Raw genomic sequence first — 144,179 nt, forward strand, 5'->3', positions numbered from 1 at the left:
CTTTGGTAGTGATATTTATTATTTGTATCCCTTTTCCATTAACGTTCCTGGCAGCATGCCTGGAAGAAGGAATGAGCAATACCAGCCAAATCATTTCTGAGTTCATTGACTTCAATGGAGCTCAACTGAGTTCAGTCAAAGCACTTTAGCTTCTGTATATCACAGATGAGGTTAAAAAGAATTTTCTTTGGCAGACTGCAGCTCCCTATGCAGGTTAAAATCAAATATTTTACCCAACATCCATAACAGGGTCACTTCAAAACTTTGTACCTGGTATTTGCACAGCATGTTAACCTTGCTTGGCTTGTGGGTTAGTTTACCACTTGGCGTCCTGTGTGAAACCAGAAAATAGGTTCACCCAATCACCAAGCATATGGACTGAACCCCAAAGTGTTTTAAATATATTTCCCCCAAGCCTTATTTCCCATTTAATTTCTTATTAAATTTCTTATTTCCCATTTAATTCTGGGTAACTTATTCAAGATGGGAAAGCTAAAAGGGATGAAGCTCCGAATGGGAGTTTTGGTTGATTGGTTGGACAATCAAAGGCCAGAAGAGGCCACAGAGCCCTACGTGAAGAAATAGATGTCCAGTGGTGGTTCACCATCAACTTAACTTCACATACAAGCTGATGGTGAACCTGTCCATGAGATGCTCCTACAGTTATCAAGTCTACCTGTAGCGCAGTGTTTCTCAACCTTAGCAACTTTAAGATGTGTGGACTTCAACTCCCAGAATTCTCCAGCCAGTATGCCGGCTGGGGAATTCTGGGAGTTGAAGTCCACACATCTCAAAGTTGCCATGCTTGAGAAACACTGCTGAACAGTATAATAGCATTCATATTAGCATTGGCCTGTAAATGTAATTTAATTACTATTCCAGCATGGATACTAAGGGGCTAGAAGTGTTGGAATGTTTGTAGACCAAGCTGCTTGATCAGGAATAATACCTTCTGCCCTCTAAGCTATCCAATCCATGGCCACCTTCATCTATAGGTTCCTTACATTTGAGCATGTGAGGGTGCTGGAGTTGACCCCAAACTTTCCCCATCACTGCAAAGAAGTGGAGAGTCAGCTGGATGATTAAATAAGGATCTCTTCGTACTTGTTGGCTGAGGTGAAGAGACAAGGAAATATGATCAAATGAATCTTCACACTCTGGATTGTAAGCAGAAGCTTTTGAAACTCAGGAACTTTGGAACTCAGGAAGCTGTTTCAAAGGGGATCCCTGAACAGGAAGGTGGGAGATAAATGATCGATTAAGTGGTGGAGGGAATGAACTTCCAGGAGGATCAAAATGATACAGCCAGGTTTTGTAGAGATGTGAAGAAACCTGGGGTGGGGTGGGGTAGGGAAGGGTGAGGGAAAATGCTCGGGTGGTGCAGCACGTTAACCGTGAAGGCAAAAGGTGCTTTGGAGCACATGAAGTATCTGCAACAATTTAAACCAGCTGTGCCTTTTCCAGAGATGGTGTGGATGTCTCCTCCCATGAGATCCCACGGAAAGAAGCATTTGGTTAAAAGAGTTGCAGAAATGGGCTACATTTGCACACCAGATGCTCCAAGGCACCTGTTTGCTTTCACATTTAAAGTGCTGCACAGCCTAGAAATCACTACCCTTTTTTTTTAGATCCAATATAATTATAGATTTATGGAAATAAGTGACTTGTCTCTTTTAGGATGACCGCTCCGAAGCTTTCAATTGCACAGGGATTATAACAATGCCATAAAACAATTAATGACAGGGTTCAGTGTGATCAGGTTTTAAAGACCAGCAGCACTTACATCAGGAAACCCAAATCAAGTAAGTCCATCTGAAGATCTCATGGAAGGGAGCCAAATAAAGTTCTTGGGGAAAAGAATATATCACAAAAAAGAGGCCATCTCTGAAATAATTTCATTCTTGGCACCTAACAACATGATAAATCATAGTAGTGGACAAAGGAAATGAACTGTAGGCTAACCTTGGGATCTCTGGAATTTTATGCAGTGGAAGTGATTTTTTTTACTGGGGGAAAGTTACAGCATATCAATATTGAATCGCAATTTTAAAAAACAGCAGTGCTCACATTCAATATAAAAATGCACCAAAGTGGATCTAAACTTTTTTTTTTCTTTTTAAAATCACTGTCCTAAAGGGGTTGTAAAAAAGAGTAATTGGTGCAAAAAAGCACGTTGCCCAGGAACGGTGAAGCATGGAAAAATGCCCAGATGCATAAATTATTATGTGATTGGGGAGCGTTTCTGAGGGGAAAGAAACATATTTTGCAGCAAAGACAACCCAATCTTGGCTTAGTATTTCCATTTGACATACACGCAGTTGATGATATTGGCATTATCCAAACAGTTAGTGAATTTTGAGTAAACTGGGCATTCTGGTGGCACAAGTAACATCAGATAATCCCATGGTCGTTCCAAGAAGCCTTGCAGAAGAACAGTAGCCTCTGAAGGGGGTTGAAAATTTCTGTGAGCGTGTAGAGTATTTTTTCAGTGAAAAGAAAGGGGGGGGGAAAAAAACTAAGTGCTCTGGGTATCTTGTATATTCTCCAAAGTCAATATAGTTTCTCTTGCCCCTAAACAGACTGTGAATTTCAACTTGGATATCTTTTTAATTCAATTGATAAAAGCACGTGTGAGTTATAGAAATATCTTGCACAAATCATATGCAGTATTGAAATAGATTGATTTTGGACTTTCTTGAATATTAGATTAAAAACTATTTTTATTATGTAAACTTTTAAATATTAGAGTAAGAGGCGAATATATTTTACATTTATACCTGTGCCAAGGAAAGTCGGAAGCTACTCTTTCTTCTCTATTCCTTTTTTTTCTTTTTTCCCTTTTTCTTGATTTTTCTGCATTTTAATTTTTTTTTGACAATATACTAAAATTTATTTAAAAAAAAAAGATAAAAGCACACGTGAGTAGAAGTCTGAAGTAAGATACTCTGCCTATACATTTTCATTTTTTAAAAAAAAAGTTCATTCGAATTTTGCAATGCAATAGAAGTATCAAACATGCAAAGAAAAATAAGAAAAAGAAAAGAAGATGGGAAATCAGAAAAAAGAAGTGAAAAAAAGAAAGAAAACCTAGAATGTTGACTTCCGCCCTTCTTTCTATGGAGTAATTGTCATCCTAATCTTTCTCCTCCCTCTTTAACCCTTCTTAATCCCCACCGCCTATATATTTTCAGACATAGGAAGAGGACTTCAGGAGCAGCAAAAGGTGGGCTGATTCTTCAGCAAAACTCCCCCTCCTCCCCAATAAGGTGGAATCATGTGAACAAAGTTAAGAGAGTGCACAACACTCATGCACCAAAGCTGATTCTTGCCACAATTAATTACTTCAGCGAATCAATGAGAGGCCAGAAGTCAGATTCATCTCAAGCAGAAAGTACACTGCAGTGAATAATTATCTCCAAGGATGTCATGGAGCATGTATCTAAGTGATCGCTGCTAACCTTGGAGCAAATTAAACGGATTCCTAGGGTGCTCGGCACAGCTGTGGGCTGGAGGAAGATGAATTCTGTGGGCTTAGGCCATGAATTCCTTGTTACAGTAATGAGGCAGGATAGACTTGGTTACTCCAAAAAGGCCAGGAGGTGGCTGGGAACGCCATTCAGCCTGTTCCTTTGGACTTCAGTCTTTCACAATCTGATAACTGCTAGAACTTTAACTGGGTAATGTTAAAATGGGTGCACAGTTCAACTTGACCTGGAGCCTGAGGATAATTATACTTTCTTCTCCTTCCAGGGTTTTGGGAAAATTGATGCCTGGTGAAGTCAGGAGCAAGGGGTCTACCAATGCTTCTTCTTGGAGGAGCAGTTAAAGGCTGCAAAATTAATTTTAAGTGTGTGTCACCAGTAAGGGCCAAGACTAACAACTTGTATTGATCATCTCTTGCTCGCTTTTTCTCTCCTTTCACTTTTCTTAGCCTGATCCCAGATGCTGCCAAAATTTTAGTAACGTCATTGCTGGAAATCTTTTCATAGAAGTGATAAATTGTATTGGCCAAGGGGGAAAACACTTTATGGCAAATTCCCAGGCTGGGAGGGACACAGACCTAGGGCTTTGGAAAAGTCCACGTGGCCATTTAAGAATTTTGGCTCATGATTTCTCTCTCTGTCCATCTTCCCAAAATGTATGTGGCCAGCAGCTCTGAAGGAGCTGCTGTTTTTCTAGAAGGCTGGAGACACCTGATGATCTCAGACACGGGAGCCTGCAAAAGGAAGACGTGAATTTGGTCCACAGCAGTGTGGGCTGGAGTGCTAAATCAACCCCCCGCCCTGAGCTCGGATGCCTTCTTGATGAGCGCAATGAGGGATAATGAACATTTGACGCTGCTATGGGAGAGGAAAACAACAGTGTAATGAGTGGCTCCCTTCTTGGGCACTTTAGACTAGAGAAAAGCATTAAGTGTTGGTCTGGCTGCAAACACCACTGTGTAACTGTCTGGCCTGATTGTTGTCTGCAGACAATAAACCATCATGTGATGTTCCTTAATGAGCTCCTTGGTATGTGACAATTGCAGGCTAGTCGTCCTCCTTCAAGCAGGCAGCTCCTGTCCTGCATTGCTCAGATGATACCTGCTCTTTTTCCAAGCTGCTTGCCTTTTGCTCGTAGGCCAACTGTTCTGGCTGTTATTTTCTCCAGCAATGGCAGGCTCCTCTGGAATAAGCAACAGTAGCTGAAACTCAGCCCTCTGTCAAGGAAACTGGGACTTCCTAGAGATTGTTTATGTTCTCTCAGGCCTGGTAACAAAATGTGCACTCCTGGTTAGCAGTCAGTGCTAACCAAGGACCTACTCACCCTGAGAGGATGAAGGGTGTCCACCAGGGGTGTCAAGATGTCAGCCATGACCATGCATGTCCAGCTGCTATCTTAGTTTTTTTGACACCCCCCCACCCCGCCCCATGGATGCCCCTGGAGGAGGCCTTGCGGAAGATGCCCTTTGGGGCACTGGATATGCATGCACCTAGACTTCGCCGTCCATCTCCCCCAGTTCTTCCCGTTACCCCTTTCTTTTATTCTTTTAACATTTAAGAGGGTTTGGAGCTTTTATAGATGAAATCGTTGGTGCACCCAAATGTTTCCAAAGACCGCTAATGTAAGCAAATCCTCTACTGATATCATAATAATGTCCCGTCCAGTTATAGGCTGGTACCACTGGACATGGATGCTACCCTTGGTGGTAAAATCAATTTTTGAGACCTTTGAGACCTTCCACATAATTCCACCTTATTTGGAGGAGGGGAGAGTTCCTGAGTTCCTGCTCCTGAAGTCCTCTTCTACATCTGAAAATTAACCTGGCTATCCCCACTGAAGACCACTACCTTAATTTCTCATAGAGGGTCACAGAGATGTGCTTTGGAGAGATATAAATGTCTACTCAGCTACACACTCTGTACCAAATACACTTACACCTGGGGGGCTCACCAAAGGCATTTTGCCATGAAAGCTTCAAACCTATGTCTACCCAAATAAAGAAAAGAATTGTATCCCTTCTGTATGCCATTCTTGAATTTCTGATCAAGTCCCAGAAATGCATTCAGATTGTCCCAGAGCTACCATGTCAGGGTTGCAAAAGTCTATAAAAATCACTAGAGAGCAGCAAAGTGTTTTTAAAAAATCTCTCTTTGCTTCCATCTAGTGGTCGTCTGCATTTTTGCAGTCTTTGTATGGAAGCCCTAGTTTACAGCTGCATTTAGAAGGTCAGCTCCAGTTGCTCACTGCATAATTGAGACAAGAAGGCTACATGGTTTTAGCAACTCATAGGTGCTATTTGTTGTAAGCCAAGTTTACCGTGATGTTTCTTCTATTTTAGTTGCATTCTCTATCGATGATTATGCAGAGGGTTGAACTATAATTCTTTCTTTCCTTCATGGGTATTTGATAGAACCCTTTAAAGAACAGAAAACAATACTGTCCTAAACCACATAGGGAGAAGCAGAAATCAGAATAAACCCCTTCTCAGGTTATCCCTAGGCTATGGATTCTCAAACTTGGTGGTGCCAGGACCCCCTAAAATGAACTTGTGTGACCACCCCATGAATAAAACTGAAGATTTCACTGTGGTTAAGGTTGGGCAAGAAAGAAACATACGACTTATTTTTAATAATTACATTTTAATTATTAAATATAGGACCTTTCAACTTGATAAATAAAATATTTCATTAGAAATAAACAATAAAACAGTTGATTCCAAAACCATATTTTAATAAGATCCATTTTTCTTAATTTTGTATAATTCCTGATATTTGGGTTGACTTCTGGGCCAATCTCATTTTTCAGCCCATTCTAATTTTGAATCAATATTTCCTCCTGAGAGCAGCGACTATAAAAATCCTGACATTGACGTTGTTGTTTGTCCAAGCAGGCTGAAAGCAAATTCGACAAGCAATCTGCCTTTGTTTGTGCAAAATTGTGAGCCAGGGGCATCTGTGGGGGATCAAAAAAGTGAAGACCCTGTGATCAAAGACCTGCCCCTTTGCATGCAGTGCACATTTCAAAGGGGCGTGCCTTTGATTGTGCAATCACAGTTGCCATCTTAACTTTTTTTTTTTACACACACAGAGCCCCGGATGTCTCTAGACTAGTGTTTCTCAACACATCTTCAAGTGGCCAAGGTTGAGAAACACTGCCCTAGACCAACACACACACACACCTACCTCATTTGCAGCTGTAACCACACACACTGACCATTTCTGCTGTAAGTGCTTTGTTCATTTTCAATCAATTTCACAACTGCGTTCTTTGTCAAACTGTTCTAGCCAATTTCAGTTCTGGAATGCTGATAGAAAACTCCTGTCTTCTGGGAGGGTTTCCCCTGATATATGTAACATAGAGCACATCTTTCCATCTTACAAACAGAACTGACAGGACTGCAGCTGAAACTTCTCAGATCAAAATAGTAGGGAGAAAAGTTGAATTTTTCCATCCATCAGAAGGACAGTTTGGACCCACAGTGCGTGTTTCATGAGCAACACAATCTTCATAGTAATGGAATATAACGTTTATGTAGATCCACCCAACATGTGCTGAATTATGATCAGAGTTTCCCAATAAATCATCATCCACACCCTTAATCAGATGGAAAACTGTTGCTTACAATGTGGATTGATCTTAATTGGATGTAAATATAGCATTTTTCAAAACTTTGCAAACCCCAGTTTGGGGCCGCAAAATAAAAGACATAATAAATTATTGCTTGTCTGCAACTACCATTCTTCCATTCAGCTTCTTTCCGCATCCAAATCATAGAAGCCAATTCCACCAAGTTTTACTCCTGTGCTTTGAGAGTCTTTGGTCTGGCTGTCCATTCTATAGCAGAAAGATAGGAAGTAAAGCTACTCTGTTGGCAGAGATGAAATATCAGCCTGTTTGCTTTCTTTCTGAATTGCTCCCATTCCAGCTGGTGGCGATAAGAATACAAACAACTTCCGGCTGCATTACAGTGTTACAGCTGTGTTACAGCTGTTTGCTGTAAACTCTTTATAAGAAGTCTCGTTTTTGCAAGGCAAAGGGTAGGGATTGGTAAAACAATGGACAATCTCTGATGAGAATAATAAGGGAAACAGAGGAGAGTCTTCCACAAGGCAGTTTGAAACTCTTGGATGGGTCAGGTGAGAGAGGCTGCAAGTTGGTTTGTTGGAATGATCAATAGGGACTTTTCCTGGGCAAGTTGGCTAGGTCAGTTTGTGGAATAAGCCAATGGCTGAGCTCATACACCATTAAGTCATAAATCATGGTTTCATAAACCACAAGGCCTGGGTTCACATCACACACAAAGCCAAAATCAAACCTTATAATGTCCCACTGTGATGTGTGAGCCCAGCCTTTGGGGCTCATCATTGAACTCCAGTCAAAACTAACCAGGGCTTAGTACAAATGGTGACTAACTGAATGTTAACAATTGCACCTAGCCCATGACCCTTATTTTTGGGATGTGGCACTCCCAAATGACTTCTAGCTAGTTTGTCTTGGGGGTCTGCTATGTTTGTCAGTGTGTAACTGGGAGTCTCTTGTGGTGTCTTTAAAACTGGGAGAGAGGATATTGCTTTCTTCCTCCCCCCCCCCCCCAGTTGTGCTTCTACCTTTTCCCCAAATGAAGTGTGGTCTAGCTGGTATCCTGCTGGTGCGCAGGTTGCAGAAGAGGGAGCATTCATACCTGGGGAAGTATACGGGGGACTGTCTTTTCATGTGATTACACAGTTCCCAATGGGGACTAACTGTCTACGTGTGTTTCAGCAGTAGAGGGTTGGAAACCCTTATTAGTTATTTTGAAGGTGCTTTTCAAAGATTTTATGAAGAACAAGCAGTTCTCACAATGCACTGCAGGAATCAGTTGTTGTTGTTTTCACTTCTGCTCGTTGCCTCCAAGTTCTCATTTTCCTCTATTTATTATCATTTGTCAAGTTTTGCCCAATTTGTAAAGGGTTGAAAAGCTGCTGCTGACCAGGATTTGGCCAGGAAAAGCACATGTTGGAAGGGAAAAGCTTACACATAATGACTCCACCACTTCTTGATATGTTGCTGCTTTGGGCTCAGATTGCGCAAGCAGCGTGTAACTTGTATGAGCGCTTTGCCTATAGAATGGAGTGATCGTCAACAATATTAAAGATTTATTTCTTGTCATACAGGTTGCCTGCGGTCAGACAAAGAGGATTCCTTTGAAACTGATCCAGAAACTTCAACTGATACAAAAAGTTGATGTCCCCCTATTAACAGATGTGGTTCAGCTTATCATATTATTTCTGTTCTAAATTCAAGGTCTTCTCAGGATTGGTTTGAAGACCTGATCTGTGCATTGCTCTAAGTCAGTGTTTTTCAACCTTGGCAACTTTAAGATGTGTGGACTTCCACTCCCAGAACTCCCCAGCCAGCATGGCTGGCTGAGGAATTCTGGGAGTTGAAGTCCCCACATCTTAAAGTTGCCAAGGTTGAGAAACATTGCTCAAAGTCATAGGTTCCTTTAACTATGCCTTGCTCACTAGAACAAAGCCATTTCAAATGTCAAACCTTAAGTCTTGGTTTCAAATCACAATGACCAGATCTGATAGTGTCCTGTTTCATTGAACAATCCTGTGTTACTTTTATAGTCAGCTTCCTAGGATGGCTTACCCTAAAATTCTGACAAATATTAAAGTGGGGGGCCTCTCATTGATCAGGATCCTTTGGCAGAGTTCCTAGGCTTCCTTGGAGGAAGGGAATGACTGCTAGTCTCATTCACGTCACAAGTATAGATAACCCTTTGTCGTCATCTATTGATTTGATTTTTGCCCAAATAGCCTTCAAGCCATCTAGTTAAAAACAACAGCAACACACAGTTGAAACCAAGCTAGGACCTGGGATTAAAATCCAAGCAGTGTATCTTTCTCTCACTAACCCCCAGAATTTTTTTCTATACCAGCCTTGCTAAACAAATAAGAATTGAGCAAGAGTCAACTGGATCAATATCTGCTCCATTTCCTCCTTCCTTCTCAGCCAACTTCTCTCCGCAAATACGCATAGCTGGTGGGAAGTTTGCCACTTTCTCCCCCACATTAACTTTTTGAGATGAAACACCCCTCCAATCACGATCCTGTTCCTGCTACTACTGGGCCAAAGAAAAGACAAGTGTTAGTCAAAATCATCCTCCCTGCCTGAAGATCATCAAAGCCCCTTGGCTCTTGTTTCTGCCAGAACAACAGATGAGCTAAAATCACACTACAAGATCTGGTTCAAGCAAGAATCCTGAGTATCTCTATTGGGTGAGAGACTCTTCTCTTGCGTTATCGATTTTGCTCCTGCAACTTTCAGTGTTATTTACTTTTATCACCGTGCATCTCCCTACTTTCTCTTCTATCCTGATCAAATGGGGTGACTTGGGTTTCTCTGCACCATTAAGCGATTGTCCTTCTACAGCTTGGAAATGTTGTCTGGGTTTATCTAGCTGCACAGAAGCAGAGGTGATTAGAAGGTAGAAATGTCATTTACTCCCCGGAAGCTAGGGATCTTGTAGAGCAGGCTTATAGACCATATTAAGCTCTGGTTTGCTGAGCCAAGATTTATTGAACACATTGCAATTGGCTGGGTTTATGCAATATACTAAGCCAGTGTTCCCAACCTTGGCAACTTCCAGATGTGTGGCTTTCAGCTTCCAGAATTTCTTAGCCAGAATGTTGTGTTCACAGAAAATATTAAGCTAAAACTAAACCAACCACATTATAGCTTAGCCTTCTGTGAGAACCAGGCCATAGTCTTGGAAACATACCTGTCCCAGGTTTAGAAGGGAGGGAGTGGTTGCTCTTGACCTAGTTATTTCAGTCCTATGGGGAATGAATGACACAATCCCCCCCTTTTCCTTACAACCTTATCTGCCTCTGGTTGTCAGATCACAGCTCGAGAGCCTTTTAAAACCTTGCTAAGATAGGAGAGAAGAGTGGTTTAGATCACAGATCTGCTTCTTCCCTGTCATTGCTTTCCCCACAACCAGGGAAGGAAGGGGAGAGAAATCTTAGGGTCTCTTCTGACTTTAGAGCATCATGTGATATGACCGGGCTACCAATCCTGCCAAGACAGACATCTCATCTTTGAACCACCTCTAAGCAAGCAACTGGCCAAAAATTAGACCCTGCTTTTCCCCCACTCCCCCAATATGGATGTAGGATTCATTGAACAAGCAGAGAAAGCCAAACTGCACATGGATCCTTGCTGTTCATAGTTAAAGACTGGAAGTATCAGAATCAGCTTTTGTAGCCAACTCATCTGATTTATGACTATTGATTTTACATTTAAATGGAAGAAAGAAACTACAGCATGCCAGAAAAAGAACTGCAGTATTGGCTCAGCAACCCCTTTTAACAATCCGCTTCCTTTGCCCAATCTTTGGTCAAGGGTGATAGATATCAGCCAAGGAATTCCTAATTGGGAAAGGGACAGGACATTTCTGCTGCCTTCCTTTCTGTTGTGTTGTAATAGCTGTACAGCCAACAGAAATCCAGGTGATCCCACTCAGAGGGGCAGGAGAAGTTAGGGGTATCAATACACACCAAAATCAAAACCAAGTGTAACCACTGGGTATGGTTTTGACAGCATGGAGTATAAACCCAGCCACAGTGGTTTGCAAATCATGATTTATAGCTTAGTATTTTGCCCCAGCTCATCTAGTTAGTTATTTTAATAAGCCTTGTTTACCCAAGCCCTAGCTTAATGCAACATGTGAACCCAGCCTTAGAGAAAAACAAGTCCCACATAATTCAATGGGCTTTTCAAGTAAAGATGCACAGGACTGCACCGTATTGAGGGCTCATTCTTATCAGACAAACGCTTAGCAGGATTCTGCACTCTTGGTCTGGGAACCTTATTTTCAGTGCTGGAACTGAGGTGATGAAAGCAAAAGGATAACTTAAAAATGGCCTTTGAGAACTTGCAACATGCCTTTCCTTGACTGTGGACCAACCTCCATGCGCTTGGGATTAAGGGAACGAACCGCATGTTGCATACTGCTTGAATTTATGTAAAGCAAGATGGAAATGGCTCTTTGGTTATCTATCCTTAAATAGCAGCGATTCTCAGCAGATCTGAGCTCTATCCAATTCGTTCCCATACAATAATTTTCCCTGCTTAAAACATCATCCTAAACTTTGGGTAGGTGCTTAGTTTAGTGTCTCTGGGCTGGGGAGCCCTTAGGGTTGGAGTGTCCCCAGATTCCATGCAACTTGGCTTCCCAACAAAAACAATTATCAGAGGATTTCCCGGGTGTCTTACTTCCTGTTCTCCCCTTCACTCCCTAGAGGGCATTTGAAGAAATGAAGATGTCAGGAGCACCTGCAACTTGGCGAGGTCCTTAAACTCCTTCAGCAGAAAAATTAGAGAAGGAGCCGAGCTATGTGCTTATAACAAATAAGCTTGGTTTGGGCATGTGTTAATGTATATAGGAAGCCAGACTGTGTGGTTAGTTTATACAGATTGCTCCATTTTGTGGCTTAGTGGCATGTGTGAAGCAAGCACTGTGGTTTATTCAAACCATTGTTAAAACAAGCCATTGTACAGCACAATGTGTGAGCCAACTAAAATATGTTGGGAGACAGAGAAAGAGAAGTTTTGGGGAGCCCAAAAAGGTGTGGAAATTAGAAGAATGGTGGAAACACCCTCCCAGAGCATGTTAGCCAGGCTCTCAACTGCAAATGCCCCTAACTTCCTTGGCGTTCACATCACACAACACTCAGCCTAATAATCACCTTATGACTTAAAGTGTGAATTCAGCTACTTGTAGCTCATTCAGCTAACCAGGTTAGATTGGTTCATCCACAGTACTAAGCCAGTTTGTTTAACCATGGTTTGCTGAATAAGCCACAATTAGTTGAATTTGCACAACATTAACCAAAACCACAGTAGTTTTGTGAGTTGAGTAAACCAAGCTGTCTCATTGTGGATTTGGCCATCCCCAATTTTTGTGTTTTGCAGATCAACGTGGCTTAGTTTCTGACAAATCTAACATGAGAGATGGTTTAGGCCACGCTTAGCAATGCATTTTGGGTTGCTCCTGAAAAAAATAGTTTGTAACTGGCAAACCTAAACTGCTCATTGGCTTGATTCACCCATCAAAAGTATGGTTTGTTTTGCTTAGCCCAAAATGTGACTGAGTCATTGCTGTTTGTAAAGCACAGTTTGTGGCTTAGTGTTAGGTATGAACTGAGCCACTCTGCCTGGCTTAACACATTGTTCCAAACCACAGTTTGCTCAGCCACGACTCATAATTATGGTTTCTGGCTGAATAAGCCATAGTTATGGATTTGCAGAGTACATTCAATCAAGCAGACCCATTATGGCTTACAGTCTTACGCAAGTCCAACTCTGGCTACGCAGACTTTGGCTTAGAAGAGGCCAGGTTTCCAAACTTTGTTCTACAGCCGTTCCCTGCAATGAGAGTTGAAATTGAGTGACCTCCCTCCCCATGAATAACTTGAACGACTTCACTGGGGTCAGGACTTGGCAAGAAATAAAAGACACCACATTTTCAATCGTTACACTTTAATCTGTGTATCCCAGACCGTCACTCTGCAGCGTCACAGCCACCCATTCCGCCCGGCTCGTGCGGGCACACCTAAAAGCAGATCTCGAGCAAATTCGGACCATGTTCCCACCTTGCCTGCAGAGGCCTGATCAGCCTTAAGAAAAGGAAGGGGAAAAAACCCAGCCCCAACCCTGTGACTCCTTTCTCAATTGCTCGCCACCCCGCGGAGGCTCCCAACCCCAGGCTGAAATCTCCCGGCTTAGGGAAGCGGGCAGACCCCGGGGGCAGAAACCACGCTGGATTCCAGCAGAGCTTCCTTCAAGGTAAGGCAGGATCGCCTTTGGAGCCTCCCCGCCCACTGAGGTTTTACTCGGACTTCGAGGAACCACGGTTGATGGACTTGTCCCCATGGCCGGGGGTGGGTGGTCGCCAAGGCCAGCCTGCTTCAGGAGCCGCGAAGCACGCGGGCTTCTGCGTCCGCACGGCCCGAGGAGCTCGCCCAGCGCCGCGCCGCGCCGCGCGGGACGCAGGCAGCCGGCGGCCAGGGGCAGCTCGGGTCTGTGGCTTCTCCGCAACGCCCACCTCGGCCCGCCCGGGCTCCCGTTCCCCGCTCGGCGAGAGCCAAGGACCCGCCGCCGCCGCCGCCGCGGGAGAGCAGCGCCGGGGCTACTGGAGCGCCGAAGACCCCAGCAGGAGGGGCGAGGCGAGGCGGGCGGGGCGGGGCCGAGCCGGGCCGGCCGGGAGGGAGGGGTGGGAGGGAGTGACTCACTCACTCCCCGGCTGCTCTCCGGCGCTGGACTGGGCGACCGAGCGGGTGAGTCGCCTGGCGCACCGGCTGCTCTGCGGAGCGCGAGGAAATCGCCGCGCGCTCGGTGGGAAGCGCGCGCCAGAGAGCCCTTCCGGAGCGCCCCGTGGCCGCCGCCGCTGCCGCCCGCGCCACCTGCCTTCCTGCCGCCGCTGGCGAGTCCGGCCGCCCTCCGGGGACTGGGAAGGCGGAGTTGCTGCGGCGGGGCTGCCTCCGCCAGCGCTCTCGGCGGGTCGGCGCCGCCGATGGAGCCCGCACTCTGAGCCGAGGAGAGGAGCCGAGCCGAGCCGAGCCGCGCGCGTGGCTCGCCTATTGTTTCCCAGCGGCGGACTTGGGTTTGTCGTGCCGGACCTGCCGGGGTACCTGGGCCGCCGGCCGCGGAGGGGCGACTTCCTGCCCCCGCAACGCTCGCCTGCGCCGGGAGGGCCCCTCCCCCTCAGCGCGGTAAGTTGGCTGCTGCTCGCTCGTCCGGGCTGGAGAGAAAGTTGCGCCCAAACTTTCTCTCTTCCGACCGGGGGTGCCCGGAGGCGCGGCCTTCGCCTCTCGGCCCCCAGAAGCGACCGGGGAGCCGTCCGAGGGCCCCGAGCCCCGTTGTGTTGTAGCTTTTCCCCGGCAAAAATGTTGGCGGGGGGCGCGGCGGGTGCCATTGGCAAACTTCCCGCTGGTATCCAGCTGAGCCGGGTTCGCCATCGCCCCCGGCGTTTGGCGCCTGGCAGTGCAACGGCTTGGACGGGGGCTCGGAAACCGGTCCACTTCCCCGCCGCTGTTCCCGGAGGTGCGGGGGGGGGGGGGTAAGGCAACGGGAGGCCCGCGGCGGGGATGTGCGGGGGCAGAGGGAAGGCGCGCCGGGCTTTGCAAAGGTGGGTCGGTGGGGGTCTGGCTGGCGAAGCCGGTGGGCGTGGGTGTTGGCCGAAGCCGCAATCCCGTTCTGTTTGGTGCAGTAGCTTGGGTACACACGCACGCACGCGAGCAAGCAGGCACCGGGGCGCGCGCGCACACAGACGTGCCGGGATTCTCCTGGCCCGAGGTCGGCGATGTTCCTAAAATGCCTCCCGGCTCTCCAAGGTCGGGAGCGGCTCGATGTCTCTTCTCCTTGGCTCCAAGCTAATAGTAGTAACTGAAATTGGGGGTGGGGGTGGGGGAAGAGACTCTGAGATACTCTTTTCTCCGGGGGCATAAAATCTATCCGGGACCCCAGTCGACTTCCGATGTTAAACAGAACTGTTCGGAGCAATGTGGGGACTCTGAGCATGCCTTGATGATTTCACTCTAAACTTTCTCCCCCAAAGTCGAGCTAGGGGGAGCATCCCTTGCTGCTGCTCCTCTGTGTCCAAAATCTGGACTGTAAGCTCCCCGGGACACAGGACGGGGTCTTGTTTTGTTATGGAATTTTGTCCTGTGCCGAGCACCTGGATGGCGCTGTATAAATCTGGCTTCCTTGCCCTCTGACTGGGCTGGATTACAGCGCCTAGAATTCCCAGCTGGCAGGAAATCTGTAGCCCTGCATAGCTGGAGACTCTTAATTGAGGAAAGGGTGATCCTGAGCAAGTAGCAGTGGGTTATGGCTCATTGATAAGGCTGGTTAGCGTAGATACCTGCTACTGGGCAAACTGTCTTTTTCATTCGGCTATCAGGCAGGAATGAGGGGAGGCTGCAGGTCAGCAGCTGGGGAGCCCAGGGACCCCCATCCTCCCAATTCCTGCTGCCTGCTGGATTGCCAAGTAGAAGCCAATGAAGGGGATGGAGGAATTGAAGGCTGACGCGGGGCTGGGGAGAACCTGTCCTCCTGGCTCAAAATCCTTCTAGGAAAACAAGTGTATTGTCAGGCTCCACCATGTCAAATTGCCCTTCTGTGTACCATGTCAGTCCTGACCCAAGAAATGGACTTTGGGGCTTATTGGCCACCTGTTAAAGTTTAAAATCTGTTTGATGAGGTGGGGAGGGGGGGTTGTTTACAAGACAGCGATGCTGTTCACCTGTAAGTTGGCTTGAAAGTGCCTTTCTATGCTGATTTTGGGGGGGGGGGGTTGACTATCCAATCTGTTCCTTCCTTCCCTGTTGGATGGTCTGCTGAAAGGACTGTTATGCTCCCTGCTGTGACCATCTTGTGGCCCTTGGCTTTTGCTGCATTGGCAGGTAGGCAAGGGACAGTCCTTGTGCAAAGAGTCCTGTGGCAGTGGTACAAGTGGATCATGACATCATCTCCCCTGGACTAGAGCGGATTGCTCAGCTGGCATTGAATGCTCTCCCTTGTGAGCCCCTGCATAGGTTTGCTGGGAGGGGGGATAAACCAGGGCCCCCCAGAGCAATGACTTCTCAGAGAGATGGTTAGACCTGCGACATGTCTGCTCATTGCTCAGAGGTATGCAAGATAAGGGAAAGGTCACCTGGTGCTTACATGGGTGTGCGCCTCTGCTCTGAGATTAGGTACAGCTACATGTTGTGCAAATACAGACGCAGAAGCGTATTTTGTCGGTTCACCAAGGGTATTGGAATCTAGCCATAAAACTAGATGTTGTGCTATGGAACACGAGCTCTGCAGGACATAAACAAGTGTCTTTATGTTGTCCTATGTTCCAGATCGTAGCTGCCTTTCCATGATCAATTGCCTTCTCAGGAGGGAATAAGGTCTTCATGTTCCCATTTATAAGCAGCAAGTAGACAGTGCTGTTTAGAATCAACTCAGAAGCAGATTGCTTCTCACCTTGATAGTTCTGGGCCAGCTAGTTTCGGTCTGCCTCCTGTTCCTCCAGCGCCCACTCGCTTGGTTGTGTGCAATAGCTAACATCCAACAGTATCAGAGCCCATAAAAGATATTCTTAAGAATTGGATACCTTTTAAATACTGGATTCAAAAGAAAAGCTCCTCTCCCAGCATTGATTGAAACGATTTTACCTTCAAATGTACTGTAAATATTTTTCAATAAATAAATAGAAACCATAGTAGCATACCAAGGGAAAAAGGAATTTTCCATCTGGGATTTTTGAAAGAGCAACTTCAACAATGTTCTGGCATAATGTCCCTTTGGATCAGGGTTTCTCCACCTTGACAACTTTAAGAGCTGTGGGCTTCAACTCCCAGAATTCCCCAGCCAGCCTGGGGAATTCTGGGAGTTGAAGCCCACAGCTCTTAAAGTTGTCAAGGTAGAGAAAGACTGCTTTAGATTATGGCTGTACAGTGGTTATGCTAATACATTAGGAGCAGGACAGAATGCAGATGTAATAGGCTGGGTTAATACTGTATATGATGTCAAGCCATACCAAGGTTTGCTTGGTTTTGCATTAGCACGTTACATGAATTCAGCCAACGCGGTTCCTAAACCATGATTTGTGAGGTAGTACATCTATTATGGTTTATTCAACAACCATCGTTCAGCAAATAATGGTTTGTTGTAAGTGTAAAGCGGGTCGGTAAAGGGAGAGAAGGATAGGATGGTTTTTATAAGTAAAGAGGATGGTTCAGGGCAACTTGAGATGCCCTTAAGATTTCACATCATAAAAAGAAAATAGGGAGGTTTTTTACCTTTTCCCCCCCCTTACCCTGCACTCTTGTATTTGGGGAACTAAGACAGATCAAGGATTGCTGGTTTGTTAAACAATGAGGTGGAGGTGCAGATCCCATTCTCACTTATTATCTTGTTGGGAGCAATAAAAGGCTTAGAAGGAACTTTTATGGCAGATGACATCTTCTACTGGATTACTTTCTTTTGGTTGCTGCTTTCTTTTGGTTGAAAACGGATTTAAATTTATGAATTGAATAGTCCTTTTCGTGTTTTAAAAATGCAAGTACCAGGCTATTGAAGTAAGACGGAAAAGTGACATTCTGAAGGGATGAATTTAAATGTTGATAAGGAGGGTTTGCTTTCAGATACACGGGGCAGGGTTTGAGCTGTCATCTTGTAAGGTGCTTGAGTGATAATTTGGCATGCTATTTAGCAAGGAAAGTAAGTTTGGGTATATTGTATTTTCCAGCAGAGGTTTTGGAGCCGCTGTAACGTCCTGTGTGAACTGGAAATCTGCTACACTGCTCGGTGCTTTTTTGCGGAGCTAGACGGACTCCTCTAGAGAATTCAAAGGTCCCCTTGTTTTATCAGCACAATAAAAAGTATGGAAAGGCCTTTTAATTTTCTTGGAATCAAAGCAACTTTTCCTTTTTCTTTCTTTCTTACGAATATCTCGTAGATCGCCTTTGCTTTCCCAACTGGAATAGATCGGTGGTGCTGTTTTCTCTCTCGGCTGGAACCCGAGGGCCATTTCTCACCCGTGCCCCTGTGGTCTTTGGTCTTAGGACTCCAACTGCTGAGACGTTATCTTGCGTGTTATTGATTAAAGTTTTCCCCCTCTTAAAAACAAACAAACAAGCACAAGGGCTTCTGTGTATTTCCTGGGAAAGGAGCCCTTCTAACACAAGTCCTTCTGTCCTGCAACAACTAAAGAACATTTTGCTACATCAAGACACAAACCGTCTCTTTCTTCTCAGAGAATCCCAGGGTTCTCGGCCGAGAAGCTAGACTAACTCCATCTCGGCTCTTCTTTCATCAGGGTTAACTTTAAAGCTGATGTTCTAGCTGCTGTTTTGTTGTGTGTGTGTGTGTGTGTGTGTGTGTGCGGTGTATCTTTAACCGATTTGCTTTTATATTTTGACGTATTTTCATTAAAATGTTTGCATCCTGTCTTTTGCTATTGGGCACTCTTTCCTAACGGACATAAACGCTACAAATAAATTGTAGGAAAGGGCAGAACCACTGCCCGATGCCCTACAGGAAGACTTGTTAGAAAACCTTCTATTTTTAAATTACAAGGTCTTGTAGTCAAAGACCAAGCAAACTCTTCCGTGTCTGTGAAGCCCTTTGTTCTTTTCCTGAGGATGCCTCCCTGTGTGACATTTGTACTGCTCCAAACTCACATTGGCACCTGTGGGATCTACGTGACATTGTCTCTGCCTAGGAGCTGAGCGATTTCTTTCCAGTTGAGCTGAAATCTCTGGGAGTCTGGTTTGGCAGTTGAAAATGTGTTCTCATTGGTGGGAATGGATCCAGGACTCTCGCCCTGTTCCTTCCCCATGCTGGACGCAACTATTTCACCAGACACTGTTCTTTTAGATTATGAGTAGGGGGATTATGCTGTGATGGATGTCTCTTCTTTTAGCAACTCTAGCACTTTTGACAAAGCAAACCAGCAACCGTGATGGGGGGTGGCACTGATCAGGTGCCATATTTACACATTCCCATTTGTTAGTTGGAGGGAACGTTGGTTGATGCCTGGGGGTTCTTGGTGTTTTGACAGTGGTTGCAGTGAAAGCAACCTTAGATCTCATCTCAGAGTGTTTCTAAGGGTCAGGGAGTGAAACATGGTGGAGCTAAACTTATTCCAGAGCGATTAGCATGTGTGAAGGGGATCCAAGAAATGAATTGATCTTAAAATATAGGAACCAGTAACTAAACATCATGAAATCAGGGTGGTCAGCAGATGGATTGTTTTGCTCCCTAGTTGGTTCAGAGTATGTCCCTGGTGCAGAGGACATAATTCTCAATCCATGTTTTAGGTCCATTTCTCTCCTCTTGCAGCGAAAAGGGGCTGATTTACACTCCCATTTTCGCTGCTTGATGACTAACATCAAGATAGTAACTCCTGTGCTAATGAGCCACCCCAGAAAGAATACCAGTGCTTTTATCATGTTAACTTTGAGCTTTTGGTAGAAATGAAGGATTTGTAGGAATTTGCCATACACAGAATCAAGTTATTGCTCTGTTTATTCCAGAATTGGGTTTTCTAACTGGTACTGGGATTTTTTTCAGCAGAATAATTTCTTAACTGCCTGCTCCCTGATGCTTTTAGTTAGAGCTAGTTGGGCTTGAGCCTATGGCCTTCTGCTTACAAAGCTAATGATCTTCCAATGAATTCTCCCCACCATTTTGAGAACTGTAGGCTGTAGTACTATATGCATTTACTTGGGAGAAGGACTTACGGAGCTCAGTGGAATTTTCTCCTGAGTACCTATGATCAGACTGCAGAATTTCATTTCTTAGTTCCTTGTCCAATTATCAAAATATCACTTGACCAGAACCCTGATGATTAATATATAGCCTGTAAGTAAGTCCTATGGAATTCAAAAGACAAAGTGTATTTCAATCTTGGAATGTTGGCAATAAATTCAATGTTAATAAGTGGCTAAGTTTTCTTAAAGTTTCTGCTCCATAGAGGCATTTCTTAGAAACTTTGTCGAGCATATAAGATCTGTACAAATTGATTTCCTGCTTCTTCAAAACTCTTCTTTTTCATTTTCAACTTTTTAAACTGTGAAATCATTTCAGTTTTGCTTGACTAAATCAACAATTTCCTTGAAGGTTTTCTAGAGATCTTCAGTTCACCTTAAGTATCTCAACAGGTAGGAGTTCAGACACTGGGGACAATGTGAGGTGGTGTGTTTAAAACCCAGCCTAGTATAGTTAAGAAAAAAGGAAGGTCATGATGCTTCTCCTAACTGCTACTGCCTTCCAGATAGGGTCATCTCTTCTCATCCTACACTTGCATTATTGAGGAAGACTTTACTAGAGTTTCAGATTTAGTTAATATTTAGATGTGTTATACAAAGAAAACAAGGGGAGAACTCAGGTCCTCATTTATAACAAATTAATTAAGGCTGAAAAATATCTTTAGACCAAGAATAATGGGTCCAAATGATCTCAGGATCCTGCCAAACTATGAGTCCCAGCATTTGTCACTGTTGACCAGGTTTGCAGGAAAAAGCTAGATGTAGGTTCTTGGGGATGGAAAATGCTGAGAAAAAAACCCCAACACCACAAACATTCGGGGGGGGGAGGGGAATTATCTTCTGCTTTTCCCCCAACTTTCCTCATTTTTTTTCCTTTCCTAAATCTTCATATCTCCTGTAGAGATTTTTCCACATCTTGCTAACTGAAGAGGGCTGAGTGAATTGAATTGTACTGATCTGGGAGTTATATTACCATTTCCTGTTTTCAGATGTCACCACTGGTCAAAGAGAAGGAGTTATCAATACCCTATTCTAAATAAATACAATAAATTCTATTTTGTTTGCAGCCATAGCAGAAGCAGCCATTGGTCAAAGAGAAGGCTTATAGATGCCTTAAATAAATACAATAAATTCTACTTTTTTTTTTTTTTTGCAGTCATAGGAGAAGCAGCCCAGGATGGGGGGAGGAAGAGGGTTGGAGATGCATATTCAAACTTGAGCAGATGGATTCCTGCAGACTTTGTTGTTTCTCCCAGCCTAGCTTGGTGTAAATAATCACGCGCGGAGGAGCTTGCCAAGGCTCAGCTCTGTTGGGGCCTGTCACATATTTCTTTGGCAGAAAGCCATTCCTCCCCAGCACACACAAGCTCTTTCCTTCCGTAATCTCAGGGGTGGTTGGCAGACCCCTCCATTGTCATCTTCAGAGAGGATTAAAAAGCATCAAGACAGTCTCTGACTGGAATAGAAAGGAAGCTCCAGCTTGGGAAATAGACATTAGCTAGAGCAGTGTTTCTCAACCTTGCCAACTTGAGAATGGGTGGGCTTCAACTCCCAGAATTCTCCAGCCAGCATGCTGATTGGGGAATTCTGGGAGTTGAAGACCACCCATCTTCAAGCTGCCAAGGTTGAGAAACACTGGGCTAGAGGAAAAAAAGAAGGGGAGAATCTCTTATAGCAAATTGTCTTTTAACAAAATAAAGAGTGCAGGAACATAAGACTGGGATGAAGAGGACTTTCCCTTTTTTGGAAGAGTCAGGATCTTAACACTCAGGCACATTTTCCTTTGGGAATAAAAAAGTATAACCCAAAACTAAATTGGAACCTACCTTTTTCAACCAGGCAGCCATTTCAGGCAATATTTGCATTAGCAGATTCAGAGTTCTCTGCTGTAGGACACAATTGACGTGGTGGGTCTCCTGACCAATCCCTCATGAAGAAGCATTGGTGTTTGCTGAAAGGCCTTGTTTCTCAGAAAATGCCACAATCCTGTTCACATGTGGTATATTACCCATATAGGATGGGTATATGGAAGTTAGCTAGATATACCCATTGCACTAGGGTATAATGTGGGCCACCAGCATTAGTTCTGAGGCCTTTGGGGAGAGAGCTACTCGGTCAGTAATAGGTTTCTGTGGCTTTTTCTTAGCATGATCCTAGCCTTTGCTTGTTCAGCATGGTGCAGAACTGTATGGTCTGACTAATAATATTTTTTTTGAAAAAGGCACCACCAGTTGAGTTCACCCATCATGTAAAGTCATCAGCCATGGCTGACAGATCACTATGGCCAAATTCACATGACCTGACCAAGTCCGTACAGTCACATTTCCATCTTAGCACGATGTATGAATGCACTCTTTGTATAGTTAGGGAGTGGCTTAAAGCCAGATCTGGCTGGGTGAGGGCATTTGGACAGGTGTACTAGATCACAACTCCAGCTTCTCTGGAAATTGCCAGATGTGCAAAAACGGTGGTAGATCATTTCTGTTTCAGAAGGTGTTTGTTTGTCTTATTTATCTTTTTGAGAATTTCTGCTAGGCAGTTCCACCAGGGCTTTGAACCTGTGTTGGACCCATGTACACATCCTGCAAGAAGAGGAGGCTTTTGGCTGCATTTCCATACCTGAATATTGACTTTCCTTCTGAAGCTGTTTTAACAATTGATCAGTGCAGGTTCTTTCCCCTGTTCCCAATGCAATTAAAGGGGATGTTTTTAATAAAATTGTTTCTACTCTGATGTGCAAAAGAAGTGGGAGGTTTTTCTCCTAATTCTTCTCATTCAATATTCATACACTCTTTTATTGCTTCTAAAGGTGAAGTCTCCAAGCTGACCTTGACTTTTGGTGATTTCATGGCCACATCCATGCATTTTCTTGGCAACTGTTGCTTTCTGGGGTCTTTTTCAACACCCCATCTATGCCACAATTCCAGTTTTTCCTGGCAGTCTCCCATCCAAATACTAACTAGGCTCAATCCTGCTTAGCTTCCAAGCTATAAAAAGACTAGCTGAATGTTGCAATGTACTGAAATACACACACAAAGAGTTTGTTAATTGGGGGCACGGTTATGGATGAACTCTCACTTTAATTTAAGATGTTAGGTCTGGTAGAGGTTAGACTAGGTAATTGGCCATGAGCATTTGCAGACTATATGCATTCAGCAGTTAAATTGCTTCTCACATTATATTTTCTGGTACACATTATAACTTTTCAGTGACCAGGCTACAAAATGGCTTCCAGCTGGTAGAGCCTTGAGTCTCTGCTCTCTCCACTTGTACTTTCCAGGCTGATAATTAAGGATAACCTTATCTGCCATCATGCAGGTGTTTGGGGCTCTAATTGCCATAGTTCCCAGCAAGCTTCCTCACTGGCCAGCTGGCTGGGACCCATGAGAGATATTTCGGGGTATCTGAAGACCATAAAGTTGGGGAGGGCTGGCATTGTGGATAAGATAGGGTGGGCTCCATTACTTAGTTGAGATCTCACCTTGGTTGCAGATTTGCTGTCTTGATTCACATGCAGTCACCTAAGCCAGAAGGTGGCTTGTTTGGCTTGGCTGAGAGTCTTTTGGCTGTTGTGGTTTGTAACCCATGATTTATGGCTTTGGCATGTTCTGTGAATCCTGCCAGTTGTGGCTGAGTTAAATCATGATGAATCAAACCATGGCTTGGTGTGATGCACGAACATAATAATTAGGAGGCCTTCAGCAACTTCTGCTCTTTTCTAGACTAAACTTCCCCTGTCCACAGCTTTCTGTCTGGAGATTAGAATACTGACCTGCTTATTAGAGTTGAGGTAATGATTACAATGAAATAAATGCTTTGAACGCTGGAAACACAGTTAAAGGTTTGTTGAAAGACTTGGTAATTCTCTGCACTAAAGCAGGAATAAGGGATTACCCAAAGCTATTAAAAAAGGGCTTTGCAACAGTCCACTTGGCTTCTTCTCTTGAAAGAAGGATAGATGGCATTTCTCATGTTGGATCTATCCTGATGTTCAGTGGGACAAGCATGGGGGTTGAGATCCTTGTCCATGGCTGTGTAATACTGTGGATTCAGGAGCCAATTTGATGCTCTGAGAAGACAGCAAACAGGGCTCCTTGTCTTCAGACCCCTTCCTGAAACCGTGCAGGGAGAAACATCAGAACCCAAGATATACCTCCAGAATGTTTAGTTTTGCTGAAAGAATACAGGATAATTTTATTGATTTGTTGGATATCACCTGATTTTTCTTCCTAAGCTCAGGGAGGCGTACACAGTATCTTTAGTTTTACTTCCCCCAACAATAACCTGGTGAGGCAGGCAGGCTGGCTTGAAAGTTATAACAGGCCTAAAGTTACCCATTTAACCTTCCTCATTAAACTGGGACTTAAACTTGGGTTTCCCTGATCCTAGTCTAACCCCCTGAAAACTATATATGCAAATCTAGTGTGGGTCAATTAACAACTTTCTTACTTCAATGGCTATTCAGCCTTACAAGTTCTTGACTCAGCCTTCATCTCTCCTCTCATTTAAATTGTAAGCCTTTTCCTGTATTTCTAGAGACCTTGATTCTGGTTGTGGTTAAGGAGAGGTTAATATGTAATTAATGGGTGGAACTAGTGATTACATGATGCCATGGCTGTTACTAGCTATGATGGCCATGAAGCCATCATAGCAACATGCATGGAAGGGGTGGCTTGGTAATAAAAAATACCCAGATTCAGAGACAATATATCTGAGTAGAAATAAAGAAATAGCAGCTATTGTGGTTTTCCCCTGGGTTGGATGCCTCCCAGGGGTATTTTTGTGGGAAACAGATAACTTAATCACATCGGCTGACACACTTACTATGGCTCTTTGGGGAGCTCAGAAAATTAAACGCAGCCCTGGCCTCAAGAAGACTGCCCAGTTCTAGTGTAGAAAAAACTTGGCTGTACTCTTAACAGAGTTCCTCTTATGTGAAAGGAATGTAAACTCTACACATGAGCAAAGTTTGTTTTCTTTTGGAAATATTCCATGGTTATGCTAGGTTGTGGGCATGTGACCAGCAGCAGGTGTTGGCAGTGGTAGTAGGGATCCAGATGTTATGGCTGATGCGCCTCTCGACTCTGTTTTCCTTCATTTTTCCCCTAGAATATTCCTAGAGGTACCTTTTGTCCTGTTGTAATTGGCCAGGATTTATTTTAAGCTTTCTGGAAGCTAGTTTGGAACTCTTCTTTTAGCGAAATTTTAGGCAGCCAAGCACGGAGAATGGGCTGATGACGTAGGAGAAGGCTGATGGCAACTTAAAGTTTCCACTGTAGCAGAATCGTTCTTCAATCTTCCCACCCCCTCCTTTCTTCCCACTTCATGAAATATTGAGAGCTAATTCTGGAACCAAATAAATGCAAGCCTCAAGGCAGTTTGAGTTCAGGAGACGCAGAAGGACTCGGCCAACTGGATATCAATTTTAAATCTTGGACTTTGCTCTGAGAAGGAGCGACAATGGTCTTGTTCTAAAAGTTTCCTCCTTGCAGGGGTGCTGCTGACGCTGGGTGCCATTAACATACTTCATTGCCAAAAGAAAGTCCTTTACAAATGTCTGTTGATCCAAAGTGTCATTGACCAAGCATGTATCCTTGGTTGTATTTGACAGGCACCGATTACAAGCTTTCCAGGTTCCATTCAGAGTTCTCCTTGAAGGTGATAAATGGCTTGGGACCCAGATACTTTGAGTTTCAGGAATTCAGCCAGCCTTGCTTTTTACCAAAATGCCAGTTCACCAGACCGTCCATGTTCGGCACCTCCCAGTGATGCTTAGGTTGAGCTATTGTCTCTCTTCCCTGTAGTGGAGCTCACCCCATACATTTGGTCCTTTAAGAGCATCCCATTTCACCAAAGACAAGGTTTCCTTGGCCAGCCATGTTAGTTTGGCTCCTGAGACAGAAAACTATGTCAGCATCTTTTCTGCCAGGCAGTAACTAGGCAGCGATATTAAATTCAACAACTAACAATCTGCCCTTTCATGGCACCCAAAACCAACAGCCTCCAACTCACAGAATTCTCGGTCAGCCTGACATAATAAGGAAAAGAAGGAATAAAGAAAAATTATCCTTGTATCACCGCAAGGCTTAGAATAACAGAAGGAGGGCAGGGCACACACTTGCTAGGTCTGAACAATGTATCTGAACCTGCACAAGTAAACATATATAAAAGACAGTGAGACCGAGGAGTTCCACACATTTTTGCATATAGAACTTTCTGCATGATCAAGGCTCCTGTTTTATCATGACTGTACATTATTTCTGTATGTTTTCAAATGGATGCTAGTAGAAACCCCAAGAGATAGTAGCACATAGAGCATCAGTGGTGGGACTGAGGAATCCCTCCCTGTATCCTTAGACCATCGCTGCCTCTTCAGCTGTGATTCTTGATCAGGGCTAGATACAAACTTAACTCAGTTGCAGATGGGTCTTGAGGGGTGGGTGAAGTGTGGTCTTCCAGATGTTGTTGATGGACCATTGACATATTGGTAACATCTAATGGGAGTTAGCGTTCCATAACATATGGAGGCCGTCTGTTGTGCCTCCCAATCACAGATTTGAACACACAACTTTCCAACTGAGGAGCAAAACTACCCAAAGTCCTAATCAAAGGCAGCACATTTTGGTTTTGGTTTGGTTTAATTATATTGTGATTTTCATGTGCTGATCTGGGAAAATTCTGTTATGAATGTCAATTAATAGCCTATTATTACTATTCACCCCATTTTATGTATGAAAGCACAGAAACTAGGAGAAGCTATTAGTACAAAACCAACCCTGGCAGGGATTTCTTTAAAAACCATTTTCACAAAGTGCTAATAGTCTTTACTTACTCCTGTTAACTACTGGGAGTGAGACAATGTGTTGAGTTATGAGATCTGTTGGTCAATATGATCTGTCAGTTAATATGTGCCAAGCACAAACGTATCTGTGAATAATAGTCTAAGTCAGTGTTTCCCAGTCTTGGCAAGTCCCAGATATGTCCAACTCCCAGAATTCTCAGCAATTGTTAGGTTGATTGGTGATTTTGGGAACTGAAGTCCATACATCTGGAAGTTGCCAAGGTGAGAAACACTTTTCTAGATTAGAATTCTGGCTGCCATGCGAATATGTTCCCTGCCCCAGACAAAGACATTCCTCTTCTTCCAGTTATTTCTATAGGGTTATTCGTTTTAGCACCCCATCGGTTCTGGTGTAGTGGGTTGTGTATACTTATGTATTTCCTGTGTATTTATTTAAAATGGCACTGTATTGCTTTTATCTCTTTTAAGGGTTTAATATTTGGGAACTTTGTAATTGACTTAGAGGACTTCAATTATTAAGCTTCTAGGAATGAAGTAGGACATTTGCTCTTAGTCACTTCTTCTGGTATGTAAGACTCACCACTTTACTACCAGTGAGAGCTGGTTTGACATATAATAGTAAAAAGTATGAGCTGTGAACTGGATTCACCTCTGCCATTATCCTACTAGCCTGGACTTTTACTTAAGCTTTCAGCTTCAACCCTTTTAATATAGCATAAAAATACCAATTCTCCCAAAAGTTGCCAATATATTATAATTTTTAATGTGGGAGAAAGAGAAGTTATTAACTTTACTTAAGCCATGCAGTTTAATATTTGGTCCATTGAAATGTGAAGTAAATCAAAATTGCTGCTGCTGCTTCCCCCAGATGCCCTTGGTCTAAAAACAGTTGTATGTCTGGTTTAGAAGGAAGAATGATGCCTGCATTTCTCTTATGGAAGATACAGTATAATTCTGCAGTGTAGAAGGCCAGCTGGCTGATAGTATTTACTAATCAATATTCATTGCGAAACAGCACAGAAGACACACACAGAGGTTGCTTCCATCTCTTCTCAATGGAATAGTATCTCAGCTGAAGCATACATGGAAAGTTAAATAGGGTTAGCAACCCGCCCCCCCCCCCCAACTCCACAGCAGCCCGTGAAAAGTGTAGTTCTGTGACAGGCAGAAGAGATCTTGAAGAAGGAACTCCAGGCAATTCCACCAAACTTCAATTTCTGGGGTTCTTTCAGGGAAGCGATGGCAACTCAACTGGATAATTCCTATTGCAGTGGCCCAGTGGGGAAGGTGACTTCTAGATCTATAACCAGTAGTCCAGTGATACCTTAGTGATGTTCTACCAGTCCGTATTTCAGATTTGGCTCGCAAGGAAGGGAGAATGCAAAGCTCATTGCTATGACCAGAGAGTACTGTGTGTGCTTCAAGAAACACCTGAAGGCTAGTTCCCGGGTAGGCTGTTTTCTCTAATCCTGAAATCAGATAGGGAAATCTTTGTGTCTACTGGCACTAATGTTTCTTTGCAGTTCCTTGTATTCACTGTGAATCTTTCTGGAAATGCCGCAATTTGGGGGACTTAACGTGTCTGTTGGATAGTGACAGTCCTTTGCCCATGTGCTAATAGGCAAGTATGAATGTTGTCTTGTCACATGGCAGGGGGATGTAGTCATGGCAGCATGTGGCTAAACCTTTACTTAGTATTTGAAGATGTGCTAAACTCGTAAGTACATACACATCAGGAGGATATGATGAGGGTGGGTGGGAGACCAGATTGTAGGTGAACAAGTTCCCGCAGTTGGGAAGGAAGGAACTGAAGGGCAAGCAATTCTGTTTGCTTTCCATCCCTGTGCAATGAGCAGTGAGGTTGTTCAGATTTATATAGAGACTGTGTAAATACCAAGAAGAGCCGAGCCTTTATATTCTTTGGGTTCAGTTACCTCTTCACGGAACAGCCTGGACAGTTAAAAAGTGGAAGTACAATTTTTTTTTTCCTGCAGTACATAGGAAAGAAGGAAGAAGTAAATATCTCATAAGGGACTTCTGTTCCCAGTTGGAGCACTCCCTGGCCATGTGTATAAAATTACATGTCACTGACTTAGAAAATAGGTTAACAATGCCTTCTAGGACCACACGGGTTGGTCAGCGAATGGGTTAGATCAGTGTTTTTCAAACTTGGCAACTTTGAGATCTGTGAACTTCAACTCCCATGTGGCTGGGGAACCCTGGGAGTTGAAGTCCACACATCTTAAAGTCACCAAGTTGGAAAAATGCTGGGTTAGATTATCCTTCCTCAGATTGGTGCCTTCCAGATGCTAGGATTGCTAATCCCAGACTTCCCAACCACCCTGGTCACCTCCATGAGGACTAGAGGTTCAACACATCTGGAGGACACAACTTTGGGAGGATAGATGGGAACCCCAGAAGCAACAATCCATCATGTTTGGAGAGTGTGAGCCAGTAGAACCATAATAATGTTCCTGGTTACTATCAACAGCAGCAAACATTTAAGTGTATTATAATTAAGTATCAGTATTATAATATCCCTTGCTGACCTTAGTTGATTGAAAAAAAGCTAAGCAGGGTCAGACCTGCTCAGTACTTGGACTGGAGAACTTCAGGAAATCGCAGGGCAGTAGGGTAGGTTGAAATGTTGAAAAACATGCCAGAAGACAACAAGGTCAAATTCCTTCCTTATGGTTGCTATAAAAACTTTGTGGATGTGTCCCTGAAGTCACCAGGAGTCAGCCCTGACTGGAGGGAGTTTTAATCTCTATTAGGCATAGACACAGAAACTAAAGCCACATGGAAAATTCCATCTTAAATATTCCTTTTTAAGGTATCTGTTGTGACACACATCCATCATCTCTAGACATCCAGGTGGGTCCTTCATCCTAAAAGAAGCTGCTGGTCTATACCACTGCAGACTTTAAGTGGACATCATATCTTTAAAGGCTCCCCAGCTCCCTGCTCACAGATGGCTGATTTGTCAGAAAGAGAAGATTCTACCCTGTCTTTGTCTTGATGTAAAAATTCTGAATAGACCTAGAGGGTTTTATTTTTGTGTTCCTTTATTGGGAATGCGACCTTAGATTCCCCCAGCTGCTAATGGAATGGTACTTGCTGGTGCAGAGTCCTACAATGGACTTCCAGGGCCTTCTCTACAGTGCATTTATTAGCATATTATCAATGCTTTATGTGTAATAATGAATATAATATTACACAATTTCTATGTAATAATGAATATAATATGACACAATTTATAGATATGTAAGAGCCCTATTGCCATTTTCACTCTAGGTTTATTGAATGAAGCTGCACTTCCTCTTTTGGGGGCTGGGGTGGACCTCCCTTGGGGTCCAGATTCTCCTCACCTATTTAAAAACAAAAAAGAGGAACCCAAAAATGGCACAGTGTAACCTCTAGTGTTATCTTTATTTCCAAGATTACTTCGGGATAACCTAGTGCTGTGTTTTCAAATATGTACATCCCACCCCCCAAAACCAGAAGGTAAGCTTGGATGGTAGAAAGCATTAATAATGACTAGAGAGAACAGCAGGGAACAACCATACAATAGATCATGATTTATAGTCTGCCGTGGCCAAATTCACAAAGTATGCTAAGCTAGAATTAAACAAATCACATTATAGCTTAGCTAATTGTGATACCAATCTCTGTGACTGATGTTTCTCTTTAATGTGCTTGTATGAGTTTCAGCGCAGAACCTGCTCCTTTTTTGCCTCACTGTTTACAAAGAGTCTGTGGTTTTTCTTCCTTCTGTTCCAAAACTTGCAGTTTAATTTGGCTGCAGACTGCATGTTTTCCTTCTGACGCCACTTCCGTGCTCCTGTGCCTTTCTATCCATGCCTGAAGGACAGCACATCAACTCTTGTGACTCAACCTTAAGAATCATGCTGGAATCATGAAGCTGGCACTCGATACAACCAGGATGGGCTTCCCCATGGTTCTTTCCGAGCCATCTTTGAGGTGTCTCAGGGAAGAAAAATTCAGGGGCTGTAGCCAGCTTCAAACCATTACAGCTTTCCTCCTCTCCTTCAGCTCTCTCAAGCTTCTTTCTCTCTGTTCTACTCACCAGCTTTCTTTGAGAAAGGGGTCATGGGAGCAAAATAACCCCCTTTCTCCTAACTTGGCTTCCTTGCGAACGGTATGTGGATAAGCAAAACCATTTGGAGATGGAGTGATCACTTCTGAAAATACTGACAGCTTTTCAGCCATTCTTGGCTCAAATTCCACTTGCTTATCAAAAGCTCTGGTGCTGAGGACTTGTGTACTGAACCGGGCACTTAAATAAAATTGGCACCAGGCATGGGGGCTGGAAAACAACAGCAAGAGCCTGAGTAACACATTTTTGAAATAGTTGACCCAACTTTGAGGGCTGTGCTCAAAAGGTGTCCTTCAGGCTATCGTTGTTGCTTTCCAGCCTCCACGTCTGGTGCCAGTTTTGTTTAAGTGCCTGGTTCAGTACACAAGTCCTCGGCACCAGGGCTTTTGATAAGCAAGTGGAATTTGGTCCAAAGAGCCAAAAATGGCATTGGTCCTGGCGATTTTCCACCCTCCCTGGCCTCTGATGGCAACTAGAGTGCCTGGCATTAAGGATCAGGTTCTCAGTTCTGGCTGGCTGTTCAGTCAGGGCATCTACATTGTTCTCTCCTCTGGGTGTTGGACTTGAGACTGGTACCCATGATGTGGAGAGACTGGGAAAGGAATGAAGAAGAACACAGGCAAAAACAGTCAAAAGATGGTGGGCTGGTCAGTTGACAGCTTATCCCTTAAGGCAGTGTTCCTCAACCTTGGGAACTTTAAGATGTGTGGACTTCAACTCCCAGAATTCCCCAGCCAGCATCTTAAAGTTCCCAAGGTTGAGGAACACTGCCTTAAGCAGCACCTTAGCCCAGCTGGGGAGAAATCTGGGAAGAAGCTGTTTCAAATCATTCAAAGAGACTCCACCTTAATTAACTCCTGATAAAGGAAGGTGAGAAATTCCTACTACAGTTTCCAAGGTTCTGCATTAACCCAAAGACCAGCTCAAAAGATAGTTTCTTGAAATCTGTCATTCTGGCTTTTTCAATCTCATCCACATATGGGCAAGATGGACTTTGGGTTCCTGTTGTAGAGCCCAATAACTTTGCAGAAAAAGTAGAAGGATGCTCAGGCAAAGCTGGGCAAGTATAGAACTTTTTCAAGTAAAATAAATACAAGCTGCTGTCTAAAATAGGTGTGGGGGGCGGGAATGAACCATTAAGACTCTAAAATTGTCAGATTGTGTGCAAGCATGAGTGTAAGCACCAAGAGTTGGGCTTGACTTTAGAGTGTCTTAATTTTGCTTGTGGCTTTATGTGTGCAAGTCACCTGCTGATTGACTCCTTGTGGACTGTTCTGGAGCTAGGCTCACCTAGGAATGGTAATCCATGCTCAGGTACCATTTAGGTTAGATGACTACTGTGTGTTAGTTCCAGAGATGTTCTTGGAGAGATACCAGTTTGGAAATTAGCCTGGCTAATAATTGCGCTGATTCCAATTCAATCCAAATTCAGTTTAAGATGCTGACGCTTGACTATGTTAAAGGAGCACGTTCACCATACTAACCTGTCTTGCTACATTAAGATCATTTGATGGAGCATTTCTCTAATGGCCTCCAGGAATGATTCTGGAATTCCCAGGGATGAAAGATTGGCCTGGCCCATAGTGGACTTTTCTTTCTTTTTTCCTTTTTTGAATCATCAGATTATTTCCCAAAGGATTGTAATTGGTTTTTAGGATGAGGATATGACTCTGGCTGGTGGTTGATCTTATCACTTGCCTTTTTTTTTCTGGACAGGTGTTTTGTTGTATTATTGAAGCACTTTCTCCTAGTAAAGAGTGAGTTTTGGAACCCACTCAAGTGTGCAAAGGGATGTGCAGAACATTGTGAAGTTGATTAATGTCCTCTCAGAGCAGCCAACATGGCACCAACATTAGCATCTTTTTAGCACTGGGTGAAGCCCTTCCCTTTTTAAAAAAAATTGTCCCAGATGTGGATGTCCTGTTTCTTTAATGCTATTTTTAAATTGGGTATTTAGTTTGGGGTTGCATTTACTTGGCTGGTTTTGGTTTTGTTGTTGTTTATTTGGCATTCTACTAGTGGGGTGTCTAATTCCTCAATGAAGTGTTAACAGGTTCTCCGTAGGTTCCAAGTTGTGATCTCTTGTTGAAAATAACGGGCAAGTTTGATCTTGCAAGTCATTGTTTTGGCAGAGTTGTTCCTTGATTTCTGCAACTTCTGCTCGGGGTAATACTTTGCACGTCAGATGACTTCCATACTTGGGAGAATGATTAAACTCAACTGTGGTTGAACATTCCACATTTAAGCATAGCACCTGTGAGTTCCCACCACCACCAAGGTGATTAAAAATGTTCCTATTTTAAATTAATTGGCATGTTTCATTATATGCAAACCAGATGCAAGGACACTGATTTAAGCTATGGTCTGTTCAAACAGACTGAAGTAAATAGTGTTTTGATCTTGGCTTCTTTGAACAAGTCATAATTTAAATGAAAAGTAGACAGTGTGGAGTTCTGGGTTACAGCTCCCATAATTAATCATTATCTATGATGGCTGGGTCTGATGGTAGTCCAAAACACTTGGAGAGTGCCATGATGTTTGTCTTGGTTTAGAGAAAGTACAGAAGCCTTAAGCTTGCTTATAAGCATGGCTTAATGGTATCTTTGAAAACAGTCTGTAAGTTATTCTGTAAGACTTTCCCTGCTGTCACCCTAGATAAATACTTTTTGTTTCTGGTCACAAAACTGCATTTGCCATGATGCAAATACTTCAACAAGATATAAGATATTGTATTTATTTGGTTCATACATATACTGGAATATATTGATTAGCTTGGGTTGAGAATGCTGTTTAGAGATATAGCCTTTAAACCAGTTTTAAGTCTGTAATATGAATGTATACTGTAGTGCAGTGTTTTTCAACCTGGCAACTTTAAGAGGTGTGGACTTCAACTCCCAGAATTCCCTGGGAGTTGAAGTCCACATCTTAAAGTTGCCAAGTTTGAGAAACACTGCTGTAGTGTCTGGAAAACTGGTGTTGATCCGTAGGAGCGCACATGACACAAAGGATCTTAAATTTGGAGGCAATAATTGAAATATTTGAAGTACTAGAAATTGATTTTTAAAATTTCTGGTGCATTAACATTTCTTTTCCTCCCCCTTACAGTAGTTGGAGACCTGCACTTTGAAGAACAAGGAAACCCTTGTTGGCTAACAAACATCCAACCCTCATGGATTCTGAGAACTCCGTTGCTAACCAGTAGCTGGAAAACTGGGATGTTTACGTGGAAGTGTCTCATTTTGGGGGCTGTGCTGGTCATAGCCACACTGTCCACTGCAAGACCAGCGCAAACCCTGCCAGAGCAAGGTAGGAGTATCACCTGCTTTATTCACATTCATAAGTTTGTTTCTTTCTCATGCATTTTACAGCCATGATGTTGGTTAATGGGAAGAAACTTACCAGAGCAGTTTTTGCCAAACATATACCTAGAAGAACTGACTGGAACTGCCATAACTTCTCTCCAGGAACAATATTTTATTGGGTGGATATTATGGTATATCAGACCAAGATGTTTTCTTGCCCAGGGAGGAGGAAAAATTCTGTGTTCCTCCATTCTCATTTATGAAAACTGGCAGAAAGATGGTTTCCTTCCCTGTGTCTTCTCTGCTGCCTGGTGCAGGGTTGGCTATGTGGGATATGCAGTGCAACCTGGTTCTCTAGTAGTTGAGGGATGTATTATTGTCTCTGATCTGATCCATCCATTCAATCTGGATTGTTCAATGAATTCATTCTATCTTATGGTTTGATTAGAAGCATTGAATCAGGCTGATTCAATTCCACGTCTGTTGAATCAGAGGCATCTGATTCAGCTTGGTGATTTGATTGAATGAGAAAGATCAGTCTGACTCAGATTCAGTCAAGTTGTCTTCAAATCAAATATCTAACCTGAAGCAAGGGAGTTGGGGTGGGGAGGGGATCAAGCAAAAGTCAAGATGGCAGCCAATACTGTATGATCAAAGACAGTTGCTTGACTTTTTTGACACTCCTCACCATGGATTCCCCTAAATCAAAACCAACATTTTAAGGAAGGAACTATTGCATAGCTCACATGATACACTGCTATTCTGTCTGCACAGTCAGGTGCCTTTCCCGGTGACACTATTGGTCTGGGTTCACTTAACATTGTAAACATAAACTCTAGTTAACAAAACATAATGACTTGGTTTCCATAATACATTATGCCTAAACACATGATCTTATAGCTTAAGGTGATCTGATTCTCACTATAAGCCATGCTATAGTTTGTTTAATCTTGTCTTATTCAACAGACCACAACTGTCTGGGTTCAGACAATGTGCTAAGCTGCTATGGCTTACAAACCATATTAGCTGAGTCCATACATGTAAATCTAAAATAAAAGAAGCCCTGTTACAGTGTATGAACAAGAAAAGGAACACGTCTCAATGCACTGGCTGGGTTAATAAAATACAGTCTCATAAAATGCTGCGTCCAAACAAATAAACCAGGATTTTGGTGATGGCTGGGCTCATGCTAAGACAGTGGCTGTATTCTCACAATCTACTGATCCACAAATTACCCAGCTCAATTTTAACTTGTGGCCTTGCCCCTGTATGTCCCATTTCTGGTTTGGAATGGTTGCTTTTCTTCTCAGGCAAAATAACAGTGTTTCTCAACCTCAGCAACTTTAAGCAGTGTGGACTTCAACTCCCAGAATTCCCCAGCCAGCCATGCTGGCTGGGGAATTCTGGGAGTTGAAGTCCACACAGCTTAAAGGTGCTGAGGTTGAGAAACACTAGTGTAAGATTTTATGTCAGAGGCTGGCAACAGATGGATGGTGTTATTGTACAAGAGAATTATCCCAAAGTGCCAGAAGAAGGATAAGGATGCAAATTATGGACTAGAATAAATGTTCTTTCATGCTGAAGCTGGTGGCTAGATCAGAAGTAAGCCAAAGTTACTGTTCTTTTAATCAGACAAGGGCAGTCAACCAGTTTCTTTTATACTTTAAAGATGTCATCCTGATGGCCAGCTCTGTATTCTTTTCTATTATTTGAACCGTCTTACCATCGCCAGTATTTATCCACTGCCCTTTTGGCAGGAGCATTCTTGAGCCAACCTGGAAAAGGACTCATTGCAGTTGCAAAAATAAAAACAAACCTTGTGATCTAAAAACAGGTTGGAGCCTAAGGCAGCCTTTCACATTAGCTTATCAAAACAAAAGGCAGACTTTGAATGATTAATTGCTGAGCTCCTTATCATCTAAAACAATCTGCTAATACTTTCTAAAGAGTCGTCCACACTGGATTTACAAGCAGCCTTCATAAATGTTCAGGGAATGGTAAAGGAGCTGGAAAGTTACTAGTAGTTACTGGAAGGTAACTGGGAGAATGACTCCTAAGATGAAAGCCTGTCCCATTTCTTTTATTAACGTCCCCCTTCCAAAAAGTGCCATTTTGCTAAGCGTGCAACAGTTAGTTCTCAGGGTCATAACACAATTTGTGGGCTAATATTTTAATGACAGAAGATTACAAGAACATTTTGCTCTTTCCCTGATGGAACTGTGCAATCCCAGAGGACCAGTTGAACATATGAATGGTGCCTTTCTGTATTTCAGTTAGAGAAACAGGGAAGCCCTTCCATTCCAGAAAAACACATCTTAATTGGGTCGTAGGATCAAACGTTCTCCATGTTTAGATTCTGTGATGGACCTATTTAGGTAGGTTTCAAGATATGAACTCTAACAATACAGAGGAGAGGCAGGGGGAGGCTGTATGCTTCATCCCTAAAGGCTGACTTGGGCACCTCCCGTGGTTAACCTTCAGCTTTATGGAAATGGCAAATTAGCTGCTTTGCAATTTTGTCTCCAGCAGAGGTAACAACATGTGGCCGGTGCTTTATTCAGTAGACACCGACTCAGCTTGATATAAGTACCCAACCATGATTTATTATGGCCTATGATAGTCTTTGGCAATCACAGAATTAAGCATCTGTGTACACAATCCTACATGAAGCACATGTGATTCCTTTGAATGCTGGCTCTGGATGATGGGGTTTGCAGACCACGACATCTGGAGAGTGTTCGGTTGTGGAAGACTGTTACAGCATTGGCACTCTGTGGAATCCCTTCTCGTGTTAATTTCTTTCTAAAACAAAGGATATTTGGTCCTAGTGATGTAGAAAAAAAATATACGTTGACATACAATGGCGTTATTTAGGCTGCTCAAATTCACCAAGTATTAACACAAAATGAGCCGCTCTATGGACTTGCCAGCCATGCACAGATATCCTCACCAGTTGTACCCTGTCAATGAGATACCACCTGTTCCTTTGATTGACAGTGTATGTATTTAGAATAGAACCTCAAGATTCTAGATAAGGAAAGGATGTGAAAACCTTGTTGATCTCAGATGCATTGCAACATTGACTAGTGTGATTTTTCACATGCATGGGTTATCTGGATTCTAACTGAAAGAAAGTTGAATCTTCCAATTAGAACCTTTTAAAGGAAATGAGAGCTAATAGAGGCAGCATTTTAAATAACATAGGAGTTAAAATAACATGGTGGCAGAAGCAGAAAGCCTATCCACATATTCATTTGATGGCTTTAAAGTTGATGGGTCAAGCAGTTGGGGAGAAATTTGGTATCTTTCAATGATAGCTTTCAAGGCAACTTGTTTTTCAGAAATGAGTCAGTGAAGCTTACAGATGGGTTTGTTAAGTCTGGAGCTGAATTTTACACTCCCCAACTTTAGATGTAAGCTAGAATTCATTGAAAAACCGAAATTTACACATTCAGAGTATAGTTAGCTCAGAGTGCACAGAACACAAATTTGGGTTTTGTTTTGTGTTTGGGTGCTTTCGAGTCAGTGCTGGCTCCCAGCGACTGCCTGGACAAGTCCCTCAGTTTTCTTGGCAAGGTTTCGGAAGTGGTTTGCCATTGCCTGCTTCTTCCTAGGGCTGAGAGAGGGACTGGTCCAAGGTCACCCAAAGTCACTGGCTTTGTGCCTAAGGCGGGACTATAACTCTCGGTCTCCTGGTTGCTAGCCCAATGCCTTAACCACTACACCAGACTGGCTCTCTGACTGGTGAAAACATGCCTACAAAGGTGTGTGAAAATTTCCAGGCTGACCCTCTGGGGAAGCATAACTCGATAAGGAAACTAGCCCAGAGGTTAGAAAAAGGAGAAACTGCACAGAACTGATTTTCTCATACCTTTTCACAGCCTGGTAACCACGGTAAGGTACATATTAACCTTCTACGAAAGAAACCAGTAGGAGAAGTTGGCAAGTTCCTTGGTCAGAACTCCTTCCATCTTCCTGATGGGGGAGCAGGTGAAGTACAAGAGCACCCAAAAGATCTTGAGGCTTTAGGCTAAAACTGAGCCGACCATCCCTTCTTGCTATTTTGAGATTGGATGCAATGGGTTGTTTGCTCCCAGCTCCTGCTGAAGCCAGAATATGGCTGTGTGGAAATTAACCAGTGGTTGTGCCCATATAAATTGACTATTTCCTTCCTACACCCACCCATTTCACCATGACCCCAGATTCTCCCCTGAAAGGGATTATCTCTTCTTCCCAGCTCCCAAATTTTTGCCTTACCAAGCCACCTCCTTTTTACAGGCTAAACACCCTTCCCTGCCATTGGTTTTACTAGTTCAGTCCTTCACAGCAAAACAGCGGAGGAAGGATTGACTGGCTAGCAAATCGATTTGCATTTCTAGCCTACCATCTTCCCCAGGAGGTGATCACAGATACGGCTGAAGTGCAGGCTCAGCTGTTTCTATGTCGTGCTGGTATACGCTGGATTCTTGAACTTGAGTATGTTCTCTTCTAATAGGGTTATTTTTCAGCTATATTGATTTGTTAAGTTATATTCTTCGCATCCCATAAGTGACTTCATTTTTACAGGTGCTGACTTGAGTGTACCTAGATCAGCAGAATGTTTCATGAGACAGATTAGAAAAAAAGTTCAGGCTGAGCCAGTGGCTAAAACTTTTTTTTTCCCCACACCAGTAGAAAGACTACTGCAGTGTGCTCTACATGGGGCTACCCTTGAAGAGTATCCGGAAGCTTCAGCTGGTCCAGAATGCAGCCGCACGAGCTATTTTTGGGGTCCGAAGAAGGACCCATATAACACCTTTGCTTCGTGAGCTGCACTGGGTACTGGTTTGCTTCCGGGTCCAATTCAAGGTGTTGGTTATCACCTTTAAAGCCCTACATGGCATGGAGCCAGGCTACCTGAGGGACCGCCTCGCCCCCACGATGTCAACCCGTCTCACCTGATCTTACATAGGGGGATGCTCCGGACCCCCTCGCCAAAAGAACTCCGACTAGCGGGGTCCAGAAAGCGGGCCTTCTCTGCTGTAGCCCCCACCCTTTGGAACATCTTGCCCCCAGAGGTGAGACAGGCCCCCTCACTCCCGGCCTTTCGGAGGGATTTGAAGACCTGGCTCTGCCATCTGGCCTGGGGTGGGGAGGGAGGTTGTCAGAAATGGGGTTGGCTAGCCCCCTAGAGGCCTGGTGTTTCTTCCATCAGCCTCTTGGATTTTTTCTCTTCCTTCCATTTTGGGTAAATGTGTTTTTCTCTTTTTATAAATTTTAATTATGTATTTATTTGTTTTAATTGTTGTAAACTGCCCAGAGTCCCGCATTGGGGGGAAATGGGCAGGGACAAGTCTGCTAAATAAATAAATAAGTATATGTAGCTCAGAGTTGAACTGTTGGTTCTTGGTGTTCTCATTCTCTGAGCTCTGGAACTCAGTCCAACCAAGCTCAGAGAACACCAAGAATCCCATCTGATCTGTCTATTGGGTTCTTGGTGTTTCTGAGCTTGGTTGGACTTGAGTTCAGAGCTCAGAATAAGAATACCAAGAACCGACAGTTCAACTCTGAGACTGATTATCTATCTATCTTCCCCCAAATCATCAGTCTCTGAGCACCTCTATTGGATGATGTCACCAGTCCGGTTGACTCCACCAATTGTGGGAATTCAAGACTGGAAAATAGATGCATTTGGCTCAGGAAGCCATAACAAACCCACTTTTTGAGGCAAATTTTTTTTTAAAAAAAGTTAGAATAATTTGTGTAGCAAAAAAGTGGTGGGTTTGCTGCCCAAAGTGAATGGCACAATCTGGGAATCCCTGGGAACCATAAAATGTTTTGTTGGCGGGGAGCTGCATGGGGCCGTAATATGGTCCGCTTGGTTTCAGTTAGCATGTTGCTTTTGTTCGGCCAAATGTGGCGCTGTCAAACTATGGTTAGACTCAACCTGGCTTAGTTAATATGTGAAATCTGTGACCGTCTTATGGGTAGCTAAGTATGAGATTGGCCCCATCTTTCATATCCTTCTGGAAGTCCTTCAAAACATGGTTGTGCCAACAGGCTTGGGGATCTCAAGGAAATGGTGAGCTAGCGAGGCAGCCGCATTGCCTATAACATTGGATCCTCTCTCCTAGTCTTTTCAATAATAACGTTGATGTTTTTTTAACTGTAGAGTGTTTTTAATGTTGTTGATTTTACGGTCTTTTTTATTGTGCAGCCCACGCCCCTGAGTTGTGTTTTGTGAGATGGGTGGCTATAGAAATATGATGAAATGAACGGATCAATAAAACGCAAATAAACTTTGGCCGAGATTCACTTTCTGGTCCTTCTGGGTGGATTTTTGTGTCGGACAAAAGTATGCATGGGGGGGTGGCTGTTTGTTTGGTTTGGGGGTTTTGCAAACTGAGCTGCGGCCCAAGAAATCTAAGCATGGGAGTTCAGGGCGAATAGCGGAGGGGTGTGTGTGTAGAAGCCGGGCTGAGGGACCGAGAGCATCGGTGACCGATTTGTTTGATGCTGTGATTAATTACTAGGCTGCGGTCAGGGGAGATGGGAGATGCAAGGAGAAGAAAGCAGTTACTGAACAACCCAAAGGTCGAAGGTCATGCGTAGCAGCTGGGGCATGTTTTTACAACTTCTTTTCCTGCGGGGAAGCAAAGGTATTGCATTTTCCTGGCTCCAGCCTTGCAAACAAAGAAGAGCCCCCTACGCTCTGGCACAGTCTTCCCCCCCCCAATAAAAAATAACTCTGAGTGACAACAGGACCAATTGAGGCTGTAAAAATCCGATCTGCAGAAAGATCGATCGCTAACTTTTGTCCAAAGTACCTAAGGGGGGGAAGAGGGAATGCAGGTACTTAAAAAGAAAAAAGAAAAAAGTGCAGCATAACAAGATGAAAATGAATGAGGAATTTGGGTAGGTGATGTTTCTTGCATCTCTGCTGAGAATTCTGTTTTGGGCATTTTTCATAGTCTGCACAAGCCAGTCTTTTGGCGCTCTGCTTGCTGCATAGGGAATGCAAGCAAGGCTTTGAGCAGGGGGTGGCTGACTGTGGCTTCTACAGTCTGCCTTATGTCAGGTCTGACTCATCAGGCTAAGCCATAATGCGGTTGGGTTGGGTTGGGTTGGGTTGGGTTGGGTTCGTTTTGTTTAGGTTGGGTGAATCCAGGCATGGATACTATAGGCCTGTGGTCCTCAGTGTAGCATACAAAGCCAGCTATTTGACAGGCCATGATCCAGCATATCATGGCTTAGCACCATGCGTGAACCCAGTCTATTTTTAATAGGACCCTAAGGTGGAAATTGGAAAGGTGGAGAAGGGTGAAAATAGAGTCGGTTACCTACTTTGGCTAGTGAACCAACTGTAGCCCTTCCTGGAGTATGAAGCCCTGGCAGTTGTTACCCATCACCACATCACCTCTTAGATTGACTGCTGCAATGTGCTCTACATGGGGCTGCCTTTCAGGGCTACCTGGAAGCTGCAGTTGAGATAGTATACACCAGCGCATCTCTGGCTGGTGAGAGCCACCAAGGCTATATAACTCTGGTTCTGTGGCTGCTGCATCAGCTTCCACTAAGCTTCTGAGTACAATTCAAGGTGTTGGTTGTAATGCATTAAGACAGTGTTGTCCAAACTTGGCCACTTTAAGATGAGTGGACTTCAACTCATGGCTGGCTGGAGAATTCTGGGAGTTGAAGTCCACTCATCTTAAAGTGGCCAAGTTTGGACAACACTGCATTAAGACCTTTCTGGTGTGGTGCCCAAGTATCTGAAAGATTGTCTTCTTCTGGTAGTTCATTCTGTCTGATTCATTCAGCCCATACAGAGATGTTGGAGTGCCCCCATATGAGACTGCGCCAGAAACCGCAACTACACTGTTTTTTTTGGATACACACCTGTATACCTTAACTCTAGAGAGCATAAAAGGTTAGAATAATTTGCGTAGCAAAAAAGTGGTGGGTTTGCTGCCCAAAGTGAATGGCACAATTGGGGAATCCCTGGGAACCATAAAACGTTTTGTTGGTGGGGAGCTTTATGTGGCCGTAACACGGTCCGTTCGGTTTCAGTTAGCATGTTGCCTTTGTTCGGCCAAATGTGGTGCTGTCAACAAACTATGGTTAGACTCAACCTGGCTTGGTTAATATGTGAAACCTGTGAACGTCTTACTGGTAGTTAAGTATGAGATTGGCCCTCCCTTACAGTCTCTCTGAGGGCAGACAGCTCTTTTGCAGAATCTTCAATTGTTGAAAAATTAAGGAAGTCACTTGTTGGGGTTTGCAATTCTATATTCAATTTTTGCTCTCACCGCCCAGCGAATTCTGAACAGCCAACCTCTTTTTAGTTGAGCAAGTCTTGTGTATTATGATAATTTGATATGGAATACACTTATAGAAGATTGGATTAAGTAAGTAAACTATGGTCAACTGATTAAATTATCTTTGGGTGAGTCATGCAAACAACCTATTTGTCCATTTCAAAATCAGGGATTTTAATGCAAAACTTTCCAAGGTACAAATATTGCTGCATGAAGACCTGGTCAAAGATAATTAAACAATATTCAGTTTTTCTTCTGAAGAGGAACGCTAGCTAAAAGATGATTATTTGAACTGAAGCACAACATCCTCTTGGATTGGAAATGCGAGACGGTGTGGAGCCTGGCACACTTTCAGTGTCAAGGAGCTGGCTTTGCTGGATCTTGTCCCTGGATAACTCTGTGTTCCCAGATCTTTCTAATTCTTGCCCACAAATCATTAGAGATGTTGCTGTTTCCAAAACTTGAGGATTGCCCATTAAAATAGCATCCTGCTGCTGGGCTAATCAGAAAGTAGACAGACCATATTTAGTAAAGAAGCTACTGTTTTTCCTTCCAAACTGGAATTCTTCATTAAAGCACCAACACTATCTCAGGGTGTCCTGCCTCAAGGAAAGTTATGTTAGAATCTCAACATATTGTTATTGGATAAGGAAATAGCAATATTTAAATGTGAAGCTTGCTTTTCTCAAGGTCAGGCAAGACACAAATGACTTGAAGTTCGAAACCTTAAGAACCTGAGCTGATGACTTTGTATGGATATAAAGTGAGATTTGATGAGTCTGTTGCTGCTGGCTCCAGGTTCAGGAGCAGTGTGCTGCCTGAAGATCAATTGGAGTGGAGCAGTGCTGGGGGAGACCGGTGGGCCCTATTGGCAATGAGGGTCATGGCTAAGATGGTCCCATGAACTGGTCCAACCGCGGAGCTCTTCTGATGATGTTAGGAGATTGAAATGTGGACCTGGACTTCTGATCGGGATAAGGCAAAAACCCAGGTCTTTCAGGATTTATACTGCCTCCTGGTCAAAAGAGATGATCTGAAGAAATGGGAGGCTAAGCAAAAGTATTCCAGAAGAGGCAGGATGATGACCATGATAATTGCTGTTTTATCTAAGACCTAAGTCTTACCTACCTGAGTTTGCTTTTTGGCCTCTTCCCCATCAATCAATTTTCCTTTGGAGTTAGGTTTTTGAGATGATCAACTTTTACTGATTTCTTGGTATCTGTTTGCTAAAGATGGAGGCAATGCTTTAATTAAAATGCTGCAGTTAAACTAATATAAGTATTTGGAAACATGCTACTAAGGCGTGGAATAATACTGTATACAATAAATCAGGAGAAAAGTACATGCATGTAACAGTAAACTATAATTTAGGATTACACGCATGAGTGGCAACAGACACAAAGTGCCAGGTTCAGCCCTAATCGTTCATACCTTTTCTCTTGCAGCCAAGAGCAGAAATGTACCACGTTTTAGATTTACTTTAGCAGAACTGAAATTCATACATATAATTGAAGCACGAGTTATGGTTTTAAAGCAAGTTTTAGTCAGCTAAAGTCACACAAAGCCACTTCAAACTCTGGATCATCTTTACTGATTTAGCAAACTAGAGTTTCCATATCGTATGTATCTCAATGTCATAAATCATTATCAAGGGGGAAAAAGTACCCAAGGGAATTCCAACATCTACAGATTATTTAAATTCTCAATTGTGCTTGCTGCTTTAAGTAACCTTTGGCGTAATTTGATTCCAGTGTGAAATTTAAGGTTGCCAAAGATCTGGAAATGCCTTTAACTACAGTATATAGAGATGTCTATAAAGTAATACTTGTGGTGGTAAATGGTTCTCAGCTCTTCCATTCTTGCCAAACGAAACTCTCTTTTTCCAACGCTTGCTTTGAACCCAGCTTTTGTGTAGCATTTTTCAACTCAGAGGCCTGCAGAACAGCCTGTAGTACACTAACATGCAGTAAATATAGAACTCCGTACAAAAAAATCAGCCAAAACAAGAAGATGAAATGACAGTCGTATCGTCACGGATCACAGTAAATAAAAGTCTTCCCAAAGTGGAGGGATTAAGTTTTGTTTTGATTTTTTTTTTTTTTTTGGTAATTACTTGGTAATAGAGAAAAAAAGGCAAACGCTGGTCATTTTTCTTCTGCCGAGCATTTCTTTTGCTGGAAGGGTTAGAATATGGAATGTGTCATATGAGTTTTCTTTTCCTGCTGTGTTTGTAAAAGATGATGGATCCCGATATTAAACATATCTATTAGAAAGCAAGAGAATTGTCTTGTCATATGTTAGAAGCAGTTCAAAAGGAGCCTTGCTGTGTGGACCACGCGTGTAAGGCAGTGTGTCTAAATGGAAAAGAGGTCACAGTGGGCTTTGTTCCTCCACACCACTGTTCCCCAACCTGGTGCCCTCCAGGTGCATTGGGAGTGCAGGAAGCACCGTCTTGACCCATCGGGAGGTGGAGCACATAGGAGAGGTTGCTCTGTAATCAATTGTCAAAGGAAGCCCCCCCAAAATGAGGCGATTCAGAGGACGAACATAGGGATTCCCGGTGCATGGAAATGGGAAGATGGACCTTTGTCTCACTCCTTCCTTGCAGCCCACTCGCATCTAAACCACCGTCATCCAACAGGCCTTGTAGCTTTCATTCTGGCCCGGCGATCACAATCTTTCAATTGCACCGAATGCAACAGGTTGCCCCTCCTTGTATTTTTTTCGGCAGTGAACTCCTTCCGTTAACCCTTGGCTTTTGTAAGCTGGAAATGGTTTGAACTGGGTTTGGCTTCTAGTTTGGGAGGAAGAAGGGAGTGTGGTCCTTGAGAGAGGGAAGCAAGGGGCAACTTTAGCTGCTCCCCCCCCCCACGCTCAGTGGTCCGGGTTCAGCCACTGAGCCTGTTTGTCGGAATAAGAAACAGACGTTGCCCGTGGCTTCTGTACAGCAGGATGGAGAGAGCGCGATGGATAATGCCTTCTGCTTGCCACCCCAGCAGAACTGATCCTAGCCAGCCTTGAAGAAAGGCCAATTAGAGAGGGGTTTCCCCCCTCCTCTTCCCCCACCCCAGATAAAAAGAGACTGATCCCCAGAGGCCCAACTAAGCACTTCCTGTTGGGATTAAGGGATCTGGGGTGGCTGTGTGTACATGCGCACGAATGCACACACACTTTCTCTCTCTCTCTTTTCAGGAAATACCTTTAGTAAGCCCTGGTGGGGTTTCTATGGCAACCGCAGAGGGGACCTGCTGATCTCAGCCATTCAGTTCCTCATTGTTCTGGACTCCCTTTTGTGGCTCTGGCATCCTCAGAGCTGGTCAATAACTCCCATTTGCCCTTGGGGGAAAGGCTCTGAATGCAAATGTTCTTTTTTAAAAAATCAATAAATAAACCAAAGAAACAAACATTCAGAGGGCCTCATCCTGCACAGGGCGATTTGCATGCAATGCCTCCCCTCCCTCCATTTAGGGACCTGTCTGAATAGCCAACCAGGAAAGGTTAATCCAGCTGCTCTTCCCCACCTCCCACCTCCAGATTTCCTGCTCCTTTCTCCTCTGCCTCCTGTCCACCTGGAGATGGGTTTGGGCTAGCAGGAGGGAGAAGAACTTCTCTGCCCCGGCTCTGGAACTTCCGTCCCCTCCACCCCTTTCTCTTCCTCCTCCTCTTCTTCCTCTTCCTCCTCTTCATCTTCATCTTCTTCTGCTTTCCTGAGTGCTTGGAGAGTTCATGGCAGCGCTGAGAACTTTCAGGGTTTGTTCTCCATTTCTGCCTCGCCTGGCTAAATTTGGGGTTTCACTTCATTTCAAAGCCGCATTAAAAAAAAAAATCAGTCAGAGCTTCAGTGAAGAACTTTCAGGCGTTACATCACACTTGTGATTTCCAGCCTTGTTTCATAAACCATTATGTAATGTTCCTGGCTGGAGCAGGCCCTTCCTTCTGCGCACCGAAAGCTCTGGGTCGTCTCCTCCCTCCCTGGCTTGCTCCAGGCTAAGATTCTCATATTACAGCCTCCAGCGCGAGATATTAGAGACACTCTTTTCCAAATCTCTGGAGGGACACCACGCAGAGGCCTTTGTGGTTGGCCATCAATCTTCTTTTCCAGTTCTCTGTCGCTTAAACATGCACATGCAGGCTACTTGTTTGCCCCGCGGCAAATGTTCTTGGGATTTGTTTATAAGCTTGGGATCCCAGGACCTTTGGGGCGATGTGGTTGCCTTGCCCTTTCTCGGTCTTGTGATGTTCTAATATGAAGGCAAGGAACATTCAAGCCATCTGGAGCCAACTCAAGATCCATTTAGTCCAAGATCTTGTTTCTCACGATAGCCCACTAGGTACTACTAGGAATATACAGTCTACTTTCCTTACTTATCAGGGAAGAGAGATAAGGATGTTACCTTATGTTATGCCCCCATGTTCAAGGGTTTGACATGACTTCCACATACCCCTCTTGAAGGTGAGGATTTCTGTTTTTACACAGGGTATACTCGGTGTAAAAATCAGGACTGCTGAGAAATTGATATACCACTGTAGGGGCCTCCAAAAATGGAGCTGAGATGGTTCTGTGATTCGATCAAAACAGACGCAACTTGCAAGTAAAAAAATCCAGGTCAGCTTGGAAGAGGAATGGCTGAGAAATGGAACCCACCTGAGCAATGTAGGCCAGTCTTTCTCCAACTTGGCAGCTACCTGGAATCTTGGGCTACAACTTTTAGAATTCACAGCTAGTCACCAGATGTGGGGGATTATAGGAGTACAACCATCTGAGGGTAGTGTCAGGGTGAGGAAAGCTTATAGTAAAACTAAGCTATGTGGAGTAGTGGATTGCTTCTGTTTAAGTACGGTATTGATCCATGCTTTAATCCTTGGGGCAGCATTGCCCCCGAGTCAGGAGATGACCATCATTTTTTTATTATGATCAAAGATCAGAAGTTACAGTGCAAAGAAAGATGTAGATGTCATACATTTCAGTTCATAAGAAGTAGCTTACTAAGAGGATGTTTTAAAATATGAGTTATTAAATGCAATTAAAATTAGTTGGAGCAATTAGTTGTTGCTGTGTCTTCGCTGCAGCAACACTCCTTGCTATCTTGATCAGTATCAGATAGTAGCAGTTGAGCGTAAACCTCCTCTGTTTGAGCTGGGAATTGCTGGAAGATGGGTGTCAAGTGGTGTTTTGGGAGTCTTTGTAGTAGTTGCAAAAAACAAAGCACATGCTGAACTCTCCAGAACCACACAGGCACATGTTTGTGTATAGAGATTGGGTTGTATGTAAATAATTTTGCCTAGCTCCAAAAACATTTTCCTTAGGCTGGAGGAGGTCAGGGTGCTCAGATAGTTGGCAAATGTCCAGGAATTCCTGGTTCTAGAGCTCCATGATACGGAACTAAGTTCAGTTTGTAGTTCTGCATCCTCCAGCCTTTAGCATATAATCCTTTTAGCCTGGCCAAAGCCAACAGAAATAACTGTGTTCCTTGAGTAAGCCAATAATGTTTAATTTATTTTCTACTGTTAAAGCCCATAATGAGGCATAATCATCTGTTAAAACCCAAGGAGAGAGGGTTTTAATGAGATTGCAGTGAAGAGTTAAGGAGAGAGAAGATTACAGTGAATTCAGTTCATTCAGCCTTCAAGTGCTAGCTTTCCATGTGGATTCATGCGCCTTGCCGGGATCCATAGAATTATTTTAGGGACGGGAGGAGTTCGCCTGGGGCGTTGGCTAAGCAAAATTGAAGTGCACGTTATCAGCGCAAGATTTTATGTACTCTAAGTGGGGAGCCAGTTTGGTGTCACGGTTAAAGGCAGGGGGTTAGAAACCTGGAAATTGAGCTCTAGTCCTGCCTTAGGCACAGTGGCAAATGGGTGATTTCGGGCCACTTCCCCTCTCTCAGCCCTAGGACAAAGGCAATGGCAGATCATTTCTAAAATCATTGCCAAGCAAACTGCAAGCTGAGTTTGCTTCATGTACATTACCTCAGTAACGTAATACAAGAAAAACCCGTTGTCAACTTCACTGCCTCTTTTAATTCTAACGGTTCCTTGCTCTGTGTGATTGCATTCTTTGCAACTTTCATTCGCTCTCCATGCACATTATACAATCTCTTTCATTCGTATTTTTGCAACATTCACTTATGCGTTTTTTTCATCCATAGACTTTCCCACTTCGTCATTTCACTATGCACTCTTTATATTTCCCACTAGCACAATTCCACACTCTTCTCTTGCACTCGGCAACAATTCTTTTTACTCTGTTCCTGTAGATTTCACATGTCTTTCCTTATGTCCACTTCCCATTCATTCTGTTGGACAGTGATCCATTCTTTCTTTCACTGCTTCCTTTTCTTCCATGACCCCTTCCCCAAGATCTACTCTTGACAGTAGCAAAAAATGGTCTGTCCCACATTCAGAACCCCCCCATCCTTACATGCGTTACAAATTATTGAATCTTTCCTCATGAAGATTACAATGAAATATATATAAAACTTGAATCTACCATGTTTTTAAATTTATATTAATTCCTTTGCCATGCATATGTATGAATTGGCCTACTTAACCCATGTATTTGAAACAGACCTTTTTTTAAAACAGGTACTCACTCAAGATTAAAAAAAAAAAAAATCAGAAAGGCTGATAATGTTGCCTTTCTCCCAGCAAGGATGTCACCATATCACAAGCCAGTTTTGCTCTGCCCCTCAGAATCTGAACAAGCTCAGCCCCAGAGGAAATGTATTACATCCAGAGCCCCTTAAGAAGTCCTCTGCCACCCTTGGTCATCATCTTGCTTATTCCTCCTTAATCATCACCTCATGGCAAATACAGGCCATTGGCATCACTACCAAAGAGGGTGGTTACTTCTGTTTTTCCTCCAAATTGTTTCTTCCTGGTAATCTGGCTTCTGCCCATGAGCCTGCAGAGCGGGAATGAGAAGAAGATGAGAAGTAAAGCCTCCTTCAAGTTGAGTTCCACTTCTGATGACCACGTGGCATGCCCGTGCTGTTCTTCTGGCAAGAGTAAAGAAGTGATTTGCCATTGTTCTCTTTTGGAATATTTTTTTCAATTTCCCCATCTAGCCTACAAGCCCTGGGATTCTGGAGGTCTCCTATCCAAATACTAACCAAGTCTGATCCCGCTTAGCTTTTTCGAGATCAGCCAAATGTAAGAAGTAGGTCCATTTGGGAGGGGTAGGAAAGAAGCATCTGGGCATCTCCAGGACCTGACAACAGTAGTCTTCTAGGCAGCTGGGTGGATTGGGTGGAAAAGAAGAGACCAAATAAAAGGACAATGCCATGTATTGTTATTTCCAGCAGTGTAATAGGTTTGGCACTCTTATTAGCACTGAATAGTAGCAGTGATGTCATGCAGATGGTTAAAAAAAAGAGAGAATGGAAACCACTGAGAACTTTCCTTCCCTAACCCCCTCGGACAAAAAACAAATCTGGGAATGAGAGAGGGGTCCTGCATTTCAGCCACTGTTATGGAAATTTCCTGGATGCAGGCACTGATGATCGGAGGCTCCATTAAGGAATTACTCTTTTCTTTCCAAAGCTGGAATGGCCCCAGGCAACTATCAAATCCTTTGCACAATGGGAGCAAACACAAAGGGCCACAAAGATAATCTGGCTTATTAAACATTTGTTCAAAATGGGGAAAAAGGGGGTGGGGGGCAGGCTCCTTTAAGAGCTGCTGTAGGTGCACCTCCTTCTGGAATCTCCGGCCATCAGTTGGGTGAGCTGCTCTCCGGACTCCAGCCACCTCCATTGCCTTTGGCCATTTCGTTTAGTTTCATTTGCTTTCTGGTGGCCTGCAAGAATCATCTGAACCTGATGAGTCTGGCCATCAAATGGGGTTTTCCTTATTCAGCACTCGTTCATGGGTCAGGCCCATCCCCAAAAGACAGGGAGTTTCTAGTGGGACAATAGGAATCAGTGGGAAGGGGGGTTGGTTTGCAGGATTGGTGAAGAAGCAAGCAAATCCTCTCTGCCTGAACACAGATGCTCCTACCCCAAGAATTTTCTTTTTAAACCCTAATTCCTAGAATTTCAAGAAAACATTGTTGAATGACTCCTAGGCTGATGTGATTGCATTGTCTGTGTTTCTTTGGTTTATATTTTGACATTCACTCATGTACTTGCAATTTTTTGCTATTCCCAGTCAATTCTTTATTTGTTGTTGGGGGGTGGGGAATGCTTGCTAAGAATTCTGACTTTTACCAATGACAAAAAATGCAGCAGCCTTGCCGGAAAAAGGGGGGAAACTTTCAGGCCAACAAAACAGAATTTCAATAGGTGTGGCTTTTCCCAGGGTTCATATTTGTCTTGGAGAAGGCTTTATCGGTTGGCTTTCTGCCTGTTAAAGGCGTGCTAAAGAAAGGTGGGGGTTTGCCTCTTTTGAAATGGAAATTTGAAGCTGAGAATTGGTGGCTTTCTCTAAAGCAGTTCTCTCTCATGCTATTTTACATTCAGGAGGCCATGTTAGCCTGGCAGCTTGCAATTACATTATAAAACTTGTATAAAACTGTCTTTAGTGAAAGGAATCCAGCCACAAGGGAGTCTGGCTATACCGTGCCTGCAACAGCCAAACACCACCACCCCTTCCTCAGGACCTTAAACTGAAGTCTCAAAATGGACTAAAATTGGGTCGATCCCTGACAGGCACTCCCATGGAAATCTTAGGAGATTGGGGATCACCGGGTGCCTGAAAAGGCTGTCACCCGCCAAGGTAGCACGTGATGGGAAAGAACTCCAGCTAGAAGCCTGTTCTAAACATCTTTCCTCCAAGGCCAGGCTAGTGGGGAGTAATGAGTTATGGTAGCTGACATCCAGCAGCTTCCTGTGAGGGTCTAAAGCGCAATCAATGCACCTTAAAGAGCTACTTAATCCGTGCCTTGCTTTTTAATCAGTGGATGTGTGCTTACCTTCCAGTGACGTAATTAAACGAGGAGAAAAACAACGATCCCCACAGTGGCATCAGCGTAGCCAAGGTTTTGTGAAACCTAGGCTGCCTCCTTGCAGCCAGGAGAATGACGTTATGTTTTGGGGAACCACTCATCATTGTAAGACACCTTGAGGCCATGCTCCATCCTTTAGCTTGCATGGTGCTGTTTCCCCTTTCCTGGAAAGGCTAATGAAGCTGGATATGGTCATTAGCCTGTGAATGCCATCTCTCGGCGTTCCCACCAGGCCTTTTTACCAACTTGTGCTCTGGGTGACCAATGGCCAGCAGCCTGTCTTTGCCCTCTGACTTCCTTCTCTCATCGGCTGGGGCTGGGAGGGAAACCTTGTCTATCACGGGGAGAAAAGCATCGCTGCCCTCGGAGATCCCATTGGTCATGGCAATTTAATGCAGAACAGTGCCGGGAATGGGAGCGTTTACTGATTTTGAAATGAGACGACCCTGGCCATGTGCTTTGAGCTGGTGTCTGAAAAGTGCTCCCTCCCTCTCTTCTAGGGACCCAAAGCAAATACAAGGCCTGCAAGAGGGTGGGGCGGAGGGAGAGCGCCCACGTAATTAAGGTGGCAGTGGGGAGCCCCAGAGTATTAGCTTAGAAGAGGGGCATGCAACTGCCCTTTTGAGTTGTGTGCCGGGAGCTACATTCCAAAACATAACAGTAGAATAAAGAAATGGATCACAAACTAAAATTGATTGCATTTCATTCACAATTACACGCAGTTAACATTAGCTCCCTGTGTGGGTGTTCACATTCAACATTTAATATTTTGCTCATTAAAAATTTCCAGGTTGATGTTGACTTTTGGATGGTGTTTTGAATCTTCAGTTACAGCTTTTGGGAGCCACACCCAACCCCTGAGACTTCAGGCTGTACAGCTCAGAGATTGTGGTGAAGCTGTGAAAGGTACAAAAAGAAGATGAAATAATCATGAGAGACAAGGGAAGTCTTTTGATAGCTTATCTTATAAACAGCAACTTAGCCCAGATGACAAGAAACCTGGAAGAAGCATTCCAAACCATTCAAAGAGACTCCACCTGAATTAGTTCACTCTGAATGATGGTTGGAAGTTCCTCTTTCAGTTTCCAAGATGTCATATGTACCCCAGATACCTTGCTGAAGTCTGTGTAGTTCTTGCTTTCTTGAACTTGCTCGGTTGTGTGGGGTTGACGTCAGAGTTAGAGCTCTCTCTTCTGGGACCAACACTCTTCTCTGGCCATCAGTGTCTGAATGTTGTGATGGTTCAGAGAAATGAGAAAGGAGCAAAATCAAAACATGCCAAAATGCAAGTTAAAAGTAAATTACCTTTGATGGAATGGTATAGACTTTTGAACAAACGTTTGTGGAATTGACATGGAAGAGAATAGATGCAGGTGCTTTTTTACATCCTGAGTTTGTTTCATTCATTCATTCATTCATTCATTCATTCATTCATTCATTCATTCATTCATTCAATTTGTAAGCAAGATTGGGAAGTCGATTCTTCCCTTTTTTACCAGTCAGGCTCCTTGTTTGTTAAGATCTGATTTCAAACCAAGGAAAATGTGATACAGAGGTTGAGTCAGACTTGACTCCTGAAGGCTACATGGACAAGTCCTTGCAGTTTTCTTGCCAGCATTTTCAGAAATGGTTTGCTGAAGCCCTTCCTAGGGCTGAGAGTCAGTGACTGGCCCAAGGTCACCCAGCTGGTTTCATGCCTAAGGCTGGACTTGAATTCACAGCCTCCTGGTCTCTAGCCTGATGCCTTAACTGCTCCATCAGTGTCTCAGATTTCTTTATAGGATGATCCAGGAGAGGTAGGTGGTCATTCTAGATTCACTTGCTTCACATTCCCAATAATTGAACAGGGAATCATGCCATTTGTTTAGCCACGTAATGAAACTTCTGTTAAACTAAATTCATATCATGCGAACTCTACATTACAGATGATTATGTATACCAGGCTGTTTTTGAGTCACTGACGGTTGCTTTCACATCTTTCAGGCTGCTTTTTCTGCTCCCCAGAGCTGAGTTTTGACGTTTTTAATTGCCTGGGGATTATTTTAATCGGTCCCTTTCTTTGGTCATCACTACTCATGCTCCTTTCCCTTTTCTTCTTTCTTCTCTGCTGCCTGCTTTTCTGCTGTGTCTTCACTTCCCCTTCATTTCCTTCTTTGTTAGCTTAGCTACCCTGTATGAATTGATGACTGCACAATAGAAGAACGGAATTGAGCTAAAGTGATCTGTCTTTCCTTGCCCCGGTCATATAACTACCAGAGCACATATTTTTCTTTCTGTCCTGTGTTGTTCACCCCCCCATCCCCCCCAAAAGATTGCCCTGGTTTGCAATCTGTCTTCTGGGATTCATAGTCTGAAATACTAATTAGCTCCATCATTTCACTCTCATATAAATGCACATTTATTTATTTATTTATTTATTCGACCACATTTGTATGCTGTTCTATGGGGGTGGGGGGAGGTATTGCTTGCAATAAATAAGTGGAAAAGTTTATTTAAATGCAGAAGTAGACTAAAACTATATCATTAAAATAAAAACAACGCAGGAAGAAAGAATAAACAACAATCTCTAAGTAAAACATACAGGCTGTAAACCCAGGTTATAGCAAGGCTTTTCCATCATTTTCAGACATCAAGTACTTGAAATGAGGCTGGCCATCTGCTTTCCCCTTTTCAAGGCAGTCTACCTGTTGCTCAGCAGAGAGGAAGAAATCATCAAAGAAAGGAAACCTTTAGAAGAAATTTTGATCTTTGGCTGGAGCAACTTGTACCATATTTACAACATGTAGCTTGGATAATGCCAACTTGTATAATGATGCAGCCTTCTGAATATCTATTTACTTTTCCAGCCTTCCAATACTTTTAACGTTGCTTTCCGATAGATGTCAGCAAAGAGTATTCAATGGTAGGACTTTGGGGCTATCAAGAAGAGCATTCTGCCTGATGGGTCCCTCGGGTGACTAGTGAGACAAGGTGCATGGATCTGGAGATACCAGCTGTTGGCACGGCTGATTGTCATCTTGGAATGATTTTCTAACCATTCTCTCTCTCCTGCTTAATCCTCCGAGCCTCCCACGTTGCACACTGTCACATGGGTAAGAATGGAATGATTTACAGTTCCTCGTTTTCAAATCATAACAATCTTAGATTGCAAGAAAAGACCCCTTTAACTAATTTTTCCATTGGGGATCCACATAATCTCCCAGCAAGCATGCATGCTAAGTGGCAGCTCTAACAGTGAAAAGATATTTACCATTAAACTGAGTTTAGGAGTGCAATCCAAACGTTTATAGTCATGGAGCACTTACCCATTCCAGAATTACAATGGTTCAGAGACCACACAGGTTTTTCTCTTTTTTTTTTGCATGCATGCAAAGATACTCATTAAGCTCAGTTGTGAGAAAACAGAAATTGCAATCCTATGTACATACAACTGGAAACATTTATTATTGAATTAAGAGGAGGCTTACAGCCTAATCCTGGTCTGCATAAATCAGGGCCCAGAACTTCAAGGGATGTTAGCCCACTGGGTAACATAAGGCGTATGGACCCATCAGTGAATCAAGAAGATCCTTGCCTTTCCATACTTCCATCACTGGGCACCTCTGATTGTGCCAGTTCCTGCCTCAGTCATGCTCCATGGGGTGGTGGTGGTGATGTTCTTCCTGTTTCTCCAGCTTAGCTGCATGATCTGCTTGCTTTGCTTTGTGCTCACCTAGTTCTTACAATGAAGCTTCTCAGTGCATGATGCAACGTGTTTTGTTTTTCAGCCGGCTTGTACAGCCTGAGGCTCACTAGGGCTGAGAGGAAGGGACTGGCTCAAGGGCACCCAGCTGGCTTCCATGCCTGAGGGAGGACTAGAACCTGGGTCTTCCTGCTCCTAGTTCAGCCCCTGAACCAAGACACCACAGAGGCTCTCTTATTTCTTTGGTGTATTTCCCATCTTTCCTTTAGGAGCTGAAGGCTATGTGTGTACCATCCCGTCCCATTTTTCCTTGTAATAAAGCCCCTGTAAGGTAGGCTTGTCTGAGTCAGAGTGACTGGCCCAAAGTCACCCAGTGAGCTTCTGTGGCTGTGGAGGGACCCCTCTTCTAATCCAGCACCTGCATCACTGCAGCTCTTGGGCTAGGAGAGAGGGACTGGCTTTGAGTCCCCCAGGCCGAAGAAAGACTAGAACCTGGGTCTCCCCATTGCTAGTCTAATGTGTTCACTTCTAAACCATGCTGGTCTCATCTTGGGCTGAGAGAGGGGGCTGGCCCAAATTCAGCCAATGAGCTTCCCTGACCAAGGGAGGACTTGAACCTGGGTCTCCCCACTTCTATTCTAGCAGCCCCACCCCTATACCACATTGGTTCTCATGTGATCATTTGCCCTAAATTGCAATTTGAATCGGGAGGAAGATGAACATTGGTGTGGCAACCACGTGGCAACAGAGGGAGAGTGATCAGTGTGTCCTGTAAATAGAATTACACCCCTGTTTGGAGTTGCCTTAAATAAATGTTTATTCTGTTTGGTTCAAAGCCATAAATAGTCACAGTGGACATCTGAATACGTTGCAGAATTCAGATTGTTGGCAAGTATTAGCAAGAAGGCAGAATCATAGGATTGAAGATTAACAGGAAGGAGCATCACGAAGAAACTGGTCATGTATAAAGATTGTGGTGGTTTTATTATACCTGGTGGAGGCAGGGGGTTGACATAAAACCAGAGAGTGGGAAAGAAAACCAATTATCAAGAATTCCAGGGCTATTGTTTATCAGCCTAGTGTTTTGTTGATTTTACTGTTTATTAGATAATTTTAGTCTGGGCTGTCCATCTGATTTTATGTTTGTAGCTGTTTTTATGTGTTTTCTGGTTTTGTATGCCACCCAGAGTCCATTGGAGTTGGGTGGCTAATACATTTAAGAAGATGATGATGATGATGATGATGATGATGGCCTTATTTTAACCTTACATCTGGGAATTCTGAACGTGGATTTGTTATGACATTTCAGTTCCACCAGAGATGATTAGGTGATAAGTAAGAGAAGTAGGAACACGTTTGTCTCTAAACTGTGTCTGTAATATAAGCACACTTGAGACCTATCCCACAAATTTATTATAGGAATGTCCACTAGAAAAAATGTTTGATGGTTGTCCCTGTCGATTAGGGAAGTGACATTTGCACAGATAAACATTCATCAATATTTGCATGAATCAAATACTGTCTGGAGAGAGTACTTTAAAATTTTGATTTATTATTGGATATATTGATATATTCAGCTCTGCAAGGTTTCTACAGTTGTTGGGGGTTTTTTTTCCTCCAAGCCAGTTTGGTCTAGTGGTGAAGGCCCCAGGCCAGAAAGCAGGAGACTTTGGCCCCCTCGCGCTCTCTCAGCCCAATTCACCTCACAGGGTTGCTGTTGTGGGGAAAATAGGGGGAGGAAGGAGTATTTGGTAGTTTTGCCACCTTAAGTTATTTACAAAAGTAATAAAGGTGGGATAAAAAAATCTAAAAAAAAATCTGAAACACACTTTCTTCTAGATGTATATATCAAGAGTTAATGTTTATTGAATCATCATTGATACTTTGTACTGAGTCTGTAGTTGTAATTCAGAAGTAGTGCTATAAGCTAAGGGTTGCTCCATGTAGTTGTAGACCTTGTAGGAGGAGAGCTGTTTAGGGTATGGTAGGGGTTTTCAAACTTTTTAGGTGCGGAATTTGTTACTTAAAAAAAAAATCCCCAGAATCCCAGACCAACGGACAAATTTCTAGTGATAGATAATGAGTGTTTTTGAGTGAACCTTTTGTTTATGCTCTTAATCTCTTACAGAACCCCATCAAGTTCTCGTGAAAACCTCGGGTTCTGTAGAAGGGAGGTTGAAAAACCCAGATCATGAAAGCCTCTGCCTTTTAATAACATTTGTTAATCTGAAAAGGTGCTACCAGACTCCTTCTGATTTTCAGTTTAGTTGATAATTAATGAACTAGTATTTGATTAACACGATTAAGTTACAGGCTCTCTTCGCAGTTTTTAAATCTGTTTTGGTCCTGGTATGTTAGGGTAGCCATATACTGTCTTAAAAAAAAATGTGTGTGGTGTGTGTGTGGTTCTTTTGTTGTTTGTTGTGTCTGTGGTTAGCCACTCACTGATTATTGTACTTCAGTTGAACTTTGAGTATACCACAGTGCAAGCTGTTCTAGATAAGTTTTTAGCAGCATTCAGAATCATAGTTTGTGCTTGGTCAAGGTTGACATAACCTTTGGAGGAGAGGTGAAAGGAATGTGAACAGGGCAAAGACTGGGAAGGGTCTTTAAACAAGAACTGAACAGGGAATCTAGCAGGAATTTCTACCTCCAGAATTCTTATTCAGAAATTCATCATCTCTTTGAAATTTTTCTGGACCATCAGTAGAAACTTCCTGCGAGGAATAGTGGAACGTCAGAGCTGTGAGGAAAGAAAAACCTAGTTCCGCAAAGTAACAACTTTCCAGATGTGCTGGACTACAGTTCCCATAATCCCCACCCAGCAGCATCACCAAGCAGATGTTGGCCCTAGAGCAGCCCCTCTCTTAGCTCTTCACCCTTGCTCGTTTTTCTTTCTGACTGAGAGAGGAACTTGCCCAATTAAGGACAAAATGGAGCACACCGAATTGGAGAACTGGGGTAGCAAAAAGAGGGGAAAAAGGGATCTTTGTGCTCACCAAATAAATGTTTAGTTTTGTGGCAGCTGCTTTTCTTCTCTCTGAGTGTATTTTTGAGGCTGGGATTCTCCGGACAGCATTTAATAACTGGAGGCTGTCTTGAAGCTGGCTCTCTCCAGCAGTTGAGTCTTCCTTTGTATAAGAGTTTGCCACTCCAGCTGCAATTCCACTGTTGGTCTGTTTGAATGGTCGGCATTGTCCAGGGTTCTGGTCAGTTGAGATAATGAAAGCTCCCAAAAAGATTTCAAGGATGGGAAGGTCTTGCAAGTTTAATTGCACTAATTCAGATTTTTCAACAGCAAAGATAAAGGGGGAGTAAGAGTTGATTGTTGGGAAGATATTTCACTCTGATGCTGTACCTGGGAACAGACAGGGAATAGATCTCTTGCAAATTCCATTCCCTGTTCTTTTCAGTAGAAAGAAAGATTAAGTAGGAAACGACAACTTTGCAGATTCCTCTCATTTTTTTTTTAAATTTTTCATTATGTTTTTGGGAAGGGTGTTTCACTGTGTTTATTAAAAGTACTGTGTAAAGAATCTCAGGAGGAACCTTGGCAGAATCAGAATCGATCGGTCTTAACTGAAATCAGTTTGGTGCAAGGACCACCATTTCTTTTCCCCACAATCCCCCAGATGAAGTGCTATCCTGAGGTACTGTGGGAAATAATAACCTCTGCCACTGTCTTCATAAACTGGAGCTGGTCATCTGTCATAGTATGTGGGAATGACCTTAGGAGACAGAGCAACAAGATAAAAGGCAGCCTAGCCCACAGCAGGAATGTGGGCAGGACAAGAGGCTCAGAAGAGACCCCTCCCCTGTAAAGGGGACAAGGGGAGAAAAGTACTTTCAGACTTGCAATATTCTGTTGATGTAGCCTTACAAGAAAATGGAATTAGCTCATCTGATCATGTTTCTTGTCTGGTCTACCTGGTAAGGCTGACATCATCAGAGGAAAATGGGCCCACCACTACCACACTTTGCCAAAAACATTATCTGGAGAAAATCCTCACCTCAGAATAACCATATTGCGACTTCCAACTCATAGCTTGTATTCAGTTGTAGCAAACTTTGCCTTGCTAGGATCTAGATAAGAGATGCTTAGCTTGTAGCCAGACATGTAACCCCCACAAAGTTCTTCCTGAATTGTAATTTTGAACAAAGATAGCAATCAAAATTTTGTTTATGTTGTCCCAGTTTTGGAGTGCAGCCCTCTGCAAACCATTTAAAGGCTGGGTGTGGCCCACAGCTTGAAAAAAAGGGTTGATCACCTTCTGGCTATTCTTATTCTTAGCACGTTTAGTATTTGCTGATGGAAAGGGCAATGGCTAAGAAAGTGAGTTGGGTCTTCTGTCAATGGTTTGGTACAAGGATGGCAACTTGGTAGGAATTGCTGGGCTCGAAATCTGAATCCCAGCCAAATGTGGCAGTGTTTCTCCATTGTTTCTCAAACAGCTCTCTAGGGTCAAATAATTTCAGCATAAGATAGCACGCCCCCCCAGTGTGATGTTTTTCCCCTCCACTAGGGTTATTTCTGTATTCCAAACAACTGTAGAATTTAGTATTCTGAAAATTTGAAGATGAATATTCTTCAAAAATCAATGTGTTAATCCTTATGCCTGCAAAGATTTGATAAGCCCATCAGAAGGGCATCTGGAAAAAACTGAGGTTGTCTCTCTTGGGTTTTATGTTGATTATGGTAAGTACGAATCATCTACTTGATAGCTAAGGAGTCAACTTTTAAGCTGTGATTTTTGCTGATTTGAGACTAGACATGAATGCTCACGGATTCCTTGTTTACAGAATGCTGTTTCTCACAAAGAGAAGATGGAGGGTTAATACTGTTCTTGGACTATTCCAGTGCAGGTGGACAGGGTAGGCCTGCAAGATCAATTTCCCCCCCTATGGAAGCATTTAAAAAAAAATGTGCATGGACTGGAGGAACTTAAAATGGGCCATTCTGTCTCTCCCCTTGCATTCTGACATGGCATAGCCAAGGACTCATTCAATGGATGGTTAGCTTTGTACAGGCAATTCCAGAGCAAGGTCATTATGTGAACAAGCCATGGGCTGTGCTGTAATGATGACCTAATAAAGAAGCCCCTACCGAACAATAGATCATGCAATGAAAGAGGAAAGAGAGATTTCATTCTCCTATGATAGCTTTTAACCCTTGCCTCCTCTTTGCCCTTTCCTGCTCTGAAGGCTGGATGGCAACCTGCTTCCCTGCACCTGAAGTTCAGGCAAGAGCGTCTCCCGCTGGAGTTGGATTGCCCAACCTGACTTGCCATTTGGTTTGGTGCATCTCCTTGCTCATTTCAGCACGCTTTGTTCTTGGTTCCTAATAACGTATTTTTTAAAACAGCTCTGTATTTGTTGATAGCACTGGATCAGTAATCGAAATGAAAAGCTCTGTTCCAGATTCTTGCTCCCCCTGCTCTTCCAGAGACCCGCATGGCAGCTGAAGCTAGAGTCTTAAAAACTGTCGGAGGGAACCCTCTCTCCAGTGTTTGCATGCTGCCAGAGGAATGCATCTGCAATAAAGCATTTACACTCTGCTTCCCCCTTGTTTTCTCCCCTCTCTGTCTCTTTTTCTCCCCTAACATTTCCAGTTCTCCCCCAAACAAGCCTTGAAGCGGAGTCTTACTCAGCTCACCCTGGCGACCTCCTCCAGTTGCGCTGCCGGCTACGGGACGATGTTCAAAGTATCAACTGGGTACGAGATGGGGTCCAGCTATCCGAGAACAACCGGACGCGCATCACAGGGGAGGAGGTAGAGGTCAGGGATGCTGTGCCTGAGGACTCGGGTCTTTACGCCTGCATGACCAACAGCCCCTCAGGAAGTGAGACCACCTATTTCTCCGTGAACGTCTCAGGTTTGTAGCAGGCTACCACCAGGATGAATAATGTCCAGCTAGCATAGCTGCTGGAAAAGACAATTTTGAATTGTCTTCATTAGCCTTATCTTTTTCTTTTCAACCTTACCTGCCAGTTGTAGGAGTTGGGAGAACAGAATTCAGTATATACAATGCGATGCACATGGGGACGGACACCTCTAGCTCATTCGCTCCAACTGTTCTTTTTTTTTTTTTTTTTTTAAGTACTCTTCACATGTTTAAAGGTACTCATGTCTTCAGCCTCTCCTGATATGCTCAGCCCTAAGGTGAAAATGGATCAGGGCTCGAATTAAGCCCTGGTAGTATGGGTAAGAAGGTGCTCTTTCAGCTTTTATTGTTGGAGAAAATAAATGCTCTGCTGCTTCATGTCATTTTGGGTGAGCTGTCACATATTTTTACTTCTGAATCGTTATTAATTTTAATTGGCCAGCTGGTTAAATTTATCCCTGGAATTATATGCCAATTTGATGAAGGTAAGAGGCAATTGCATGTACGGTTTTGGTGGGCTCTTTGGTTTCATGGACCCATTGAACTTCACTTGGCTATCCATAGATAGAGTCTGGAAACTTTGATGATGCATTTGATTGTGAAACTAAACAGTGTTTCAGCTGTTCCCAGTTTCAAAGTCCTATAGAAACTGACAAATTCATTTTGATTAGAGATGATATGGGTGGCCGGGGGAAATATGGTAGAAAATGTGATGGGCGTTTTCAGCTCAACAGAGCTTCCTCTGAAGCTCTCTGGTTATGCTGGCTTTCTGTCTTAGCACTGAAAAGATCCTGGATTGATTGATTGATTGATTAAAGAGAAACTTGATTTTCATTAAAAAAGCAACAAGTTTCTGAAAATCTAAATGGTTGAATAAGAATTAAATTTCCAGTAGGGATTGGAAGCATTAGCACCCTGCAGACTTTTCTGATGTTTCCCATCAATAGTTCATAATCTGCTAAATTGGCCTAATATATGGAAGTGCCAAACTTCATGATCCACCTCTGTTTAAATGGAAAAGTGGGAAGACCTACTCCTTAGCCACTCTGGTTGTGATTCTGAAGTTCTGTCAAGTCAAACCATTCATGAATGGGTAAAAGTTTTTCCTGGAAGTGTGCTACTTCTGATATCTGAGGGACAGAGTGGCATGTTCCTTCACATAAAAAGCAAATAAGAAGAAGGATATCAGGTGCCTCCTGAGGTTTTAGGTGTCTTTTCTCCCATGGAGAAGCTTTTCGTTGTGTGTCCGTAGTTCCCTCTGCACTCTGAAATGCTTTGGTGCAAACATAGTTCAGTCTGGTGATGAGCTGTTGATAGGAGAACTAATCCATATTAAGTGACAGACAGAATATTCCTAAGGGCTTGTCATATAGTTGGCTTAATGACAAACATCCACACATTTTGTCCTGCTTTCGGAGACAGCCAAAATGATTGCTTGTCAGCAGCTCTGCCTATCTCAGGAGAAAATGTAGGGTTAGTAATAGTGACATCTGAAACATCTGACTATCTCCAAGGTCCCAACTTTTGTCTAGGGACAAGAACTCTTCCTTGCTTCACTGAATCTGAAGGAAGCTTACTTAACAATAACGTCTCAGAAGTTCAGCAAGGTTGCCTGTTCTTTTCCAGGCTGGACTTTATCAGAGTAGGAAACATGTTTGCCAGTGGCAAATGCTTGTTTGAACTGTTCTCATCAAAATAATCTATGTTAGTTTCCTACTGACTTTGCCTACCCTTCCATTCCTACCTCTTGTTATACCATGCAATAATAATATCACATTATGAGGAATCAGATGTTTCTGATATTCAGAACCAAATTTCCTAAGATTGTGTTTGTGTGGCTGAAAAAATGCACAAGTATATAATAAGGCAGTAGAAAAAGAGGTAAATGCTATCCTTTTCTTATATCATTGGAAAAGATCATATTCTCAACTCATATTTGCCATTTGTATCCTCCCTAGATGCTCTTCCATCTGCAGAAGATGACGATGACGATGACGATTCTTCCTCAGAAGAAAAGGAGGCAGACAACTCCAAACCAAACCGTACGTATATGGTTAATCTCTTTTCCTACTTTGTCAAAAGCAGCTGTGACATCTTGCAAACGCAGTTGGTGACGTTTTTCCAAGAGAATTCCGGTAGCACATCTTTCTTTTTGCAGAGATTTAAGTTAGGGATGGATAACTCACAGTCCATCTCTAGGGCTACTTGCAGTCCCAAATTCCTTTGCTTTGGCCTTCAAAGCTACGTTTGACTGCACCACTGAATTTCAGATTCCTCTCGCTTTGAGGAAACACACAAAAGCTATAATGTAAGCCTAAAATAAGCTTCACAGTCATTTAACTAAAGAAAGACCACATTTGCCTCCCACCAAATCCAGAAAAAGAGAATCATAGTCCTGGCCAGATGTGCTATGTTCCCTACCTACTTTATTTTCCCATATACCTCAATATCCCCCAAAGCTTATATGTGAAGCCCCCAACTATCTGTGCCCTAAATTTAATCAGAACATCTCTTGAGGGTGAGCATTTAAGAATACACCTACACTGTTTTCTCCTTTGGTGGTGGAGATGTGGGTATCACACTGGTGGCCACCTATAACTTCTTTGATGCACACTCCTATATCAAGTGGACAAGCACCTGATGCACATGAATAAGAAGCTGTAAAGTAGGCTGGAGGACAGGCCATCATTTAGTGTGATGCAGCAGATTTGTGACCTACAAATCTAAAAGATCAATTGAATATTCCAGATGTTAAATAAATTTTTAAAAAAACTTTGCAGGGAACTATGGTATAGGATTGGTTCTCCAGTATCACCTGATTCCCATGGTCAGGAGGATTCCGTGCTAAGTAAAGCATCCAAGTTTTGAACCACCTAAATTGCTTCCTCTGACCAGGATTTCTAATGGTTCAGGATATGCAGATAATTACTTGGCTGCCAAAACTTCCAGTTAGGATTTCAGTGCTACAGCTCTTGACACTTTTTTCCTTTAAGGAGGATGGGTTGTCTTCCTTTCTGAACATTCTCCTGTCTCTTTAATTAACTTTGCATTGAATATTGTGTCATTTATAACATACACATCGGTTCTCCTGCAGAAGCTATCCCACCTTACTGGACGTACCCTGAGAAAATGGAGAAGAAGCTCCATGCAGTTCCTGCTGCCAAAACTGTGAAGTTTAGATGCCCCTCTAGTGGGACACCTACCCCTACACTGCGTTGGCTGAAGAATGGCAAGGAATTCAAACCTGATCATCGCATTGGTGGATACAAGGTAAGGGTTTCTTTGATTTTGCCTCTAAGATTGCCATTTGGAAAATGGAACATGGAGAAATAGATCAGTCAGTAGTTATTTTGAAACTTGGTTGTGTTGAGGTTTCTTGTTCTAGTCTGCTCTGATGCTTGCCTTTCTTTACTGCCAACAAAAGCTTTTGAATTCAAATTCTGTGGGCCTTTAATCACTACAGACGCCAACAGTGCTGAAGAGAGAAACTGATTGATTTTTTCCTGCCCTTTGTTTTGAAAGAAGTGGGTGGTGTGCCTCCTCCTGAAGAAGCCATCACTCAAGTCAGCTATTTTAGACAACTGTTGGCCTGTTTCCTCATTTTCAGGAAGGTTCTGGAGAAGATGGTAGGGTTGCAACTGCAGAGAGCTCTGGGTGAAGTGGATTATTTGGACCCTTTTTAAGAGTCAAGATTCAGAGTTGGTCTTCTCTGATCCTGGGAAAGAAGATGGAGTTTTTAAAAACACTGCAGGTTCAGAGCATCCGGAGAGCCTTCCCTTATCTGGAAAACAATTAGATATGTCTCCTGTTTGTTAAAAGGTGGTTGCCAAGAAAATTAAAAAAAGCTTCACCCTAATGGCCTCAGAAATAAATGAGGTCCTTAAAATTAAAGTATTTGGTTGCCAAGATTTCTGTAATATTTATGCCACTTTCCCTCTTTCAATAAAATAATTAAAGGTGCCTCTGAGAATCTTGCTTTTGAGTGCATCAGTGTCAAAACCTCAACACTGGGTATGGGCAGAAACTGCTTTGGGCACTCTTGTTGATGACTTGTGGTGGGATCAGAATAGGAGAGTGCAACTCTTCTGCTCCTGCTGAATTTCTTTGCAGTCTTCAGTATGATTGACTGCAGTATCCTTCTGGACTAGTTGTGAGAGCCATATGGAGGGTAATGTATTACAGTAGATGCCCATCTTCCCCACTGGAAGGGCCATCCATCAACATGAGGTTGAGGTATCATCAGAATGCTGACAATACTCAGTTACATATCTTCACTACAGGCCAATCAGAGATGTTGTCAGAATTCTGTTGCGGTGCCTGGAGGTTATGAGGCTGTGCATATGGAGAAGCAGACTTAGCAAGACAGTGTGACTGTTGATTCAGATGCCAGTTAATTCTAGAGGAACTCCATCTTTGGCTCTGAATAAGGTTGAGCTCCATTGTGTGGGTCAGGTTCACAATCTGGGGGTCCCCTTGGATTCATGGCTCCTGCTGGAAGAGTAGGTGGAGGCTGGAAGGCCTAGGCAGAGTTCCATCTTGTGTGCTACTTACAATCGTTCCTGGAACAGGAGGATTTCTTGATAATCTCTCATGTCCTTGTCACCTCACATTTGGATGATTGCAGCTTGCTATACTTGAACTGCCCTTAAAGACCACTCAGAAGCTATAACAAGACCACCTGCTCCCGGTGGAATCTGCCCATACAGTGAGACCCTTGAGGAAAGGTATGCTTCAGGTCACACATCCAAAGGAGTGTTGACCTGTGGGACCGCAAGGGTGAGCCTGTGGCAGCCACTCCTCTGGAATAATGTACCCCCAGAAATAAGAACAGCCTCTTCCCTCTTCATATTCCAAAGAGCACTGGAAACATGTAGGGAGGTCGGGGATGGAATGGAACTCTGATTGTGGGAAAGTAGCATCTGGATGTTCAATGAGGAGAAGAGAGACCAGGCTTTTCAGGTTGCATGGTTTTGTAGATCGTTTATGGATGGTTTTGCATTCATATGGTTTATCCCAAATTACTGTATGTAGAAATTGTAAACCGCTCCAAGTTGGTTGCCTAGAAGAGCATAGAAGCCTAATTAAATAATCAGTGCTTTTTATTAGGTTTACTTTTAAAATATTTTATTTCTTTCTTCAACAGAAAGTTATTTCTTCCCAAGGCAGCTGTTTGATTTTAAAGGGAGGGGGGCTCCCATAAGTTCAGGATCTGCAATTATCTAGCTGCACCACAGGTTACAAGTAAAAGAGGCCATTGTCATCGGTAACATTTTGGGCTGAAGTGAGGCAATGAAAGCTTCACACGAAGAGCTCCTCAGTCTGTTAAACCAGCCTCCGTCTCACCCTTAAAATAGTTCCCCTTCAACAGAATAAGGGAAGGATGGGCAACTTGTGGCCCTAGGCAGTTTTGGGGTCCCTAAGCTTTTCTGCCTGGAGCTTCATCTCTGTTGCTGAAAAATGGTGACCTGGTTTCCTACCAGTTTGAGCCAGAGCATTCACAAAAACAGTACTTTTTGCCCTATAATGGGTTCCAGAAAAACTTCTCTCCCATCTAGAAAACTGGGGGGGGGGAGTGAAATCCCAGCCTTGGCCCCCTACCCACTTTGGCCTCCCCCCACCAAAAAAAAAACAATCTTAAGAATTTCTGCAGATCAACAAGGGTTTTTTCCCCCTTCAGAAATGGGTGAAATTGGAGAAAGTGCTAGCACTCCCATGGGCGGGGAGGGGGGTGTTTTTATATGAGGTGGCCTTGGTTAGCTGAAGGTTTAAAAAGCCCGAAGGTTTATATTCAGCACTTCTGTCCTCAGTGTTTCTAGCAGGGAGCTGGCTGAGCAGGGCCTTCTCAACTCTAAATCTCTTTAAAGCCCGGTGAAGGCGTTCGGCTGAATGCACAAGGATGTTGAGGAGTTATTCTGGCCCTTGGCAGCAGGTCTCCTATTTGCCTCGGATGTCTCATCCTTTTTGCCTCTCGTTTGAACAATTTGTTTCCATCCGGAGTGACTCAACCACCCTGCGTGGTCTCTGTGCCTCCCACAGCAAGTGCAGGCCAGGCTCCTGGGTTAATAATAAAACTCCTTTGAGCACCAGCCAGGCGGACAGACAAGAGGCATCCTGTTCTGCCTTCCTTTTTTTAATCTTCATGGCTGATTGAAGAAGTTTCACCCATAGAATCAATAGGAGCTTTAATGAATCGACAGTCACCGGTGGTTGGTTTTGGTTTTATTTTTTCTTCTGTGTTGGACTAGCTGAGCTCTTCTTGGTCCCTTCCACAAACAAATGCCTCTTTCCAGAAAAGGTTGGGCAATTCTGGTTGTCCCTTTGTGGCTCTTGATGATCTTTGCAGGCTAGCTGTCTTGGCAGACGTGGCCTTCAGCTTGGCAAAAGAAAGGTGTCTTGCCAAAAACCACGTCCTATATTAGGTTAGAAGTAAAAAGGCTCAGATCATGATTCTCAGTGCTCTAAAGCTTTATCACTGTGGGTGATCTTAAATAAATAATTGTTTACAAAAACATACATGGTATGGAAAATGTGGATAGAGAGAAGTTCTCTCCCAATGCTAGAAGATGGGTCATCCACTCTATGCTAGATGTGATGGTGGATCCTTTTTCCATCTCAGGAGATGGGTCAGTTCCTGACCTCTGTAGTTTGGCTGTCTCCCTTTGAGGAGTGGTTGAAGTTGGTGAATTTTGCAGAAAGAAAACAACCCCAACACTTTGCCCGAATTTGTAACAGAACTAGAACTTCATCCACAGAGATGACAGCTCTCATTGCATGGGTTGTCTCTTCCCCAAAGTTCTTAGGGGGCTAAGCAATCTCTGTATGTCTTGTCCAGTGACCCCAAAGGCTGCTGTGTATCTGGAAGGAAGTCCATGTAGATGGATTAACTCTAAAAACTGGCCATTTTTCATGAAAATCCAGGGAGACACTAGAAATTAAGTCACAGATAAAATTCTGTTGATCTCACTCATTCCTGGGTGGGGCTGTGTCTGGCTGAAAACGGAAACAAACCCACAGAATTGAGAATTTCTGCAATTTCAATTTAAAATGATGCTACAATGAAAACATATGGTGTGAATGGGATTTTTTTCCATTTTTTTTTTCCAGCAGGACTGCTTTGTCAGTGTTTTGTATCTGATCGCTCCCATGTACAAAAAGCCATACTTGTAGACCAGACTCAGCACTAACTCCAAGTTCAGGAGCCTTGAGCAAAGTATTCCTACAATGATGATTTCAAGGGCTATAGAAAATGGCAGATGCAGTACAGTAGCCGGAGTGGAGGAGAAAATAGGCTATGGTTGCCTTAGGTACTGCCCTAAGATGGCCCTGAAATGCTAGTTTTCTGCCAGCGTGGGCAAATACTACTTCTCACCATAGTCTTGCAGTCTGGAACTGTACAGTTCAGAAGAAAAGTCAGCAGTGGAACTAGCTGCCAAGAGTGTAATCTGCTTTCTCTCTTCTGCTCTTACGTTCTCACCTACAAAGCTGGCACTGAGTGCTGTGCCACCTGACCCAGGAGGACTTCTCCTGTCACTTTCCTTTATTTACCCCATTCCTTTTTTATTTTGCTGCTGCCTAAGATCCTGAGTAATAGTGCTGTCACCTTGCTCTGAATTGACTATAGAGCCTGCCAAGCAAGATCAGCACAAGCCATTTCCAGCAGTGCCAATACAGAGTGAGGTATTAATCTGCTTGGGCCAGCTATGCTTTCTGCTGTGCTGGATAACAGGCTCTGGAGTATCAATCTCATGTCCTGCCCAAAAAGAACCTCAGAGCAAAGTTCTGGGTTGACAGCAGCACCAGCCAGCCAGAAAATCTGACTGATTGCAAGAGGAAGCAGGTACCTTTCCAAGCTGTGGACAGGGCGAAAGGATGCAACCCACGGCCTGAAACAATATCCTGTCCTGACCTATGGGGCAGCTGGCTCTGCCTCCACCCCCGCCCCCCAGTAAGGAAACCTTTCATGTGTAATAAAAGAGGGAGGGAGAATCCGTCTGCTGTAATATTTTCTCTTTATTTTTTATATATTTTTCTAACCCATCACTGGCCGTAGTCTGCAGATTGTCAGCCAGCTGCAAAGCCCAAAGTTTGACCTTTTGATTTCTGCTTTAACTTTTCTAAAGCATTTTTTAAAAAAAAATCTCCTTGATTTTGAATAGAATGGCATGGTTTTATGAGGGGGTTACATTTTAGCTCCTGCTTTTTTTTAGAGGTTTTCCCTTACAGATCTGTGCGTGTTACGTAGCTTGCAGTATTGCCTTTGCTGAGTTTTCTCAGTTGTTTGGTGAGATTTTGCAAGGTGGAATGTGATGGACTGATAGACAGGTCACCGTGAAATAACAGGTAGTCTCCATGCCCAGATTCCAGATTTGGAGCTTCTGCAAATAAATATGCATCTACACTGTGCGGTTCCTTGGTTAAACTTGGGGCTAACTAACCTTCCTTTGTGGGAGGAAAGCAGCTGGAGGAATTTCAGGTCTGGTTCCTGTGCTCGCAAAGCAACCTCACCCTACTCTTCAGTAATATCTGTTTCCAGATGTAGATGGCTCTGCGGTCAGCAGTGCAGCTGACAGCAATTATGAGTCTGTAGGCTCGAAAGGCGAAACGTAGCCTCAAATTGACGTCGTTAGGTGCAGCCAAAACCAAGCAGTGCAGCGGCTGGAGAGACCTTTGGTCTTGCTCTAAGATGAAAAGGCAAAGGGGTATTAACATCCGCCATCTCCCTTTGTTCTCCAGCCCCAAGCCTGAGTCAGCAGGTAACCTCACTGAGTCATTGCATCCTCTTTCCACAGGTTCGTCATGCCACTTGGAGCATCATCATGGACTCTGTAGTCCCATCCGATAAAGGCAATTACACTTGCCTGGTGGAGAATAAATATGGAACCATCAACCACACCTACCAGCTCGATGTTGTTGGTAAGAAATGGGAACCTTCACAAGAGGGGGAGTCACTAGGGCAGTTTGCACAGATCAGCAGATGCTAGTCTGTCACATCTGGCTTCTCTTGCAAGTGGGCTTCGCTAACCAGTGACAGACACTTTGGTTTGTGGTTCATTCAGCGCATCGTGCTAAGCAAGCTAAGGGCAAACCAGGACATTATCTCTGGCTTATTCTGATAGGGAAGAGCCAATATTGCTGGTAAATATGATTCCGGATATAAACCATGGACAGCTCCATCCATGGTTTAGCTGGTCATAGTGGACAGTGATTTCCAGCTCTAGTTTTCCTGCAATATGGCTGTGAAATAACGTCGTGATGATCCGTTCTGCAATCCATATCACTTTGGTACCAGTAGTGTTGTTGGAAATTCTGGTGTAGGAGTCTGTGGATGTGTGCGTGTGGATGTGGACGAAGAGGAGAACACTGAAGTAGGAGTCACGGGAGGCTTCAGAGCTCTCAGGACAATGAGATCTTTGCATTTATGATGGGGATGCAACCTTAATATTTCCTGCTTTGAATAAAAAGAATTGAAGAGCAGGATGGAGGCCTGAAAGAAAGAGAGTTCTTTTCCTTCCCCTATATTGTCTCTTTATGAACGCTTTTGTTCATCACTGTGATAGTTCAGGTTGATTCTTAGGTTCTTATAATAGAGCGATTTTTTGTTTTTAGATTTTTTCATCCCGACTTTATTATTTTTATAAATAACTCAAGGTGGCGAACATACCTAATACTCCTTCTTTCTCCTCTTTTCCCCACAACAACTACCCTGTGAGGTGGGTTGGGCTGAGAGAGAGGGACTGGCCCAGAGTCACCCAGCTGGCTTTCATGCCTAAAGCGGGACTAGAACTCACCATCTCCTGCTTTCCAGCCTGGGGCCTTCACCACTAGACCAAACTGGCTCTCTTGTTTATATTATGATGTTCTGTTTTGTTATTGTTTATGTTTCCTTTGGTCCTTGGAAAGTCTTTAGATTATATAGGCAGAAGTTCTCCATAAATACCTATGTGTTTGTGAGTGAGCCTCTGGAGGAGGCAGAAGAAAGTAGTTGAGCGAATGCTGCACTTTGCCCTGTGATTGCCTCTGTGTCCAAAGAGAGACTGTTCCAAAGGGTTCACTTTTTTATTTTTAATCCACACTAGATCAAATTCTCTCTACTGGGTGGACTCAGAAGACTGGCCCCACCACCAAAACAGGAGATTTTGTCTCATCTTTCATGTCACATTTATGGTAATTCCAGAGGCCATACAAGAACTTTTTCTCATCAGCCTCCCCAATTAATTTCCTTATTAGCCTTGATTCTCAACCTAGGCTTGCTGATCTCAATCATTTGTGGAGTTGCTCTAAATGCCACTAAATGAACCATTAAGAATGCAATTTAATTTGATTACACTGAGCAAACTAAAGGAAATAGTTTGCAAGAGGGAACAAAGGAGTTCGTTAATGCTCACTCACCATGGTGTCTGGTTCTTTGTTAATCAGCTAGGGCCTTGTTAAATTTGTTTGACCTTTGACTTCCAGTGAAGAGGTAGCCATATTTACTACCTTCCCTGCCCCCTTGAAGCCCAACTCCAGTTCCACAAAAAGAGTCTCACAGGTCCAGTTCTCTTTACTGTTATCCATAGCAGGGAGAAAAGGGTTCAGAAGTAATTATAGATGCACACCCAGATAGCCTTAGATGAGAAAATGCAAAAATCCTCACTCTTCCACTTGAGTGAGAAACCTGATAATTTACCTAGCCATGACCTGCTAATCTATTTAGATTAGGGCAGATAAACCGTTTTTCTATCTAGGACCACATCCTTCAGGTCTTCTCTGGTATACATCATAAATGTAGGTTCTGTGATCTGCAAACAGTATAGAGCCTCTACGTTGGTCATACCTGCTGTAAATACTCGAATCCATACATTCTGTTAATGCCCTGATAATGGAGTGGTTCTACCTAGTAAGTAAGATACCTACTTAAACCTTAATATTTTTTGGAAATAATTTTTCCTAATCTATGCATTTCGTAAGCGAGGTTCCTTGGTATGATGCATTTTCCTTATTATTTGCTCTTCGATTTCCTTTTTCTTTAAGTTTCCAGCTGCGCTGAGAATTAGAGGGGAAAATGTGGAGACTGGTGTAGAATAGAAGTCTTGCTTTACAAAGAAGCTTCAGTTGCTGGAACTAGATACATTTTTTCCCCAACCTTAAGTAAAGTCCCTGTGTTGCACACACTACAAGTATGACTGAACAGAGGAAAAAAGAAGCCAGTATGTGACTGATAGAAAACAGTCTCCTGCATTCCTACCACTCTTTTTATTTTCCTTTCTGAACTCATAGTTAAAAGCAAAGGTTTCCTTGAGTTGAGCATGACTCCTGGTGACTGTGTAGACATGGCCATGTAGTTTTCTTGGCAACAAAGTAAAGTGGATTCATTGCTTTCTTCCAGAATGTTGGCTCAACTTCCCAGCCTAACATGCAGCCCTAGGACTTCCTTATCATCTCTCGTCCAAGTAGTACCTAGGTGCAACCTTCTTTAACATTTCAAGATCAGTCAGGTTCAATTATAGTTAACTAGTTATAATTCCTGACCTTTGCTTCTCCATATCCCAATTCCATTTCAGGGTCCCTGCTGCCCTAGCAGCATGTTGTATTCCACTGAAGAAACCATGAAAATCTCAGAATAAATTAGCTAGCCTTGTGAAGTACTCACTGGCTGTAACTTACCTAGATATTTTTCTGGATCAAATAGGGTTAAAATTGCTCAGAACCTTTTTAAGGCTCCTTCCAGCTTGAGGTTGTTGAGCTCAAATGATTAAGATGTATTTAGAAGGAGATGTGAAAAAGATGATTGCTTGAATGTGGATCAATTGATGCCTTTTCAACAATCTCATCCTGGATACAATAAGTGTGATAAAAGGACAGATAAGATCTATCAGCTTCATGGATGAGTCAAAATGATGCCACAGATTAGAATTCATGTAGGGTACAAAGCAACAATGATGTTTAAATATATGGTTTCTGTTCATAAGTTCAGTTTCTGAAAAAAAGCAAAGTAATTCTCAATTTAAATTGAATGCAGACTGTCTTGAGCTCCTAGAGAAAAGATGGGATATAAGTTCAAAAAATAAGTAAATCAAAGTCCCATTTGGGAGTTACTTTTGTTTTCTTAGTTTTGCTTGAGATTAAAAGTAAATATTTTAAAAAGCAACCTTGTTTTTTGTTATTACAAATCCACAAGTTAAAACTACATAGTTGTTGGAACTTCTGGTCTAATCTGTTCATTTTTCCCAATATGTTTTGTGTTATTCTTTTTAATTGCTTCCTGTTACGTGGCATCTTCAGTAGACAATGAACTCTGTAATTGATATGTTACATTTTTTTCATTATTATTTTTGGAAAATAGATTAACCCTAATATTATTTAATTGGGTGTTTTATAAAGCAACTACTAGCAGGAAGGTTTCACGCTGGCTTTCATGCAAGAGCTCAGAGACCCCACTTGGACCCTCTAACTAGTCTGATAGCAACCCAGGTGGGGGTAGAGATGGAAAACATGGCCCATTTGTTCCTCACTGCTCAGGAAAGTCATGTGAAGTTCTACAAAAGTTTGCCTTTTAATCCAAGGCAATCACAGCTTTTGGCAGAGAAAGGACAGGTCCTGTGATGTTTCCTTCTTGTAGTGGAATTTGTCTTTAGGATACAGAGGTGGGGACACTCATCAAGAATTCTTAACAAGCAGGATAAGAAGAGGAAGTATTCTCTTCATATTTTTAATAAGTGGCGGGCTGTAACAAAAAAGAATCTTGGCTCTGGCTTCTTGTAATTAAGGAGAAAATATTTTCCTAATCCCTGCTTTGTCACATCAGAAGTGGAGATGTGAAGAAGGCAGACAACTGCGAAGCCTTAGTTTCTGTGCCAGCTGTTGTAATTCTCTTTGTTTCTGAAAAGTTCGCACTCCGCGTCTGATCTGCATCTGACTAGCTGCGGGTGTTCACTCAACTGCTTTATAGCTTTCTGGCCAGGCAATTCCAAACACGTCTCCTAAGTACTGAGGCGACCCATATGTGACCTCTCCACCACCAAATTTGCTGCTTTGGGAATCCCCCTCTTCCCCAACATTGCAAAATCAAAATTTCCCCCTGCAGTCTATCTTGCACAAAGAGGAGTGCAAAGCTTATTTAAGGCCTAGATATTGTAGAGACTCAGCAGGTAGTCACACCTAGCTGACCTTTCCTGAGCTAAAATGCTAGGATTCATCCTAGTTAGCATTTGAATGGGAGACAACTGAACAATTCCAGAGCTGCAAGATAGACTGAAAAGATTTTTTTAAAAAGCCCTAGAAAAGGCCAAGGGCAGCTGCTATTCTGTATTGCCAAGAAAATATTGATGCTTCCATAGAATCACCAAGAATCAAACTTGATTGAAGGACATCTTTGCCTTTAACATCATAAAAGCTACAGCGTAGCTCTCTCATGTGCTTGGAAACATAAACTTGAACAGTTGCCCAGAGGAATAAAGATTCAGGAGAAGGTTATGTAAATAACCACCTGCAAGGTCCTTGATCAGTGGAAAGACTCACAGCTCACCAGTTTTCAGAAAGGCAGTGAAAAACAAAATAAAGAAGTCTCCACCCTAACGTACTTCAGTGCATATTGGTATGACGTGGAAAGTAGTTCACTTGTTGGAATTCTTGTAGCCCCATCTATGGCATCTCGATAAATCTTGCTAAAAAGAATTCTCTGAGAATCCTGTTAGAAGAGAATCACTATTGGTTTGAGGAAGATGTCAAAGAGGTGGACATTGGGGTTTTTTGCCCCTTGGGAACATGGGGTGGGGGTATGCTGGCGTTAGTGTTGTTAACATCTCTGAATGAGTTCAGATTACCTCAGGAATCTTTGAGGGACCTCTCCCTCAGCAGTTGAGATGATATCCAGAGCCATCTCAAAGATTTCCTTCAGCCTTTAGATCAGGGTTTCTCAACCTCAGCAACTTTAAGATGCGCGGACTTCAACTCCCAGAATTCCCCAGCCAGCATGCTGGCTGGGGAATTCTGGGGGTTGAAGTCCATGCATCTTAAAGTTGATAAGGTTGAGAAACCCTGCTTTAGTTTGTTGGCCAAAAGTAATCTCCTTTCTTGGTCAAATTGGTATTCTAGTAATCTGACATGGATCAGAGAAAGGAGTATTCAAAATGTGGAGCTTATGCTGTTTGTAAAAAAATACAGTTGCTTTTTTTTTTCCCCTGTAGCAGTAGTGAGCAGGTAATGGACCATCATAGTAGTGTCTCCTTTTTGTGGAAATCAAGAAAAGATAAATAAATTAGCTAACTAACTTGCCAGATGGACACTGAGGAGCCCACCGCTGTCCATCTCTGCATTTTTCAGAATTTTGTAATGTACCACTTTTGGAAAGGGACAATATGGGAAAATCCACACAAAAATGAATATATGGCAGAAAAGAGTGCCCCCCCCCAAAAAAACACTTGCAGAAAAAGGGAAAATTGCTTGCAGAAGAGAATATCAAAAGAAGTGTATACCAAATGTGTATCTTTAGTAGGCCAAAGGTCCTAAAGTATGGACAGATTAAAAAAAAAACAACCACCACAAATTGAGAAGAAATGGAGATTTTGTATCCCTAGTGGAGTTATTTCCTTCAGAGATTTAACTGATACAGGTTTACTGTCTTTTTGGTCTAGGTGAAAAGGGTTGCTCACTTAAGTTCTTTTAGGTTGTAACATTTATTGTAATATACTTTTTTGTTTGCTAACCTTCTAGTTTTGTTTGTAATACTAATTTTGACATTTTTTTTCTTTCTGGAGTGAACTCTCCTGATTGACAGGCAGCATCAAAATAAATGGGCAGAGTGATATCGACTCTCTCCATTTCTTCTTTTCTCCCATTTGTCAGCTGCTTGAAACCCTTTTCTCCTATGTCTTTTCCAGAGAGGTCCCCTCACCGGCCTATCTTACAAGCTGGGCTCCCAGCTAACAAGACAGTCTCATTGGGTAGCAATGTGGAATTTGTCTGCAAGGTCTATAGTGACCCTCAGCCCCACATCCAGTGGCTGAAGCACATTGAGGTCAATGGAAGCAAGATTGGACCAAATAACTTGCCCTATGTTCAAGTCTTGAAGGTAAGGCCTTTCAACTTGGGTGATGTAACATTTTGTTAATTCAGGGCTCATTTCTTCAATCTTAGGAGAGAAAGCTTATGATGCATCTCAGAAACAGGGTCAGGTAGCTTGGATTGGAGGAGTAATATGGGCCCAGTCAATCAGACAGACTATGTCAACTCAGCTAAGTTTGAACTTGTAGTACTAGCAAAATCTATGGAAGGGAAGCAGGTTCTGAAGGACTTCTGCTTGGATGAAGCTCAGAGGCCAGGGCTCATGTCTATGACCATGAATAGAATCAAATGCAATAATCAAGTCCAAGTTGTTGGACTTCTTTAAGGCTCTGAAAAAGCCAGAGGCAAATCTTTTATTTGAGGTTCTCCCTAGCAAATTTTAAAGATTGCTTTAAATCCCCTCATATGCCAAGAGAAATTTCATGAAGTTTTCCAGCATCTTCTGGTAAGACTGCATCTATTGAACTGAACTGTGCCACGTAGCCATAAAACTAACACACTTGCTCCTTTAGCATATGTTAGGGAGGCAACCTTTAGGCAAAGGTCATGTGTGGGCTTTTGGAAGCATGCAATGTGTGCATTCACAAAATGGCTGCCACTGAAGGCTTGACCAGTCACAAAATGGCTATCCGGGTGGGTGTCGCGGGCAAACGATACTCATTTACCAAAAGACAAACTAGTCAACTGAAATGTTCTCAACATCCCAGGAGGGGCTCAAAAAGACATTTGGTAAATGAATTTGATCTAGAACCAGTGCTGTGCAGTGCAAGAGGTCAGCTTCCTACTGAACCCCTTTTAAAATTAAACTTTTAGAAAAACTTCAGTGGGACAGGGAATCTGGTGGGCACCACGAGGTGTGTCTAGAATACACTGCTGTCTATGAGCCTTTTGTTACTGATGCCTGGTACAAGTTATATTTTAAGCAAGACATGGGCGTGATGCAATTTGGGCCCCTAGAGCTTTCTTGGAAATGAGAGACGCCAGCAAGGGGGGCCAAAGGGGGGGTATTCCAGCCCTTGTTTCTGACTGAGCTCAGGGGGAGGGGGTCATACGACTGTCATTGTTGATCTCAGAGCAGCGATGCCCATCCCCTGGCTGCCCAGTGATTCCTCTGTTGTTGGTCTTGTTCTAGCACTCGGGAATTAATAGCTCTGATGCGGAGGTGCTGACCCTGTATAATGTGACAGAGGCTGAGAGCGGGGAGTATGTTTGTAAGGTTTCCAATTATATTGGTGAGGCTAACCAGTCTGCGTGGCTGACCGTCACCAGACCCGTGGCTGAAGGTAAACGGGAAGAATGCCACTTTGGGGGATCCTTAGTGGTGGAAAGAAAAAAAAAACCAAACTCTTGTGGCTCTCCTGTTTCTCCTCTGTTTCTGGTGCCGTAAGCCATGGAAAAATCCTCGGAAGGGCTGATCAGTTACGTTTCGTGCTCTGCTTCTGTCCCGCTTCCTAACAGCTTGCTGTTTTGTTCATCTTTTTCCTAACCACCTTCCTGCATTAATTAAACCAGAACTGAGACATGATTCCCAGAAATCTTCTGCTTGAACACCCAGTTGTGTTCTTCTCCCTTGGGGCCTTGTGGTAAGCCTGTCGGAGAAATACTGATAATTATCTCATTTCTTCCCAGAGTATTAAACTAAGGTAAATACCACGGTCTCAATATAGACCTCCTTTGGGGACAGCACAATCAAAACCTCACGTAACAGAAATGCGTGTGTGTATTTGTTACATTATGTACCCTATTGCTTTCCACCTGGCTGCCAATGATCCAAGTCTTCCTTTCAGGATGTGCGGTTTCGAATTCCGCAACTCTCCTCCACTTTTCCCGCCAAAGCAAAATCGCCTTGCTTCTCTTGTGCGTTTCTTACTGGAAGCAACCTGTTCCCTCTTTTCTTTCAAGAGCACGTCAGCTCTATACGCCGAACTTCCTCTCTTCTCTGGCCCTTCCATTTCCACCCCTCACTTCGCCTGTCCCATGCTGTGAAACTACGCTGGTCTTCGCCTTCCCAAGGTCAATTTTTCCATGTGGCCCATCCCTAGCATGTTCAGATGGGCAGGGAAGTTCAGTATGGTGAAGGGTTGTTTTTTTGTTGTTTTGTTTTAACACTGCCCGCTTTAAGCCAGCCTAGATTGGTGATTGTCCTGAGGCTCTCTGTCCTTAGGCTACAGTGGTGTCTGTGTTCTTCAGGAGATCTTGAGAGGCATGTTATCTCCTTCCTCCTCCTGCAGCTTGTCTTACATTTGCTCGTCCTATTTTCCTGGTTTTTTGTTTTGTTTTGTTTTGCTTCCATTTTTCCCCTTTCTAGACAGCTGGTGTTAACACAACTGACAAAGAAATGGAAGTTCTTCACTTAAGGAATGTCTCCTTTGAGGATGCTGGGCAGTATACTTGTTTGGCGGGTAATTCTATTGGGATCTCCCATCACTCTGCATGGTTGACGGTTCTAGAAGGTATATACTGGTTCTGTTCCTTTCTCTGCCTCCTTGCTGTTTGGGAATTAGTTTGCCATGGTTTGCAAGAGCCAGGGACCTTGGAGGTAGGGAAGGAGGAGGGCTAGAGGGCCCCCACCAATTGGCTTCCTCCTATGGACGGGGATGGCATATTGGACAATCAAAATGTATCAGTCGGCCCCAGTTCAGGATAGGAGGCTTCTGGTGATCCTGCAAGTAAGCCATCACCTCCCATTTGGTCCCTTTTCCTCTTCTGCTAAATTGGGATAGTCCTCAGCACCATGGTGGCTCTCGCAGGCCAAGGTATTGTGCATTTCTAATTCGAGTTTAACTAGAGGCTAGGTCCAGGTTTTTCATAGGCCGGTTCCATTCTTTTAGGCAAGGCTGTCACCCTCTCGGTGCTTTACTTTGCCTTTGGCAGAGAAAAGACAGAGTTGACACATGGGGCCCAAAGGTGCAATTCCAGAGATATGCAAGATGGACTTGGGAGTGATAGCAGGCCAGCCAAATGCAATACAGGATAGAAATAGGGGCAGCAGCTTGGGGTACTTTGAATTTCCAACTTTTCCAAATTAGAGAGACATCTGTAAGTGCTCAAATGCCTCTTTGAAAATTCACCTTTACCCAAACTGTGTTGCTTTTAAAAAAGAAACATCAGAAGGCAGCCAATGAGCCAGAGTCAGTACAAAGAAGTCATTATATAATGCTCTTTATCAGGGCTGCAATGCTGAGTGCCTATCCACGTTCCCCTATATGTGCAAGTAAGAGCACATATGCACGCTACCTTTCTCACTCTTGGGAGTAGCACGCTCTGCCCACATTCACTACAATAAAATACCAGTTGGAAACTAAAGAATAGATTGGCTGCACTTTTTCCCTGGTGTGGTCCACGTGTACATATACATCAACTTAGAAGTCAGCCCAGCAGCACAATAATTGCTCATGATTGCATACCTACACCCACATGTACACACCCACCCTAAAAAGATAGAACAACATATGTATGAGAGTTGGAGAAGCTGGATATCAATTTTTCCTTGTCCTGTTTATCAACACGCAAGATACATAGGAAAAGATGGGACCATTCCGGTTCCTCGTTCACTCCCCGCAAAGAGCCGATTACAGAAATTAAGCACCCAAGACCCAAAATATGGCTTATTACTTCATGGCCTTGCCCTTGAATGGGAATGGAATCTGGCTTTGGTGGAATGGAATCTTGCATCCTTCTCTTTGGGCTTAGAAGGTTCTGCATGAGTTTCTGTTTGGTGGACAGGCCTGCTTACTTGATGATGGCCTCCTTTTGCAGCCATCAATAGGTAGCTGGCAAGAACCTGATAACGGATTGGGGAGGAAGGCACAAGCTGTTGCTGTATATTGTATTCATGCCCCCTCCCAAACCTTTTCCGTTGTCAGGGTTTACTTTTCCTCTCCTTGTCACACCTGTACCCATTCAGAACTCTACCATCTTTAAAGGGAAAGATGATAATCGGGCCATTTTATTTTCTCTGATCACATCTTCTCTATCCTCCTCCCATCCCCTTACCATTCTCTGATTACTGTTATTTCTGGGGAAGGAAATTTGGAGTGGGGTGGGGGAAATGTTGATTTCTTGCTTCATCCCCTTTTAAAGGGTTGTGCCTCTACTCAATACCTCTGCATAACACATTCAGAATGTTGTTATAATGCAGGCATTGTGTTTTCTTACTGGCAATTGTCCTATAGTCAAGTATTAAGCTGTTGCCACTGTAGCTGACCAAGTAAGGTGGCACTACCATCTCAGAAATGGTTTTGCTGCTGAGAATATTTCTGGGCAAAACCTTGCCCAGTTTGGTGCAATAGAAAAAGTGGTACCATTTGGCCCCCTTGACGTATCTGCTGGGCAAACATGCTCTGTACGATTCTGGAAGGTTTGCTTTGGCAGCACGATACGGTCCTCAAGTCAGCCAAGTTTTATAAAACAAAACAAAAGGAATAAGCTGGAAATCTTTTTCAGCATTTATCATTAATGAACATTTGGGAGGGAGGAATATAAATGCCAGGACTTCATCTCCCTCCAGCATCCTGTTGCACAGGCCAAGGCAAAAGAAGCCTCCTTTGCAACAGCCACTGCTATATCATCAAATGAAATAAATGGACTTTCTTTAGACTCAGCAGCCATATCTGAAGTTATTGATTCTGAATCTGAAGTTAGTGAAGTTATTGAAGTGATTCCAGCATATCGTACAAGAGTCTGTTCTGGAAACTGAACTGATGCATGCTGGTTTGGGTTGAGAGGTGAAAAGCCTTTGGTATCACCTCCCCCTTTTTTATTTTAAGGCCACGCAGAGGAGCACAGGAGTATCCCAGCTTCATGCTAAACAGTACAGACACTGTGCTAAGCCAGGGTTACTTTAATTATAATTTCTTGAACTTTCCTAGTGCCCTGATTCAGGTATTATGTTAAAACCATAGCAGTGGTTGGCTAAGATTCTCATACCATGTCATGCCAGAACCAACATGGTGGGCTTGGCATGGGCTGTCCTTTTGACCCTACTGGTTTTGCTAGTTGTCACTGATTGAGGACCTTGGGACTAATGTTTTCTTTACACTGATTCAGCTATAGAAGACAAGCCAGCCATGATGACCTCCCCATTGTACTTGGAGATAATCATTTACTGCACAGGGGGTTTCCTCATCTCCTGCATGATCGTGACCGTCCTCATTTACAAGATGAAGAGTACCACCAAGAAGACAGATTTCAACAGCCAGCTGGCCGTCCACAAACTGGCCAAGAGCATTCCCTTGCGCAGACAGGTAACAGAAAGTAGATAGGGGGTTTGATTGCAACCTATAATCCCCCCCTGAGTATCTGGCAAAGCAGGCTACATCTCGATCGGAGGCCCCTGTTATTCTTTCCAGCTCAACAGAACGTTGGGAAGAAATTGGGTTAAGAGTTTCAGGACCTTGTCTGTCCATTAGCAGGATAACTCTCCAAAACCTGAATAGCACAGGAACAAATTTGGTGTGGAGGAAAAAGCTACAAAAGGAGCATGAAGTTTGAAAATGAGCTCCATCTGGCTGCGGAGAAAAATTCCCCCGTGTATCAGAACATTCTGGACTGCTCCATTCTTAAGCTCGTTTCCTTGCTGGATACATGACCCACAGCAGATGGTCCTGGGTTGGAAAGAATTGCAGAAAGCCTTCTCTGCAGGCTTTCCCTACTTTTTTATTCTTACCAACCCAACAAAACCCTGAAAGAAAGAAATTAGGGCCTTGGGACTCTGTCCATCCATCCGCTGGATAACTCTCTGAAAACAGAACAGAACCAGATTTGGTATGCAGGGAGAGAATCTGGCAAAAGAAAGATCGGGTTTTAAAAAATGGTCCAGATCTGGCCAGGGGCTGTAGAGAAAAAATTCCAGGAAAAAGTTCCCCCAATGCATCCCTTTGGGAGAGGCGGTTGGTCAGTAGTGGAGAGTATGGCCATGTGACTCAGAGAAGACGTGTTATTAAGGGATTGGAAAGAATTCTAAAGGGTTCTTCTCTGCAGATGCTCCTAGCCTTGTTCTGAACATAAGTTTTTATACTTTGGAAAGAAGAAGCTGGTCATGGCACCAGGAAGAGCTCTTTAGTTTAACAAAGAACAGGGCAGAGATCAACAATGTAGCGCCTATGGGCATGAGAACAGCGACTGGCCCCCAAAATTGTCCCTTCTCCCCTCAAATATTTGTTTTAAAACCATCTAAAATGTTGCAGGAATGCTAAAGTCTCATAAAGGCTAATGAGAGTTTGGCACTTACCTGAGGAGGATGGAAAAGACCTCAAGGGCTGAAAAACTCCCAGTAATAATTATTGTCCGTATTATGCTAAAGTAGGGGCTGCACAGATTGTAAGCCATCAAGATGGATGCCATGTTACGGCAGATACTATACAAGTGCCTCCATTTTAAACATCCAGGTTTATTATTGCTGCAGCCTGCAGATTATTTTATTTTATTTATTTTATTTTATTTTAATACCACTATTTCTCACAAAGGGGTTCAGAACAGCATACCAGGAATCAATACAAACACAACCATCAGTTTAAAAAAAAAAAAAGTGATAAATTGATCAACTCTAAAATAAACGCCTTGAAGACAATAACGGCATCAGTGAAAACAACATTCATTTGAAAAGGCATTTGGAAAAGCAGTCTGGTGGTAGAGCAGTTGTCACCTTGCAAATGCCTCCGGGCAAATGTTTCGTCTTCAGCTGCCACAGTAGGCAGGTTTGGTAGTTCGCCAGCTTTCCAGCTTGCATTGGGAATCCTGCGTCAAGATCCCTCCTTGAGTTGGCTTGAACGCAGCAAAAGCTATTCAGATCCTCCGCATGGCATAGCTGATTAAGGATCTTTATTGCACGCTACACCAAGCCACTTAAATTAATTGGTGGCTTACGGCCAAAATGAGGATGCAGACCCTCCTTACATCCTCTGGAATTTAAGCCTGGTGCTGCTGTGAGCCACTTTTCCCATAGCTTAGCAGACACCTTGCTTTGCAATGTTCTCATTTAGTGACAGTTTGTTATTCATCTATTCAGGATCCCTGCACTGTAACCCCTGAAAACTCCTGGCTTCCATTGGATCTCCCATAGACTGGGGCCTTGGTGGGTCTGAAGTTGATGTAAGAGTTGGTTCCCAGACTGATAAAATTCCAGATATTCTTATGTAAACAGCCAGCTGCAAGCTTCATGAGACGCAGTTAGGGGAAAAAAAACTTTAAAAAAAGTCTCTGCCCTAATGTACATTGGGGATATATTGGTTGTAAATGGGAAATAGTTCAGTTGCTGGAATTTTTGTAACCTCATCCCTCTCTTCTCAAAAATTCTTTCTAGAGAGACTCTGATAATTATGCTTGGAAAAATCAGATTTGGTTTTAGGCCCTGCCAAAAAGCCTGACAATGCGAACGAGTTTAGATACGCATACAAGCAGAGCAGAGGCCGTCTCAAGGATGTTCTTGTCTCTTGCTAGCCTCTTCTCACAGCCGCACTGCAATCGAGGCAGCCCGCAGAAACGCAAAAAGTTAAACGTGAACTTGCCACGGAAGCTTGCAAAGGATAGGCAGGAAGAGGTGGCTGTTTTGATCTTGTATCATCAGCATTTCCATCTCTGCACACAACCTTGTGGCTGTGCTTGTTGACACATGTGGTCTAGCTTGTAGGGGCTAATCCAGAAGTCCTCTGAATCCTCTGATTCAGGGGTAGCTTGCTCCTCCTGCACCTAAGTAGGAATTAGAGTGCATGATGGCTTCAAAGGCGCTCTCAAGTTACATGCACAGACAGTGCTTCTGCTGGGATTTTTGGTGAAGTGTTCATACATACACGCACGCATGCACATGGAGATGGCCTATTCCAAGTTGGACCCTAGTCTGTCTAAGGATAAGTATTGCCTAAACTTGCTGGTGCTAGCTTTCCAGAATTACAAGCAGAAGGTGCTCTAGTCCTGTCGCTCAGAACCTGGGATTGAATATGGATCCTTCTGCTTACAAAGCCAATTGACAACCATTGGGATGTGAGTCTTCTTCAAGGTCCTGGTAACTCGAGTTTCTTTAAAGCTGCGCACCCATTTCCAGTAAGAGGTAATATAATTTGTTTGAAGGCAGGCAGCTCTTCCCTACCGAACTCCAGCTACATTTTCTCAAGAGGACTTTGACAAAGGTAACCCCCACTCTCTCCCTTCTTCTGGTGCAGGTCTCAGCTGATTCAAGTTCCTCCATGAATTCAGGTGTGATGCTAGTGCGTCCCTCAAGGCTCTCCTCCAGTGGGACTGCAATGCTGGCCGGTGTATCTGAATACGAGCTGCCAGAAGACCCTCGCTGGGAGTTGCCCAGGGACAGGTAACAAAGTCTCCTCTTAATTTTGGATGGGCTCAACCAAAGAGGCATTTTTAATGTTTTTAAGAAGTTATGTCATTGGAGAAAGCTTTGCGTCCACTGAGTTGGATTCACCTCTTTTATAAATGCAATCATAAATCGAAAAGCCAGAGGCAGAAAAATTCCAGAAACATTACATAATTTTCCATAACAAGTACCTTAAAAAAAAAAAAAAGCATAGACAACTTTGATGATAACATTTCTGAACCATCAACTGGAAGATTTTTTTTAGCACGAAGTGAGGGAGATCCTTTTTAGAGTATTTAAGTTTCCTGATGACCAGCCCTGAGAAATCATCTGTTTGCTTGCTACTCCGTGTGCTGCAAGGAATTGCAAGACAGTAGATTTGGGGAGTGTTATGTCCAACGGTTGGCAAAAATGCAATCTTGCTATCCATTTGACTCTTTTTAAAAGCAAACTCTTTGCATTCCAGTGCCCTTGGCATTTCTTGATTTGTTCCCTGACAGGAATTATGTTGGAAAAGACTAGAATAGAATATCAGATATCAGATAAAAACAAGAGCAGACCTTTGCAACTCTGTGTACCCAGATTGTAGATGTTTTTGAAATCTCTCCCATCAAAAATCTCTGTACTTAGATTAACCATCGAATGGGAGATTGTTTTAGAGAGGACTGGTCAGCATCTAAAATAATTTCTATTCGGTGCTGAGCTTTTGTTAGGATTGCATGTGCTTAAGAAATCTGTCTCTGCTCTTCTACATTTCATTATTCTTATCAGAAGGCAATAAATATTAGTAAAACTTCCAGACCACGGCCACACAGCCCGGAAGACCCACACCAGCCAATATTAGTAACAGTTGTGAAATTCCTTTCCACCCTAAACAACTAGGCCTAGATTTTTGATGCCAGAATGGTCTACAAAGCCTCTGAGAGGAATAGCGATACCTCTTGGATATGCAGACAGTATCATTGAGCAGAAACCAAAAAAGACAATTTAGATCCACACTTCAACCCTATTGGCTGAGTTGCAGTTCATTCACTGCAGGGTCCTCCCTGTTCTAACCACATTTCTTTGATTTTATTCTAGGCTGATTCTAGGGAAACCTCTGGGGGAAGGTTGCTTTGGGCAAGTTGTACTAGCTGAAGCAATAGGCTTGGATAAAGACAAGCCAAACCGAGTTACTAAAGTGGCAGTGAAAATGCTAAAATGTAAGTAACAGCCATTGTCTGCTTTAACTCCAGGTTACAATTTCCCTTCTAAGTGTCAAAAAGCTCCTTGTCTTGCTGCAAGAAGCTCTTGATAAGAGCCATCTTATTTCTATTCAGCGTCTGCATTTTTAACATTTGAACTTATTTTAATCTGTACATGAGTACACCCTTTCTTTCACATCAACCGATGACTGCAATTTCAAGTGAACTTCAGATCTCCCTAGCTGTGTGAATATATGTGTGTGTGTGTCATGAATACCCACACACCCATAGACACGCACCAGTGATGATTTGAAGTTCACTGAAACTGCAGATTTCATATATTAATAGGAGACATATTTCAGCCAGGCACTTCCAGTATCTTACCTCACTTCAGTGCATCTTTGACCCAGTCAATCAGGACTTGCTATCTTTTTCTTCCCTAGCTGATGCCACTGAAAAGGACCTGTCTGACTTGATCTCAGAGATGGAGATGATGAAAATGATTGGAAAGCACAAGAACATCATCAATCTTCTTGGAGCGTGTACCCAGGATGGTAAGTGCTTCTAAGGTAGAAGACAGTGGCTCAGTGACAGAAGCCCTACTTTGCATGCAAAAGCTCTCAGGCTCATTCCTTGGCATCCTCAACTGGCCACCACTCCAGATGGCCTGCTAGGTATCAGAAATGCCATGTGAATTGAAATGGGATGGCGACTGGATCCCTGTCTCTGCTAAAGCTTATTGCCTTTCTCTCTGCCAGGACCACTCTATGTGATAGTAGAGTACGCATCCAAGGGGAACCTAAGGGAATACCTGCAAGCTCGGCGCCCTCCTGGCATGGAATACTGCTATAACCCCACCCATGTCCCAGAAGAACAGCTCTCTTTCAAAGATCTGGTATCATGTGCATACCAAGTGGCCAGGGGCATGGAATACCTTGCATCCAAAAAGGTGAGCAGTCACAGGACAAAGAATGATAGAAAGAGTTTGAACAGAGGCGGGCAACTGATTAGCAGCTTGTGAGGTTGAGAGCCCCAGTGAAATAAGTTAGGATGGAAAGTAGATGAGATGAAGATTTCTTGGAGAAAAGGTGGGATTTTCCTTAATGGTGCTAATTATTCATCCTTATTAAGATATGCACCCCACTTTTGTAGTTACAGTAGCACTCATGGTTATCTGAGGAACCACCTCGCCCCGGTCATTTCAGCCCGCCCCACTCGGTCCAGCAGAAGGGGCAGGTTGCAGACCCCACCCGTCAAGGAATTTCGATTGGTGGGGTCTAGGCAGAGAGCCTTTTCTGCTGCAGCGCCCGCCCTATGGAACATCCAGCCTCCTGAGGTGCGGTATGCCCCCTCCCTCATGGCCTTCAGAAAAGGGGTTAAATCCTGGCTCTGCCAGAAGGCCTGGGGGCCGGATGGGGGCTCGCATCTGTGGAGATGGCTGGTGGGTTGATGGGTTGTCCCTCTCCCCCAGCATCTTACAGGTTTTTTAGGGCTAAAATCATAGGAAGTTTTAGGGCATTTTTAATATATGTTTTTTAATTATTTATAGATTGTATCCATGTCTGGAGAGACCTGTGTTTTTTCTTCTTTTTATTATTGTGAGCCGCCCAGAGTCACCCGCTGGGGGAGATGGGCGGCATACAAGTCTGAAAATAAATAAATAAATAAATAAATAAATAAATAAATAAATAAATAGTGACTTGTAGCTATAAAACCTGAGTATAAAATCAGTACAAATAAAATCAAAACTAAAAACAGTACCATTGGTGCATACTCAATTATCTGTTAAAAACAGTTGAAACTGTTTAGGTTTATGCTATCATTTTTGTGTGCTTCCTGCCTCAGAATGGCAGTGCGATTGGAGAGAGGTTCTGAGGAACTTCAAAAATGAAAGTTGGGGAGACAGGTGGCCATGGACCTCCAAGACCCCAGTTCAGAGTTAAAAGGTACAGGAAGAAAGTAATAGAAAGGTTGATGAGATGACTGCTGGTGTGAGCTGTCCATATTACTTATATTATGCGACAGTATACTTATTTTCAAATCTTTATATTACCTTTCAGCCGAAAAGGTTCTCCAAGTTGCCTGCTATATAATCAGTGGAAAAAAGATCTTTGCCCTGCAGCTTACACTCTTAAAGACATTGCACAAGAGGAAAGGAAAAGGAGCCATGTTCAGCACAAGTTCTTAAAAGAAATAACTCGTTTTTTAATAGAAAGTAGGCAAGAGCATTTTGATAGAACTGGTTGGCTAGATGGGTGGAACACATTTCCTCTCTCTGTGGCTACCCAGTGTAATGTCTGTTGGCTGTTTGGTATAAAGTGTTTTTAAAGAAAGAGGTACGTAGGTGTCATTCCCTAGGTTATGGCCAGCAAAGGGGCCTGGAAGTGGTGCTGATTCTTGGCAACTTCATTTTTGGCTCAAAACCTACAAAAATAAAAACTACATATGCCCCTTGACTTTGCGGATACCGGGCCCCCTCTGATGGGATTTGTAATTGTATTAAGATTTAGTGGTGGTAGTCGTAGGATAACTCAAGAATTCTGCACAAGGCCCATAAAAATATGGAATGTAGTAAAGAAGCAAAGAAGAAAAGAATCACGGAGCTCATGTTTCTAAAGGGCAGGTTTCTGTCTGGTGTGATTATGAAGAAAGAATGTGAGGGGTAAGGATTCTTGTAGCTGAAAGGTAGAGTTTCAAACCTCGGTAGTTGTACAGATCTGCTTGGTTTGTATTGTTTTTTTTTTTTTTTTGTCTTGACACAATATTGAGCATTTTAATGAGATGTGCTTTCAAAGAATTCAGTGGGTTTTACTGACCTTCAGCCCAAACGATTCTTCTGTACCTTCGCTGTAGGAGATTTGTCACGGTCTGTGTTTTCCTCTTTTTTTAGTGCATTCACCGAGATTTGGCTGCCAGGAACGTGCTGGTAACAGAAGACATTGTGATGAAGATAGCTGATTTTGGCCTTGCTCGAGACATTCACCACATAGATTATTACAAGAAGACAACAAATGTGAGTGGCATTTGCCGAAGGGGGGCTCAAATTATGCTGTGTTTGAGCATTGCAGAAAATCTCTGAAAATTTTGCAGAAAACCTTTTATGATTACATAGGCCTAGAAATGCCTTAGAGGAAAGACTAAGAAGGTAGGTAGCTAGGCAGGGAAGGAAGGAAAGAAGGGGGATCTCTACTTATTAAAACTGGATTCTTGTGGTCTGTACAACTTTTCTGGATTAGGTATGCATGGCATAATTTCCCAATATAGTTTTCCTCTAGTCACAAGACCTAGGAAAAAATAGATTTTGGGGTAAAATTAAATCCCGTTCAGAAGTTATCTCAGCTTCCCAAGATATTCAGTTGGGAAGATGAGATTCTGTAACTCTTTTTGTCCTTGAGACTAGTAGACAAATGTACTGCAGAATAAGGCTAACACATATGTATGTTCCTAAGTCACGTAGCTTACATGGTTCATACAATCCAGAAAAAAAAAAATTCCCTTCTTATTATCCTTGTCCCTGTCCTTTCTGGAAGAGAAACTAAAGGTGGTAAGATACTAATTCAATAGCAACTAGCTACAGCTTTGCTTAGTTCAACAAGATGATCGCATCAGGTTCCTTCAAACCATAAGACAGAAGACATTATTTCCAATTATTTCTAAATACCCCTTATCTTCCATTGCTTTTGTGTTACTGCTTTATTGTGATGAACGTCATGAGAAATTAATTGGATCTCTTTCTACAGTCACAAATAAGGCTTTGTCTACAGACTTCATAGTTCCTTGCCTTGGTGGGCAAGGCTAGTCAGAAAACATGCATTTACTAGAGAGCAAGCTAGCTCCCCAAGATGCTGTATACTGTCCCAATGAGCCCTTTGTGGATCCCAAAGTCATTTCTGCAGATAAATGCTTTCCAATATCCAGCTTCCTATTTAAGCTTTAAAAAAGGGGGAGGGGGGCAGGGTTTGCTTTGAACCAAAGGAGGTGTCTTTGGGTATATTGGTGCCTGTGAGCACAATGTTGCCTATCTTAGTCCTAATTGCAATCTATGTTTTCTGATATGGATCACTGGGACAAGTTGCACTAGAGGACCAAGGTTGGGCTCTCTGCTGAATCTAAGTCTTGGTGGTCCAGCACTCCCTCCTGTCCTATGATCCTTTGCATTATTAATCTCCCCCTTGCACCCCTCTCCCCCCATGGATTTGGATTGATATAGTATCCTTGCTGCTTTCTAGGGTCGTCTGCCAGTCAAATGGATGGCCCCCGAAGCCTTGTTTGATAGAATATACACCCACCAGAGTGATGTGTGAGTATTTCTTTGGCTCCTTAAACTACAGCTCTATAAAGGGCTTTCAACTGAACCTGTCCGGTGATTCCCTTGACCTCGTACTCTCTCATGAGCTGGGTAGCAGATGTCTAAGTGTCTCATACCTCCACCATCAGCACTCTTGCATCCTTTTCCAAGCTGTAGACCCATGAGCGGCAGATAGAGTTTCCTGCATGCCAGATAAATGCACAGAATGATGAGCTTTCTGCTCTTCCTGCCCATATACTCCACCTTCAGAGGCTCTGGTTCTAGACAGGAGGTTTGGGAAGCATACAAGGGGTGGCTTCAGTCTTCACATTCCTGCATCAACTTATTCACCCCATCAGGCTCTCATTGTGTTCACTTAATGTCTCATTTTGCTTATGGCTTCCCCTTGAAGCTTCTAGTCCTGCCTTGTCTAATTGGAATCACATTCTCCCTTCCCTCCTAACCTCTCCCCCCACCAAAAAAATATTTGGTTGCAGATCACAGATCCCTTAAGCTTCCTGGCATCTTCAATTAAAGCTGGTATGCTAGGGATTATTCCCAAAGGTGGAATACACCAGATGTGATCCATCTTAGTTTAATGAAATGCTAATTTCTATAAGCAAGAACAGTATTTTCAGTCTGTGTTATCTGGCAACAAGGGTGGGTTGGCCTAAAGTCTGCTGTTGGCTTCCATCTTGTTGCCAGTTCAAAGGTCTCCTTCTTTTGATATGTTCCTTTTCACCACTGCAGGTTGACTTAAAAAAATAACAACAAAGGCTTAAGAAGCCCATAGACTGTCTACCATTAAATAATAGCCACTGGGGACATTCAACAGAGGAGGGACGTTTCCTCCTTGTCTTGTTCATGAACTTCCCGGAAACATTTCACTGGCTGCTGTATAAAACAGATGCTGGACCTAAGCGACCCATACATTCTCAGGGCAGGGGCCCATCAGTTTCTACTTGCAAAGTTCAACAAGCCATACATAATAATGGCTTCATATTTACCCATTCCAGCCAGATTCTGTTGCTTAACCGGCTTTGCACAGCCTTTGGCTTGGCAAATCGCCTGAACTGCATAATCACAATTTGCAAGTTTTTTGTACAATCTTGGCTGCTTTATGATCTTTGAATGCAGCTCTTTCAAAAAAATATATTCGCGTATGCAGTATCCTTTTTTAAAGGATTTTGCTCAGTCATTCTGTCCGGAGGCAATTTAAAAAAAAAAAATCATAAAACAAATTGTGCCGTGATGCAGAAAGATGGGGATATGGGAAAGAGAAAGGAAACTCCCCTGGGGAGTATTTTAAGAATTTTAAAACAGCTTTGAAAACAAATGTACAAAAGTTCAGACAAGTCTTCCTACATATAGGTGGGGAAATGCTGATCGGATTCAGGAGAGGAGATGCGTTCTCCTGCCTCTCTTCTTCCTTGGATAGGAAGATTGATGCTAGATAAGGCAGGGTAAATCCAGTAGGTTTTCCTGCTTCGTGGATGTTCGGAATGGAGCCCCGTGGATTGATACTATCATTCCACCAAACTTTTTTTTTCCTTTTTCCCAATTTCATCTCCCCGACCCACCAGATCAGGGAGGCAGGGTATGTTACAGGTCCCCCCTATTAGGGAGGTCCATCTAGTTGGACCGAGAAGAAGGACCTTCTCTGTGGTGGCTCCCTCCCTGTGGAACATCATCCCTGCAGAGATAAGGCTGTCCCCCACCTTGATACTCTTCCCCAAGGCCCTGAAGACTTGGTTTTGCCAGTGGGCCTGGGGATCCCAGGTCGATATGGAGCCCATCAAATGGCTAATTTAAATGTGTTGCTGTTGCTGGGGGGGAGGACGGGGGGCGTAGTGGGTTTCGTATTTGGGGTTTTTATTTCTGTAAGCCCCCTGAAGTCGTCATGAATGAGTTGAGCAGCCATATACATTGCTTAAATAAATGAATAAATAAAATAGGGAGAGAAAAAGAGGGCCACGCTGCTTGTAACTGCTGCATTATAAGGCATGCTGTGTGTTGCATCCTAACCAGGTGGTCCTTTGGTGTGCTCCTGTGGGAGATCTTCACACTGGGCGGCTCTCCGTACCCAGGAGTGCCAGTGGAGGAGCTATTCAAACTGCTGAAAGAGGGGCATCGAATGGACAAGCCCAGCAATTGCACCAATGAACTGTGAGTGCACAGGGGTTGTGGGTGAGGATGGCAAGCAGCATACCCAGCTTGCAAAAGCGTGCACTGGCCTCGGCATCGGGCGAAAGAGTGTTTGCAGCTCCGCTGATTCTTCTCAGCTGCTCCTAAAGTGCCATGACCCTGAAAAGCAAAGTTTTTGTTTTTTTTTTTCTGTATACCAACTTTATCTCTCTTTAAAATTGTTATGAAAAGGAAAATCATTTTTCACTCCTCCTTGGCTCAGAGGCCTTTTCTTGCGGCTTCAAGATGCTTCAACTTCCCATTGGAAGGAGAGCGAGAGCAGGACTTGGTCATTTGCAAGTGGAAATGAAGGGGGCTTTGGCCAACCCCTTCTTGGCAGGCGGTTCTTCTGAGGTCGGTCTGTTTTTAACCCGAGTTCCTCTGAGAAGCTGCCAAGTTTGAGAAAAAACCTCATCAAGCTGAACAGCCCAGGCGTAACATCGCAGGATCCCTGCTGACTGGCTGAGACTGAATATGGCGACAGTCAGGCATTCAGTGTTATTTCCCAGCCCTGCTGAAAGCCTTGTGTAATTCTACATTGGGCTTGCTTTTCTGTTCCTCTGCTTGTTTTTCTCAGCAGAAGGGTTTCCCAAATTAATTTAGAGTAAGGCCATTTTTTCTAATTCAGTGGGATGTCTGGAATGGACCTCATTCCCTTTCCAGATTGTCCCAACTAATCCAGATAATGATAGTTATCCATTTTATTTCATTTATTCCATGTAGGCACTGTACAGCTCTGAGCTGACTCTGGATGGTGACAATAAAACCAAACAGAATAAAAATACAGTAGTTATGAAAGAAATAAAAAACAAGGGCTTCTCCCCCGCCCAACATTTAGCAGCTCACACAGTCATGGAAGCTTGCCATCCACATAAACACATTTCTGGCATTGTTTCCATGGTTGATATACAGAAAAAACTTCTCAGAAAGGTACTAGATTTCAACAGCGTGACAATTCTTTGTGTGTGTGTGTGTGTGTGTGTGTGTGTGTGTTTTAATCTATCTATCTTTGACCAATCTAAATAAAATAATGTTTATTTTCTATACTTCTTAAAATATAAATCTTTTAAAGAAAAATAAAGTTTAAAAGGGTGATTAGTTATTCCATCAGAGGCTAATGGAAAGCAGAAAGGGGTGGGATCTTAAAAAAAAATAACAGCAGTATTTAAAAGACATTAAGTACTATCTTATTTCCCCAGATGGAGTTGTACAGTATACTTTTTTTTTCCTATAAAGAAAATCATTGTGATCCCATGTTTAATTGAGTTTTAACTATGCTGTTGGCCATTCTTAGTTTCACCAAGATTGATACATGGCATTAGTTAGCAAAGGGCCCAGGAGATTCCAAATGATGTCCATAAACGTATAGAAGATTTTTTGAAAACAGCCAAAATCTCAGTTTTCACCTGAAGTCTCATCCTACCCAGATGGTGTTCCGGACGGCCTTAAAGAGCTAGATGTTCTCCCAGGCCGTGGGTAGGGTGGATGGAACCCAATATTTGGCATATGTTGGCATATGTTTTGGTGTTAAATGGTCAGATCTTCCATCTTGTTCATTTATTTTGTATGTTGTGAGGTACCCAGAGTCAGTTTGGAGTCATGTGGCACCTAAATCGAATGAATGAATGAATGAATGAATGAATGAATGAATGAATGAATGAATGAATGAATGAATACGTGCATGCATGCTTTGGCATTTTCAGGCAGTTGTTCCCTTTTTAAATTACTGTTCTGAAGTTGGAGTGTTTTTAATGTGGGGTGTGAGATCATGTGATGGTGTCCAAATCTGAAAAGGTTGCCAACTCCTGGAATTGGGTGGTTTTCACTGGTTTTAATAGCTTGGATTGTTCTGTCTTCCCAGATACATGATGATGCGAGATTGCTGGCACGCCGTTCCATCCCAGCGGCCAACGTTTAAGCAGCTGGTCGAAGACTTAGATAGGATTGTGGCCATGACCTCAAACCAGGTAAAAGACCCCAAAGGCCAATTTTGCCCTAATTAGGCTGCTGGGAGGTCTCTGCTGGTTTCTCATGGAGAGAACAAATATGTAGGACAGTGATGCAAAGTGAGCGCTGCAAAACCACAAATATTAGGGGCCAAATTGTTTGAGTTTTTAGGAAGGTTGCTTTATTTTTAAAATTAAATTATGACTATTATAGGGTACAAATTAAAAGTTTTGTATATTTTTGTCTCAGTGTGGCAGGAAATTATCTACTCATTTTTAACAATGAAGTCAGAGGGGTTCTGGGGCTAAAACAGTTGCCTGATGTCTACAGGTAGCCCTGCTCTGGACTAAGTGAGTAGCTTATTCAAAGCTGGATTCTTAGCTCCAGCTTGGTCACTATTGTTTGTGGGTTTTTTACACTTGGTTCCTGAGTGGAGAAGTAGAGATTCCAGTTCATACATACCACTGCATGGACAATTTTAGGCACTATTGACATAACTATAAGTTTCAGTGAATCCCTAAACAAGCAGAAGATCCCACAACCTCTGTATGGTACAGAGCTAAACAGAACGTTCTTCTGCATAACCACTGTTTTCTTATTTCTAGTCTGTAAATAACTGCGCCTAAATTCCTAAGTGTGCATGCAGATTTGTAGAAGGATGTCCTGTTGACTTTTGTACCTTGTTCAAGAGAAATTACATCAGCTTCAATTCATTTAGGGATTCATAGAAACACGCCTAATCTTATGCACACAACTGTAGATGGGAGATCACTAAAACAAACTCAATTTTAGTATTTTCAGCCTATTTAGGGCGACTAATTCCTTATTTTTCTAGCTTTGTCTGAGTTTCTGTTTCTGAGATCCTTTCACCACTGATGTCTAATGCTCTTCTCAACAACATTATTCTTACAATTCTCTCATTCTCTTTAGGAATACCTGGACCTCTCTCTGCCGTTGGACCAGTATTCTCCCAGTTTTCCAGACACTCGCAGTTCTACCTGCTCTTCTGGAGAGGACTCTGTTTTTTCCCATGATCCCCTCCCTGATGAACCTTGTCTTCCCAAGCACCCACCTCACCTTGCCAATGGTGGACTCAAAAGGCGCTGATGCTGCAACATCTGTGGGACCCTTCTGTGCATATGAGTGTAAAGTGTGTGTGTCGAATGAATGACCGTGCGTATGTGTGCACACTCTCCATCCAGCTGGGCTGGGGGGGAGGACCGCCGGAGGGCAGCCATTAAGGAACTGCCAAAAGTCCATTCCAAGTAACTGAACCCACACACCACCATCTTCTTCAGTACACTGCCATCTGTTGCAAGCCTTAAACCTTCTGGAGAGGTGCTCATAGAAAATCAGTCTTGTGATTTAGGGTGGGAAGCAGTGTCTAAACAAAGAAGGAAGATCCAGATGTCGATTCCTAGGCAGAAGCATGTTGTTACTTCTCAGAAGGAGATTCTGGGGTGGGGGGTGAAGAACATTCCTATGAAGATGAGAGTCTTTTCTTTGTCTCACTCACTCACTCACTCACTCCAAGCCCACCGACCTCTAAGAGCTCAGAAAGCAAAAATCAAAGCTCCTATGCATGATGTTACCTGTGGGCATCAGGATACCCTAAGCTGTAAAGTCTTCAGCTTCTGCTGTTTGAGGACATGTTGCTGTCTCATCCAAAGGATTAGGAATCTACACCCACAACAGCGTCCTAATTCTGGGAACTTTGCAACACAACGTTCTGCAGATTGAACAGAGAAAGCAATCCCGTTGTTTCTGATTGGCTTAGAAGCGCACTGTTCATTTGTCCTTCGCTGACCAAACCTGAAAGTGAGCTACCGCATCATACATCTCCACAGCACTGGGATAAAATTTAAAGGAGACAGCCCACTGAACCCAGGGCTTGGAAGTTTTCAAACTAACAAAAAAAAAAGGAAATTAAAGAACTTTTGTACATAGCTGCAACAAAATGTATAAATATTAATTATATATTTACATGTCCTTTTTTTTTTCAATGGTGGTTACCAGAGATAATATCACTTTGATAGTAAGTTGCTAGTGACTGGTAGGTATCAGTTGCTATAAAAGGAACCCAAACAAATCATATATTTTGCTACTTCTGCTGGTTTTGCTTTTTTTTTTTTTTTAAATTATGTTCTAAAACTTTATTTTCAGTTTAGGTACTTCAATAAAAAAATGCTGCTTCAGTTTTATATGGGATTATATCCAACGGCGAGTTTGTTGGTAACCAAGCCTTTGGGGAAGTTGTGAAATTTTCCCCACCTCCTGCACCCACCTGCCCACCCTTAGCCTGTGCTTTGGCCCCCTCTTTGGACCTAGAGTCCAACCTCAGAGACCCCCTCGCTCACTCCCGTGGTGTAAGAGAGAGTCGTCATGTTAGGCCTGAAGTCTCCTGAAGAATTGTGGCCTTAGTGGAATGAGGAAGCTTGGGTGCTGTGCTTCACCAGTAGTAATGGCTCACTTACTGTTTTGTACTGGGGGAGCAAGGTTTCCCAAGCAACGTGTGTGCAGATTCTCCAACCCATTGTGCTAGATTGGCAGCTTTGAATGAGTAACTCTTCTTCCCTTGGGTAGTGCCAAAGAGGAACTTGGTGAATGTCTTACCTGAAGCCACAGGGACCTTATCACAGGAGGCTTTTCATTCTCTTAATTTCTGTCTGTTTTTAGTTATGAGAATTACCTAGCCAAATGTTTGGTAACTATCCAGTTTTTTCAAGTAGTAATTTTGGCTTTTTTGGAGACAGGAGTTCCCCAATCTGCAAGGCACATCCTTTCCACTTCTTTCAGTCTTCCTCTTCGATTTCTTTATTTGATCATAGGAAAAGTTTAAGTCATTTGTCACTCCCCCCCCCCTTTTTCCCCTAGTGGCTATTTTAGAACTAAAGCCTTATCGGAGAAGGGACTTCTCCAAGTTACAAGGAACATCTCCACTTCCTTTTCTTCCAACACCACTACATTATCCCAGCTGCTAACAAACCTGTACAATTTGAGCCATGGGGAAAGTAACCTCCCTAGTGCTTCGAACTCATCTACCAGTACTTATTACCAGGGATGTCCACTGGGGGTTGTCGAAACAGTTGAGTTGGCCACAACTGCATGATCAAAGCCCCACCCCCTTTTTATGCTTCAATTGCATGATCATGACTGCCTTTTGGACCTGTCTGCAGATGCTGGTGCCCATTTCCACCTCCTCTGCAGAATTAGTGTAGCGGTCATCTCCAGCACTCCTCCTCTCAAGTTCTCTCCTCTGTTCCTGCCATCTTAAAGGCATGACTCCCTAATACCCTCCAGATCTTTTGGGACTGCTGCTCCCAGAATTCCCCACCTAACACTGGCTGGAGGATTCTGGGAGTTGCAGCCCTATATTTCCAGGGTACCCTTCCTGTTACTGTGTCCCCTGGATCCAACACCATCCAGTATTGAAAAGCTTGTCCTGCCTTTGTATTGAATCAGATGAATTAACGTTTGTAAAACATTTCTGTATCAAATTTGGAAGTCTTGTAATTTATTTTTTAAAGGAAATAATTTTAATTGAGAGTCCTGGAACTCTCTTGTTGCCTCCCTTTGTGTGCCTTTTTTTCCAGAATCTATGGCAAACTGGAGAATAAATCATACATTTATGTCCACTTTAATATCTTTTATTCAGCACCCAGAACATCAACCTACAGTTTTGACACATTAAATTCACAGGAGGTTGAAAAGCTGACATGAAAGTGACATTCCCATGTCCTTTTGTAAGGTGTGTACATTTTAGAAGGCATTCCAGAATATTAATAACCTATTTTGCAGATGAAATAAGTCCCAGGGAGTCAGTCAATTGCAGAGAACATACAGGCAGAAATCACTAAGCCAGAGAGTTTCACACAGGCAGTATGTGCTATTAAAGAATTAAGTACCAAAGTCACAAGGTAGTAGACAGAAGTTTAATGTGCACAACTACCAGCTTGGTATGGCTAAATTCAACTTCAGATTGCAACTCACAGAGCCCCAAACATCACCTAGAATAGTGTTTCTCAACTTCAGCAACTTTAAGAGGTGTGGACTTCAACTCCCAGCATTCTCCAGCCAGCATGCTGGCTGGAGAATGCTGGGAATTAAAGTCCACACCTCTTAAAGGAGCTGAGATTGAGAAACACTGATCTAGAGAATGGTGGTAGCAAACAGGGAGAGCCCTGAAAAGTAGCCTCACATGGAGAACACAATGACTGATGCTGCTTCCTACTGTTGCTAAGGCTGTCTGGGCACTTACATAGTTACTGATGTTCATTTTATTAATCTAACTTTTAAAATACTGTTTCTGGAAGGAGACATCTTGGGGAAAAGGTTGCTTCTCCACTAAGCCAAGGAGGTCCAGAAATGGCTATGCTCTGAATTCAAAAAGATCCTGTTGTTCTCCTTTTCTCCTGTGAACCAGGAAGGACTCCTCCTGACTGAAAAAGACCCTTGAAACACACTGAGTCTCATTGCCTTCCACTCTTGCTGCCTCTACAACTTCTCAACTTCAGCAACTTTAAGAGACTCATTTTAGACCATGGTCTAAATTAAGCTGCACACGTAGAACTGAGGTATGGCAACCTTTTGTAGGAAAAGATGAGATGCCTCATGCATGAAAGGTGAAGTCCTGGCCCTGCCTGTATCCCTTGAGACTTTTCTGCAAAGAGACTTGCCAATCTTCACTCAGCCCACTTCCACCTAGTGACCTCCAGAGCAACGAGTGATGGATCAGCCAGCTAAAGTGTACAGGGCATGTTGCAAATGAATGAATGATGACCAGGAATGAACAGTGACAAATGTAGAGGCAGCAAGAGTGGAAGGCAACGAGACTCTCTGTGTTGCAAGGGTTTTTTTCAATCAGGAGGAGTCCTTCCTGGTTCACAGGAGAAAAAGAGAACAGGATCTTTTTGAATTCAGAGCATAGCCATTTCTGGACCTCCTTGGCTTAATGGAGAAGCAACCTTGAGGAGGAAGGTGCAAGAAGAGTCAAGGTGGAGTTTCCAGACAGCCTGGAGAGAGAGCTGATGCTGATGCAGCATCTGTGATCAGCACATCTGTTGTATAAAGGTACGCCTGCAATGGTTTGTACCGATCCAGCTGCAAGTAGGTAGCCCAGCTTGTTGTTTCTCAAGCTCCAGATTAGCTAGTCCCTTGCTTTCTATGCAGCTAAATAAAAGATTGAGCCCACAACGCTTACTACACACAAGAGGGAGGGAGAAGGAAATGTATAACCAATATCTTCTAGGCCTCAGCAAATTCTGAAGATGATTTGGAAGAAATGTTTGGACCTAATGTCAACACAGCAACTCTCTGCTGTTTATTAAAGCAGCCCAACTTTTGTCAGGCTCTGTGAGCCCATGTGAAGCTCACACAGCTATAATTAACTTTGGGTTAATTATATGGGGACAAGCCGACCCTATGAGCTCCTACCCACCCTCCCTAATGGCCATGATTTGATCAGAAATTTGTATTTATTATTACATTTATAAGATAAGCACAGAGCACACAGCAACATCTATGTGATAGATTGGGCTAAGAAGAGTTGAATGCCCCAACGTCTCCCAGTAAGTTCCAAGATCAAGAGGAGTTTGCACCCACTCGGATCTCCCTACTCCTAATCCAAAATTTCAACTACTACCCTACCATGGCTTTGCTTCTGTTTTAAGTTAACTCTGCTTAATCACTACATCCAAGCACAACATTGTCATTAGTCTTAACTGTGCTGTGACAAAATGAACCAACTTCTAAAAGTCTTGCCTTTTTCCCCAAACCATAGATAGGATTAATCAAAATGTTGAGTTCAGGATGAGTCATCGATCACTTTTAACTGACAATGGAAATGCAGACTTCAAGGCTGTTTGCAGTTGAATCAGAGAGAGGGAGGGCAAGTGGGGAGGCCATATGAGCTTCTGTCTCATACACATAATGGATTATTTTATTTTATTTATTAAATGTATATGGCCACCCATCTCAAGTACATGATTCTGGGCAGCTAACAATTAAAAACACAATAAAAACACTAACAAAATTATAAGTAACATAAATAGCAGCTGATAAAAACAACCTACAACAACACTAAACATCATCACATTTGAGACCACCAAGAAACTGACCTACCCACACCACTAAGGGGCCAGAATCGAGGACAAGATCAGGCCTTTAAGGCCTCATGAAAGGTCAAGGTGAGTCTGATCTCCAGGGTGATGATGTTCCAGAGGTAGACAACATGACAGAGTTGACCCTCTTCCTGGGTCCTCTCCCTGGGTCCTGCCAGATGGCACTCCCTCACAGATGGGACCCAGAGGATGCCTCTCCTGCCAGATCTAACAGGATGGGTAGATACCAATGGGGAGAAATGGTCCCATAAATAATGTGGCCCCAATCCATGAAGGGCTTTAAAGGTAACCTTTAAAGGCATGCTTTGGATCCCCTCACTAAAAGAACTCCAATTAGTGGGGTCCAGAAGGTGGGCCTTCTCTACGGTAGCCCCTGCTCTCTGGAACATCCTGCCCCCGGAGGTGCGATTGGCCCCCTCATTCCTGGCCTTCTGAAGGACCTTGAAGACCTGGTTCTGCCACCTGGCCTGCGGTGGGGAGGGAATACCTCAAGCATGGGGATGGCTAGCCCCATAGAGGCCTGCTGTCTTCAGACCCAGGTTTTTCATCTTCTTGGACTCTTCTTTCCCTTTTTTAGTAATGTTTTTAAATTGAAGTTCTATGTGTTTATATATATTTATGGTTTTAAAGTTCTGTGTGAGTCGCCCAGAGTTCCCCCATTAGGGGGAGATGGGTGGGGGAGAAATTTAATTAATAAATAAATAAATAAATAAATAACCACCAGCACCTTGAATTATACCCAGAAGCATACCGGTAACCAATGCTGTTCACAGAGCAGAGGTGTCACATGTGCCAAAAGACAAGCACCTATCACTGCCCACACTACTGCATTTTGCACCAGCTGATGCTTTGGAATACTCTTCAAGGGCAGCCCCATGTACAGCGCCTTGCAGTAATCCAATGAGGAGGCAACTAAGGCATGAGTGACTATGAGAAGGGCCATTACAGCTGAACCAGACCAATAAGTCTTGCATTTAAATAAGCAGATCTAGAGTCAGGAGAGGAGACATATCTTGGAATGTTTTCATGGTATGCAAGACTACCAAAACATTGCATTGAGTCAGAAAATTAAAGTAGAAGTATAGATGGGGGTAGAAAGTTAAATAAGAAACTGCTGCTTTGAAATTACACCCCAGTTCTATCACCCAGCACTCACACCCTAACAAGAGGGCCACACATGCTCCTACAGTAGAGGTATAGTACTTCCCAGTATAATTTGCCTTGGGATATTTTGGGGGAGATTTAATTGTTGTGTTCCATCTAGCTTCCAAAATGCTGCTGTTGCACCAGAGCAGACCTGGACACCACTAGCTTTGCAAGTTCTGCTGTCTCCAACCTATCTAGTCTGATTTGCTTCCATGTAGATTCCATCATCACATCCTTGAGAAATTCTGAGATGATCTGAGTCTCTTCCAGCCCTGCACCCTATTTTGTGAGGACTGCTTATTCCCTCAGATTGGTGTAAACATTCAGAACGGCCAATATCCCCATCTGGGAGCTGGCAGAGCCAATCAGTATATCTCTACTAATGTTCTGCAGAAGACGTTGGGGCTCCTTGATTACTTCTGACCCTCTGGTTGTTTCAGCAAGTACAAAAAAGTTAGCTATGAGCTACAAGAGCCAGATGTGTTGGCATTGCTTTGTGTGTTGCTTTTATCTTATGAAATAGCTTGATCTCAGGCACAGCTGGGCTCTAGTAAAATGTGACCAATTGAGCATGTAACTTTAACTGCCTCCCTGCTGGACTAGAAGGCATAATATCTCTCTGGGCAGTGGGCTGTGCATTCACATCCCTTGGGCATAAAGCTGGCTAAACATGTAAAAAATCTCAGCTGGCTACTTCAAATTTCATTTCTTCCTGGCCATTTTGTCATGCAGATGTTTTATAGCTTCTGCCATTGCACAGCTAGACCAAGTTCTTTAGTCACAACAGTGTTCTTGACCAGAGCAAGTTCGTTCTTCTCCTGTCATCCACAGACTTGGAAGCTGAGTCACATCTCTAGAAGCTTTGAAATCAACCAAGCTCCAGTGGGTTACTGATATCTCTGACAGAAAACCCTTAGGATAACAGACCACAGCTGTTTCTACCTTTTGCAAAACCCCAAAGCATTCTTTTCCCTAAAACTGCTTTCCATAATGTGTATAATTTATATCAGGTCAACAGGCCCAGGTAACCTTGGCTTGAACAAGTGAACCCGTTGGTAATAAAAAGAAATCACTGGTCTTTTTTGCTTGCCCTTTTTGGACTCTGGGTCCTGGGTATGCAGAGTCTCTGGCAGAAGAAAGTCTTTCCCCAAGTTGTTATCTAATTCTTCAGATCCTTGGTAAATGATGAGAACTGAACGTTCTGGGGAAGAGATCCAGAGGTAATAATAACTTACTTGAAGTCCTGTGGCCCAATGTGGCCAGATTAGCTTTCTGGATTGAAAAAATTCCCTGGTATACACTGGGGGGAAAAGGGCAGAGGAGGGATGTTCTCAGATCAGGCCAATCAGAACTGGTGATAGAATCCACCCTATTTGGATCATAGGGTTTTCCTTCGAAACAAAATAAGAAATGCCTTGCCTATGCTTCTCTGGTTTTGGGTTTAGACATCAGGATAATCACAAACCATAAAAAACACTTTATGCTTTAGCTGGGGCAACCATATCAGGGCTGTACAAGTCTAACACTTCACTGCTACTGAGTGCTTGTACTGTAGTCCAAATATGGGACATATATATCTATATAGGAAGGAAGGAAATCAGGTAAAGAGGGACAAGACTTCGTCCATCTGTTTCTTTGTCGTTGTGATAATGCTCCGAGAAAACCAGGCAGACCAGGACCAACTTTGAAGAAGCAGACAGAAGAAAGATCACATTCAAAAAGATCAGGCCAGTGGATGCAGAGGGGAAAAAAGACCCTCCTTAAACTAGCACCCAAACAATCAAAGAACAGAGATTTTAAATAAAGTAAAAGATAGTAAGGTCTGTAAATATATGAATAAAGTGCTACATGTCTCCTTAAAGAAATGTTGGGAAAGCCTTCTAAAAGAGTTTACAATGACCACCTGTAAGAGCCTGTCTGACCTGAATTGGGAGAGGACTTCATAGCCTGGGTCCAGCCACCAAAACCACTTGGTTTTGCACATTCCTGCAAGAACTTCCATGCCTTCCTCTTGCAACCAAGTCTGCTCAGGGAAAGACCCAGACATTAAGAAATCCAGAAGGCCTGCAGATCTCAAGTCACTGAGGGTTTTCTCCCGTTTCTAGAATCCTTGAGGCCTCACAGAGCCAGTGGAGTTCCTGAACCATAGGGGTGATGGAACAGTCTCAGTCAATCAATGTACGTTTAAACAATGACCCTCAAGTTGTGTAAAATATAATTTAAAAGGGAAAAAGCAGTGTTCTGAGTGGCATCAGCTGTTGCTTATTTTCCTTGCTGCCACACAACATTTAACAACCATACAATTAGAAATATGGGATCTGAGAGAAGGAGGTTCACATAGTACACACCCATTCTTTCTAAGAACTGATGCAGCTGGGGGAAGACCTATTCCAAATATCTAATTATCTCTGTAATTCATTGTTTTTTTAAATATATTTTTATTGCTGTGTCCTGTACACTGCTGGGAATCTTAACATTGGGGCACCCTATAAATCTCCTGGATGGGTGGATGAATAGATAGAAGCACTGAACTGTTTCTGTCTCCCTGGATCTGCGTTGGCAGGTATGCTCAACTTGTGGAGTTTTAGAATATCTACTCTGCAAAAATGCTGAAAGAAGGGTGTTATATCTGGCCTTGAATGATGTGATGCTGATAAGAGCGGTTAAAGGTTTTGCAGGTTCTTAACTGCCTTTTGCAACCCAAATTCTAACACTCTAATAACAGGACAGAATTTTGACCATCCCCAAATTAACCACGCTGTTGCATTTTGCACTGTCTTGAAGTTGCCTTGAAAATTTACTGCACACAGAGCAGAATATAATAATCCAACTTGAAGATTACCAGAGCATGCCCTAGATCAGCATGTTGCTGAACCCAGGCAGCTGTGGCTTATTTAACAGAACATGGTTAAGCAACGTATGAGTTAGTGCAATGTGTGAAGCACCTCTCTCTTATCCACTAAATTCTGCAAGCCCTGGTTTCGTTGCGGAGTCCTTGGGGTTCTCTGAGCTTGGTTGTTTTCTTGCAAACAACTTGCTAGCACTGAAGATGTTACCTAGCCAGGTAACGAAACATTTGCAAGAAAACAACCAAGCTCAGAGAACTCCAAAGTTCAACCCTGAGCTACACATATTCTCTTCCATTGGTACCTGGTTTCATTTCCTTGACAGTGATCATTCTCCCAGTCCCTTGCCCACAGTCCTTGGATTGCACTAAATCTGAGGAAGGAACTGGAATGTAAACCCTGTTCCCACAGACAGGAGTTGCTTGTTAGAGTCCAGCTCTCCGCTGATATTATCAACTCCAGTTCTCTCCCTTCTTCAACCCCAGGTCACCCAAAGCCTGATAAATATGCTAATTTTCAACAGGCCTCTCTATGCCATTCTCGGCCACAAAAGACATTCTAAGGACAAGAATGCCTTTATCAGTAAAAGGTGCCAGATTGCTTTCTTCTTAGCTCACCACCATCTGAAGGTAGCAGGTAAAGCCTTGGGGATGAAAATCAAGCCAATGACCCTGGGAAAGAATTTACCCTAGCACAATCAGGCTGGGACCACAAGCCATCTGAACAAAAGGGAAAGGAAGGCGGTGGGGCAGTGTAAAAAGGCTGCTGATTCATAGGTGGCGTTTACAGATGATAATCACTGACAATTGAGGCATTGTAAGGAAGATGTTGGTCTAGCATTAGAAGGGTGGCCTCTACGATCAGGGGAAGAAAAAGGATGGGAAGCAAAGCCATCTATCTACCTGCAGAGTTATTTGGGGGAAAGTATTATTTATTTTGCCTGCAGCTCTTGGACCCAGAATCAGCATACAACCTGCTTTGTCTACCAAGGCTGTAGGTAGGGCTGTAGTTATAGCCCCCTCTGGCAACTACCAGGGCTATAACACATCACAGGAATTTACTTCAGCTCCCCTTTAACTGTCCTCAGGAAGCTGCCATTGAACCTTCCCATAGTACTGTCATGCTTAGGACATAGACATGGCTGGGTCTTGTGGGGAATTCAAATAGGGCTGATTGGAGGGCCTCCATGCCCATTACTGCTGTCAGGCAAATTGGGGATGGGGAGAGAGATGTAGAAGGAGACTTTACAGAAAGCACTTTTGTTGAAAATAATAAAAACCAGATGACCAGGAGTGGCCAACCAAGAGACATGATGTGGCTCAAGTAGAACTTCTCTGAAAGAAGGCAGACACCCCCAAGCAATGCTTAGAAACATTTGGCTGTATTGGTAGATGACTAATTATTCACTTGTCTCAAAGCAGTTTTGAGAACTGTTGAGGACTATGCCCAAGGGAGCAATTTTGCTTTTCTACATTACCTGCTGTGAATGAATGGGATAAAGAAAAATTGGTTGGTGTAACTTTTTAACAATGGGCCTCCAAACTTCATACAGGTTAGGGCCTCACCAAGTCTAAATCTGGCACTGTCTCTAACTCAGTGCTAGAACACCGGTTGCTTGTTTATATTTCCTGAAGAGATACCACCTATATCTTAATTTGGTGGCTGTGCACTTAAATGTATCTATTGTCATTTAGTTGAAAAAGAAAGAAAATTGGTGTAAGGGAGACTTTATTATAACTGCAATGAATGCATTTCAAGTGGATGTCTCTTTATCAGGGGACTAAAAAATAACTGCAACAATGCACTTACAATAATTAAGCAAATTATTAAACAAAAGTGTGAATAGAATCCTTGAGGGTTATCCAACAGGAAGAGCCAGAGCTGATAATCAGGTAATATGTTACTTCTAGATACTATCTAGATCATACACACACCACAAAATTATGTACACTTTACCATTCAACCGTTTAACAACTAAGCTTATTAAGATTTTTTTCAAATATTGATTCTTAGTCCAAGATGTTTCTGGATATCTATTCAAAACCATAATCATTTTTAGCTGCACCAATATCTCTGCCTGCTGCATAAGCAAAAGTCAATTTCTATTTTAGGGTATAGACCTCCATAAGGACATTTTCCTTACAGTGAGTTTATAGTTGCTGAACTGAAAACTAAAGGAATTCACCAGTTTTGGAAATCAGAAGACCTACAGTATACCAGTTCCCATTTTACCACAAGTAATTCCTCAACCATCATTGATGTATTAAGTGTCCATGTTACCTATTATTTGTAGGTAAAACCACCAGAAAAATGGAAAGGAAAAAGATTGGAGAACATTTGTGCAGTGCTCAATGCAAGAACATCAAGGGTCCTCTTGATCACAGCCCCAATAAGCATTGTTAGATTTGGGCTTTAGAACATATACCCCCTGTAGAAAGAAGGTTGTTTTCTATACAGAGGCTAGCTGGATATGAAGATTGACAATGCTTGTCTCCTAAAGGCCTTAAATGAAGATCTCAAATTGACTTCACTGTTCTCATCATTTGTTAATGTATATTTTTTGCAACTGGAGAGTTATTGAGTGTTAGGTATTTTCTCTGTTTCTGACCTTCAGAGTCTGGTGATGTAGTTTGCTTAAATTGGTATCATTATTTACAGGACCAAGTCCTTGAATCTTTTATCCACACAGCATCTAGCAATTGCATACTTGTTCCACCTGATCTTTTCCTCTTTACTATAATTAACTGGTGGTGTTGATCTGACCCACACTCTGGGTACACCCAACCTTTGCAAGCTGTTTGCACTACAGTATACTGGGTAAGTTATATTACTCTCTTGTTCAGGGTTTTCTCTAGACTATGTTTGTGTCTTTCTGTTTTATGTGTTCTGCACTTAGTAGACTATGCATGGTGTGTTTTTTATAGGATTCTTAAGCTTGCCTTAATTAGCATTGGTGTTAATCCTTCTTAATGACAGTAAATTCTTGCTAATTTGTGATGCCTTCAGAGATTCAGTATAATTTTCAGTTTTGTGTTTGTGTATAACTTGGCGGGTGTTTTCCTTCTGTGTTACACATTCTTTTTGCACTGTCTGTCTTTATTACATTTAGTCTTTTTGTACTCTCATGACATAACCTATGTTTAGGTCTCTTTATGTTTAGTATTCTATGGCGCAGATAACCGTGCAGAATATTCTCTTTGATTTTTATATGACCTTGAAGCCTGTCCAAAATTAGCGCTGCTCTTATCCTTCTTAAGTGTTGTAACTCTTGGCAATTTCTGATGCCTTCAGATTTTAATATAATTGTCCATTTCTTTTTTTGTGTAATTCTGCCACTGTTTTTCTCATTCCATATTGCAATTTTTTCTTGTGCTCCCTGCTTTTTTTTTTTTTAAACTCTGTGTAGTCTTTTTGGTTACATGCCTTCATTTATCTTTTCCTTACTGCAAACATCACACAAATACAATAACTGTTCTGTATTATTGTGGATTTATAGATAGCAAACATTGGGGTCTTTCATTTTGCTAGATGATAGCCCTAGATTTGTCATTAATTTTACTGTTTTCTCATGCTACTCATCATTGCTTTACATTATTTCTTTTTTAAAGCTTTGGGGAGCTACCCTACCCCTTTTATGGTGGTGCTTTTTGTATTCTTTGTATATAGTTCTTACTGTTTTAATTTTCTAATAGATATTATTTGTGTGTTCTATTGATACTTGTAATATGTTTAATGCATTATAAGCATGTTTCCCATTTGTTTTAATTCCTGTGGCAAAGAAGTGTCCCCTTGAAATGTCTTGGGATTCATAAGGGAGATTTTTATCATAACTATCACTTTTCCATCTGTTCAGCTGGTGTTATTTCCTCCTTATTGTCACCCTATCCTGGTTGCAAAAATCCAGATGACCACTGGATGGTATTTTTTTTTTCTTTCTTTTTGCTGCAGAAACGGTGTGGCACCTAGCAGTCATCTCTGTCCTAGTTAATCTGATTGCTACTTGAACACACATCATCTCCAGAATGTATCTGGTTCCTCTTGGAGGCAGGAATAGACACCAAAGCCAACATCATGAGTACCTTGTGGCTGTGTTTGCATAACATACAGAACATGCTACTCTGAAATTTTATTCAGTAACTCTATCCCTGTGGCTAACAGATGGTGCAGTATGTCATGCAAAGCCAGAAAATTAGGTTGACTAAACAATGACTAAGTCGCCTATGGAGAATGGTGTCACCTTTGTCTCGAGGTTAGGCATCAACAGTAGGGCTATCATAACCAGATTGCAAAATCTAGATAACTGCTAGATGGCAGAAGAGGATTAGAATTTCCCCTCTCTCCCTCTGCTGCCATCTGGATTTTGCTGCCTCATTAGTCAGCCCTAATTAGGAGCAGAATAAAGTGTGGTGGCAGGAGTAGGAATTCATCTATGACGCACGATGCAACTTGCGCGTGTGATTTGCGATTTAATTGTGCGTGTAGGTCTAAACCACTTTTTTTCCTTTTCTTTTAGTTGCTGTTTAAGCTGTGTTTGCACAATACACACATTCAGGTTTCTGAATTAATGTTCTGAGTTTGCACCCTACACTGAACCATAAACAAGCCAAACGTGCTGAGTTTGCACAACACATTAACCACCCCCCCCCACTATAAACACACAAGCGTCAGATAAAATGAATCTGCTGGATCTTTAAGTGCTAATGTGAGAATAGCCTATGAGTGGGGAAGCTGTTCTTTTCTTTCCAAGCAGGCTTCATCTGTTGAATTGGATTCCAGTACATGCCTTTATAAAAGCGTAGTAAGTCCTGGTAGGAAAAGGAAGGAGAAAGATCCATACCTATGTTGTCTCCAGAATCTGAATCATTATTCAGCAGATCTTCTGTCCTGGTGTTCGGCCTTTTTCTCAGTGGAGGAGACCTTGCTAATTGACAGGGTCTTGCTGGGGCAAGCACGGCTGAAGCTAAGCAGAGGGTCAGAGACCAAGCTTGTCTGTCACAATGACAGGAAGGGAGACCTGGCACTCTACCCAGCATCACGTCACTCAAAATGTCATGTTGTTCTTCCCAATCTCTTGTCAGAGACAGTGGAAACATCTCTGAGTGAACCTTCTTGATATTGTTATGAAGGCTACCCTCTCGAAAATGTCAGGTGGTGAGAATTGTCTGAGGGGGAGCAAATGGTTTTCAACTATACATCATAGTGCATGGGATGTGTCTTTGTCAGTTTTAAAAACAAAGATGTAGCCGGCACTGTCTGGAATATTCCAGAATGTGTTTTTCAGTTGAAGCCATTTTGAAGACAGATAAAAGAAAATATGCCTCCTCCTTTGGAAACTAGACCAGTGTTTCTCAACCTTGGCAACTTGAAGATGTGTGGACTTCAACTCCCAGAATTCCCCAGCCAGCCTTGCTGGCTGGGGAATTCTGGGAGTTGAAGTCCACACATCTTCAAGCTGCCAAGATTGAGAAGCACTGAACTAGACACGTACACACAGATGTTAAGCACAGAGGATGAACTGTGGTTTGGGAGTATGCAGCTGTGGGGTGTCCCATCCAAGGAGTAAGAACAATGAAGTCCAAGGCTTAAGGCTTTAGGCAAGGTATCCACCCATTCTCAGCTGTTTCCATACATGACCCAAGTCTATTTGTGCCAGATGAGAAAATGATAAGCACATTGGCCAGTACCTTGAGGACTGTCAAAGGCAATAGAAAATCTAATTACAGCTGTTGTTAAATCCCTTGTATGCCTGGCTCTGCTTCCCTGACCATCTTCTTGAGGTCCTTGAGTGACTCCTTTGCCACTTAAGAGGAAAAAGAACCCATTGAATCCCACCATTTCCTGAAGATTTTGGCACCAACTTCTCTAGTGCTTCCATCTTCATGGATGGAGAGGAGATTCAGAACCTCATTGTCTTCCATGTGTTACCTATATTTTTCCAGTGCTGCTTTCATTTTTAAAAAATTATCTGTATAATTTCATTCTAGAATGAAGATCAGAATAGGTACATTATTCAAAAGGAAGATTATCTTTTTCTGGAAACTCCATAATCTTTAATTTCACTTTATTGAAATTAAGCCTAGGTATATTAAACTGAACTGGGATGCCTTTATCTGTTCAGACTCATGGTCTACATTCCTCACCCGAGGCAGACGTTTGTAGTCTTGATGATGCTCTGAAACCTACCATGTATGTTGATAGCATAATGTAAGTAATGGCTTTGAAGATTGACTAGAAAAATCCTGTGTCAATGACAGTTCCCCCCCCCACCCCTTCCATGCCTTTTGTTAGAAAACAATAGCGAATGGTGACACAGATCATTATAAATTACAGCCTGTGTGATAATAACTCACAGGTTTATGGAGTCACCAGAACAGGAGTCAGTCCAGTCTAGCTTGCCACTGTGAACATCAATAAAATCAATATTCGCCTGTAGGTTGATTAACCACATAAGATCAGATCTTTGGGGAATTCTTCAGGCTAACCTCTCTGTCCTGCATTATCCCTGCAGAGCTGCTAGAAATGTGCCAGGAAAGATGAATGCTCTATGCAAAAATCTTGCCTGATTTATAGAAATGTCTTTTAATCTTCACTCCCAGCTTTATGCAGTAGCTGAGCAAGGGGGGCAGGTTGCTGCTGACTGTGCTATGTCCATGGAGTAAGATAGCCAGTGTTGAACCAGTTTGCCCAGCTGGGCCTTGCTTGGTGAAGATTAAGGTTATAGCAAGGAGTCATGGTTGGTGAATTGGTGAACAAGGTTCTCCCATCTTTTGAAGTGGGAGTTTTAAGGCACGTGCCTGATTTGTCCTGCAGCGATGCTGTTCCATTTGAGATTCCTGCACCTGCCCGATGCTTAAAGGTACAGCATAGTGGTTTGGCCATCTTACATCCTACCCCTCAAGCAAGAGGAGAAGCCTTGTCAAGAGGCAGACCGAGGCTGATGAACAATCTTCACCTCAAGGATTGCGTGCAGCTCCTTGGCCACCTCTAGTACCTGCCATTGTTTCAATAGGCTAAACTGAGGAACATGGAAGAGAATGAATTGATTAAAACAATGGGGAGAGGTTTTAAATCATAGTTTTATTTTGGATGTCATCACTTCTTGCTTTAGCCACACCTATCACTATTTTTAAGCGAGGTTACCCTAAGAATCCCCTTTTTGATGTCTGGACAAACCATCCGGCTAAAAACTTGGAGGATAAAATTTTTGCTCCAGTTGTGGTGTGCCTTAGCAAAAGATCGGGGGTGTGAGTAGTAAGGGATGCTATAGCAATTGGGTAAGTACTCATCTTTCCTGAACTGATACAGAAAAGAGGCTGTTCATCACCCACTTACTCTGTAATTGTAATATACTTCACAGCGAATGGTGGCCAACCTAGTCTGAGCTTGAGAAAGCCAAACAGGATGAACCTGGTTAATATTTGGGGGGCAGACCACTAGGACTGTAGATTAAACTGCCATTAGGCAATGGCAAGAGCCTTTTATATTCTTGCCAGAATAATTATAGGTATTCACCTGGACTTGATCTCAACTGGAGTTGCTACGTTTCCTTGTAATGTTTCAGTCAGTAGGATTACAGGAAGGACAGCAAGAGAGTTCATTAGATTTATTCAGCCCTAGCTCTTGCAATCCACTGAAATACCCCTATAATCACCCTCTCTCCAGCTAGTTCCACCAGGTACCACCATCGGCTCTGTCATTAATATATCTAGAGAGCACCAGCTTGTCTCTGCAGTTCAAATTCCTTCCCCGTGGAAGAAAGTGGTGTATCAATTGTGCGGTCAGGTAGTTTTCCTTCAGGGACCCCAACAGGACTTAAAGAGAGACCATTGCTTTAAAGGAGTCAATCTCCAATCACTAGGTTGCACAATTTGGCCTAATTGATTAGGGGAAAACCCAGCTTACATTCCCAACACAATATAACTTTCAGATGAAAACAGAGTTTGTCCTTGCTCAGAGACAACTCCAAAGAAAGGAAGTTAGATTTTTCTGATCTCAAAATTCCCTTCTACTTACAGACAGGATTCTGGCTCCTTTCCAGAATCCTTTAAAAAAAAAAAAAATCTTCCTTTTTAAATTGGAATGTATTGTTCAAAACTGGTGTTGAGTAGCTTAGAATTTATCTTTGCGAACATTAAAGAACAAAGTTTCTTAGCCAGTTAGCTTCTTGAAGAATATTATGCATGACCTAAAATTAAATGAGCTCCCTCCTACCTTTATGGCTTTTAATAATCATTTAGACCAGTTTGCTAAAGGATGCATTAAAATGCTTTACACTGTGACCATCAATTATGGCTGAACAGTATCTTTAAAGTTGTTGAGGGTTTGTTTGCTTTTTTCAGATACATATGCACTTCACTTGTTCCAAGGTCAGCTCCAATACATTAGCTCCGATCTCAGATTTTGAAAGTGCATTTCAATTAACATGGTACAAATAAAGTACCTTAATGGAACCATTTAGGAAATAATTAATAGAACTGTTTACAAATCAATGCAAATACTGAAATATGCATGTTAATCTAGAATCTGCAAGTATCACATAGATGAACTGTCCAGAAATGTTGTTTAATTCCATTACAAACAGTAGGAGACATTACATATATTTGTTAAAAAAAGAAAAGAAAAAAAGATTGCCTCTATTCACCAATGTGGTTGGTCTAGGAGTGGGAAAACCAAGTTTAAATCCATGCTCAGCTACGGAATTTCCTTAACGAGTTTGGGCCAGTCCCGTTGTTGCTCAGCCCAGCTGATCTCACAGGTTTTATTGTTCTGGGAAAACATAGGAAGAGGGGGTACTGAGTATCTTGTCTTGAGCTCCTGAATGAAAAACAGGATATAAATTTATTGAATTAAATTAAAATCCCCAAATATGCTGATTGGGAATACTGGGAGTTGCAGTCCCAGCATCTCAGGATGGCCCTGGGTTGGAGAAATCTGTGGTAGAGTGTGTAAAATATTTCATATACAGTACATTACCTCCGCAATCCTTGCAACAACTCCCTCAGGCAGGGAATGGGATGGTAATCCTTAAGGAATCTTGCAAAATTGAAATGATTGCTCTTTATTTCAGAAATGAGAAGAAAAATAGGTGCTTTAAACCTCACATGCATTAAGTGTCCTTAATTTCCTGCAAACCCCAAGAAATCCCCCAAAGGCCCAAAATGTTCAGCCCTATTTTCTCCAGGGATGGTGCAACATACCAACCATGTCTTTTGGTGCAATTGCAGACCATGCAAAGGTTGCCTGAGTTTGCTTAGAAAGTCAGTCAGAGGACCATGAGGCTGATAGAATAATAGTTGCACCGAATGACCATCCAATAACTGCATATGACTGGAATTAATTCCTCTTCTGAGGAATTGACTTAAAATATGAAAGAACAGAGACATCAAGTCTGTCCTGTCTAGAGCACAGAAACATGGCTGTGAACCTTGGGAAGGCGAACAAAGAAGAATGGTTGCCTTCAAATTGTGTGGCTGGAGAACATGGTTGAGAATAGCTTAGACCATAAGAACAAACCATTCAATCAATACTTGAAGTAAAAGTAGACTGTTCCCAGAAAGCACTAAGAATGAAGCTACAGTTCAAATATTTTGGACTCATAATTCAAAGACAAGAATCATTAAGAAGACAATGATGCTTGGGAAAACCAAAGGCAATTGAAAAAGAGGCTGACCAAAGATGTTATCCACAGCCATCATGACATTGGCATCACTAGAGGGCATTCAGATAGGTTACATAGGATTTTGTCTATGTGTAAACTTTGGTGTGAGACTCTAACAGAGAATTGGGCTTGGGGAGAGAAAATAGCAAAGATCTGTCTGAAGGCCTTTTTCTACTCCTGAATTCTATTGCTGCATCCTAGACAAAGGATGAGCAAAGAATTATATCAGCATTACATTGCTGTTTCTATTGCCAATCCTTATCTGATCTCTATTGCTTCTGTTCTCAGTAACTGAATGGGTGACAAAGCATCGCAGATTTTCCACACATTCAGGCTGCCTTGGACCATATCCGAATAAGGAGGAAGAATAATGCACCTATGGACAACTTACACGGGGGCTGATGATGAGTCGAAGGCAACATCATGAGGATATTTTAGGGAGGAATGTTGGTGAGCCATGTTTGTACCATGGTTAAATGCAAGCACAAACATGGACTTTCAATGGATATTGACATGCTATAAACAAAAGTTATCACATATTTCCTTCAATATCTCAAAGGTTGCCCGGTTGAGATTATGATGGATAAATGTAATATTTTTATTTGGTTAGAAGTTGTTTTTGCCAATAAAGGAGAAGAAGCTCAAAACTAGAGGACTGATAAGAAGTTACTGTGAACTTTCCCTCTTTTAGAAATTCCATGATTTCAGTCTCCTGTTACAGTGCACACTTTGTCACACAATAGATAATTACTTTGCAACCATTTCCCAGCTGGGAGAGATCCATTTAATGAGCTTTGTACTTCAATTGAACAAGGCCAATGTTATTTGGACATAAAAATGATATTTTAAGAATACCAAAGAACTGGGATTTAAATTTCAGACTGTGGGGGCTTGTTTTTCAAGTGTGTCTTTAAAACAGCAGAAAATTACTGAGATAATATCCTTAATTCCTGCACAAGGATAAAGTTCCCTTGAAAACTGCTCCCCTAGAGATTTTTTAAGGGTATCTTAAGAGAACATCTTATCCCTTTTAATACAGGATAATGGAAGAGCACAGAATCTCTAGACAAACATTCAAGGGTTTGTCTTTGGCCTCTCAAATGAATCTTCAATGCTCTTTCCTCAGTTGATTGGCTCCTTGATTGGAGACAGGCTTTTATTATTATTATCTAACCAAATAAGAGTTATTTCAGCCCTGTGTAGATCCAGAAGGAGTGTTTTGTCAGAGTCAGACTGAGCCCAGATCATCAAACTCTATGCTGCAAAAAAAGGCTTGTGTTTTTTTGTAGAACACAATATTGCATCTTGGAGAAGCACATGCATCTTCTCCAGAGAGAGGTGGTCATCTGGGGGAGCTTGATGTTTGGAATTGCCTCGGTAGACAACCTATTTTGGTTTGTTATTTTAAGTTCTAGATCTGTTCTTCTGCAAGTTGGTGTTCTCCACAGTAGTTAGACTCCAAACCCCATGCTTGCTAAGAAGCATGGCCTTGAAATCCAGCCAGTCTAGAAAATGCCAAGTTGGAATTATTACAACCATCACAATAGGAAAATTAAAACTGTTTTTCTTTAACGCTAATTGCTGGGAGGCTGACACCAACCCACACAACATTAACATTCCTAGTTTCAGCTCTAAATGGTCTCAATTTTCCCACTCCTCATCACTGTTCCTTCCCCTGTCTTCTCCTTCTGAATTCTAGTCCCAGGGAGAGGCCAAGATAAATGAACCTGAGATGGGAGGAGTCTCTAGTGCTCCCACCCTGCCTATTCCTGGCTCATCTGCCACAGCAATATCATTCCACCCAATCTACCTTCCCTACCCAAACCCTGTCTCAGCTATGAGATCAGCTAGTGAGCTATTGTACTGGGCATGACAGGTGCCTACAGGTGAGCAAGGTCTGTGTGCCATGATTCCCTGCTGTTGCCCATTCTTCAACTGAAACAGCCATAACATCATGTCTAATGGCAGAGCAGGACTGGTTGGTAGATATTTCTCTCTCTTCTTTTTACCCAGATCACTATTATTGCTTGGAGAGCTTGGCAAACATGCAGATCAGGGTATGTAACTTGCATGTACTGTTGCATTGCAGAATCAAAGGAGCCTCTCCTCCAAGACCTGTGTGGATAATTCTTCAGGCTCCTTCCCGGTGTTTGTTCCAAGAGACAGCTGTTCAATAATTTCTCTCCAGAGAACAGCCTGCCAGACCTAGAGAACTTCCTTCCTCCTTTCCCTGCACAACGTTCTCTCCTGAGAGGAGGAAAAGACTCACAGACCTTAGTTTGAACTCAGGGATTTTTGTGCTGGGGGTGGAAAAGGAGAAACAGAAGACTTAGGTTGGCAAGGAGGCTTTGAAGAGTTTATTCCCAACTCTGCCTCCAGACAGCATATTGTAGATGCAGCCTGACAAGCTTGCCTTTCTCACCCATCTGCTCATTCAGCTCTGGCTGAGAAATTAAGCATGCAAAATCTCCCAATGTTAATGCCTCCATCTCTGGGCAAGGCTGGGAAAGACATGAGCCTTATGGTCAGTCAGGGTGGACAATGCTAAGTTGGAACAATGAATAATACTAAGTTGGAACAATGAATAATCCAATACTAAGTTGGAACAATAGAATAGCTTCCCAGTAGTAATGCTGCCTGGCTGTGGAAAAGATATCCTCCAGGAGGACCTTTACACGTGGATTCCTGGTTACTCCATGTCCCCATTTCTCCACCCAACACATCAGCACCTGCCCTTTCTCCTCTTTTTTCTGAGAACTAGGATGCACCAAAGAGGAAATTTGCAATAACTCCAGGCATAGTTCTGTAGAACAAGAAGGAGGAAAGGAATACAGAATTTCTATTTTTTTTTTTTAAAGACATTCATTTGATTCCTATCCCACTTTTCATGAGCTCAAGGTAGTATACGTAGTGTTCCTTTCTATGTCTCTCCACAACACCCACCGTATAAAGTGATAGGTTGGGCTGAGAAAGAAGGACTGTCCCATAGTCCACAGGAAGCTTCCATGGCTGAAGATGGACTAGAATCTGGATCTTCCTACTCCTAGCCCAACCCAACCCATTCACTATGATGCCAAACTGGCTCTCCTCTATGGTGTGAGTGTAGGAATTCTCTAGGCTGCAGGGCCTGGGATCTTGACCCATTGTCTTTGCTGGTCGTCTTTGTCACACTAACAAGGTGAAGATCCTATTGGAAAGAGGAATCATACTGCAGAAGTAAAACCTGCTCTGATACTTGTACCTCTTCAAAAGATGTTTTACAAGCTGATGTCCAATTAATTCTGAGATAACCAATCTCTCAGGCTTTCTGTAAGAAAGCCTTTCTTCCCGCTCTGGTTACCAAGTGTCTGCTTTAGGACATCTGATGGTCTGTATCATCCAAAACAACATCTCCTGATTCTCAGGTAAGGTAGTCCTCGGTTGTGCTTTGCTAAGGATAATAAATCTTGAGCAACGTTTAGAGCAGTGTTGTCCAAACTTGGCCACTTTAAGATGAGTGGACTTCAACTCCCAGAATTCCCCAGCCAGCCATGCTGGCTGGGGAATTCTGGGAGTTAAAGTCCACTCATCTTAAAGTGGCCAAGTTTGGACAACACTGGTTTAGAGGATAGTTGTCAGCCTCGCTAGGTAGACCAGATCATGAAATCAGCTCCACAGGATGGTTAAAGCTACTTTTATTGAGAGTGGCTAAGAATCTTGCAAGCCTGATTGTGCTGGGCCTCCTTCTTTTACTCAAGTGAATCAAGGAGGCATCTATCTGAGTTGTTTCCAAACATTTCTTGGACATTCTGGACTTAAAAATGATTGAAGTGCTGAAGTGATGCCCACCTTTTCCAGCAATTAAAGCAGTATTCCCACAATCCTTTCTTACCCCTCACCTTTAAGGAATAGGAATTCTGTTCCTTTTATTCAGGGCTTAAGGTCCTTTTACTCTATGCTTAGCTCTATATTATCCTCCACCTTCCAGCCCTTATACTTCAGTAGGGGCTGCTGACATTTGAAGTAGCCTGGTCTTTGGTTCCTTTTAGTTAATTGTTTTTCTCGCTCTCAGTCCTGATCAGTTCGTAGGAGGGAGAAAAGAATTATGTGTGGCTGGCCTGCGTCTCTGGAAAGCTTGTGAGGCTTTAAGGCTCTGCTACTTCTTCTCAGCTGTTATAGCTTCTGAGTCTCTTTGCTCACTCCACCAACTGTTTGTCTCACCTCCTCCATGCACAACTGGCTGTTTTAGCTCTCCAATGTACTCGCCTTTCTCTCTTCTACCAACACCCACACCTTGGGTCTTCAGTGTTTCTCTTTTATCTGCCTGCAGTGTAGGTGTGATCCTTTGCTCTGTTAAAGTCCCAGGGAACCCAATCCATAAGGAAGGAAAACTCAGGTCAGCAGCTTTGAGTCTCTCCTCCCATCATTTCAATTACAGGGGTTTTTTTTCTCCTAAATTTGCATTTCAGGTATGAAGTAGTCTATAGGTATATCCACATTTTAATCCCATTTTGTTCTTTCCAATTTAATAGAATGTTGGAAATAATTATATAAAGATGCTCAGGACTGTCTGTTCATCAGCAGGCTGAGGCTCCAAAACGGAATAAAATGAGACCGGATGTGGTGTGGAGGGAGATGCCAGCATTAAGAAAGATAAGAGTCATGGACTGGGATTAGGCTGCAGAGAAAAAAAATCCCCATTATTCCCTCATGCAGTGCTATGAGAGAACCAGCTGGACAGTGGCTCAGAATGTTACTGACTGTTCCACTCTCAGCCTTTCTCCTCCTGGTCATGTGACCCACTATATGTTTCCCAGTACATAGGGATGTTAGATACCCAAGGAAAAGCAAAGAGACAGACATTCATTACATCATATATAGAAGAAAGTACAGAGGCCACTGCTAGTGACAGGATTAGAAAAAAAATATCCAGAAGCCAAAGTTTGCACGCTTTCCCTACCTTGATTATCTCTGATGGAGCACTGGGCTCTGTGTCTCTGGAAGCAACTATGTCCACTGGCCATTGCAAAGACGGAAAATAATTCTCGTTCAATGGACTGGGAGAACGAATGGCACTGGGGCATCTTGACTATTTTTTTCTAGCAGTGTTTGTTCAGTCCTTAAATCTGAACAGGAAACCAGGCATTTTATTATAAACCGTCCAGAGTCACTTCCTCTTGAGATGGGTGGTGTCCAAATTTGAAATATAAATAAATATAAATAAAACAAAATCTTCTTGGCTGGGTTCATATAATACACCAAAACCTAAATTGAGCTTAATAAAATGCAAATGCAGTTTGTAGTGTTCTCAAAATATGCAGGGCCCAGGGTTTAATGAGCAGCATTAGTTCCCACAACATGCTAAGACAACGGCTGGGTTCCCACAGCATGCTGAATAACCAACTACAAACATCTCCCGGTTTATCCTAGTCTAGTACAACATGAACTTAATGAACTGAGGAAGCCCATCAATAAACTTGTTGAACTCATTCCTTATTGTTCCAACCTGCTTGGCAGTTCTTTTGACAAAATGCTGGAAAAATGAGTTAGCAGACAGAGGCAAAACTCTGCATTTCCAACATCAACAGATAATGGTTAAAATGTTTTTGCATGTGGGCTGAGAATGTTAAGATGTGACCGCAGAAGAAACCAAACGGAGCATGGCAAAGGAAGTACAGAGGGAGCAAACGCCACAATTTCTGCCCACACATTGGAAACTGTGATCTTTTTCCAAGCTTATGGGAAGAAAGAGTGAGGTAAATCTCAACCGACGACTGTCTGGTTGTTCTGCTCATAGCACAAGTTTCTGTAGAAAACAAGGATCTCAGCTGAGGGGTTACTGTTTGTGAGCAGCAGAAAATACTAGCATATGGTCTATGGAGAGTGAGGGAAATGCAGGCAGGAAAACAATGCATCTGTAGGAATTTGACAGAGATCCCAGAAGACGAACCTATTGGCATTTTCAATGGCCAGGTGGTATTGTAGCAGTACATCTGGGCTGTCTCTCTGAAACAAGAAAGAGATAACTCTTTCACACTGGGTAAGTAGCCAAGGAGCAGATCTATCTAACTACTCACCTCCTTTGCTTGAATAACTCCTTGGCTGAAAATGAACTTAGACAATCAGTCAACTCAACGAGGTTCTAGTTCATATATGGTGCTTAGCTATGGTTTGCTGAAGCATGTTTTCAATGAAAGAACTCAAATGGACTGGGTCCACACAACATGTTAAGCCATCATCCATAGTTTGCAGATCACAGTGGCTAGGTTCACGTAGCCTGTTAAACTAGAACAATCTAAGCTACGTTATAGTTTAGCATATTGTAAGAACTTGGCCTCTGTTTCCTAGTTCAGGTTCTTGGGGATTGGTCTTGGAGATAGTTATCAGGATTGGAAGCATAGCTGCTGAAAGGCAGATTTTATGAATGGGGGAAATAATCAAGAATTAATTCTGAATGAATGTGTCAATCTGGCCTGTGTCATGAAAAATCCAGTCGGATGAGATTGGGAGACCACATCTCTCCCACGTTTGGCTGCCTGATTGCCTCTTCTTTTTCAATCAGTCATGCAGTCATGAAGACTAGACTAGATTCTTGTCTGTGAATTACTCCTTTCCTAGACACAAGAATACACAGGCATATTTTGCACAAGAGGCACATTTAAACGTGCATCTCTGCAACCTTTCCTCTGCTGAATTATTTTCTGAAAAGTCTTGCTGGCAAAGAAGTAGAGGATATGTTGTTCAGGCCATGTTAATTTCTACTTGGCTGAGCCATGTCTGGAATGATGCAGACTCGTGGTCCAAGCTTTGATGCTTTCGGCTTAGGCTGCTGATCCAGAGGAGGCAAAACTTTTGAAGTTTTACTGGGACAGAAAACATTTCATTATAGTGCCCACTAATGATCAGCTTAGTTTGCAGATTTGAATTCTTTAGCATGATTCCCTTCCAGGAAAAAAAAAACAGGGAGTGGGTGGATAAAGTTTTGTATGTCACTTTTAAATGACTGCTCAATGAAATATGTTTTTTCTTTTAATTGAGACCAGTTACACTTGTGTATACTTAAAAGGTTGCTGATTATAATTAGGGATTTGATCTTTTTAAGGCTGGTGGGTTCCCTAGGAGTATTCTGGAATCCCTTCTATTGACTTCAACCCCAAAGTAGTGTCTTTCAGATATATCAAACTACAGTTCCCAGAATTCCCTGGTAACACAGCATATCCTACCTCATCTGGAAGGTTGGGGAACACCATAGTCTTCCATCAATCAACAGTTCTCCAATATGAATTTTCTATTTTTTCACATTCAAGTTGAAAATTTGAACAGGAGAATGTGTCTGAAACTCTTTAGGATGTGTGGACTTCAACTCCCAGAATTCCCCAGCCATCATGCGCTGCAGCTCATGAAAGTCTATACCCTTGAATAACATATGTTAGTAGGAAAAGCTGCTATCAGAATTCTGTTCATCACCTACATTGATTATGTATCATAACGCCATATTCTTTTTCTTCCCTGTTGGCATCTTTGTCAAAACCAGCTGCTATTGTTTGAAAATCATAGGCACCTTTAACAAGCTACAGAGAAGGACTGCTTTAATGTATACATTTTTACTGCAAAATGACCGAGTTGCAGTTGAGCTTTAGTTTGAACCTCATGGACTTGAGAGCAAGACCTTGTTATTCCTTTGCTTCATAATCCATCTTGGCCCAAATAATGCTCTGTCATTGTACCCTCAACCTCTTCCCAAGAGAAGCCAGCAGATATTGCTTCAGAACCTCTGGCAGAAAAGGTTCTGGACTTCTGGGGAAGAAATGGTAAACTGAAGATGGCTCCACTGAGAGCACAGCCAATGACCGTGCTGGAATGAAGAGCCAGTGGTGGACTGACTCTTTCTGATTCCTTTCTGGATAAGGAGAGGACTTGGGATCGCCCACAAATGCTCCAGACAGTTGCTTCTCATGAGAAGACCACAAGACAGTGGTCTCCGGTGGGTTTAGAGTTCTGGAAGACAAGGGAATGTCATCTTAGCCCAAACCGTGGTTGGCGCCTTAAAAAGGACACTGGGTTCTCATACTTCCTTTTCTAATCATTTTTGGAAATTGCTTGTTAACTGCTTTTCAGCTGTTAGGCTCCTTCAGAACAAGTTTTATAACACTGGGTGACTCTCCTTCGATCCTTAGCGAACACTAAGTAACCCATGAAGCTTGTGAAGTTAGTGTTACCAAGACAAAGTTTACACACCAGAATAAGGACCTTTTCCATCAAGGTAAACTGGCAAGTTATTTTTGGTTCAGTATCCTTTTATAAAAATACTGTATTTGCTTTTTACTTATGTCATATTATTTTTAGTTAGGTAGAATCTTGATTTGCAACAGGCTGAATCAAATAAGATGATGGAACAGCGCTATTTAATACAGTGTGAAAAACTAGTAAATAGTGATGCATTCAACTGAACTTTAAATCCTTTGCAAAGGCAGATGAGCATAGAACTTAAAAGGGACTGATGAAATAGAGGTAAACTTAAAAATTATTTTAGACATTAGCTGTGTTCACAAGGCAGCTTGCCCATAGTTAAGAACTGTAGTATACTCAATTTTCTGGGGTTGTGGAATGCATCGTAAATTCTTCACACACATTCTGTTTGCCTGACAGCAAAAATGTATTTGGTTTATTTCTGGTTCAGTATTGTGCAAAACCAGCCATTTTGATGTCCACCTGCAATCAGTAACATTGTGCTACTGGATTTCAAAAGGACCATATTTTAAATTTGCATTGGAGAAGCTGCTTTGGGCAGAAAGGTGGTCCAGATGAACTCTTAAGAGCCAAGTAAATCAAGCCAAATGATTCTAACAGGCAACAGGAGTCCTAATGAAGTCATTTGAATGGTAGAAAGCAGAAAATTCTCAGAATGGTCACATTGGCAATGTCAATAATGTACAAGTGCAAGAAAGTTGTTTAAACACACAAATGTAACATGCATTATCCACAAGCTAAGTCTATGTGGTACAAAGTATTTTCATAATTGCTTCTTGTTTTGGATGGAACATCCCTCCCCTGATTTCCACCAGTGACACGTTGCAATTCTTACATAAAGTAAAATAGCATCTTTTTCAGTTATTCTTAGAATTGGCTGCTGGGATTCTGCTGCTCCCTGGTGAGAATCTGTGGGAACGGCAGCTAAAATGGCTTTCTGGACTTTCTGCAATAATTAGATTCCATCGTAAATCAGCAAATAAGGCAGAGCGACGAATGTATAGAGTTAATTTAATCAAGTTGCTTTTAAAGTTCACTTGCGTGTGTGTATTCTGTTTTCCTGACATTTTGGTACTGCTGTTTGTCTTAATACACAAACAATTTTTTTTTTAAATTTCCTTTTCCAAATCTTCTGCCTTTCAAACCATTGGAATGTGATCTCCATCAATCCCAGCCAGGAAGGCTGCTGACCGAGCTGAGTGGGGGTGATGAGTAGAACTGTCCAACGCATGTGGAATGGACTAGATTGGAGAAGGCAAGTTTCTAATCTTCTGAAGCCTCCTCCAATCTAGTCCATTCCACATGTGTTGGACTGTTTTACTCATCACCCCCATATATGAGCCTATCTCTTATTTAAGATCTCTGGAGGATGCTTTTCTTTGTAGGGAAAAGTTACAATGTACATTGATGAAGCCACCTCCTTCTTCATGGCTGCATACCTGTGAGGGCAGGTAGAAGTTGAACCCTACTGAAGGATCTCTGCAGGGTCTCAATGAATCAGCAAACATTTCTGATGCATAACCTTTTAACAATAGGGAATGGAAAGTTTGCTTCTGTGCTGTGGTGGGCTTTGTGTTGAAATGTACACTTAACAGTTGGGTTCTCCACACTTCGGGAGATCAATACCAAAGCATTGATCAGGTTTTCTCCAGACATTTAGCTCCACTTCCCAGCAAGGCTACCTCAATGTAGTGGTCAAAAAGCGTTAAAATGTCCCATGTTAAAAAAAAAAAAATTGTACGGTGAAACAAGCTGCAGTCCAACCACATCTGGAAGGCCTCAGCTTGCCTAGCTCAGATCATGCCACTCAGAGATAAATAATTATTTATCAAGACTAGTTCTAGACAATATCCAGAGCTAGGCCAGTTAGAGCAGTTGCCTTTGCAGGATATGTTAAGCTTGATTTATGCTAATCTTGGTTAGGTTTGCACGTATATATGCTTTATTATGTTGTGTAAACCCCCCAGTTTGATTAGTTTATGACTCAGCATATTGTGTGAATCCAGAAAATGGGTTAATTCAGTAACCAATTATGTGTATTGTGCAAACTGTGTTAGTGGCTAGATTCATACATTATACTAGGCTAAAATAGATCTTGGTAATCTAAGACCCAGTATGGTGGAGAACCTAGTCATTGTCTTCATGTATTGAGCCATAATGTGGTTCAACTGTTTGGGGACTGTGAATTATGGGGACAAAACATTTGTGCTTTGGTAGCATGGCTTTTGAATTTACTGTATTGCATGAAGCCAGAAAACGTGCATGGACCATAGGTTATCGTCACCTCTGTTGCTACATCTCCTTTCCGACAATTCACATCTAATTCTGATTTTAAGAAAGTAAATGAAACTAAGTGAAGTAGGTTCCCCACGCCTGAAGCCTGCCCACCTCTAACCTAAGCAACAGAGTTTGCAGGACCCCATTTTGTCTTTGGCTTTTCATCTCTGGTTCTTTGCCAATCAACAGCCATTTATGTCCCTTGGCTGTTTTGCTAACTTGAATTTTTAAAATTCTTGTATTGATGCAGCCTTTCCAATCCTCCTTATCTACATTTGTTTTAGGCCTATTCGCTACTTCTGAATTTGCTATAAGATGCCATGGGGAGGAGGCCTTAGCAACTCTTGGTCCAACTGTCTGTGCTTGTTTACTTAGATCTACTAAAAAGGTGCAGTGACAAGAGCTTGATGTTATCTACCTACCTTTAGGCACCTGCATAAACTGGGGTAGGTAAGGGAACCTACTGCTGGCCAAGGGGTGAATTTCAATTTGAAGGTCAGTGAGACCCAAAGAAAAGATGGGACCACAAAGTGGGGACTGGCATTTAGCAGTGAGATTTGCCTCTTTTAGGGGTTATAGTAGAGTATTCATGAGTTGCCCATCACATATTGATGACAAATTCTACTGGTGCATTTCAGAAATCCTTCTCAAGGGAGGTTCTCTGCGGACGACGTGCAGGACCACATGCAATCCTGATGCTGTAGGTTGTCTATTCCTGGTGCAGACTGTGCCCAAAAGGGAGGACAAGGGAATGGAGGCTTAGGCTATTAAAATTCACTTAACTTGCCAATTTGTTACTACCTTCAATATAACAGGCAATAACGTCACTTCCTGCTCCACTTAGCACATCTTGCCCAAAGCTGGAATTCCAGAGGTCTAAATGCTACCTTTTAAAATATATATGTTTTGTCTATCAAGGTCATATTGACAGTTAGGTTTCTTTAATCTTCTTGAGGCTTTTAAGCAGCTTTCCCTGATCTGGCAGCTAATGGAAATTATGGGAATCAGTCAAAAACACCTAGAAGGCAGAAAATGGGGAAGGCGATTCTTGAGGGAGAATAATTTTGTTGTACTTACATCTCTGAGGGCATACTATGCACGTTATACTTAGCTATGGCTACCTCACAGGGTTCTTCTGTCAGAATGCCGTTACAATAAATTTAACAGAGACGAAATAATGAGAGTAATAAAGACTCTTATTTTGAATATATGTAAAAATACTGCTAAGGATTCAGCGCTGTAATCAGAAAACTTGGTGAAGTAGGTTTGACATCCACAGTAGACAGAAATTTCCAAAAGAATTAACACTGATCAAAGCTGCACAGGCTGGGTTTAAGTGACACACACACACCCATAGTGCCAGAAAACACTTGTTCCACAATAATAGTTATGTCAGCTATTGATCGCTGGAGAGTCAGGGAGAAAGCTGTTTGTCAAGCAAGTACAGCGTCTGACAGGTCCATCAATAGCTGGGACTTGCTTGGTGCACCCGATCCCCAGAGAAGCTGCCATGAACACAGTGCGAATCAGAAAGCTTAGTTTTGAGATGAACTAGTTTTGAGATGAGCTGGGTCTAGTTTAGAAATTCTGTAACATTAGATAAGCAACCAGGGACTCCCAAGGAACAATACATCGTTCCACTCCCATCACTCCCATTCCTGTTTTTATCTCTAGGCTTTTTAATATTGAATCAGTATTTTTCTCTTAACTTTTTTTTTTTTTAACTATAGATTTCCCCCAGTTTGCAGATCTTTTTCTCCTATTAGCTGATGCTGGGCTCCTATTTTGCACTAAACTACATATGTTTATTTTGGCTCAGAGTGTTGTAGGAACCCAACCACTGGGATTTTTACTCAATTTACCCAAGCCATGAGTTAACATAAGATACAAGCTTAGCTACACATAGGCCTTGAGCTTCACTCCTCAGTTATCTCCAGTGACTCTATCCCAGCATTCATTTCAGGATAGTTTAAAGTTGGTGTGTGTGCGCACACACACACACACACACACACACAGATAAATACATGGCTCCCAAATCAGACTCCCCACTGTCTAAACAGATCTGCACTAATTGTTACAGAACGTTTTTAGAAATTCTGGTACTGTAAGCCCAGACCACAATGCTTTTAGACTAGAAAGAGGGCAAAAATTAGTGAGAAAAGCCTTGATTTCCCCAATGATGTTTATACATCTATTAGAAAGGTCTATTTCAGAGACAAACATATCAAGTTAATATTAAAATAATTATCTGTTGGGATATCTGACAGCTTGTCTCGTGTTTTGAATGCAATCCCCAAGTTATTTATTTCTTAGCTGGAAACTGCCTCATTGCTGTTGTGCTAGTATTATGCAGAACATTAACAAAACATAGTAAAACTATCATTTTTTACCCTAGTATCTTTAACTTGTCTTTAATCGTAGGCAAACCTGGCAGAAAAATACAGACCTTTTCTTCATATGGCCCAACAGAAAGACCTTCCATAATCTGCTTTTTAGAACCCCCAATTCAGGTAGACACTGGTTACAGATTAATTCAACACCCACAATTTAATTAACAAAGAAAATAAAATTACAATTGATAATGTCTGCCTGAACTAGTTATATACAACTTAATCCATACTTTAATTGATCCTTACTCTATTTAAATAGATTTATGGTCCAAAGTAGCATTTGCTCCTTTTGAAACATCTGGAAAGTCACCGGAGTGTGCATCTTTGGACCAATCAGTAAAAATGAGGGAAATACATGTGACAGAAGGAAGCCAGCTGGAACATGCATGGGTTCCACTTTATTTGCATACTAAAAGGAAAGCGTCCTGTCCATTCATCCCGTTTGACTTTGAGAGGTGCGGCTGCAATTTTAGGCAACTTCATTTGCAAGGCCCTCCTCCAGGACCTACTTTCAAGGAAGCCTTTTTAAGAACTGGCCATAAATCAATTTAAAGTTCAAGTCTGTCTGCTGAGGGGAGGGAAGCCCAATTTTCTACAATTTCTCATAGAAAAAGGCTCAGGGCGGTGAGGAGGTCTTTCTCACAAAATTAAAATAAATCACAAAATTTTAAGGAATACAAATCTTCATGGTGAACCGCTTCACATTAAGTTACGGCTGGTCTTGTCTGTGGATTATGTACATATTTACAGAAATAAGTTACATGGATGTATCATAAATGTAAGTCTTGGCCCTAGATGCAAAGTGCTTTTTCACCTGGCTTAGATACACAGTAATCAAGTCCAGAGCACCGGGTTTCACAGGGCTGTGTTTGGGAAGGAGTTGGTCAATGAAAGCTGCCGACATGTTGCAAGTTGCAAGGGTGGTGCCTTTTTTTCCCTGAGGGTCCAGTTCTATATTGGGAAAACAGTTAGACTCCATTGGCGCTGGCTTTGCTGCTCCGAGGGGCTTCTATTTTAGTCTTTAAAAAAAAAAGAAAAGGAGTAATGGCAAATATGAGTAATGAAGGTAAAAGGAGACAATTATCAGATTTTTATCCCACCCTTTTCATATATATATGTCAACTCAAGGTGGCGAACATACCTAATATTCCTGCCTCCCATTTTCCCCACAACAACAACCCTGTGAGGTGGGTTGGCTTGAGAGAGAGGGACTGGCCCAAATTCACCCAGCCGGCTTTCCTACCAAAGGGAGGCCTAGCACTCACAGTCTCCTGGTTTCTAGGCCAGCACCTTAACCACTATACCAGTGTTTTTCAACCTTGGCAACTTTAAGTTGTATGGACTTCAACTCCCAGAATTCCCCAGCCAGCATGCCGGCTAGGGAATTCTGGGAGTTGAAGTCCACACATCTTAAAGTGGCCATGTTTGAAAAACACTGCACTACACCAAGCTGGCTCTCTAATGTTTTGGGGTATAGTACTCAAGCACACAGTCAAATCAGCCCCTTTCTTTAGGTCAGTGAAGTATCCACACTATGGAACTCTCCCTAAACTCTGGAGAGCAGTGAGCTTAACATGCTTTAATGCCCTCCCTATGGCAATTCTTGAGGGTGCCTACAAAAGTTTCTTATGAGCTAAGATTGTGGCCTTGTGGAGAAGGGTCTATTGAAACAATAGTCCATATCCTGTGGTGGTGCATTTTTTATAAGGATGCAAGGATCTGCCTTACCACGCCTTATTTAAACAAGTATCCAGGCAATCCGAATTTATTCTATGTACAGCTGTTATTATCAGACCAATATAATTCAGTTTCTGTGAACATGAACAAATGTTGCTGTGCTGTTTGTAAAACCAGACACCCTTTGATTGCACTGATGATCTAGTCATAAACTCTACTGTTTTATTCTGTTTCATTGGCTGTTAACTTGCTGAATTCTGGTCAATGACCATATAAAGTACTGAACATGGTCAGACCTTGATAAAAAACCAAACTCTTCTTGGAACCTCATCCTGGCTGATTTCAACAGGTCTTTCTTCTCAGTAAATGCTTATGAAATCCTAAATGGGACACCATTCCTACTTTGTTCAAGATACTGCCATAGTTCTTCTAAAAGCCAGCTGTAACACTGTATTCTGATTCCAGACTTTGAATAGGAACATTTATCTTTTCACACTCAGGGGTTTTCTGGTTTCAACAGTGTCTGTCTACCAGGTGTAAATTTTAGTTACTATACAATGGGGCAAAAAAGTATTTAGTCAGCCACCAATTGTACAAGTTCTCCCACTTAAAAAGATGAGAGAGGCCTGTAATTTTCATCATAGGTATACCTCAACTATGAGAGACAAAATGGGGAAAAAAATCCAGAAAATCACATTGTCTGATTTTTAAAGAATTTATTTGCAAATCATGGTGGAAAATAAGTATTTGGTCAATATCAAAAGTTCATCTCAATACTTTGTTATATATCCTTTGTTGGCAATGACAGAGGTCAAATGTTTTCTGTAAGTCTTCACAAGGTTTTCACACACTGTTGCTGGTATTTTGGCCCATTCCTCCATGCAGATCTCCTCTAGAGCAGTGATGTTTTGGGGCTGTCACTGGGCAACACAGACTTTCAACTCCCTCCAAAGGTTTTCCATGGGGTTGAGATCTGGAGACTGGCTAGGCCACTCCAGGACCTTGAAATGCTTCTTACGAAGCCACTCCTTCGTTGCCCGGGCGGTGTGTTTGGGATCATTGTCATGCTGAAAGACCCAGCCACGTTTCATCTTCAATGCCCTTGCTGATGGAAGGAGGTGTTCACTCAAAATCTCACGATACATGGCCCCATTCATTCTTTCCTTTACACGGATCAGTCGTCCTGGTCCTTTTGCAGAAAAACAGCCCCAAAGCATGATGTTTCCACCCCCATGCTTCACAGTAGGTATGGTGTTCTTTGGATGCAACTCAGCATTCTCTCTCCTCCAAACACGACGAGATGAGTTTAGACCAAAACGTTCTACTTTGGTTTTATCTGACCATATGACATTCTCCCAATCCTCTTCTGGATCATCCAAATGCTCTCTAGCAAACTTCAGACGGGCCTGGACATGTACTGGCTTAAGCAGGGGGACAGGTCTGGCACTGCAGGATTTGAGTCCCTGGCGGCGTAGTGTGTTACTGATGGTAGCCTTTGTTACTTTGGTCCCAGCTCTCTGCAGGTCATTCACTAGGTCCCCTCGTGTGGTTCTGGGATTTTTGCTCACTGTTCTTGTGATCATTTTGACCCCACGGGGTGAGATCTTGCGTGGAGCCCCAGATCGAGGGAGATTATCAGTGGTCTTGTATGTCTTCCATTTTCTAATTATTGCTCCCACAGTTGATTTCTTCACACCAAGCTGCTTGCCTATTGCAGATTCAGTCTTCCCAGCCTGGTACAGGTCTACAATTTTGTTTCTGGTGTCCTTCAACAGCTCTTTGGTCTTGGCCATAGTGGAGTTTGGAGTGTGACTGAGGATGTGGACAGGTGTCTTTTATACTGATAACAAGGTCAAACAGGTGGCATTACTACAGGTAACGAGTGGAGGACAGAGGAGCCTCTTAAAAAAGTAGTTACAGGTCTGTGAGAGCCAGACATCTTGCTTGTTTGTAGGTGACCAAATACTTATTTTCCACCATGATTTGCAAATAAATTCTTTAAAAATTAGACAATGTGATTTTCTGGATTTTTTCCCCCATTTTGTCTCTCATAGTTGAGGTATACCTATGATGAAAATTACAGGCCTCTCTCATCTTTTTAAGTGGGAGAACTTGCACAATTGGTGGCTGACTAAATACTTTTTTGCCCCACTGTATGTGCCTGTGTGTTTTAATCTAGACCAATCTTTTTCTTTGTTGATCATGTCCCCTACCCCACATATATTAAAGATTACTAGAACCTAAATTGGAAACAGAATCTGGACAAGATATGCTTATGATCCAGTGAGACTTCTATGGTCTTCTAATCAGAGATGTTTATAATAGTACCAGAAAATGATTCACAGTTAGAGCTACTGCACTAATCATTTCAAAATTTCTAGCAGCAGAGTTCAGATTAGTCTCTTGCTGCAAAAACAAAAGTTATGAAGCGCTAAGGCACACACACATTTATGCAGTAAGTTTGTCAGCCCATGAAACACAAGACTTGGTTTCTTAAGCTACCTTGTAAAATGTGGCACCCCACTTTTCAAGCCACTGTACTACTATAGAATGTAGCATAGTGGCATTGCTTGCTCTCCAGCAATTGCATTAGAGTAAACGGAAAGGGATATATGTACTCCCCACCCCGCTGACCTGCTGCCAGTTTTGTTTTTACAAACTATGGTGCGAAAAGTATTGTCCAGAAGTAAAACTCACCTCTCCCACAGGAGGCTTGACTGAGATTTCAGGAACTGATAATTTGTCTTTTGGCTGCAATATAAATTCTTCATTCTTCAAAATAGAGAGAAAGAAGAAATGAAGTCAGCTGAAGCCTGCAGGCTGCTATTCCAGAATCAGAAGGATGGTTATAAGGCCCATTAATTTTGTTGTCAGGTCATCTATGTTCCAAATTATGGATGTTATCTGAACTCCTTTGGTATCTGCCAGTGGATACAGCTTGGCTATTCATTTCTGTTATGTAGTTTTGGTAGAAAAGTTAATGCCTATGACCTAACTCTTGATGGACCTCAAATGTAGGCACAGTTGGGAACATATACCCCAATTCTCACCTTCCTTTCCTGCACATTGGGAGCAGAATCTAACAAGGTCTCATCATCATCTAATTCTGCATCCTCACTCTTCAGAGGCTAAAGAACAAATAAAATGCCTGGGTTAAGACAAATCTAGACAATACAAAAGCACAATATAACACATGTGGTAAAAAGCATCATGATATTGTGAAGTCTACTTAGTTATCCACAAAGCTCAAATTGTACATGTTGTAATTAAAAGCTTAGCAAGAATAAGAGTTCTTTTATCTGCCCAAAGCAGCTGTACATACAATTATTTTGTCCATCCAGGAAAGGGGTTAAAAACGGGGTTAGTAATTTACTATGAGTAGCTCAGTAAAAGTTACAATAAAGCAAAACCGGATCCTATGATTCCATATCCCTAATTTCATATGGGCAAGGCCTTTCCTTGGGGGGATTTTCTGGAATTTACCCTTCAGGCTTGCTGATGGTAATGTGAAAGCCTCATGGGATTTGTTGTACTGTATGTAAGTTGGCCGAAATGCACTGCTGGTTTAAAGTAAAATTTGCTGTGACCCAGCTTACTGTTTTACTGTCACTGTAGATCTACGCTGAGAAACCTTTGTCTGAGAACTAGTGTAGCCTTTTTTGGTCTCGGGGACATTGCCATCTCAGTTGAAATCTTCTATCTGATGTTTCCCGGAAGAATAATACTTATGCATGAGAATAAGCTATGTCAGACCCTGAGGTTGAAAATGAGCGTTTAGTGAATATTTAATCACATACAACATGCCCGTGCCCTCGTTTCAATTTTTATCAGCCCTCCCTCCAGACACCAGGCAAAGTTAGACACAGATTTTGCCACTTCGAATAACTTTATTAGGAAGTTGGCTTGGATTCTCTGTAGTTTATCTTAGGTGATGCATGGGTTTAGCTGAACTCTGTGTAAGAGCAGCACCAGAGTTGTGGCTTCAAAAAATTCCAATGCAGTTGGTCTATATTGGAGGGGAGGGGAGGGGAGACATGCTGAACTGCTCTGGGCATTCAGAACACCTGGGCAGTGTATGTCGCTTCCCCCAATATTGCATGTAAAGTCCAGGTCTTTAAAACAGGGAACCTGATGTATTTTATGCACCTCAAGGTCCAAGTCAATCTTCTAAAGCCCCTTGCAAAATGCATTGTCTTGTTTTCTCATAGTTGATCCGTAATGAGTATCCTTACAGAAATGGATCAGTGCTCTCATGGCCTAACAGTGTCTGCAATAATAGGACAGCATCATCTACAGAAAGCAGTGCTGATGTAAGTTTATTTGCCAGTTTGGGAGGGTGGAAATCTTCCTTATTTAAGGCAGCTACCATGGCATTGATATAGAAGTTAAACAATGAGGGGGCCAAGATCCATCCTTGTTTTAACCCCCATACTGATTGGTATCCTGCTATGGTACATCTTATTCTCAAATTAGAGTAACACTGTGTAGTTCATGTAATAGGATGAGTAACTGACTGCCAACTGTAGATGCTTTAACTTTGTCAAAATTTCCTTGGAGGGGAGGGGAGGGGAGACATCAACAATCTCTCTGAGATCTACAAACAGGACAAAATACCTCCAAAAATAGAGATGGATAATCTGTTGCTCCTTTTTGGAGCCCCAGAGCCATAAAAATTTTGGGTGATATTATTACTGAAAACCAGTGGCATAATTTCTCACCATTCCAAAACAGGAAATACATGACAGTTGTGATATAAGCTCCAAAGTTGTGTGTATAATATATATGCACAAGCACATATACAGATAAGTAAGGAACACCCCCACAACCTCCACCCCACCCTCAGTTACCTACTGAGAAAATGACCCTTGCTTCTTTGCAGCATTGTCCCTCAACCACCTCATCAAAAAACAAACCCATTAAGTACCCCACACCAAAGCCTGTCTCATGTAAGTTAGATTCCATCTCTCCTAAGGATGATGCAAGCTGTTGAACAAAATCCAGAGGCTACATGTTTGCCTCTCTTCCTTTACAAGAACTATAGGTGTGCCTAAGAATAAGCCTATGTGATTATTCCAACAGATCTAAAAATCCACTGCAGTGCAGTGAACATACCCTCCAGGGACTTCTGACTACAATATGCACATCTGAAGCATACCAAGCTGGGAGAAGCTGATATCCCTTGCCTCCTAGTTTTGCTCTCCCATCAGGAAACAGACCAGGTTTGTTTGGCAGTAATTGCTTCAAAACTTGCTCACCTCAGTAGTATTCACCACCATCGGTTTGGGGTTCACGTCTGTCAAATATAAGGCACGAGAAAGCAGCAGCAAAGAAGGAGGAACTTTTTCTTTGAGATTCAAATCCAGCCACTGTACAGCAGAGATGAGGAGAAAAACGGTTCAGGGCAACCTTCTGGGAAATTAAACTTTTGCAAATCTGAAACTTCCAGATCTGAGTGCTGCAAAGAGAGTCACCTTTTGCTCCAGCAAGAACTTTCCTTTATATTCTGCCCCAATCTGGTGCTCTGACCATCCCAAAAGACCAGAAAACTCCTGACCCATTGAAACTGAAAAGCACATCACACTTTGTTCTTAAGCTCCTTTCTGAAGGTGCCTTGGAGAGAGCAATCAAGGGGAATGGTGCCTCCCCAGATTGAGGTTTGCAGAATATAGGTTGTAAGAAGCACAGCCACAAGGTATGATTGATGGGGTAAAAGCCAAAGGGGAGAGGGACCCTCCCACCCAGAAGAAAACCACCCAACCCTTGCTGGAAAGCTCAACTGGCTGCATGTGTGGAGAGGTTCCAGAATTACTCCAAAGATCACATCTGACTCTCTAGCTGCTGGCTGCAAGCTGAGCTACCCTCTTGACATTTAGCTACTTAGAATGGAAAGTGAGCTTCCTGCAAGCAGAGCACTCTAGACTCCATCCTAAGAAGCTGCTTTCAGGACCTGCTGAGAGCCACTAATGATGCCTACTTAAGGCAATCCCTTATTCATATCTGCTCCATCTGTGTTCTCAGCTCAGCTGGAACAGCTCCTTATGTCTATAAAATTAAATTGGAATACTTTTGAATCTCATTCTGAACCAATCAGCCCAACTGGGATTTGGCCTCAAAACTAGACCTGCCGTCTCTTATAGCAACCTTCTCCAACGCAATGCTCTTCAGAATCAGTGAACGTCTCCCACCTTGGCAGATGCTGGTTTGGAATGAAGAAGTCATTGTATATTCACAGGGCAAAAGGTTGGTAGAGGGCATCTTAAAAGAGCACATGGGCCTTTTCAGAAATAAGCAACTACCTACACCTAGCATCCCACTTTCTAGGATAGCCCATCCACGGTTTTCAGAAATCCACAAACAGGTTGCAAAAGGATTTTTGCTTTCACTGCTCAGCAACTGATATTCTTAAGGATTTCCTGGGATAACAATAGCCCAGGTTCGTTCTGTGGAATTGGTGTTGGGTCTTTTTCCATCAGCCAGTACTTCCCAAGAAGCTTCCAATCTCCAAACAACCCCACAGAATTCAAATTCCACAGACTGACTGACTGACTGACTGACTGACTGTCTGTTTGTCTATCTATCTATCTCTGTCTGTCTGTCTGTCTATCAATCAATCAAATTTCTCACCCGCCTATCTCCCCCCAATGGGGGAACTCTGGGTGACTCACACCGAACATTAAAAACATATATAAATACATAAAACATCAGTTTAAAATACTGCAAGCCAATTGCCACTTCTGCACTGAGGAAGCCTTGCTGGAACACAAGGCAAAGATTCTGCAAAAAATGCAATCTCTACTTCAGGACAGATCACCCTAAGCCCAGAGAAGCCCAACTAAAAGGATGTACAATTTATATTCTGTGGCAAACAACCTCAGAGCCCAGGATGGCATATAAGTTCCATCCATGCAAATGACTAAACTCCAAAGAAGAGAAAGATAAACTTGTTTCTGATATTCAGTTTAGTTCATTTTCATTACAATCATTATCCAAAACATTAACTGATCATGAACTCCTGAAGCAACTTGCAGACAACTCAAACAAGAATGTGCAACCTCTTTTGTACTGGGGAAATGTATTATTTAGGTTAAAAGTATATGCCATTAAAATTAAAGTTAATTAAATATCATTTCTAGGATTCCTCTCAATGTATTTAGTAATTTTCTTCCTCTGCCACCTTCAGAATTACAAATCAGCAACCACTTTTCAAGGGACTGGAAGGAAACACAACTTTCATGCTCTCCCTTGAGCCAGAACAGAAATAGGCAATCTTTTCCAGCTGGGAGTGATATTACGATGTAGCCAAAGTAAAAATATCTGGTTTGAGAGCTTTGGGGAAAGTTTTAATGGGCAAAATGGGTTCCCTATGCTTTACTGAGGGCTTCATTTGCCAAGGGATCAACTTTGTACTTTAAATGCCAAAGATGTTGCAGGTAGTTGCAATTTTAGGGGTCAAAGTGTCCATACCAAAAAAAAAGTTGAAAAAGTTTGGTCTTGCCCATTCTAGGAGCCCAAAGGGATGCTCAGAGGGAGAGATCATATGTAACTTGTGGTTTCCACCCAATCAGGAAGATGAAGCAGTCAGATCCCTTTGAATGTTTTTCTTCAACTCAATTTCCTTCCCTCCCTCATTCCTAACTTGCCTGGTTCAGTTGCTCTTTGAGCTGGTCCTCCGTAAGGCCCAACGACCTCATTCCTCTTGCTCTGCATGCACTTTGCAGCTCAGACACACTCAAGCCATTAACACCTTCCTTGGCTATCATCTACAGGCAGCAAAGAGCAGAAATCAGAATCATGTAGAACATTTCAAAATCAAGGCTCCCATCGCATTCAGCCATTTTTCCAGTGGCAGTAAAAGAGAAATACGAATCTTCTGGGAACTACATCGGTAGTCTGGTGACACCTTTTCCGTCTAACAAATTTTATTAAAAGGCATAAGCTCACAAAAGATCTCAAAAGGTGCTACCAGACTTCTATTCTTTTTTTTTTGGCCACAATAGACTAGCATGGCTCTCCTCATACAATATCTTCTGGGAATGTGAATGCTTAGGCATGATTTAAAAAAACAAAAACAAATTCCTTTCTTTTTCTTTAAATATTTATAGCCCACCTTGCATCAGGATGAGAATACCATCAATAAAAACAATAAAATAACTAGGAATTAAACCCACACATTTTAAAAAGTATACCAATTGAGCATCTTCACTGAGTCCCAAAAGTTCATGTGAATAGTCAAAATAAAAAGAAACCCTTACTTGAAACACTAAGAAGGCCCTTTTTTCCTCCTTCACATAACGTACAGCTCTTAATGAAGGAATTCGGAGGAAATGCTTGGGCAGAATTTAATACTGCAGAGCTTAATATTCTGGAAGTATCCAATATATATCAGATACTGGAATGTCCATGCTAGAATCCAATGCCTTTCATGCTGGAATAAAAAGGTTCTTCAATAATGCTTTTGTTAGCAAGCTACTTTACTACATTAGTGGAAATTTCCTCCATACTCTCTTCAAGGAAAGCTCCATGCATAGAGAATAAGCTAAACAGAAATTTCCCCCATTGTAGGAGTTACTGCAGTTAGGTGATCAAAACCCCTCAAAGCCACCTGAGTTTCCAGAAACAAAACTGACTCTAAGAGTAGAAGCTTGGTTCTTTCAGGGGGAGTGCAATTTCATTCAGAGCAGGACATTTATCTCTCAGAATCTCCATCTCATTGGGTTTCCACTTATTTGCCCATCTAATCCATTTCAGCCTCCATGTACACAGCCCCTTCTGTTTCTGATGATACGAAGAAATAGAACTGAGGTACCCTTCTCAAAATTCATCTAGATGCTAACTAAACAGGATAAATCAGATCTCACGGGCTGTCCACATCATAACAGCTATGGAATGGGGGAAAAAACCTTCAGTAACATTTCTGGAATTGTAAGAATTGTAATTCTAAAAGTAAAGAGAGGAACCACTGTGCCCCTCAATTCCCCCATCATAGAGCTGGTTTACTAAGAGAGTGGTTAATGATAGCAAAAGCTACTGAGACATCTAGGGAATCCAAGAAGATTGCATTTTCTGCTTCTCTTCCATGAAGCAGATCATCTGTGAAGGCAACTAAGGCTGTTGCCAGGTTAATCCCAGTCTCAAATCCTACTAGAACAGGTCTGGATAATCTGTTCTTGCCAATAACATCTGAAACTTACCAAACATCATTCTCTTGACTAGCTTACCCAAAATTTAAAGAGAGCTTTCTTTTTAACAACAAAGTTTTTAAATTGCATAATATAGTTTTGCTTCATGAAATGTGCACATTTCCAGGAACGCTCAGAAGGCACATAGGCTGACATTTTAGTTCTGTACGTGTTTTAAGCAATCGATTGGTTAAAAGGTAGAAGACTGATTAATTAACAGTATTCTGTTAGATTATGAGACTAGTTTTAATCATCCCAATGCAAGCACATCAAATAAATCAACGAAAATTTACAAACTGCTTCGGTGGCCATAGTTGACGAGGAAGGAAACATAATCAAAATACCTTGGCTGGTTCAGTCTAATAATACTAAATCAATCTCACAGAATCCTTAGACAGGCTAATTAATTAGGGTTAAGAGCCTTCAGATTCAATGGACTGTATTTTCATTTTTACATGAAAACTTTCCTGGCTGAAATTTTCTCTCTTGCAGCATCTGCCTTGATATCAAACCTCTTTCTCCTACTTTATTTCTTTGTATCATTTGTTAAGCAAATTTCCTAATTAGCACCCTTCATATTTCCTCTTGCTGCAACTAGTACCATTGTTCTAAAATCAGAGAAGTTTGTTTGTGTCAAGTTTTTGGCTCCCAAGATTTTCATGGAGTTTTCTTTAATGTTTATTGAAAAGAAATGGAATAAGGTTACAGAAATCTCAGCAACTATATTGCTTTCAATTTAGAACCTAATTCATCTATTAGCTTCTTAAGGTGGAGACTTTTTCAGGTTTGATTTGATTGGTTTTTACAAACAGATTATCTGTGAAAGGTGAGGATGCTAATCAATTTGCTGATAAGCGAGGAATGTATAGATGATCAAAAGTAAATATCTCATTTACAGTAAGGATCTCATTAGACCAAAAGGCTAGCTTAGAAGATGCTGGACAGCCACCACTCATGGATGGTTTATTTGGCCTTCCTGCACATACAGAAAGTCAGACTAGATTATCCTTGTGGTCTCTTTCCAACTCCACAAATTTATGATTCTAAATTACTGATCCAAAACATCAATAACCTACCCCTTCAGAGAACTGCCTACAGATATCAACATACAGCTCCAATATCCAGTTGCAGCTACAGTATTAATTTTCACTGTTTGGACACACATGCTTTCAAACTTGCCATTTTGCTGGAGACTCTGGTTCAAGTCAACAGTGACCAGGGGGCTCTGGGCCAGTCATAGTCTTTCAGCCTAACCTACCACCCAGGGCTGTTTTCATGGGGTTAAAATTAGGAGAGATCCTTAAACTGAGAAAAGTGAAACAATTACACAGCACATCAAATAACTAGATTAAAGGAGAGATTTCCCAGCTCTTGGTGAAAGACAGGTGGCATCTCTTTACCTCATCATCAGCTTTGATAGATCTAAGCTTCATCAAAAGCTGGAAGCGGAGGAGATTGTTGGTGCCAATGGGCTGCAACTCAAGCAGTTTGCAAAGGATGACCAGTTGTGGCCGCTCCAAGTGTTCCAGGGTCAGCTCATCCTCAAACAGTTTGGAAAACTGCACAATTTCCTGGGTGCTGGGTTGTTGGCCACTATGTCGAACCTAAACACAATAATAAATTAGGACTCCAGAATCTGTCTCCCCCAAACCCAATGCTGGTTTTCTTTATAATGAGGCTGCTTAAATTAAAGAATTCTCCTCACTAAGAGAGAAGCTTGGTACCATCATTTTATCTCAAGACAGCAAGCAAAATCTATCCTGTCTGCCAGTGATTTTAATGATATTTGACACCCTTTAATATTTTTCTCTCTCCTTTAATCTTTTGCTTTATATTGCTTTTCAGTATTTTGCATTTTCGCTGGTTTTATTACTGTCACAGGAAACCTTGAGGCTATCGGCAGCAAAAAGATAGGCTATAAAATCCATACATTTTCTTTATTTGGATTTATTTTTATTTTTTCAGCCTTGTCCAAAAAACTTAAATGAAGATGCACGGTTCCTTAGAGATGCATTCATTTAAAATTATAAGCCCCCTACAGTGATGTAAAATTACTGAACACAATCCTACAATAATAATAATTCTGACATCAAATTGACAATTTGAAACCACATAACATAATTCTCCACTTCAGAGTATAAGCTTATAGATAAGACATAAAATCAGTGCATCGATTTAGACTGCATAAAACTCTTGAGAGGGTTATTTTTTATATTTCAAAGTTTTGTTTATATAAGCAAAGTTCTATCTTCTGGAAGACTTTTGAATCTTATCAACATTCTTTAAATGAAACACAGAGCTCTAGAGCTCCAGCTTTTCAATTCACTCAGGAACGCGTACCTTCTGAACGTAGGAAGAGAACAGCTGGGTGGCGGCTCCTGTATTGGCTTTGTTCCTTCTGGCCAACTCTGCAATAGTCTCCTGCAAGAATTTGGCTAGCTCCAACTTGGCGCTCAGTTTCTTCCTCTGCTTTTCTTCCTTAGTACAAAGAGCAATTAAAAAGATAAGGAATTACCTCACAAAGAGGTGAGTCGCTTGCCGTTCTTGGCAAAAGTAAAGCTCTACTCTTCACTGTACTACTTGCTGGGAAAGGAAAAAGAATATTCTAAAGAAAGAGTTTAAAAAGGTATCAGAAAAGAAGAAGGGAAAACCAAAGAGCCAACAGGGATTCCCATCCATTTTGGGCTATGCTCCCACTTATTCTCCACTTCAGACCCATCCATCAGATAGAGTCAAATGGTACATCTTCAAGGCAATGCGTCTTTTCATGATACCGTCCCCCACATCCTCCAATGATTTAAGATGTTTAAAACCATTCCAGGTCCTCTTTGCAACAGTATTTGCCAGTATCATCATACACTCCCTTGCTGTTCTTCTCAGGCTATTTTTCATAGCTTTAATTTAAAGGAGTCAGGGACTGGGTCAGCCTCCTGTAAGCAATGGTTCTGAACAACAACCTCCCTTTAAGGATGATGAAAACAGTAATCAAAAACAGTTGGGAGGCATCTACTTGCAAAAGAAGGCAGGCAATAATGTGACCAGTTTTGTCCTATTTGGGATGCGTCAGATGTAGGTAAGCAGACGTTATCCTCTACCAGGGACAGATCTCATGGACCCATGTCCTTCAGATGACAACACAGAGCATTAGCTTTAAGAGCTATTCAGATGCTAGGCTGAGCACTTACAGAAAGGGATGTACAGAATTTATCAGAATGGAATACACAGTCCACCCTCCCTTAAGCTCTCAGAGCAGATAGATATGGATGTTATATTAAACATCCACAAGACCCACACTGTGTAAAAATAGAGATACGTTCCCCCCTTGCAAAACCCTGTAAATGGGGGCATGACATAGGTAATATCCCGTATCTCTCTGCTCTGAGAGCTTAAGAGAAGGTGGAATCTATAGGCCGTTCTGATATATTCTAATTGCAAAGTATCTCTAGGATTTTTAAAGAATCTCTCATGCAAATCCTTACAAATGGCAGAGCAAGTTCATTCTGCTGTATGTTAATCTCTTGGCTACACTAGCGCAGAGTGTTTATTTTGTTTTCCTTTTATTCCACCCTTCTTCCATGCTGCTTGAGGGAGTGTGCATTATTTGTCTTGCACCATCTCTGTCTATTCTGAGGTAGGTCAGAGAAAGAGAAGAAATGAACCAAAATTAGTTAAGAGCTTTGTATCTTACTGAGGGTTTGAACATAGGTCATCCTAGGTTCCTGCCTTCCTCCACTGCTTGCAGAGATTAATTCCTCTAGTCATGTAGATTTGTATCGGTGCTAGAGGTAAAGAACGCCTAAGGTATAGGCACCATGACATAGTTTGACACACAGACTAAGCGTTTTTAAAATTTTAAAAAAACACTGACCTTTTTAGATTCAGTTTCAAAGGTTGAAGGCAACATCTCAGGAAAGAGTTTAAGAAATACAGGTAACAGGAATTCCATGAAGGGTACTATGATGAACACCAAGAAAGGAACCAACCGGAAAAGATCTGCTGATGTTCTCATCAACTGCAGAAACAGAAACACAAGCCAAAATGTTACACTGTTCATATATTGCCCTAAGGCATGGTTAATTGCAAACATGTTTCAATAAGCCACAATACTGAGATCATATAGCATTACTAAGCCAAAACTAAGTAAACCAAATTATAGCTTACAACCATCCCTGAACCTATCTTCTCTTCACTAAAAGGGTGAGGAGAAGTCTTGCTCCAAGGCAAGTACTTCACCAAATTAATTTCAGTGTGCCAGAATTTCATGCGCAGAAATGCCTGCTAGCCTACATCCCTGTATATTTTAAGAAATAAGTCAAATGATTTTGTTCAAAAACTTTTCTTTTCTGTACATGAGAAAGTGGGGACGGGGTTCAGCGCTCTCTTACGCTATTATATATTACTGCAGTCAAACATTTGGGTGCCTGTCATAGAGAGAGACACTCTCTTATACTATGCAGCAAGTCAGAGATAGGTGGGACACACGAGTTACCAGCGAGTGGAAGATTGGGATTCCAAATTCACATCTGGAAGAAAATACAGCACCAATGAATGAGCATTACATTCTGAAGCATGATCAAACTCTGCTTGCGAATCCCAGGACAAATGACTTGGCAAACCGATTGCTGGGCCAGATGCTTTGCTCTTATCAGGGGAATGAACCAGAATGTAGAAGCAGCAAAAACAAAATGCCTGCCTGTCCCTTATTCAGCCCGTGAATAGACTGAGTGGTAAAGTCACCTTATTTCAGATTGGTTTGCTTTGTCCAGCGAATAAGAATCCGCTGCTGCATACTGTCCATTCAAGAGGAAGCAATTAGTCACGCGCAGTGGATAGTTTGCTAGCTGTTCCCCAAAGTCAGCCAATGCTCACCCTTCGTCTCTCCCGCCTGGTGAGGACTTGCCCGTGTAACAGTCTCCAGACCATCCGAGCAGCTACTTTCGTGTCAATCCAAAGCAAATGGAATCCATTGTAATAGTGCCTCAGTTCATCTACAATCCTCTGCCATAGCGATCTCCTGACAGTCTCTGCGGCTTTGTCTGGAGCACTGGCCACACTGTGGTCTGTTTTTACAGTACTCGGCTCAGGGCGAGGTTTGTCCTGATGCCAATAAGCTGACGTGTGAAACATCTGCATGGGCCTAATCAGCAAGTGAGGCCATCCGTTTCCCTGCTGTGAACTGGAGAGGAGCTGATGGCTTTCAGAGTCCTTCAGGAATGTTCCGTTATGGTGGGAATCCACCAGTTGAGCAAGTGCAGCTGATGAGGAGAATAGGGAACAACAGGAGTGCACAAGCAGGCATGATCCCCTGGAAGAGAAAGAGTCTGAATCATTAGTGCCACCAAAGGTTTGGCCTGGTAAGAGACACATTTTGCAAGGCATTGATCGTGAACCCTATTACTGAAATCAAGAGGAGTCTGGTAGCACCTTCTCAGACTAAGACATTTTATTCCCAAAGACATTATGACCTGCAGCTTATTTCATCAGATGCACTGTAGTGGCTAAACCAATGCAGGACTGAACCTGGGAGGAGGCCGGGGGCGGGGGGGGGAAGGGAAGACAAAGCAGTTATGCAGATGTAGATTACATGGGAGGCATGCCAGGTTAAGGAATGCATTTCTTAACCCCAGCCATAGCTACTGTATTTACCATTCTTGAACTGGATACACGTTGGGGTTATAATTTCTCCTTTGTGCTCCAGTGCTATTTTATCAATCATAGAAGTTCCAGATGACTGAGGAAATTATGGATTTTTTATTATTAAAACCAGACAATATAATGTAGGTGTATATCTATATCTATATCTATACACACACATACATGCATACACACACACACACACACTTCACAAAAAGTAAAACCACGCAGATGAATGCTATCCATGCTCCAGTGATGAACAAAAGCAATAAAAAAATACATTTGATATTGCTTCTCTGACATTCTTTACCATTAAACTTAAATCAATACAACTAAGTCTTTTACACTGTCTACAGAATGTTTCATATAATGCCATGCAATTTTGACTGAGGCTAGTAATTAGATTAAAAAAACTCATGAACTTCCTCCAGGGGTAGATCTTATGTATGACCCACATCACTACTGCTGCTTGGGGTGAAGTTCAAAAATCTAAAATAATGACATAATTCACAGAATTCAAGATTTCATTTCTTACCTGGTCCTAGCTACTGCAAGGAATATGTTACAGCTGTAGATGGCCATGTTTTGCCTGAAATCAGTTTACTTCATCTATGGTCTGACACAAAAAGAAAAACAGCATTCTAAATAAACAATTACTGTACCTTTTATATAAAAAAAAAAAGTCAAATAATCTAATACACCAGTAAGGAACTTAGACATATGGCAGTTAAATAAAGAAATGATTTTGAAATATTCAACTACAGATACAATCACCTAGGAAATGGTTAGTAAATACAACTTCTCTCTGTTATAAACCTTTAGCCAAATACATGGGATTAAGGATCATTTCACATGTATTGCATAACAGATATGCCCAGTTTTGCCTCAATCATATGGTAATGACTTTCCCAGTCCTGATTCTTGAAGTTTGTGAGGCAAAAATTGCATACTATTAAATATCTTATGAAAGCATACGTTAAATTCTTGTAAGAGTAACTAACTACACCAAAAGAAAATGAAATATGGATGTTTTGTACATGAGCCAAAAGCTGTTTAAGTAACTACTCTTAGCACAGAGTTTTTATACTCTTATAAGTGCCATTTTCCCTTGCCACTAGGTAGAATAATTTTAAGAAATGAACATTTTCAGGATAAAATTCCATAGAATGTTTCTATATTGACACTTGAAACATCATTCAAGAGATATTAGTAGGAGATATACAGTATGATTCTAAGCATCCTTAGTCAAAAG

The 144,179-nt window shown here is 42.5% G+C and overlaps 2 protein-coding genes across 7 annotated transcripts in view; one reads left to right on the top strand and one right to left on the bottom strand.

Moving 5' to 3' along the window:
* Positions 1-13,759: 13,759 nt before the first annotated feature.
* FGFR1 (fibroblast growth factor receptor 1) lies at positions 13,760-97,407 on the top strand. Of its 6 annotated transcripts, XR_015798139.1 has the most exons (19): positions 13,761-14,243; positions 33,818-34,018; positions 60,544-60,807; positions 62,775-62,858; positions 63,911-64,086; positions 69,606-69,729; positions 75,678-75,868; positions 78,170-78,314; positions 80,911-81,113; positions 84,021-84,166; positions 85,250-85,371; positions 85,797-85,907; positions 86,112-86,302; positions 88,244-88,366; positions 89,583-89,653; positions 91,670-91,807; positions 93,687-93,792; positions 94,022-94,122; positions 94,703-94,842. XR_015798139.1 is itself a non-coding variant. In XM_088152041.1 (18 exons), exons 2-18 carry the CDS (start codon positions 33,928-33,930, stop codon positions 94,877-94,879), a joined length of 2,469 nt encoding a protein of 822 aa, XP_088008167.1. In that variant the 5' UTR covers positions 13,760-14,243; positions 33,818-33,927; the 3' UTR covers positions 94,880-97,407. The 6 variants fall into 6 exon arrangements, 5 of the variants coding, with proteins under 5 accessions (XP_088008167.1, XP_088008164.1, XP_088008165.1 ...); XM_088152041.1 differs by lacking the exons at positions 78,170-78,314; positions 94,022-94,122 and adding an exon at positions 76,994-77,144 and having other exon boundaries at positions 13,760-14,243; positions 94,703-97,407; XM_088152038.1 differs by lacking the exon at positions 94,022-94,122 and having other exon boundaries at positions 94,703-97,407.
* A 28,618-nt stretch (positions 97,408-126,025) lies between these two features.
* The window catches only part of LETM2 (leucine zipper and EF-hand containing transmembrane protein 2), a 19,529-nt gene continuing 1,375 nt past the window's right edge, over positions 126,026-144,179 (bottom strand). The window contains exons 2-11 of the mRNA XM_015888473.3: positions 143,463-143,543; positions 142,163-142,598; positions 141,162-141,305; positions 139,634-139,771; positions 138,694-138,897; positions 135,755-135,874; positions 133,370-133,480; positions 131,165-131,242; positions 130,812-130,886; positions 126,026-127,456 (exon numbers count right to left, since the gene is read on the bottom strand). Of these exons, the coding sequence (XP_015743959.1) occupies positions 127,406-127,456; positions 130,812-130,886; positions 131,165-131,242; positions 133,370-133,480; positions 135,755-135,874; positions 138,694-138,897; positions 139,634-139,771; positions 141,162-141,305; positions 142,163-142,598; positions 143,463-143,509 (1,404 nt within the window). The 5' untranslated portion in view covers positions 143,510-143,543 and the 3' untranslated portion in view covers positions 126,026-127,405. The remainder of the gene's footprint in view (positions 127,457-130,811; positions 130,887-131,164; positions 131,243-133,369; positions 133,481-135,754; positions 135,875-138,693; positions 138,898-139,633; positions 139,772-141,161; positions 141,306-142,162; positions 142,599-143,462; positions 143,544-144,179) is intronic.

Source organism: Python bivittatus, unplaced genomic scaffold (genome assembly GCF_059951505.1).
Source record: "Python bivittatus isolate LINGU-HERP-01145 unplaced genomic scaffold, Pbiv_v1 ctg000680_np1212, whole genome shotgun sequence".
Classification (NCBI taxonomy): Eukaryota; Metazoa; Chordata; class Lepidosauria; order Squamata; family Pythonidae; genus Python; species Python bivittatus.

What these genes read in the sequence shown, in the direction of transcription:
- FGFR1 (XM_088152041.1), top strand. Translation starts at nt 33,928, where the DNA reads ATGTTTACGTGGAAGTGTCTCATTTTGGGGGCTGTGCTGGTCATAGCC. An exon ending in ATCGCATTGGTGGATACAAG is followed by an intron (nt 64,087 to 69,605) that starts GTAAGGGTTTCT and finishes CTCTTTCCACAG; the next exon opens with GTTCGTCATGCCACTTGGAG. An exon ending in GGCAGTGAAAATGCTAAAAT is followed by an intron (nt 85,372 to 85,796) that starts GTAAGTAACAGC and finishes TTTCTTCCCTAG; the next exon opens with CTGATGCCACTGAAAAGGAC.